Source organism: Gordionus sp. m RMFG-2023, chromosome 2, assembly GCF_954871325.1.
Source record: "Gordionus sp. m RMFG-2023 chromosome 2, tfGorSpeb1-WG-v2, whole genome shotgun sequence".
NCBI lineage: Eukaryota > Metazoa > Nematomorpha > Gordioida > Chordodea > Parachordodidae > Gordionus > Gordionus sp. m RMFG-2023.
Genome location: NC_088776.1, coordinates 7,950,400 through 8,094,578, shown reverse-complemented (window position 1 = coordinate 8,094,578; position 144,179 = coordinate 7,950,400). Strand labels below are relative to the sequence as shown.

Below are 144,179 nucleotides of genomic sequence, written 5' to 3'. Positions count from 1 at the left end.
ATATTATTGCATTATGTGATTTTTTATATGCCAGTTTATTTCTTATGCATATAAATGACAAAATATGAAAATCAGAATAATTGTTCAGAGTTAACAAATTTTAAAAAAGTATAATATATTAAAACCCAGCCGAAGGCCGGGTATAAGTGGGTCGAATGCCCGCAATTTGGTGGTATGGGGAGCGAAGCCCCCATAAATTTTTTTTAGTTGAGCCCCCTGAGATTGTGAAGACTAGCGACGCCCCTGGTAAAACACTGTATAATAATGCATTCATTGTAAATGGGGAGTTTGTAATTGAATTAATGTTATAAAAAATAAGTTTTACTTGCACAATATTTTGATAGTTGGCAGTAGAACAGTAATCATTTAAGTTCCTTTTATAAGTTGTGAAGTCAGTACAATTATCATTAAAAAGGCGTCAATAATGTAGATATATCTGCGTCGAAGGGTGCGGAGATTTAGAGGGGGGCGGGTAGATATAGATTTTTAAAAGGTATTTCCACCCAATGAATATCCTGTCATGTAGAACACTGCTTTTGGCGAAAATCTTGAGTTCGAATAATTGAAACCCTTTAAACATTAGTAATAGCAAGTAACAAAATAAATTTTCCCATTTTTTTATTTATTGTTTCTTTTTATCCCTTTTTTCTATTCATATAATTTATTAATCTACAGGTTAACTTAATTTTTGTTATTGTTGACGATTGATTCTTGCTCGTTCATCTCCAAATAAATTAAGTAGCGAATATTATAAAATCAATTCGTGAGTTTTATATTTATTATACGCCAAAAAAAAAATAACAAAAATCTTGATTATAAAATTATCTCTCCAAAATTAGATTATATGACTATGTGATCTATATATTAAAAATATGAATCTGACACTAGCAATGACATATTCTTACAATACCGAAATATCATCATTCACAACAATATATTTCATGCACTATATTTAAATTAAACATCAGGAATATTTTACTTAATCTAAAGAAAGACAAGATAAAGAGTAACTTGTTGATACTTTAAGTGGTAGAGTTAATTATATTTTCCTTCTGCCCCTATTTTCTCATTGAGTTCAAATAAGGTTGGACAATATTTTCTTCAATGCTGTTTTTCTGAAATTAATTTTATAGTTGATCTTATGCAGAGTAAAAAAATTAAAGTGATTACTGCTATGAATGTTGAGCAGTGCAAGGTAGGCTTGATAGTTAGATTAAATGGTTAGATAAATGGTAGAGTTGCTAAGTCTCATCCAATCAGCGAGAAGCTCCTTTTTATAAGTCAACTCTCAGGGAATTCCCTCCCATAAAACTCTCCCAAATTTTATGCCATTTTAAAATTTCTTCCTCATTAAAATTTTTAACATTTTTACGTTTTTAAACTGGTTTTTATATAAAATTTTGTTGTTCTTGTTTATCAAATTAGTATTTACTTTCATATAATAAATATAAGCATCACTAATAAAATAATAACTATTTGGAAAAATATTATTAAGATTTTTTATTTTAAAGCGTGCTTATGAATTAACATTTATAGAATTCATATATAATTATCTAAATTAAAAGTATTGTAGTTATAAAAGGTCACAAATACTGTTTAAGATCCATTAATTAATATAATAAATGTTAATAAAAATAATAAAATCAAATTTGTTAATTTTAAAAAGATGTTTAGTTTTCAAAAACAGGAAATTTAGTTTTTAAAAGCAATGGTAAAATTAAGTTCTTACATTTATTGCCATTCATAGTTTTTATAGCTTTATGAAAAGTTTGTACAGGTTGGTAGAGTAGCTTTTATAAGTGAAGGAAAATATCAAGGGAAAATTTGCTGCATTGTTGATGTCATAGACCAAAATAGAGTAATGTTTAAAATTATTAATCAAGTTTATTCTTATTTTAGGCTTTAATAGATGGTCCATGTTCTGAAGTGCCTCGCATGCCTATGAATTTTAAAAAACTTCAATTAACTAAATTAATGATAAAAATAGGTCATTCTGCTCGTAGTAAGATAGTAAAAGAACAATGGCATAAAGATGAAATCACTCAAAAATGGAAAGAATCAACATGGGCAAAAAATAGAGAAGCGGGAACAAAAGTATAAATAATTTATTATGATGAACCAATAATGATAGGAAATGCCGTCTGATTATATGAAGATATTTATAACTGAATATAAGTTTATGATTACAAATATTTATAATCTTATTTTAGAGAATGGAATTGAATGATTATGAAAGATTTAAATTAAAGGAAGCAAAAAGACTTGTAATTAATATTCTATAATAAATTTATATATTTCATTTAGAGAAATAACCTGGTTAGCACAGAAGTCAAAAAATTAAAAAGAAATTTAGTGGAGAAGAAATTAAAATCAAAGCCTAAAAAATAATTCATTAATATAATATTAATGTTATATATTTAATAAATATTAAAGTATTTATCTTTTTCTGCAATTTATTGATTTCAGTAAATTAAAGCATTCATCATGTTATTAATCAATATCTATAATTATCAGACCAGTTGTGAAATGAGTAAAGAGTTTTTGGCTAGTTTTTAAAAAAAAATATGTTCACATTGGTTGAGTTTGTTTATTTTATGTAATTCTTTAAACTAACTATTTAAAGGAGTCAATTTTAAAAAAAATATTTAAGCTTAGTTGGGAATAGATATATACATTGAGATACAGTTTTGTTAACAAATTTTAGTGATATTCTGCTAATTTTATGAATAGTTTTAAAGGTTGAAATGATTTAATAATATTGGAACAAATAAAGATGTTAAATAATGGTTTTTACTATTTGAATTAGACACTATATTTATCACAGACCTACAGGCCACATTTTAAGTATAATTGGGTCTAAAAAAAATTTCTTAACATACTGGAGCTGACTGTCATATTGAGCCAGGTTAAAATATTTTAGTTGTCTTGTCATGCAAATAGTGTTTTTGCAGGTCTTATTTTTTAAAATGTGGGAGATATTGGGGTAAATTTTTTAAAAGTTTTATCAATGTCAAATATTTAAGATTTTCTTTAAAAATTGTGTAGTTTTCTAACTAACATAGTAAACCCACAACCCTGTGCATAGATATACCCACTATTTTACTATATTTATTTATCTCTTACTTTTTTTAAAAATAAAAATTGTCTTGACATTTTTACAATCATATGCTTAAGTTTAATTTCTTAGAGATTACCATAAATATCTAATTTTGTGAGATCATTATTAACCTATATTTGTTATAAGGTTGCAAATCTTAAGTCTATAAAAAATACTTAGGGGTTTGAACCTGTTTAAAATATTCAATAAAAAATAGTTATTAACTAGGACATGAGTCTAATTGCATATTCCAATAAAATGTATATATCATTAAAACTACAAAAAAAACCTTGAAAGATTAAATATATAAGTTTGTCGCTCCACACAACTCAGACCTATTTCAAAGATATAATATTTAAGGAGCTTAGAAGTAGCAATAGAAATTTGATGGAAGACAAATTAGCTTAAATAAAAATAGATATTCCAGAATATGCAAAATTCTTATTAGAGATCTACAAAGTTAGACCTGGGCCTAATTCTATTTAAAATAATCGGGTTCGATCTGGGCCTAATATTTTTTAAAAAATATTGACCTTGGAAATTTTATATTGAATTTTTTATGTAAAATAAAAAATTATGATTTAATTTATTGAAACTAAACGCTATATAACATGTCTTTTATTTTAAGTAATTATAAAAATTATTTTCTATATTTAAATAAATTCGGGCCTGTTTAAAAAAATTTCGAATTCGGGCTGGGCTGGCAATACTTTTTTAAAAAAATTTCGGGCCGGGCTTGATTAATTACTCTCGATGCAGATCACTAATTCTTATTAGTTGTATACAATAAAGAATAACTGAAGTTATAACAGTTAATATCAGGCACGAAGAAGGGTATTTTTATTTTCCCATCTTCTGTTCCACTTTTTGGTACTTTCTTAGAAATATAATTAATAATCTACACATTTAATCATTAAATGAATCAATTATTGCATCGAAGTAATATATTTTCTAAAAGATCATCATTTATGATAGTTCTATGTGGTGTTAGTATAAATTTGAATGTCGAAAAACAACATTCAGCACTTACCTGGCTACTTAGAGTTCCTAATACGATTTATGTTAATTCATCCTGGATAGAGTTTTTTTATTTTATTGGATTCAGAGTATTCTAGCATATTTTTTTTATTTATCTAGACGAGCTGATCGAAATCGTTTTACAACCTTTGTAAGTTTTACTATGTTTTTCATCCTTGGACCTTAAAACTTTTCTGATTCATAATCTTATTCCTCAGAAGATTTATCCGAATTGCTTTATATATTTAAATCTTCATCCTTAAAATTTTTAATGTTCTCATCTCGCAAATAAATGGTTTAGCTAATAAGTTCTAGTTAATTAATTCAATAGCGTTGCTTTTTGTTTGGAGCTGAAATCAAGTCTTGTGATAACGGGGAATTAATTTTTTGAAGCCTTATTCTACATTTGGTCCACTGATTTTTAAAGTCACCTGGAAAATTGTTTTTTTTATAAAGGATTTAAAAAATAAAAAGAACTTAGTATATGCATCTGTTAAATTAAAAATTTATTTTTTTGATTTTTAAAATAAATAAGAATTTTATACATAATTTCAGGAACGTTCCATAATACACGTTCCGCTGGTTCCATTCCATAAATTTACTTAAAGAACCGTTCCCGGAAGGTTATGTTCCATGTCCCTAGATGACAGTGCTTACAAATTGTGCCTTGCATTGAGATTTTTATTTTAAACACATCATTTTAAAATTGAAGTGGCAATATAAATTGCTAAAATTGCTACCAATTTGCAAGATCTTTTAAACAGACGCTTCAATCGCATTATAAATGTAATGTTTACGTAACAAAATTTTAAAATACCTAGGCGAAAATATTGATTAATTTGGCTATTGATTCTGAATCGTATATTATTTCAAATATATAATCAACTTATCTTTTCATTATTAAATTTGTTTTACAAATAAAGGTTTTGCAATAAAATTTGTGTATTCATAATTATTTCTTTAAATTAAATTTTTTTATTTTAGCTAAGAGTAGGAGGGATATCAATAAAGTGGAGTAGTATATTTATATTGGGTTGGGTAGTATCGTGAGAAACCTACATTTGAATAATTTAGAGTATCAGTATTAACATTAAAAAAGATATCTCTTATTATTAAATATGACTATAGATTTAAAATATTATTTAAATTTTTTATATGCAATCTACGTCCAGCGTCTATATGAGCAGTGTGGGAGGAATGGGGAATAGGAATAGTTTGCATCTAATTTTTCTTGAGGGAAGTAGGGGGTAGGCGCCTTTAAGAAGGGTAGGATAAATTTATTGGGAAGTTATCTATTAAATTTTTTAGATGAAATAGGACAAAATATATTGCTGTAAAAATTAATACTTTTATTATTGACCTATTAGTGTTAAGCGGCTCGTTTTGAGTAGATTTTTAAAACTTCTAACTCAATATTTTAGCCAGAAAAATATTGCCTAAGCCTCGAGATTTCTATAATATATGCCTAAGCCTTTGTTCCTTCTATAAGCAAAATCTTCAGGCTTGTGTAATATTTATCTGGATTAAATATTGAGTTAGCCGTTTAAAATAGGCTCAAAACGAGTCGTTTAACAACACTACCCATTATAATCAATAATATTGCTGATAATCGTCCAAATCTATATATTGCAAACATTGAGACATTATTTTTCAAATAAAACTTTCTACATTTAAAAGCGTTAGAGATTCTCAGCAAACTCATATTCATGCCAAACAATATACTATAATAATGCTTTTATTGTAAATGAGGCGGTTTTAATTGAATTCATGATCTAAAAAAAATAATTTTTACACAATATTTTGAGTTGGTTGTAGAACTAAAATAATTTAAATTATTCTTTTTAAAATTTATGAGAAGATTACCTTATAATTAAAAAGGTATAATTAATAGTGTAAAAACATCGCCGCCCTTGGGGGCGAATTGCCATTAGTGAAAATCTAGTCATGTAGACGCTGCCCACGTCCAACATAAAATAAAAAAATTGAGCATTTTATCCTATTACAATTTATTATACGATACACATATAGAAAATGCAATAAAATTATAACTACTTTTGTGTATATATATATCTATATAAATAAATTTCCAAAAAATATTTGTATTTTAAATTTAAATACTTTTCATGAATTTCTTTTTGGACATATTTAGTTTTTATATTAAAAAAATTCTAATGCATTTATATTTGAGGTCTGTAAATTGCAAAAATTTCAATACTAACCTGGTCAATATTTTTTAACTAAAGTTTCCTGGTTTTATAAAATCTAAAAATTATATCTTATGAAAAATAAGTAATAATGAAGATTTAGGTTTCGTGATTTTCTTTATAATAATAAAAATAAAATGTAGGAAAAGGTAATCGTATTTATGAATGAATGATCATAGTAGCAGACCATTTAATCATTAAAATTAAAGCAAAATAAAATATATCATTTCAACAAAATAAAGGCTTTAGAAATAATATTTTTTTTGCTATTCTCTATTAGGTGTACTGGATAATTATTGCACGCTTAGTATAGCTCGTTAATTTTCAGACTAGAATAAATATTTTCAGAGGTAAAGAGCACCCATATTGTGAATGTCTAATTTATATTCAATTACTCTTTTTTTGAAGTGTATTTTTATTTGAATACACTGTCCAACCCTGTTTGTGTAATATAACTTTAGGGAGTCATAATAGATATATGGTATAATTATTTATTAGTAAATAAATTAGAAGAGAGAATCAACAGCCATTTTATTTGTTTATAATTATTTTATTATTATAAATATATAATACATTTTAGATAATTAATTAGCTATTGGGATCATTATAATATTTATCTTTTACTAAAATTAAATATATACATGGTAGTAGTAGTAATATATTATTAATGCATTATTTTGGTACAAAATGTATAAAATATATTTTTCTTTATATAAATACAACAATATATTATTCTAATAGTATATAAATCAATATTTCACTGGTCAATTTGAATTACGTTAGAGTCTCCTGAGTTTGCTATAAAAAATATAATATTTTAAATAAAAATAATAATATAGTATGGTCGGTCTAGAATTGGAGTGCTCCACTCGACATTTTTAAAATTTTTGAGTTAGATGTGGATAATATTTATTTTTAATATATATAAAAATAAAAACTAGATTAAGAAATATTAATTTTTTCCAATGTTATAGCTTTGTCAAAATTGATCTAAGGTTTTCCTATATTTGATTTTAAACTTTAATGTTGATTTTTACATTTTAAACATTTGCGCAAATGGAGCACTCCAATTCTAGGCCGACGGTATAATAATAATCAATAACGCAATTATATCCTTCTCTTTATTAATCTTTACCCTCTTTCCTTTATTTTAGAATGCTTAATCGAATTCAATTAAAATAATTCTAAATTCATTTTATAAATTATAACTTATATTTTTCGGTCAAATAATAGTTGATTGTTGAAAAATCTATTAAACTATAACAATATTGTGGTTATGAAATGTGTATGCCTAAACTCTGAATATTATTTATATATATATATATTTTTAAACTTCTATAAAATAAAAATAAATGGTTTAAAAATTATAAGAACATTTAATATAATCCTAGCCTAATTCCATAGCCCATACTTTATAATTTTTTGTTAAGATCAGGTAATTTTTCGATTAAAATGAATTAAATTAGACGCTAAATGGCCTCCGATAAAATCAAGGAGATTCTTATAACTGTGCCACATCTTATCAAATTTGATCTAAATAGAGGAAACTCATATTCATTACAAAAATCTGACTAGAAAAAAAAATGTACTGACCTTGACAAATTATAACTTCCAATTCTTATCAAATCCCGCAATTTAAAAAAAATCATGTAATAGTGGAAAAGTGGTATCTTTGATAAATTTATTATTTCTTTGTGGTGGCACATAATTTTTGAAATTAAATAGCAAAAACACATAGAAGAAATAATATTTTATGAGCCTTATTTAGTTTTGTTAAATGACTAAATTTAGTCGACTAAAAACAACAAGTCAAGTTGGATTTTTAGTAGAAAAATCGTCATCAACTCCAAGCGACCAAAATTACTAGATTAATTTAGTCGACTATTTAAAGAGGGCATAAATTTATTTACCCCGTTTTAATTTTTAATAAAATAACGGATGCTGTAAAATAAATTATATTCTATTCTTAAGTTTTACTCCCCAATATGACGCCATGTTTCCTACAAATAAATAAATTTAATATTTTTTTTTAATAGTAAACAAAAAAAATATCCTACTTAAAAATAATAAATAGCGCTACTAATTTGGTTGTTCAAAGTTTTCTGTCGGGAAACTGGACTACAACTTTTTGCCCGTGATAAGAAGAACTTGACGAATTAACAACATTAGCCATATTAAATAATACAATGATTTTATTTATATTTAAAAAAAAACTTTTAAATAATTTTAACAAGTCATTTAAAAATTTTGACCAAATTTAAAAAAAAGAAGGGTGTTTCGGTAAAAATATAACAGTATTTCTAGCTCTCCATTTTGACCATTCCTCTGATTTCTAATTAACAAAGCACTACAGAAGTACCCCACAAAAATGAGGCCTGACCCTATTATTAAAATTTTCGGCTAGTCGGCCCGAGTTTTATATTTTCAGGCTCGGCCCGACCAGGGTATATAAAAATATTTTTTAAGACATATGTTTTAAGAAATTTTTTGGCCCAATAGGATATAACAAATCGACACTATGCAGTTTGTTTTGCAGATAACAAAATTATCATAATTACTGAATAATTTAAAAAAAATTTTTATTTCTACTATTAACTAGTTACAAATATTCTAATGAGATATATAAATTTTTGAATTGGAAATTGGTATATGAGAAGTAAATGATGGTGATATATCAATCTATAATACAAAATATTTGGCTTGACCCGTTAGAAACAAAAAATTTAGTCCTGGTGTGGGTATATTTTAAAAAAATTAAGCCCGGCTCGTGTACCCGGGTCTTCAAGTCTCTTTAAATTACTAATAGGTTTTAGAATGCCAATATTTATCGGAATTTTAGATACCAAAGGAAATTACCATTACACTGTAAATTTTCCAAAATATGACTTCAATCCGCAAAGCCTTTAAAAAGTATCTATGCCCCCCACCTTATTGTTAACTAACCTCCAAAACATCAAAGGCATAGATGGAATATTCTTTATTCCCTGGTCCAGTTTTCAGAAGACATGGAACTGACTATACATGTATTGATCTCTCTGCAATCTAATAATCGTCTCAATGATACCAGTACGTGCAGGCGCATACGTAGGAATTCGCTGCTTCTTAATAATGTAGTTAAACGCCTCAATTTAAGCCGATTTTTAAAGTGACTAAATGTATTATCAAAAATAGTATTACGCAAGCAAGATTTTGCACATAGATGGTACAAGGTTTGGATATCTATTAGCGAAATCTCGAGGCAGACAATATTTTTCTGGTTTTTAAAAATCTGCTCAAATCGAGCCATTTAGCAACAGTATTTCTCAGGTATATATTAATTTTTGTTAAAGAAGGAAATGATTTTTCATTGGTAGAAAAATATATAAAATAATTTTTATACATTAGGAAAACAGTTTTAAGTAGTGTTGTTAATTTGCTTGGTTGTAAAATTTACGAACCAATTTTGTGCTCAGGCCTGCTCGGAGCACATACCCGTGGTCGGACCCTTCAGATCCTTGGTTAAGATCCGGGGTTTTTTTTATTGTTAGATAATATAGCCCTGCAAGCAAGTCAGTTTCGGGATAAAAAAATTTATGTCTGGTCGAGTTATGGTTTAATTTAAAAAATCCAAATTTATAGTTTACTGAGAATAAACGAAAGAAGACAAATACTATGAAATTTAATATAAAAATTAAAATTTTTATTTAAATAAATTTAAATATTTTCAGACTCAGGGCTAAAGAAAGGAGGAAGGTGCCAGACTCAGGGCTAAAGAAAGGAGGAAGGTGCTAGTAGTGCCTAAAAATCAATTGGTATATATCCATCAAGGTTCTTTGGTCTAACTAATTGCTAGGAAGATTGGGAGGGGAGGGTTGTAAAAACCTCTCTATTGCTAAAGAGTATTAAATTAAAGCTGATTAAATTTTTTTTATTTAATTCATTAAAGTCACTTAAGAACAAGTATAAATATATTTATTTTTAAAATTTGATGAATTAAATAAAATATATATATTAATATTACAATAGAATACAAATACAATATTAAAAATTAATATTTCCATTTTTTCTAATATCATAAACAGGATCAGGATTCAGGAATATATCCTGCTTGTAGTTGTGGATATAGATTTCATCATATAATACCATCCCTAAAAAATATTTAAATATAAAATTATTTTAAAATATATTTAGAAAAATAAATAACAACTATGCATAAATTTTTTTAGCTTATATCATCATGAAGAGCCATTATATCTATCCCAGGATGATAATGAAATGCATTGTTTAAGGGTGGAGGGAGCCATCCTGTTCCTCAATTTCGTAATAGTATTTCCAGCAAGAGAAAGGGTTCTTTCAGATGCCACGGAAGTTGTTTGTTGGCATAGAAAGTCTTTCGCCATCGTAGCTAAATGAGGAAATCTATCTGAATTCCCTCTCCACCAATCTAGCACATTTGTTGTTTCGGGCGCTACAGGTTCCTGAAGATAGGTCAATATCTGATTATCACTATCACCATTTGATGATACTTTTCTAAAGAGAAAAATTTAAAAAAGAAAAATCAGAATATATAATTTATATTAATTATATCAAAATCAAATATACCTCTTTTTCAATCCCTGTAGTAATGAAATAGATTTAAGGTTAGATGGATTGTTATTATTATTGAATGAGTACTCATCAAATGGCTCTGTGATATATTTTGCATAAACATCTTTGAATATAGGCATATTCATAACTGCTGCATCTTTCTTTAAATTAGCCACAAGTGTATTTTTAATACTGGGATCTAATATTGATGCAACATAATTGTGAGGTGTTAATATATATTGGCGATATTCTTCATATTTATTTTTCATTAATGAAGCAGCTTCTCTTAACGTCAGAATTGCCTATCTCCTGATTTTTCAAAGTCTCCAGAATATCATTGTAGAATAGTATGGCCATCCCTATAGTTGGGGATTGCGCGCTAATTTCTACGGTTATTTGATAAAAAGGAGTTAGAAATTCTTTTAAATTAGTGAAGAAATCAAAATTCTCTGAAGACAAATCGGTCTCAATTAATCCAAGGTCGCTGAGATATAATATTGCATTGACATTCTATAAAAATATATATAAAAAATTAGATATAATATACAAAAATATTTTTATTTTATACCTTATTAATGGCTTTTAGCATTAGATATACGCTGTTCCATCTTGTCTTTACGGGAAGAGGTATTTTTGTTGCCCCAATAAAAGATTGATATGTCTGTAACAATTTTGGCGATATATGTAATTTGGAAACTAACTTTTCTATATTGGATAATTTATCATCAAAATATATTAAACCCTCTTTGACAATAAGGTTAAATATATGGGCCATACAACGATGCCCATATAAAACGCCTTTAAAATTTACTTCATTATATTTCTTAATTATTTCAACAGCCTTGATAATATTGCACCCGTTATCATGAGTGATAGACATAATTTTATCACTAATTTTAAAATCATTTAATGATGATATCAAAAGGGATGATATTTCGTCTCCTGTATGTGGATGGGGGAACGATAACATATCCAAAATTATATTTATTATCTTCCACTCTTGGTTGATATAATGTAGTGTAATTGAACAGAATGAGGATCCATTAGGAGACGTCCATGCGTCACTGGTTATTGAAAATTTACTCTTATTTTTTTTTTCACTTCAAAATTTAAAAAGTTTTGAAAAACGCAAGCAAGTTTGTCTTTTAAAAAATAATTTAAAATGAAAAATGGAAATGTTCTCAATTTGAACGAATGCATTTAAAATGCATTGTTTGCGTTTTGAAACGCTGCGTTGCAACGTTCAATTTGTGGGCACTATAGTTCATATTTGTAGTATTTTTAACATATATTTTTTTACGCTAATCTAAAGAGACACCTCAAGACCGTGCACTCGACAATGTTTACGGAGTTGTCTCAAATTAAAGCCCAAGATACAATGGCCGGAATAAGAAAGCCCCTAATACATGAAAACCTATATATGAACAAATTAATATTAATTTTTTTAATTAAAACCAACTGTCCATTCAATTTAGTGGATAATGAACATTTTAAGAAAATGATACACTATTTAAATAGCCATTTGAAAATATGATGTAGGCAAACCTTCTCTAAGAATTTAGGGAAGGTTTATGAGATGTCTAAAACACATCTTATTGAAAAATTTAAAAAAATAAGAGTAAATTTTCAATAACCAGTGACGCATGGACGACTCCTAATGGATCCTCATTCTGTTCAATTACACTACATTATATCAACCAAGAGTGGAAGATAATAAATATAATTTTGGATATGTTATCGTTCCCCCATCCACATACAGGAGACGAAATATCATCCCTTTTGATATCATCATTAAATGATTTTAAAATTAGTGATAAAATTATGTCTATCACTCATGATAACGGGTGCAATATTATCAAGGCTGTTGAAATAATTAAGAAATATAATGAAGTAAATTTTAAAGGCGTTTTATATGGGCATCGTTGTATGGCCCATATACTTAACCTTATTGTCAAAGAGGGTTTAATATATTTTGATGATAAATTATCAAATATAGAAAAGTTAGTTTCCAAATTACATATGTCGCCAAAATTGTTGCAGACATATGAATCTTTTAATGGGGCAACAAAAATACCTCTTCCCGTAAAGACAAGATGGAATAGCGTATATCTAATGCTAAAAGCCATTAATAAGGTATAAAATAAAAATATTTTTGTATATTATATCTAATTTTTTATATATATTTTTATAGAATGTCAATGCAATATTACATCTCAGCGACCTTGGATTAATTGAGACCGATTTGTCTTCAAAATTTTGATTTCTTCACTAATTTAGAAGAATTTCTAACACCTTTTTATCAAATAACCGTAGAAATTAGCGCGCAATCCCCAACTATAGGGATGGCCATACTATTCTACAATGATATTCTGGAGACTTTGAAAAATCAGGAGATAGGAAATTCTGACGTTTCAATAAGCTGCTTCATTAATGAAAAATAAATATGAAGAATATCGCCAATATATATTACCACCTCACAATTATGTTGCATCAATATTAGATCCCAGGATTAAAAATACACTTGTGGCTAATTTAAAGAAAGATGCAGCAGTTATGAATATGGATATATTCAAAGATGTTTATGCATAATATATCACAGATCCATTTGATGAGTACTCATTCAATAATAATAACAATCCATCTAACCTTAAATCTATTTCATTACTGCAGGGATTGAAAAAGAGGTATATTTGATTTTGATATAATTAATATAAATTATATATTCTGATTTTTCTTTTTAAAATTTTTCTCTTTAGAAAAGTATCATCAAATGGTGATAGTAATAATCAGATATTGACCTATCTTCAGGAACCTGTAGCGCCCGAAACAACAAATGTGCTAGATTGGTGGATAGGGAATTCAGATAGATTTCTTCATTTAGCTACGATGGCGAAAGACTTTCTATGCCAACAAACAACTTCCGTGGCATCTGAAAGAACCCTTTCTCTTGCCGGAAATACTATTACGAAATTGAGGAACAGGATGGCTCCCTCCACCCTTAAACAATGCATTTCATTATCATCCTGGGATATAGATATAGCTCTTCATGATGATATATGGTAAAATTTTTTATGCATAGTTGTTATTTATTTTTTAATATAATTCATTTTTCTAAATATATTTTAAAATAATTTTAAATATTTTTTAGGGATGGTATTATATGATGAAATCTATATCCACAACTACAAGCAGGATATATTCCTGAATTCTGATCCTGTTTATGATATTAGAAAAAAAGGAAATATTAATTTTTAATATTGTATTTGTATTCTATTGTAATATTAATATATATTTTATTTAATTCATCAAATTTTAAAAATAAATATATTTATACTCGTTCTTATGTGACTTTAATGAATTAAATAAAAAAATTTAATCAGCTTTAATTTAATACTCTTTAGCAATAGAGAAATTTTTACAACCCTCCCCTCCCAATCTTCCTAGCAATTAGTTAGACCAAAGAACCTTGATGGATAATAACATTCACAAAATATTTTCATTACCTTTCATGTTTAATTTTAATTTTAATACTGTAAAAATCTTCCTTATATAAAAATAGTTGAAATCTGAGCAATTCAATTATGAAAATAAAAATTTTTACCTAAAATGAACTTTTGGGAATTCAGTAAAAATTGTTCTGAGTTGTTTTAATTTATGTGGGAAAAAAATAGTATATGTTGAAGCACAAACCTACATGTATTGTTTTGCTATTCACATTCACACCAATGTTATTAATGCTTGAATTTTTAGCTATAACGGCTCACTCAAGAATTTTGTAAAGTTAAAATAGGTATCCTATAAATCCCATAAAAGTTTAGTTGAAGATGCGTAAATAACCGTAAACTAGTAATTATATAAAGCTTTTGCTCAAAACGCTCAATTTGCCAAATATGAATACTTACATAAAATTATTTTAGCTAAAATATTAACGGGCCGTTTTAAATATCGACCCAAATCAGGCTTTTTAACAACACTATTGTGATTAATGTAGAATAAAATAATAAAGCTTTTTTATTTATAATTAGAATAAGATTATTAAATAAGGTTTATAATTTTTCTTAGTTTTCCTTATAAAAATTTCATTTTTGTATATTTCGCTACAAAATCACACTAACTGTGATTAAAAAAACATGTTTACTCTACCCAAGTAGAGGCTATGCAAATTAAATTTTTATTTAGCCTGAGCCCATTGTAACTTATTCTAAAACCCTATCTCAGTTATTGATATATACCTGATTTTTAGGCACTACTAGCACCTTCCTCCTTTCTTTAGCCCTGAGTCTGAAAATATTTAAATTTATTTAACTAAAAATTTTAATTTTTATATTAATTTCATAGTATTTATCTTCTTTCGTTTATTCTCAGTAAGCTATAATTTTGGATTTTTTAAATTAAACCATAACTCGACCAGATATAAATTTTTTTATCCCGAAACTGACTTGCTTGCAGGGCTATATTATCTAACAATAAAAACAACCCCGTATCTTAACCAAGGGTCTGAAGGGTCCGACCACGGATCTAAACCAAGGGTCCGACCATGGGTCTGAGCCAAAGGTCTGTGCTCGGGGTTTGTGCTCAGAGTTGGTTTAGTCAATTTTTAGACCAAAACCCCGGGTCTTGGTTTTATACAACCAACCAATTAACAACACTAGTTTTAAGTGTGTTTGAAATTATTCGAAGAATATATAGCATTTTTTGGAACATTATAAACCATATTTAACCTTTTATACCATAGTTTGCATTCAACTAACAATGCATGGGATACTATAACATCCTCACAATAAAAATCTGCTTAATATTTAATTTTTTTTCTAACGAGATTTGAAATAGATTTGATAGGATTCTGCGGTAATAATATTTGCAGATTTGTAAGTGCTGCCTAATTAATTAAGAAATTTTCATTCATTTTAGTTATAAAAGTATTCATCAAGAGAGGGACAAAGAGTTTTATTCTATGGAATTCTTCGACTGACCCTATATTAATATTGGAACGATGGGTTAGCCTTGCTGCGAGTCAAGATAGATAAATAATAAATTCATAGAGCTCTGCTTTTGTCTCAACAATGACATAATATATGAAATTCACCTAATTTCCTTAAGTTCAGATATAATGCTTTCAAATATTCTCATAGTCTCAATCATATCGATGTCATTTTTTGATATATTTTAATTTAGTATGAAAAAGTTTCAAATAATTTGAGAAATTTTAAAATGGTAGATAAATATAACGTCAAGGAAAATTTGAAATCATTATTAATTTATAAAATAAATAGTAGGTATTTATTTCTGCTGTGATAACTAAAAGGCAGAAGAGCCAACTCTTACCATACCCCAAATTCATAGACCCTTTCAGATATTAAAAAATTTTAGTGATTGAAAAAATATTTTCTGTCAAACAATCTGATCCATCAAGCGGATATATTGAGCAACTTTTATGGGTTGGCTTGTGTGGCTTATCAGGTATGATTGGATTGGAGTTGTTTATCCTGGCTTCAAATTTAATAATATTAGTGTTGCATAGTAAGAAAAAAATCAGAAGTAATATAATATATTACTTTATATATTACTATATTCTAATAGTGCTGTATACGCCACTTCAAAAAGGCGTTTCGTTATGTTTGAAAGGAAATACGGTAACGGTTACTCTATACTTAACTCAATATTTTAGCCAGAAAATATGGCTTCCTCGAGATTTCGTTAATGTGTGACTAGACTTTTGTTTCTTCTATGAGCAAAATCTTCAAGCTTGCGTAAGATCTTTCTGAATAAAATATTGAGTTAGCCGTTTTAAAAAATCGGCTCAAAACAAGCTGTTTAACAATACTACATGTTACTCGCTATTTAAAAAAGGTAACACGTTACTTAAAAAATTATATCATAGATAAATTCCCATTTTATTTATTTTTTTCTCCCATAGATGATAAAATTAAAATTATTATATAATAAGATAGGATTTTTTTGTAATAATTTTTTATTCATTTTTATAGCCGCCATTAATAAAAAAATTCAGTGGGGTGATATTTTTTATTATTAAAGATAATATTTATTTTATATATTATTTATGAATATGAAAAATAATTATAATATAAAGTATACTTTAATTATTAAAAAATGTGATTTTATTTTATGCGATGACTTTTTTGGTGAAATTATATTACCTTTACATTTCATGAAATAGATAATAATTTTAATATCGCATTTTATATATTGGCTACACATCATGTTACTCAAGAACATACGGTCAAAACTATTCTTCCGAGAGAGGTAAGTTGAAAATTAATTCAATTTAGGGTCTAAGTAAATTCAAATGGTTATGGATACATGACACAATGTAAAGAAAAGTGTTCAACTATGATAATATTACCATCATTAATGTTTGAGGCATAGATTACATAATCTAGTGACAGTAAGTAAGATGGAATAAAAAATTTAATAAAATATGAAATCTCATTAAAAAAGTGAGAGAAATTATAGTTGCCTTAAGATTCAAAACAGTTTTGAAGATATAATCAATATCGAAAATGCATTTTATCGATATCATTCACATATTTTAGATCTGGATGATAATGATCCTCTTTTATAAGATTGTTTTGGGTTTGATGATGATAGTGCAAATAAAAAATCATGAGAAAAGACATTAAAAATTAAAATTAGATGTGCCAACACGTTGTCATAGTATTTTAGTAATACTAGAAAGTATGAGTTGCAATAACAAAAATCCTATAAATATTCTATTAAATAGAATGGAGAAACTGGATCCCAAATTATTTAACTCCGATTGGGACTTGGTGCAGAAACTTTTAAATTTTCTTAACCTTAAAAAACTGTTGAATTTTTATCTGCCCAAAAAGGATGTACTATAAATTTATCCTTTTTATTTTTGTAGTGAAATTATAAATTATTTAATCGCAAAAGAATATGATAGTCTTCCCATAGCATCCTTTAATCAAAATATGTTAAATAAATTTTATCATAGATTTCCAATAACGATCTTCAGGTAGTAATTTAGAATACATAAATTATTTATTTATTCATTTCTCCTTATTTAATTTATTTAGAAGCATTTTAGGATCCTTTTTCTTCATAAATTTATAATCTTAATTTAAAAAATTTAAGAGAAAAATTTTTGACACCACCACCATTTTTGGGGCAGTGACAGACTATAGTATATACTTTTTGCATCTGATAGTTTAAATAATTATGTATAAAGATTATAAAAAGTTAAAAATTGATCAAAACAAAAAATACATAGATTTAAAATAATCATATCTTTAATATTTACTTTTTTAAGAAGATATTCAAATATCAGATTTTCCCTTTTGATCTTCTATTTCTTGTAACTTTAAGGCAAGTTCCTTATAAAATTATTATAATGTCTGTAAAACTATTATTAAATTACATAATCTGATTGTTCATTATGTGAGCAAGGTTTTTGTAAATTCTAAAATAATATAAGTTTCATAATTATTAGACTATTTACAGAATTAATATGATCATGTTGCACAAGGTTCTTCTTTATACAGTTCCTATATTTAATAATAAAATATTTTACATTATTTTTAAACTTATTGTTTTTATTTGATTCTATTTTTTGCAATTCTTTCGCTTTTTTAGTATCTAGATCAATAATTTTTCGATTTTCTACCCGATTTATCCTATTTTTATCAAAAAGATCTGAAACTTTATTATAATTAATAAATAAATTGTTGAAAGATATAAACATTCATTATTTTGCAATCTGGCGGCAATAGCTTCATCTTCTTTAATAACCCATTTTTTAAAAACTGTAAATAATTACATCTTTGTTTTCAATATTATGGATAAACTTTTGCTATAATCAGTAGATGTGACCTCATTATCAATAACATTTTGATCCATAATTTGGATGAAAACCATATGATATAGGGGTGAATTAAGAATTGACAGGTAAAACTGACAGGTAAATTGAAAATAGACTGGTAAAACAGAAAATTGAAGGTAGTTGAGATGAGAATTGATGCTAATTTTTAAAAAAAATTGCCAAATTTCTTCTAAGTAAATTAATATTTTAGAAAAAAAAATATATGATCAAATTGATATTCGGTAGACAGGCAAATTTTAAAAAGGTTTTCGTCGGTCAAGTTGCCAACCTGTAATAATCTTACAAAGAAAATAACATAAATTTACTTAAAATTACCAGCTTTAAAAAAATTACAATACTTTGGCTAAAAAATACTTTGCATTATTTTTCTAGACCTGCTAAAAAATCTCCTTAATTTTCTTAAAATATTTTTTTCCCAGAATCATTATTTTATCGATAACAATATAAATATGTTAGCATCGAAAATATTTTTTTCCCAGAATCATTATTATATCGATGAACAATATAAATATGTTAGCATCGATGTTTTTAATGTCAATGTTTCATAATTTAAATAATTGTTAAGCGCGTTTTTTTAATTTAAATATATCTGATTTTATCAGAAATATATAATATACTAACGTGTGTAGAAAACCAACTTTAAGATTTTTAGAATTTTTTAAGAACTTATAGACATAGTCTGGGGTGAGTTAGAAATTATAATTCAAATTTTTACTTAAAAAAAATTGTTAAAAAAAATAAAAACTCAAAATTATTATTATTATTATAAAAATATAACATAGCCAAGAGTCTAAAATATGTGTTCAAATAGACCTCCTATAAAATTTTCATGTTGATTAAATCCTAATTACACCTGTATTAAAATAAATTTTTTATTTTTTCCATCAGGGTCGTCATTAGTCTTTACAATCTCATGGGGCTTAAAAAAAATTTAAAAATAGATTTATTACTTGAATTTGGTTACAATATTATCCCAGCACAGCAATGTAAAAATTTAAGAAAAGAAAATCTATTTGGATGGGAAATTATATTATTGTTGCATATCCTTTGTGAACACAAGACATTTAAACAAAATTTTAAATCAATAAATTTAATTTAAAATTTATTTATCATACCATATCAAAAATAAAATTAATTATATGAATATATTCAGGGCGGACTGGCCAGTAAGCCTAGTAGGAAAATCTCCCTATAGGCCTCGATATTTTACAAATTTGGGTGCCTCTCCTTAGCAAATTTGGGGGTCTCTTTAGTAAAGAAAAAAAATTTTTTTAAAATTGAAGAACAAATTTTAAGGAGTCAAATTTCTTGGGACTTTATTCCCCTTTAAGGCAGGGGGATTCGGGGGGGGGGGGGATTTCTAGTTTTTTTTCTAGGAGCCTTCCGATTATTATATTGATGTTGTTCAGTGTAAATAATAAAATTAAATAAGGAAGTTAAATTTAAAATTATATTTAAAATAACATAATGAAAAGGTTTCGCGTCGGAAAACCCGAGCCGGGGGTAAGACAAATTAAAATTTTTTGTCTAACTACCAAAAATTTTAACCGGCTGAGTGGAATAATTTATCACAAAAGATTTTCGGACTCTACTCCATCCAAAAAAGAAGATGGCCGCCCCGTTTCTTGAAGTAGCGCCCCTTTTTGAAAACTCTAACGAATAAAAAATAAATATTAAAGCCGTAACTCTAAGCAAAAAAAATACATCAAACAATTATTTTATCATTTTATAATTCTATTTTCGAAGAAATAAGGTAAAATTGATATAGGGGGGGATGGGAGTAGGACATGGAAAGATTTTTAACAACTCTATGTTAACCATCTATATTGACATATATGTATACATTAACAAAGATAGAATTTAGAAAATGTCCAATTCCAAAGAAATTACAGGGACAATTGAAATCCTTAAAGGAGGTTACAAGTGTCCCTTTGAAACACTCCCTTATCATTCTTAGTTCCTCTAACCCCACAAATGGCAAAACTCCCCCTCTCCTCTTATATTATATATTATTTTTTATAATAAATATTTTGCCATTGTTGATATTTTTATATTTCATTTTACATTTAAATATTACGATATAATGGTATTATATTTTTCTATCACTTATGAATAATCAATTTTATAGTTTTATAATTTAAATTTTTTCATGCTTATTTTATAGAATTTTAAAAAATATTTTTCTTTATGCTTGTGATAATAAATTAAATCCATTTATTTAAAAAAAAGTTTAAACATATAATATAATGGAGGAAGGAAGCAAGCAATCAAGAAAGAAAGAAAAGTATAATCAAACGATGAGTCGATATCATTTCTATTGAGATTAAAGAGTGATAAGCAAGTCGGTCCTGTGCCATGCAGAATCGTAAGTAAGTTTTCATTCATTTGAGCTAGAAGTGTTCTGCGATGCCCAGTAGTTGGAATGGTTAAGGTAATCCATAATACAATTGATATATTTAGTAAGACATGGAGTTTATGGAATTATACACACTAAAAATTTTAATTCAATGAAGTTGTTCTTGCCGATTAATATCGCTTTCTAATGTATCCTAATCTGTCAATAAAATATTTAATTGGAAGAATTTTTTCTTTAGCCCTCTTTCAGGGCGCATTCATCAATTTTGGTATGTTAAATAAGAATCCAAAATACTTTTTAAAAAGCTTTAGCTGCTGGGAACGTTCTTCCAACGAATTCCTCGCTTGATCTAGTAATGCATTATAGAATTCAATCTCTATTCTTTTTGAGGATAATGTATAGACGGGCCATCTCCATCGTGAGAAAATTGTTTTTGAACTTTCGGTCTACAAATGTTATTAAAGGAAAACACTTCTCTTCTAACATTTCCAATTCCTGCGCAAGCTCTTTCTCTTAGAAGGGAATTTTAAAGGCCGCTTTCCTTAAAGTAATCTTTAATATCTTGCATACTTTCTATAAGTGTAATGGCTCTTTCCAATTCAATATTGTCACACTGCATGACCTTGCTTATTAAATATATCTGGGTTAATTATAAAATCAGATGACAAGAGTTACCAAAAATAGAAATTGTCTTAATTCTTTAGCCAATGAAATGGATTCTGTGCAGTCTTTGGAATTATTAGCTTTTTCAGATACGTCTATTAGTTTATCTTAAATATCAACAACCTGATTTCTAATGACTTTTACACTCCCCATCTTACACTCCCATCGTGTTTCAGGTAACGGGTTTAACGTAAAATTTTTGAAATGATCTTTCAAAATTTGCTATCGTTGAGTCGAAACAAAAAAAATAGATTGTATATTGGACAACGCTAAAAAATTATTTTTGTAAACTAATGATTGACATAACACCAAGTAGCAGATTTAAGCTGTGTCAATCAGAAGCCATAAAAAACGCTCTCCGATTTATTTGCAATATTAGCTGAACTCCTTTATAACATCCTCTCATATTTGATTTTTTAGATAATGATAGAAATGCTTCTACCAAGGCCTGGCCATACTGGAATCGATTTTTAGAAAGCCAACAAATCGCTCACTTATTTTAACGGAGCTGTTGTTAAGTTTTAGGTATCGTATAACTACGGTTAATTATTTCTAGTAGCTTATGTCTGGTGTGCAGTCATATATTACGGAAAAATATTTAATAGCATTAACAATTTTTTTTCTACGATTTTCTCCTATCAAGTTTATTGAATTCGATTTCCAAGGTAATGAATGAAACCTTCATAATTAATGGGGTCGAATAATATTTTATTCAAATTTGGATAAAAAAATTAAATTTCTTGACTAAAATTAAATGAAATTTTTTAATACTAAAATATAAACCAAATTTTGTGTTATAATACATATGGCTAAAAATGCCAAACCTTTTCCAAAATTCATACATGGATTTTTTACAAAAAATAATAATGCCTTGCTTGTATGTATTATATACCAAAAAATATTTAAAAAAAATTACAAAATTTGGTGGCTCCTAAAATTCTCTAATTTTTTCGGCCCGGGACGGCTGCACCTCTCGACTCCCTCCGTCTGCACGGCCCTGATCTCTCTTCTGGACATTTTTAAAGGCTTTACAGATAAAAATATAAATCATATTGTGTAAACATTTACAGCAAATACCGTGACTACACTACCGTGAAAAAAATATAATTATCTATATACAGATATAGGATTTCAAACAAATCACTTCCATTTCTTCAGAACATTTTTAAAGGTTTGATTGATAAAAAGGAACAGATTTAAAAACTAAATTGATCATTTTTGTGCAAAAGATGCAAACACCCCCTTCCCCCACCCCGAGTCTCTTATCTTATAATTTAATACATCATAGTAAATTAGGATTTAATTTCTAACAAAAAAATCTGTCAAGTTTTCTAATTGGGCTAGACATCACTATACCACATACCATTTATGTAATAAAAATTATTTTTGTAAAGGTATATTAATAAATCAATGTTTGTTAATCTTAAATGTCGCTTAAAGGCTTTTTTTTAGGTTAAGAATATTATGTGCATTATAAAAAAAAACAATAATTAAATATTGAAATTTGGGAGAAAGAAATTATGAATTATTTTATAAACAGATGAGTATAAAATGAAATTAAGGATTTTTTGTTCTTAAACATTATTTTATAAAATGTCTGAAGGGTTCCAACTGAGGCTTGTCTTAACATCGATTGTGTGAATATTTCATTGTACGTACTTAAAATACTTACCTATAATTTGATATCTATCAAAGTTGACATCTCTGATGTGGTATATAATTTTTTGTTTTTAAATATATTTATCTATAAAATAACGAGTCTTATAACGATATGTACTACTTCATAAAATGTCGTTATTTTATTACTAAATCTATACTATATCTAATAATATTAGCATGTTCTATCGTATGTATCGTCGCTCGCAATATAGAAATTATGGGTAAATAATAAACGTTAATATACAAAAATATACGATTACTAAATTTATACTGATTTCATATTCATAGATATCACCACGAAAAATCACGCCTTGGAATTAGGTGTCCGAAATATTTCTTTTAAATTGATATCCCATAATTTTAGCCATTTTAATCTGTCAGTATCGTTTGAGCCTCCTTCCAATTTTTCTCATATGAATCATACTTATTATATAAAGGAGCTTGGACAAAAATTTGATCCTGATGTATCGTTATCAAATCTTTCTTCCAATTTACCTTTAGATATAATTACATATAGTTATATCGTTTATGTATTTACCGACCCTGTCAATGTTAAAATCTTTCAAGATCTTAAATACCTAGATAGGGTAAGTCATTAAATATTTTATTGATATAGATTAGAATAAGGAATTCATATAAACAATTTTGTTATGTTATATTTGTAAATTTCTTTCTGTATCCTTTATAAAATATATTCTTGTTAACATTTAAATGAGCATCTTTGTTTAAAGGGACAAATTTTAAACATTTATTAAATGAATTTTTTTTTATTCTATCCGCATCTCTGCCATCTGGCTTAATATCTAACATTTTTAAATTTGGATCGGCATTTTATAGAAAAAATGGATTGACATCTATACTTTATTTCCTAAAATACGTAAGTATGGTGAAATTTTACCTAATAAAATGAATGATTTAAAATTATGTAAATATTATGCATAAAAAATTTAACTTTATAATTCGGTTATTTTAAACTGAAACTAACGTTATCTTAATAAAATATTTTTTATACATTTTTATATTAAAATTTTTTTGGGAACCTGGGGCATGTTGTCTGTGGTTAGTTATATACACTGAACCCCGGCATATTTAAAATTTATTTAATAATTGTATAAAAATGTGTTTTATTTATAAATTATCCATTAATAAAATGAGCTTACCTTACCCCCTCACCCCCCCCCCAACAAATGGCTTATTTTACTCCGGGTATAGTGAAAATTACTCTAGGCACTGCTGGTTATGAAGCGGCATTTAGTTAGATTATAGAAATTTTGTACAGTTAGGTCTAACCAACCCCAGTCTTCCCGCGAAAATTTAACAATTACTTATACATTTTTTTAAAATTTGTTTTATTTTAAATAGAAAATTTGAGTAGATATAAATATAAATGATCTCGTCAAAATTTTATTCATAATAATGTTTAGAAAACCTATCCCACAAATTCAGATAATTTTATTTTGCTATAAGCTTTTGAGCCATTTTGATTTATATATCATTTTGAGAGTTTGTGGTTACCAATTAGAAACAATGAACACTGATCTAATCAATTTATTTTAATATAAAAATTATTTTAAAAAAAAATTCATTTAACAAAAAATTAGAAAAATAGAATTATTTGTATAATCCATTTTTTTTCAATTTTTCAAAAAATTATTTTTTTGCGAATACAATTAATGGTTTTATTTTGTGCTGTTAAACGGCTCGATTTGAACCGATTTTTAAAAAACGGCTAACTCAATATTTTATAGAGAAAAAATTAAGCAAGCTTGAAAATTGAAAATTTTGGTCTTGGATGGCAAGAAGGTTTGGACATTTATTAGCGAAATCTCAATAGGCAATATTTTTCTGGCTAAAATAGAGTTAGCCGTTTAACAACACTAGTTTCATTATTTAAGTAAATAATAAAACATTCGTTCGATTCTTATAAATTCGAGGTTGTTCGATTGGAAAAATGTCAAGTTGATTCACACGAATATAAGTTATTCGTATTTTAACAAACTTGCCGAGAGTGGCTGGCATTTTCCCTCCCCCCTCTAGCACATCTGTGAAATTCATTATAACATTTCTGTTAAGATGCTGAACAATTTCATTGTCAATGATCTGCCCAAAAATGGGGGATATTACGTTCAAATTTACGCAAACTATACAAAATCAACAAATTTCTCGAACGCGTATTCAGCCATGTCACATTTCAAATGTAAAAAAAATTGCATAAGTATAGAAAAAACTTATAGATTTGCTCATTAAAGATATAGTTATTTTTAAAAATATATTGATCAAAATCGATAACTAATAAAAATCAGCTTGGCCTGCACAGCAAAAATTTCTTTAGTCAGGCTCAAAATTTTTTTTATCTTGCCCGGTAATAATTTTTAATGAAGGAAAAAGATGAATTTGCCTAATAAGCTATAAAAAAATGCTTGCAAACTTCCGAACCAACTCAACCTTAAAAATATTTTACGCGAATTTTCGGCCTGACAAATATTAGGGAAAACTTAGCCTATCCTAAAAAATGTTCATATAATAACTATACTATAATACGAAGAATATCAACTATATTAATTCATTGCATAGCATTTCGTTTGTTTCAATTTGATTTAAAGAATTAAATATTCAGCATTTTATTTTGTTATTCATCTTTTAAAAATTTATTCAAATTTTAATTCATTTTTTTAAAATATAATTAATCTTTTATCCTATTCAGGTTATGATGGTAAAGTACTCATAAAAGGTAAGTTTTTAAATATTATTACCAATAGTATAGATTATAAATTTATAATAAATTTGATGAATATCTAAACAAAATCAGCTCATTAAAAAAAATATACTTTTAAAAGTCATTACACAAACTTAAATTTTTATATTTTTAACCTTAATGCTTCGTTTATAGCAAGCGCGATTCGTTCAAGCGATGCGAAATTAATCGTTAGCGAAATTATAGCTGATTCATTATGGAAATATTTTTTAATAAATATACGTAAACATCTGTAGCGATTTGGAATGTTTCACCCAGTATTTATATATTATACTTATTATTGGCTAGATTATGTAAAAATATGTAGCGAAAAATTTCGTATCGTTTGAACGAATCGCGCTTACTATAAATGTAGCCTAACTCTTTATTCAGAGATAGTGCGAATTCGCGGTGAACTATACAAATATACAGCATATATTTTATACTTCTGTTAAACTACTCGATTCGAGTCGATTTTTAAAAACGGCTAACTCAATATTTTAGTAAGGAAAATATTAACGTAAGCCTCGAGATTTCGTTAATAGATGTTCAAACCTCAGATCCATCTATGAGCAACATCTTAAGGTTTGAGTAATATTTTTCTGGAAAAAATATTGAGTTATCCGTTTTTTAAAAAATGACTCAAAACGAGCTGTTTAACAGAACTACTCCGCAGCATATTTATACATCGCCGCGGATTCGTGCTAAACGTGGCAGGGTAAGATAGGTAATTTTTGCAAACATAAAAAAATCATTAAAGGGCACGATTTGGTTCCTCAAATAAAAACGCCGATGGTATTGTCGCAGTTCAATTCCACCAATTATAGTATGATCGTGACTTGGCGCCAAATAGATAAGGAAATGAGACCTTTGTATTTGGAAAACATAGCTATACTCTTCATTTCGATCATAGATGTCAAAAATGAGACTATTTTATATGAAAACGAAGTGCCACCAGTGCGACAAATTTATTTATTTTTTAAAAAAACATACCATACATTATGATTTATTTTGTTGTTTAGGTTGTGTCCGAAATCATTCTTAAAAAAATTCGTAAAGTTTGAAAACTATCGCAAATTTAAATAGCAATGTTAAATTTTTGAAATTTATAAAATTTAATAAGAATATGTCTTTGACATGTTTTTTTTACATTCAAAATAGCTAAATTATTTTATATTCATCAAAATTTCGAAAGTTTGTGAATTTATTTTTTTGATGTTTTTGACATCGCCTTAAAAAGGCGTAGAGTTTTCTTAAAGTGGTTTAGGTGGCTTTTCTCTCCATAAATTTTATTGGAAGTGGCCCGACTATTGCAGACTTTTAATCAGATGATATTTAATGAAAAATAATTTAGGTCTCTTTACTATACTTTTTAAAATGAAAAATGGTTTCTTTCTGAAAAATTTCAATTAGCCATTCTTTTAATATGTCTATAATCGTTTATAAATGACATAATTATTCATTTTTTGAGAATTGAGGGGCAGTTTGCAAATTTGTCTCAACCACCCCTTGACTATGCATGGTCAGGGCTTCGAACCGTTAAGTTCGTTTCGGTTTTTAGTTAAAAATTTTATAAAAGTTTTGTTCCATTTTAGTTTTTTTTGAAAAAATCAATATCGGTTCGGTTTAGAATTTACAACGGCTCTTTTCGGTTAGTTCCAGTTTTTATAAATTCGATTTTTTAAAAAAAATCAATCATAAAGAAAAATCTTTTTAATTTATATTTTTATCCTGATTTAATTTCCCCATGAAGATTTTTTCTTATCTAATTAACTAGCAATTTGCCTAATCTCTATTAAATTGAGTATATAAAGTAATAAAAAAATAAACTATTTATTGATAGGAAGATAATGGCGATTTAATTTGGAAAAAAACCACGAATTTAAATCGTTCCAAAGGAAAATTTAAATTTCAAATTTAGATTAATAATTTAAAATTAATTAATTTTAAAAACTGCCACGAACAGGTTTAAACTTGTTCAAAATATTTAGAACAGTTCGGTTCCCTTTTTTTTCTTTATAACGGTTCGGTTAAGGTTATGGTTCTAAAAATTATAACGGTTTTCGTTCTGGTTCGAAGCCCTGTGCATGGTCTAAGAAATAAAGGTAATAAGATAAGGTTTTGAAGGATGTTAAAAGAAGGAAAGGCTTTGAACTTTTTAAATTTAATTATATATATTTTTTTTAAATATATTAAAGACGTATTACAGTTACGTATGCAAAGACATTCCGCCGGCCAAAGAATATATGATAAAATTGACGGCCGTTTCAAAACAATCTTACACAATAAGAACAGTAGCATACTTATATCTGCGCCAATATTTAGAGTCTCGGTTGTTTATTTTAATCAATTCCTGATTGTAAAAGTGAATTTCTACCCTCTCTCCAATTATTTAGGCAACAATAAAATATTTTTACTAATTAATCCTTTAAATGTATAGGAAAACAAGTTTAGTTGGTAAAAAAAAAGAAAAGAAGAATGATCAGCTTTAACTTTCATTTTTAAATACAGTAATAATAAAAAACCTATAAAATTCTTATGAGTTATTGATATGGTTAACCTTCTTCCTCGCCTGTTTAAAAAGCCTTTTCTTTTCCGGTAGAAATTTTTTCGCAATCTATAAGGGGCCTATTATTATCTTTACATAGTCGCGGCACGGCCTAGAAATGATGTTGCTCATTCCAACAAATCTGAAATTGGTTAAATTAGAGCCATAAAATCAATATCAAAGGCCTGCAGAGGTAAATATTTAAAGGCCCGGGATATAAAATATTTGCGACCGAATTTTTTTAAAAAAGTTTAATTGTTTTATGGCGCGGAATATAATATTTTAATTTTGTCATCATAAATCATTTTGGCTCTATTTTGTAAATAGTTTCTGTCAAACTTTACATAAAATCTAAATTATAATATCATTTATTTCTATATTTTAAAAATTTTTTTAATCGCTCGAAAATACTCAGAGACAGATATAGACCGGGTCGGCAGGTCTTTTGTTATAATAATTATAAATTTAAAGATTACGATTTAAAAACAAATTTAGGCCTATCCATTCCAGCTATTTAATAAAAAAATGAAAAGTATGAACCAAGCCCATAGAGGGCTCATGTAAACGTTAAAAAAATATATATTATAAACACAGAGAATTGTGAAATAAATTTGCAAAAATGCAAAAAAAAATAATTATTTATTCTCCTATTTAAATATTTTTATATAAATAACTCATCGTATCAAACATAACACACATTGGAGTCATTTATTGATCGTATAATCCTGCAATACTCCGACCATATGTTCATTAAATTTCATAGATAAAGGTTTTTGAGCTCTAGGTTTATTGAGTCTGCGTCTTCTACTTCTTTGGCTTGCGGTAAGCTAAAATATTAGTGTATAAAAATTATTTGACTATTATAAGATTTGTCATCAAAAGATCCGAAATTTTTAGGGTTACCGGAGAGTGTATAAAATATTTAGTATTTAACCTGTCCTATCATAAAATTTTAAAATAAGATATAGTTGATATTAGAATTTTAAATATATCAGAACTAAATGATAAAATGTACAATAATAAGTAATATATCACATCTTATGTATGAATAATATGGGAAACGGAGGCACGTTGAGTACATGAGAAAGTTAGCCCACTCAAATCAATAATTTAAGCTATTAATTTACAAGACTGGAAATTTCAGCCTAGTATAGATAATTACGTCATATATTATTGGCTTAAAAAAAATTTGAAAAATATAAATATTTTAGCATATCAAATGTAACAAAAATTAGATTTATAAAGAACTTTTAAAATCATAATTAATGAATTACAGGAAAGTTTAAACCCTATTTTTTAATCTGACAATTTTTCAGAATCATAAGAATTAATATGATTTTGAATTATACTATAAAGTTCGTGCGATAGGTCACGGTTAGTCATAGGATAGTTGGCTCTATTAGTTTTGGCATATTTAATTTTTAATATAATATACTTTAAATAGTATTTTATTTTATTTTAATTTTTTTTTTACAAAAATTCTCATAATTTTTAAAATCTCTAAATTCGATTTAATTTATTTTACTTAATTAATACGTATTATGATATTGTCAATAAATTTATCCAAAAAAAATATATTCTTATATTTAGATTTCTATTTTATGTGTGGATCAACTATCATATATAGGTGTCCTAACGTACCATGATTGGGTTAACAAAAAAATTCAGACTGAATTTTTTAAATAAGCATAATTTTTTTATAATATATATTAACTATTTCCAATAGCCTATACTTTTAGGAATCAGAAGGTATTTTATTTATTCAGATTAGTCTAATATTTTTGAATCCATTCAGGTTTGAACGAAAAGTGGCTCAACCATCCCTGGTCTACCCTTATCTCCTTTTAATATAGAAAACTCAAAAATTTTGCAGAAAAAAAGGGAAAGTTTAGAGAGTTTCTTAAATAACAGAATAAAAATTATATCATAACATAATTAGGTATTAAAATTTATTTTGAAGAGAAGAAAAAAAAGTGTAAAACTTTATCAGAGGGGAATTCTGAGTTGTTAGATTTCATAGCGTTGATTCCTTTGTTCCTCAAGGATTCTTCGATTTTAGATTCGTCGATATTCTCGATATTTATGCTTTTCCAGATTTTCACGAAATCTTAAAGATAATAAATATTTTTGGAGTAAAAAACATAACTTTAAATAAGTTATTTGTATCCCTTCAAATACTATAATAATTACAATAATAATAATTAGTGCAAAAGTTAAAAAAAAATAGAAAGAAAAAGGGGGGAAGGAGGGGGGGGGGGTAAAAGAAATCAATATGCACTAAACATAAATAGAAAAATAACCTGGATGGATGGAAAACTTGCATGATTCGTCATCGTGGAAAATTATTTTCTTTTTATCGCCGGGCCGAGTTAGAATGATAACCGAATCTTCGATTTGCTAGAAAAATAAAAAATATCGAATAAAATGATGGTCAACATTATATAAAGCCACTAGGATTGCAGCTCAAAATTGAGAAATTGCCTTTTTATAATCCAGTGACTTAAAATTTTTTTTTATTGACTAATATTTATAGTAAAATAAATTGGAAACATGTTAATAGTAAAATCATCTTCCTTAAATTCGGATTACACATTTAGATATTTAATCTAAAATAACATCTTGGTCAAAATTAGTCACGTCGTTATGGTTAGCTATAGTCATGTAATAGTGCAGGACCTGATTGACTTCGGTTCGAGCCTCAAATATAAAATATTTTAGGTGTTCAAGATACATTTTAGGGCCCAAAGGATGATTTTTTTGCCTTTCCTAGCGATGTCACTAATATGGTATAACACCAGGAGATTAAACATTTAAAGATGCTATCATAAAATAAGGACCATGAATATGTGACCAGTTCCCATGCACCACCCCCAGGGTAAATTTTAACCTCAGTGAATTATCCAAATAAATGAAAATTTAGAGAGTAAGAAAGATTCAAAATTTACTATAATGATATAATATAATATATAGATTAAACTAAATATTATAAGAGTTTGTAAGAATAGAATCAATTTAGACTTAATATAGGCGAAATGAGAAATTTTCATAAAATTACCCGACATGATAACCTTCTAGTAAAAAAAAATTCTCAAAATCGAAAACTGGAAATAGGTGTAGAAAAAAGAGATATTTCTAACTTGTCCAGTTTGAACATAAAATATGTAGTGTGTCTAAACTAGTTGAAGGGGCCTAATTATGGGATGGCATTTGAGGCTCAGACCCCCCCCCCCTCATGATTGAATAAAAGAAAACATTTAATAATTACCTAAGTCATTTATTACAAATTATATACATTTTAAAATAATTAGATAAATAATACCTAATTCTAAAATGCTTATAATTTTTCAAAGTGACCCACCCACATGAAAGAAGGATAGCATAAAGAAGATAGATATATGAATTTTTTTAGGTAAGGCCCCCAGTCCACACCCTTCTACCAAAAGTTATGATTGGTTCTGGCTTACCAAAACTAAACTAGTTGCTTAAGCCTTATCTTAAGGTTAAGGAAAATAAGGTTTGAGAAATATAAATATATGTGGGCAATCCATGAATATTTTTATTTGAAATTTTGGTTTGTGACTCTTTATATATATAAAAAAAATTTTGAATTATCGTCATTATTTTAAAAAAATTATTTACTTCAACTTTATTTTCTTTTAAATTATTGTTTGTCGTGATATATTGTATACATTTTTGGAGAAGGGAAAATTTTTTTAATAAAATGATAATTACGAGAACAAGCTAATTTCAGAAAGAGAAGGAAATTTTCCCTTGCTCACCCCCCCCCCCACTACGCCTATGTGTAGATCATATTTAATTTCTATTCATGGCATAGTTCCTTTTATTAAAAAAATTTAAAAATTATAGATATCCATTATATTATTTTTTTCAGAATAGTATTTTTTTAATGCCCAAATAGAGAAAAATTAGCACATTCGACCATATTGGCGATTTTAATCCGCTAATCCAGGCATAAAAAAACGTAATCGCTAGCGTGGAATTATAAATGCATAAACATTTCCTCCAGGTCAAATATTCCTAACCTTCATATTCATGGCATGGTTAGAGAGGCAAAAGACGTTGCTACTAAAAAAAAATCCCTTAGATATATATCATCTAAATTTACAATAGCTTAAATCATTTTCAAGGGGAAAATATATAAATATAATGTGAGAAAAATTAATTTCATTTTTAACACAGTTAAGTTTTTAAGTTTTAAACTGTTTTTTTGAGTCCGCATAACCCTTCATTCACAGTTAACCCGGGCGAACTATAAAAAAAAATATGTGGTATTTTTATATTCATCGTCGCGAATTCGCGCTAACCGTGAATAAGGGATAAATAAACCTCATACATTCATTCGAATAAAATTTTTTTTTATCAATTGCTATATTTCAAATCAACTCGGGACTAGCTCGTTATAAATTTTTTTTAGTCCTGTAGGAAAAAAAAACATTTCACCCCGCGAACGCAGGGTTAGGAGAAGCTGCTAAAATTTATATTCCAAATTATTTAAAAATATTTGTAATTATTCTACATTACTTTCTATTTTTTCCTTTTTCACAGCTATAAATCAAATTTTAAAGGCAAAAAAAAGAGTTTTACAAAATAAAAAAATTTCCCTGCGATTCAATGACTTACCATTGTTTTTTAATAAAAATAAATAAAAAATATTTAAAAATAAAATAATAATAAAAATTTCCCCGAGTTTCAGTGACTTACCGAAAAAAATAAACAGAAAAAAAATAACAAAAAATAAAATAATAAACCCCCCCCCCCCCCCAGAGAGGCAATAACCATTTTTTTTAAAAATTCATTAAAATTAAAAATATTATTTTCTTTCTTTTAAATCCACATAAAAAAATCAATATAATTTTTTTTTAAACAAAAAAACATAATGATGCCTCACGCATTCGTATCCGACCTCGATGAGGGCGGAAAAATTCATAATCAAGCGATAGCGCATAATTTTTGTTTGACTAATAAATTCATACCATCGATCAACATCTGTTGCCAGGAGATGAGGCTCGAAAAAAATAAACACGGATTTCGGTACCGATGCCGCGGGTGTCACAAATCATTTTCAATTTGGAAAAGTAAGTAAAAAAAATTTATTTCGATTTTTGAGAAAAAATTAATATTTTTAAAAATATTATTCGAATTTTTGATTTGGGTCCTTCTTAACTCGATTAATCATGAGTAATATTTATCTAATCCCAAATTTTTTTAAAAAAAATGGAATTACGACAAAATACCTTATTTTTAGGGTTGTTTATCCAGAAAAATATCACTTAAGCTTAAAGATTTTGCTCATAGATAGGCTAAAGGTTAAGACATATATTAGCGAAATCTCGAGAACGATATTTTTCTGGCTAAAATATTGAGTTAGCCGTTTATAAAAATCGGCTCAAATCGAGCCACTTAACAAGGCCACTCATTTTGAATCAAAATATTGAGTTCGAAACGGTATCATATTTTTTGATATTTTTACCATGTTTTTTTTTAGTAGTTTCTTTCAAGATTATAATATAAAAATATATTCTCTAAATAAAAGAGTATAATTTTTATCTTGTGTGGTGATGTTAATATAGATTAAATTTAAGTGTCGAAAAACTCAACAATATGATAAAATTTTATAACTCTTTAAAACATATAATCTAGAAGGCATAGCTTCCTTTCCATATAGCATTTGAAGACATTTTCTTAAAAAATATAATTTGATTTTACACTCCCTCTTAGCAAATTTTAAAAATATAATGCAGGCGCGTAGCCAAATGGGGGGGGCATAGCAAAATGCAGATTATAAATTAATTTTGAAAAAATATAAAAGGCTTTCATGAAATGTGTTTAGATTTTTATTTCAAATATTAATATTTTTTCCTTGTGTATTAATATTTTTTCCTTGTGTATTAATATTTTATCCCGTGAAAATTTAAAGTATAATTTTTTTTAAAAAACACCGATGGATATAAGAAAATTTTGTCAACCAAAAGACCTAAAAGTAGTATAATTTAATATAAAAAATATATGACCACCAATAATAGTTACAGAAAATATAATTAAATGAAACTATTGAAAATGAAGTATATAATGGAGTTCAAGCGTTTATTAAAAAAATATTCCCAACTGCAATTTATGTACATTGTGCAGCTATTCACTTAACTTAGCCATATTTGATTCCCGTTCTCTGCCGTGTATAAAAAATTGCCTAAGTATAATTCTATTTAATCTATTTCTATTAATAACTATGATTAGGCAAAATTTCTAATCTACGAAATGTTCAGATATTTAAATAGACAATATTTACATAATAAAATTATTTCTGAGACTTCTTGTGCTACAAGAAAAATCTGAAAAAGACATGCCATGCCCGACCAGATGGAGTCTACGGCATCAAGCGGATACCTCAGTTTTGGATCTAGAAGAGCCTATCTTGAGTGCCCTTGGAGAAATATAGGAATGAACCAAATATTTCACCTGAAGCAGATACTTTATTGGATTCAATAAGACAACCGATTTTCTTTTTGCATTGGAATGTGTAAAATAGATTCATTAATTATACAACAATGTTGTGCAATATTTTTTAAACGAATAATATAGATTTGGAGGAGACTATGAGAATAGCCAATATTATTATATTGCAACTTCAGATACATAATAATATTTGCTGTAGGCAGTGAGTTGATATGAATTTAGTTTATTTTTGTTATATAAAATAGTCGTCTTTTTGGTTTATTATTATTTTTTAAATATAGTTGTTTATTTTTAAATCGGCATTTGTAAAAAAAATAATACATAATAATAATCTATTTTATTTTTTTATAATGCTATATATATATATATATCTATAATGCTATATATATATATATTTATCTATCTCACTTTAATTTTTTATTAATTAAATTATTCATAGAGGCATCCGCTCACTATCCAATACATAATTAATATGTCAGCTAATTATCGGCCTGATTTAAACATAATCAATATATCCCTATTTTAAGACGTTTCCCCTTAATTATTAAGAAATTTTCCCCAAATATCACAATATGTTCCCAACCGGTAAAAGTTCTTTCTCTTTCCAAATATTAAAAATTCTTTTTTTTAAAAAAAATATTCGCACTCTCTGACTCATGTACCTCGACTGATTATTGATGCTATGCACTTACAACCATTATCTTCCGTTTATGAAATATGTATCATTATATATATATATCAATATTGACCATGAATTTCGTGAAATTTTTGTGATTGTTGAGCAAATTATTCAAAAATTGGAGCAATCATTAAGAAGACGATTAAATTTTCTAATTTTAATTCAAAATTTATTGTTATTTACTTACCTTTATTTAAAATTTAGCTCTAATTTTTTAAACAATATAATATTATTTTATGTGTCCGAAATTGTTATTTTTCAAAATAGGATTGGTTATTAAAAAAAATGCTCCAAAAAATTATTTTAAAAAAAAATAATTATTTACATAGATTCTATCTTCGAAAAGGTCATCAACGTACCATTATTTCTACAGTTGATATATCTTTACATAAGTAACATTTTTTCTTCTATATTTTATATAATTATTTTATTTAGGCCGTTACAAAATTGGACAAGCAACGAGAGAATTAAACATCAATCAATGTGCCACAAAATGGTAAAAAAGAGATGAGGATTATGAGTTGGTCTCATTATAGGGTTGCATAACTGCTGTGCTATTACACGGCTAGATGCCATTTTTAAATCGACTAGTTGTGTGTTTATTGATAATGAATAAGTATTTCTTTATGCTGTCAAGCCCATGAACCCAAACCTTTTTTTTGGATTTTATTTATATCCTCACCTTTTTTTGTCAAAGGGTTTACATTCTTGGGTATCTTAAAGGTTTCGAAAATCAAGATAATAATGAGAGATGACCATTTTTATCTAATTTTTACAAAAAAAAGAAAATAGTTAAAATAAGACACATTTATTATTATGTGATTATTAAAATTTATTTTTATAAATATAATTGCAAATTTATTGTTAATTTTAATGTTTAAAAAAAAATTGAAAATTAAAATATTTTAGCTTGCAAAAATTTAATACTCTGGACCAAAGATTGTTTCTTTTTATATTTGGCTCAGTCCTGTCCTCTGTTTGTTCGAACCGAACCGTTAACCTTCATTAACTTTGTCCGTTCGATTTTTATAAAAAAATTAATAACGCCCAATAGAAATCAAGACAAATCAGCTGATGGCAAAAAATTTCTTGTCCCTCTAGCTTTCCTCGTTTTGATAATTATGTGTTTGAATGGTAAGGAAAGTAATATTTTTTTTTATTTTTCCTATGGTATATAATCCTATATCTTTCGTTTTTTAAAAACTACTTTATAAGGTACAAAAAATTTAGAAAAGTGTGCCAACTCCGGGTAGCCTCCAATCACGCGAAGGTAGGCGGCCCCGGACAAATCGTAGAAATGGATGAGTCTCTTGTCCGGAAAAGCAAGTATAATAGCGACGGAGTTTTAATCAAGAAGGCTCTTTGGATTATCGGAGGCATTTGTCCCAATACAGACAGAATATTTTTGTGGGCCACCCTGAGTAGAAATCGAGAAACCTTCTTAGATGTCGTTCGACAAAATGTTCTCGAGGGTACTGTTATTATAACTGACTCGTGGAAAGGGTAATGTATAATAGTTTAATTTATAAATATTTATATTTTTTTTTTAAAAAAGGTATTATGATTGTCCCGAAGATAAAAATGGCGAAAATAATTTTGAGACCGACCACCGTATTTCGTTTGTCCAGCCCAGCGATATACCTGTCCATACCCGCAAAATCGATATTTTCTGGCAAGATCTCAAGCCGAAACTCCCGAAGTTCTGTGACAGTCGCACAGTGCCCGAATACCTGCCGGAATACGAATATTTCCGGAATTATAAATCGCTCAATCACTATGACACATACATTACATTTATAAATGATTGCATTGCGTTTAAAGAAGTATTCGAATGAATTTAAAAATTTTTTTATTGATTTTTCGATTATCTTCTAAATAATATACTACCCAAATTCAGAATCAAATTAATACGCCTTCGTTTAACATTTTTTTGCATCAAATATCCCTATCTCTAATAAATAAATTAAAATATAAAAATATAACGATGGTCATTATCGATTAAAGTCTATCAATTTATTTTCTCAAGAGGTATATTGATTGAATTCTGTTATTTAAAAGCGCGTTAGGACTTAAATCCGAAAAAATGAGTTATGAATTAAATCTGAATATAAGATCAGTTATTTTTTGAAGAATTACTTGGCCTAATTATTTTTGGCTTCCAATAACAATATAAGTTAATCATCCTTAAACTGCAATTTGCCAAAGATGCCCTTTTTTATAAAAGAAGAAAAAATGCGCTAATTAGATGGGGAAATAGCATCTGCAATAAACAGAAAATATTAAAATGTAGCCTTCCTCAATTAACTTGAATTAAGCAAAAAAAACAACCTATTTTTTTTATGAATGCATATAAATTTTTTAGAATAATCATTGGATATTAGAAGATATAAAAAAAAGGAAGTTAAGTTTTTGCTTACAAGATTTATAAATAACAATAATAATTTTTTTTAAACCTTAATTTATTATTCTTTTTAAAATGAACCTTATTATAATAAAAATGGATTCGAAAATCATCATAAAATCTAATCCATTGAAGGTGATCTCCCGAAATAAGCAGGAGTAACGATTTTCTTAAATTTATTGGGAATTCAAGTGTCAGCCAATAATACCTTATTTACTTATTATATAGTCTTTTTTTTTAAAAGTGTTGGTAATTTATATCGTAATGGGATATAACATTAATATATCATATATCGGATTTTTTTTGTGAATTATTTTTATTAATTAATTTAAATTAAATCAAAATCTTAGGTGTTTTATTATAATTATATCAATATAATACATCAAAAGATATTATAAAAATTTGTCCATCAGATGGCGCTTAGTAAAAAAACTTGAATACTTTTACAAGTTTATTTTTTATCCAGTATGCTAATATAAATTACATTATGTTATTAAGAATATTTTTTAAAACAGATGAGAGAAAAATGACAGTAGGTATAATTTATTTTATATACAATTGTACTGATTAAATATATGGTAAAATCTATAACTCTACATCATGTGCACATAAAAGATATCATGATTTCATATAATAACTACTTAAACAACTAATAAATATGAATTTAAGTTATTAATTTTTCATCCCAATTTAATCAAAACTAGGTATGATGAGCTAAAGCCAAGTTCTAATATTTAATGTCTACTAGGTATGAGAATGGTTTTTATAAAAAAATATATTAAATTTTTGCTCTATGTGTGCAACCTAAGGAAAGCAAACCTAATTCATAGAGCGAATTAGCGGCATCAAAATACGCTGTATTTTTATATTCAACGCTAAATGTGAATGCAGATGCGGGCTAGGGTTAATTTAGGTACATTATTTTATAAGAAATTCGTGTTACGTGGTTCAGGTTAAGGTCTGATAAGCGTTAGCGATTAGCTTAGGGCTATGACATATTATAAAATGGGTTTACAAAGTAAATATTAATTTTAGATAAGAGTCTTCAAAAATATTGGCGGCCATCTTAAATTTTAGATTTTTTTATAATAAATTTCAGATACAAATGAAGAGTTAATAATAATACTCCAATAAAATAACAATGAATAAATAAATGAAAAAAAAAGAGAAATAATTAATCATATTCATAAGTTGATGGCTATGAATCTTTAAATAATTTGAAATTATAGTGGAATTCGAAACTAATTTTTTTTCTTCAGTAAAAAAAAGGCTATTTAGTTTGAAAAGAATATTAGCTTCCTTTCCGGGTGGATCTTGAAACTACAATTGGCAAGGAGCTATTATATAAATATGCGTATTTATTAATTTTTTTTCTTATTTTTAGCTATTCCGCGAAAATATGATGCAGGTAAGATCCCTCCCAATGCATTTGCCTACCATTTATTATAAAAGTGAATCTGTCCGGTCGTGTTCTATTATCAGGTTGTGAATTGTGTAGTTCTAGGTTTGTGGAATGTTGGCTCTGGCTAAGGCACCTTTAATTATTTTATTGACTTTATCATATCTTATTTGTATTTGCTGAACAGGCAATGACGTGGGCGCTTAGCTTTGAAATCAGAATATATCGCATAAACAATTATAAGGTTAGTTTATGATTGCGTCCGTCTAACTAGGTAGCTACTGCATACCTAATATGTCATTTGTTAAAAAAATTACTTTTTACTAGGATTAGCTTCTAATCATTTGTGGCTAGTTTTATCCAACATTAAGGACCTAATGTTGGCAAGATGCAGCACAGTTGGGCAGTACCGTGTATACCTGTATCAATCTAAGAAACAAGATCGCTTTGTATCTTGTATACAGTATATTTTTGAAATTTTTAATAAAATTATTGTATCTGTTGCTTATAATATTTAATAATCTTATAGAACCTTATTTTGTTCTTGATTCTATAATTTCATTGTTCTTTTTTTTCCTACAGTCATATTTTAAAAATATCGGCAAAATTTACTGTACTTGAAAATCTACAACTTACATCAAGATAAATAAATAACACAATTAAACTAAGCCATTAAATTTAACTTCTAAAAACCCCCAAAAAATGAATATTATTGTTCTTTTAGTGAAACAGATATTTCCTAGTTTATTAATACAAATAACATTGAGTTAGTTTTGAATCCTAAAGATCGTGGAATTAGATTAGAAAGACTGATATGGCTGAATACTTCTCAAATTTTAAAGCTTTTAATAGAATAATATTAAAGCAAAATCGAGAAATCTCAACATTTTAAACGTTTACGCTCTAGGTTAATTATTTAGAAAGAAAGTATTTTTCAAGCTTGTCAGAGTATTATTCATAAAAATTTCCAAAATGAGAAGGAATATTAATAGCAGGTGATTTTACCGTTAAAGTTGAACGTTTAGGGACGGAAAATCATAATTCTTTCGGTTATTAGGACCTTCCCTTCATTACATAGAAAAAAAACCAATCTCAAAAGCGACATCAACTCGATTGAATGAATAGCTTTACTCAATATTAATATACATTGAGAATAAATCCCCAATACATAACAAATAATTGAGAAAATTGGCGCAATCGAAAATAAGATTAAATTTTCATTTATCAACGATGTTTTGATTCCTTTTAAACATTCTTACAATGTTTAATTCAATATTTTATTGTGATTTACATACCATCAGTTTATATAGCTATAATATTTTAAAAATATAATATTCGTTCTTAAATATTTTGAATTTTCCAATACTTTATATATTATTTGTGCTTTGAAATTGTCATTGCATGATGATCAATCTTAATAAATTTGTAATGTTCAGTAAAAAAAATTATTCCCCCCCCCCCACCTGTAGAAAATTCCTGGCTAAGCGTCTGAGCGAAGATATATTTTCTATCGTTGGATTAATAACGCAACGCCAAAAGAACATACCAACGACATTTTTCATTTAAGCTAAATTTATTTTTTAATTATATATTACTCAAATATTTGTTAGCATTCCAAATTTATGTGATAATATTATAGCATTAAAAAAATTAATATTATACAAATAAATAGATAAAATATTATCGATCTGAGTAAAGTTAAAAATGAATTTTTAAAAATATTTTATTATACATAGATCTTTGGAGATTAATAAAAAATAAATAAATTTATATTTGGTTTTTTTCTTTTCTTTCATTCGTAACAAAAATGAATTTGTTTATTTTCTAGTGACACCATTTTCTCAAGTTAATCTAACCCGAACTCCCACCCGCTCATTGTTAATGCTCGCCCGCTGGGAGGGACATGGGCGGGAAGGTTTTAAATCCTCCGTTACAGACTTTTACATGACTTAGTGCATGGGCGTTATAAAAAAGCGGAAAAAACCTTCACAATCTTAAGAGCGTTGGGTAGCGACTCTTCGACCTCCTCCATTGTCAGGGCTCCGAGTCCGTGTTCGTCCCGGTAAGCCAAAAGCTTGAGCAAGGAACGCTTATCCCTTATATCTAACGGAGCCTTAAACATAAATTTAGAGGAACCATCGGAGCTTTTAATACTACTCATCTTGACTTTTGGGTTGTTGGGTAAAGCCTGAAATTTATTGTAACTTTTGTTATATTATATGTATGGATATGAATTTGATAAAAAATTTTAATTATTTAATTTTCTTAATGCTTCTATATAAAAACAAAATATCCCTCTAGTTATTTTTCTGCTTTGAAAAAAAAAATCCTTCAATCCAATATTATTTTATTTTGGATAGGAGTCAGACCTATTTCTAGAATAAGAGATCGAATCGGACATTTGAGAAGAAAAAATAGATGGATCAAATAGATTGGACAAAAAATTTATAAAAATTCTGGGATCTGGCTAGGAGTAAAATAAAAATATGTCAATTCAAGTCAAAATTTATTCACAATAAAAGGCGTTTATTCCAATCTATAAATATATATTTTGGGTAATAGCAATTTAATATAAATAAAAAAAATGAATATTTTCACCTCCTAAATTTGTTTATAATAAAAGGAACGCCATTTATTACCCTCTTTTCTGATATAACAAATTTTATTCACGAACACATTAAATTAGCATTTGTTTAAAAACACAAAACTGAAGTCATAACAACCATCTTATTTTAAAAATCTGTCACACAGTATTTATACACTCATTTGGTTATTCATTTTATAAAAGATATTCAGAATTATCCTAAACATAAAGTGGCATCTCTTTATTTTCCTTTTAGTAGTTCAGAAGTTTCAGAATAGGGGATAAGCACTCTCAGCCACATATGTGATTTGGGTCTGGTCCAGCCCTTTGGTTTATAATCTAATCTATTGAAATTATCCTGAGAGAAAAATAAGCAAGTCTTATTATACGAAAATTTTAATAAAGAGCAAATAGATGTTATTTTAATATTATTTTTTAAATATTAATAGATTTGAAAATTTAATTATGATTTATATAACAGATATACTTCTATTATTTTGCTCAGAATTTTTTCTTAATTGCTTAAAATTATAAAAAATACAGCTCCAAATTTTTATATGAATTTCATTAATTTCTGAGAAATTTATATTTCAATCTGAGTGCTTTAGTTTTATACACAAGTGATTAGTATTTTTTTTGGTCAATTAAGAATTATTTTCTGAGCATTTCTAGGTTTAATTCTGAGTGATTAAAATATAAGGTAATTTAACTTCCATTTCATAACTTTTGGGAAATAAATATAAAATACTTTTTAATAACCTCATTTTCTAGCCAAAGCTTAATTTTGTTATTGACATCTAGAAGTTTCATTTCATCAAGTATTTCCTCAAGTAATAGATGATCAGAATATCCTTTCAAAAATCTTTCTCTCAAGTGTTTTACAACTTTTGTCAATACATTAAATTTGTGATGAGAAGTATATGTTGCTGCACCTAGGTTGTTATGTGATAATGATGTAATACTTAAATCATTTTCATTAATGGGAGGTTCATATCGAGACTTAATAGAAGTTGATGATGTGGTAAGGTTTGTGGAAGCAATTAATGATTTTTTGTTTGAGGCTTTTGATATTTTATAGAGAAAATTATTTAATATATAAGAAATTAATTAATTAGAGTGGGCAATTTGTACAAAAAATTTAAAAACATCTTAATCTTAAAACATATTCATTTGTGTAAAATTTTCAAAAAAATAAGAAAATGTATATAAAACTTTGCAGATATCAATTGGAAGAAATAATACCAAATATGCTATAAAAAATATATACCTTCCAAATAAAGTTATTTAAAATTCATAGCTGATAACAGTGATATTTATATCAAATACACTTAAAATATTTTTCAGAAATAATCAAAATAATTGTTTACTTTTTTTTATTAATATAACATCTAAGCTTTATTTTAAAAACTAGTGTCTTAATTAAAATTTCAAATATAACTCATAAGGACCTACTCTCATAAATTCTTACATTGTTCCTGTTTATTTTTGACAATGGCATTTGCTAATGCTCTTTTTTTAAACTTCTCCCGTTCTTTGATTAAAGCTGGATCCATACCATATGATATTATGAATTGATGTAAATTTAATGAAAATAAGTGGTCATTAGTTTTTGTAAATAATTTTAATTCAAAAGTATTGTCATTCTATATTATATTATATTAAAATTAGTTATATAACTTTAGTTATAGAATATTAATATATATTAAAAATTAACAATCGATTATCTGATTAATTAAATCATATCAAAAAATAAACTGTAGTAATATAATGTGATAATACTAGATTGGCGATTCATGTATTAAATATATTTAAAATTGTAAAATATATCGGATTAGCGCCGTTTTATGGTGCAAATTGATTAAAGGACAGTAATGTACATTAATCAACGACATATATGTGAAAAGAATGTAAGTTTGTAATAGCATCCTTAATGAGTTAGTGTTTCCTTTTCTTAATATTTGGGAATTCATATTTATACAATCAATCAAAAAATTTATATCTTATTATTTATATTTTATATTATATTGTTTTAAATGTGTTGAATATAAAAATAATAGCATCCAGATGCTACGTTTTTTTAATGTTTTCTTAAAATATTTTACGTTATTTTTTTATAAGTCATAAGAGTTCAAAAATGTTAGTATCAACAATAAAAATTGAATTGCGTCTTCTCAAAAAATATTCGGATGAGCTAACTAATTCGCTATAATCAATAATTTTCCGATCAGCAAGATTATCATATAGTTCATTCTATTCAGTGGCGTCGCTAGGGGGGGGGGGGCGCAGGGGTTCGAACCCCCTAAAAAATTTAAATATTCCCCTGAAGCAAAAATTTTTTTTTAATGGTATCTTAACCCCTTGAACTAAATATAAATTTTTTTGATTGCCCCCACGATTTCTTTTATCATTCTATTAAGTAATATATAGATTTAATTTTATTATTTAAAAATTAATAAGATTGTCTAAATATTTATTAAGTGAATACTATTTTAAGCATAAGCGTAGCCAGGAGGGGGGCAAGGGCCCCCCTTCAGAAATTTATCAATTTTTGTGAATATCATTTTAAGCTAATAAAAAATATCCCCCTTGGTCCTCCCTCCACTCCATGACCCCCAAAAATGCATGCATATAACTTAAACAATAAATTGAAAGAAAGAATGTAAAAGTTAATATTTTTTTATAAAAATATTCATCATAATTTATACATTTTTGGAAAAAAGCATTTATATATAAAAAAAGTGAACCAAAAATGCTTTTTAAGAAATGGAATATAAGATAAGTCTTAAGACAAAAGTGAAATGTATTATAATTATTCCATAAAATTACTAAGGGACGAAGCGTCCATAGAAGCAAGGGAAGCATTGCTTCCCTTGAAATTTTTTTTACAAAATTCTTAGATAAACTTAATATAATCTTTATACTATGCTAAAAAAAAATAAAATTACTTCCTTAAAATAATTAATATATTTTTTATAACGTTAAGAAGATTTATAATATTTTACTACGATAAAAAATTTACGTTAAAAAATTTACTATTATTTTTACTACGTTCAAAAATTTACTATTATATTTACTATGTTAAAAAATGATGGAAGCAAATTTAATATTGCTTATTTCCCTATAATAAATATACTAATAAATCATGATTCATACGATATTTTTTTGGTGTAATTTTTTTATTACGTCAAAAAAAATATACAAGAGGGAATCAAATCTAATATTGCTTATTTTTTCAATAAATAAATAGAAAATCATGTTATGATATTGTTTAATTTTACGATTAAAATATAAGCATTGGGGAAGCAAATAAAAAATTGCTTATTCTATTATAAAAGAAAAATAAATTTTTTATATTAAATTTTTTTTCTTACTTTTTTAAAAAAAATTTTTTTTTCTTTAAATTAATGTTGATTAATTGTAATTGTATTATTGAAAATTTATTAATATTATCATTTAGCTCAAGAAATTTTGATACCAAAAAATTAATTATTGAAAAAGGAAGACCAAAGCCAATTTTAAGAAATTTAAAAAAAGAAATAAAATCTTGCATTCGTAATTTTTCTATCGATAAATATGAATGGCTCACTGGATGTGAATTTTCTAATTCTCTATATTGTTGGTCATGCTTATTATTCCCAAAGGAAAAATATGTTTGAAATGATAGAGGATTTTCGGATATGAATAATTTTTCAAAGGCAGTTAAACGACATGAAGAATCAACAGCTCATTTGCAGTCGATGATTCAATTAAAAACATTTGGCGAAATTCGTATTGAAAATATGATAGATTCGATGCGCAAAATATCAATCGAACAGCATAATTCGAAAGTTAAATCATATAGAGAAATATTGAAAATTTTAATCAATTCTATATGTTTTCTTGGAGTTCAGCAGCTCGCATTCCGTGGTGATGATGAATCACCTAATTCAGTAAATAGAGGAAATTATATTGAATTAATGTATTTGCTTGCGGAAGAAAATTTGCTATTAAAACATCATTTAGAAAATAGTACAACTTTTATTGGACTATCAAGTGATATCCAAAATGATTTAATTAATTCCATTTCATATGTCTTACACCAAAAAATATTAGATGAATTGGAAGAAACGGAATTTATAACAATAATATTAGATGAAACAATTGATATAAATAATAAATCCCAACTGGCTGTAGTTCTTCGATATGTTTTAAATAACGGGACATTATATGAAAGATTTATTGAATTCTTTGATGTTACAATGCATCGTGATGCTAATTCTTTATCAAAATTTGTCATTAAATTTTTGAATGATAAGAAAATTATGAAAAAATTGATGGGTCAAAGTTACGATGGCGCAGCTGTTATGCCAGGTGATTCACATGGACTGCAAGCAAAAATTAGAGACGTCAATCCTTCTGCACTTTATATTCATTGTTTTGCCACAAATTAAATCTTATATTATCAAAATCTTGCAGCAAAATTAAAGAATGTAAGGTTTTTTTGCAACTTTATCTGGTTTAGCCAATTTTTTTAGTACATCATCTAAGCGTACAGCAGAATTTGATAAATATGTTAAAAAAAGATTACACGAGTAGCCCCAACAAGATGGAAATACAATGATCGGCTGGTTCAAACAGTTTTCAATTATTTGAAGGATCTAGTCGTTTTTTTTTAAAGTATGATTGATGAAGAATCTGATATTGTTTGGGATAATGATGTTCTAATAACATCTCGTGGTTATTTAAATATATTAAATGATGCAAATTTTCTAATTTTGTTATATTTTTTTCAAGAAGTTTTTCCAGAATCTGATTTATTATTTGATATACTTCAAACTAAAATTAACGATGTATCATATTGTCTTATAAGTATTAACGATTTCAGAAATTCAGTTAAATCTAACATAGAAAACTTTGATGTTTTTTGGAGAAATTTAAATGTAAAGGAAAATATTGAAGACAATTTAGATAAAAAACGTAATAGATCCGGATTGCCTAATACAAGAGAATTTTATAAAAATTTGATAATTAAAATAATAGATACTCAATGAAATTGATTTTCGGTTTGATACATTAAGAAATATCAAATTCGTCGAATTGTTAGATATTAGTAAATTTCAAAATATTTAATCAAAATTTCCCCAAATATTTATTAGACAATTTAAATGACACTTATTCTCAATTTTTCGACTTACACAAGCTGGTAAACCAATTAAAGGTAGTGTTTCGTGACGATGAATTTAGAAAGAGATGATGAAAAGTTTTAAAGAGTTTTTTAAATTATGCAAATTCATTTTAACTTTGGCTGCAACAACAGCAAGTGCAGAACGGGGGTTTTCATCTTTAAAAATAATCAAATCTTATTGTAGAAACAGAATGAGTCAAAATCGATTATCGAATCTAGCTTTGATTTCTATTGAAAGAAAATTATTGAAAAATTTAAAATCTAGTAATAACTTTTATAATTCAGTACTTGATCATTTTACTCAAAAACAAAGACGAATTCCGCTTATTTATAAATCTTAATTTTTTATGGTTTGACTAATAAATAAAATAAAAATTTTTTTTGATTGCTTCCCTAGTAGTAAACTTGACGCCTCGTCACTGTCAAATATATTTTTTTTATAAAGTGAGTAATTTTAATTTATTTATCTTAATAAAAGTAAAATATAATTATAAAACTATTGATAAAATTAAATCATAAATTAAATAAAAAATTAAAGGACAATACAAACAGTGGAATATTAAATGTCGTAGATTTACAGTATATCAAATTTTATCAATTATCATATGACAATCAAGTAATTTTTACCAATATAGCGAATTATATATTTTACAGAATATAAAATATTGATAAGAATATCAGAAAATTTAAAGACATTGTTAGATAAATAATATGAAGATTAATTTTTAATATTTTATTTAAAATAAATAGATGGCATTAAATAATTGAATGCAAATTGTTGCTATATTTATTATCAAGAGCATTGATTAGTAAATTTTTTTTTTAAATATTAACTGTAATATATTCTCTATCTGTCAAATATATCTGTAAAAGTGGAATTTTACCTAGTATTTTGTAACTAATTCTATATAATAGAGGAATATCAACTATATGCCTACTTACTTTTTCTAAATAAATTTCTTATACTTGTTTGGAAATTATTACCATGCTTTTATATTAATGTATATACAAGTAATTAATTATATTTTATATAAATTTTTAATTCCCATCTCCCCTTAGGAAAATCCTGACGCCTATGATTTTAAATATTAGATTAGATTAATACAAATAAATTATATTTTCACTACAGTTTGCAATCAAATTCTGTGTTAAAAATAGAACATCAATATCACTCACTAAATATTAATTTAGCATTAGCAGTTGAAGCTTACTAACCCTAATTAAAAAAATAAAAACATATATTAATTGTAAATTAACAAATTTAATATTGTGATCAGCTGAAAATCCCTATTCAACTGTATTATTCATTTTTAAATTAATGACCAAGCCTCTTCCTAAAAATATTTTCAATGTCCAAATAAGTTTAAAAGATTTCTTTATAAAAAGTAAGTAGACATATAGTTTATAATCCTTTATCATATATAATTGGTTATAAAATATTAGGTAAAATGCTACTTTTCAGACTTATTTGACAGTTATATAATATATTAAAGTTAATATTTTAATAAATTTTACTAATAAATGCTTTTGATAATAAATATAAGTAACAATTTGCATTCAATTTTCTAACGCCATCTAGTTATTTTAAAATATTATTAAAAATTAAACATCTTATTATTCATCCCACAATGGATGTAATGAATTAGATATCTTTTCTTCTCTTTTTTTACGTGATTTTAGCTATTTTTTTCTTAATTGAAAAACAGTTTTGAATTAAATTTATAATACGAGTGTATTTGATATTATTACAAACTACTATTATTTTAAGATATAATATATCAACTAGAGGTGGTGCGACAATATATAAAATCTTAATTGTTTCATCATATCATTCTAGTCCTTATTTTATGGTTAGAAAATGTTTTATTTATAATATGGCATCCTTGCCGTGTAAATAACTGGCTTCAATATATTTGCATAATTATTTTTACCAAAGATTTTAAGTGTTTTTATTTTATCAATTTATCCAACATAATAAATTCTGATATTAGTTTACATCGTGAGTGTGTCATGACTATGACTGCAAATTAACCAGCATCTATTATTTGTGTTGCTATGTAATATAAGATTTCATTTCAAAATGAAGTTAATAAATTCATTAAAATCATTAAGTATTTAGAAAAAAAAATATAAATTTACAAATAATAAAAGAAATAATCTAAGTATTATCGTTAATAAATTAATTAATGTAAAAGATATCGAATTAGATGAATTAATCCAGGAATTCGTTATTTAAATACATTTATAGATCAAAATAATAATATATCGAATTTGACTAATGTAAACATCTCATAAAAGATTAAGAGGGCATATTTAGTTTAATGAAAAATATCTGGCTGAAAGATCGTAAACGATTATCTTCGTCAGTTTTAGAAGTGGAATAAATGATCAAACATAATTTTAATTTTATTTGTATAGATTTTAAGTAATATGAAAACAAAAAATAATAATTTAATTAATAATATAAAATCTTCTAAAAAATATGTATACTGATTTTTAAATAAAATCTATTAATTTTATATTAAAAGAAATAATATACACTATTATCCTTCATTTATTTTACTCTTGCGTAATAAACATATTCATTTAAATAAAGAAAAAGTCACAAGGAAAAAAAAATTAATATAATGAATTATTGTTAAATTCTCCGGCTTTTTGTTTGAATGAATCTTGCAACCCTGAATTTTTTTAGATTTCCACCAAATTTTTTTACCCATAAAATTCTTGCCCGTTTCTTTTTGTATTACTTTTAGATTATTTTTTCTGACATCTGTCATGTTACATTCATTTCACAATAAAAATAATGACATTTTATGTTATTTATTTATATTTAAAAAAGCATAGTTTTTTTTAACCCGCCCGCCCGTCCAATAATAATCTTTTAAAAAAATATTTACCCGCCTATCCTCACGCTTATCTATTAAATATTTATTTAACCTGCCCGCCCGCCCCGCCATTGTTTAAAAATTATTTTAATGGCTTCCCATTTCAATTTTCAATTATTTGCTTTTAAATAATAATTGGCATGATGTCAAAAAAATATTTAAAAAAAAACATCTTTTCCAATGTTTTTGTATTAGAGATCATCATAAATATGACGCATACATATTACACTATGTGCTTCACTAGTTGTTTACTAATAACTTTTATTATCAATAATCACAGTCAGAAGAATTATTTATCTAGTAAAAATTCCTAAAATTTAAAATTATCTAATGAATATTAATTATTTGACTTGTAATATTTACTTAGTATCAAAAAAGGAGAATTTTATTTCTTCTTAATTCAAATAAATAAAAAAGCATATTCATTTAATTTTATCTTGAGCTACATCCACATAATAATAAATAATATTTAAAGAAATATAAAGATTTTTTTTAAAAAAACTATCTTACAATATACACCCATTTATAAATATATTAATAATCTAACCCCACTAAACATATATGTTTTGGAAATGAAATCAATCAGGATGAGATATGGATTTTATTTCTCCTTCTTTAAACGAATTTAAAAATTGTTAAATTTATCAAAACCCTACCCTAGCCTGAATCAGTTTTCGTCCATATCTCATATAATATTAACCCCGCTTGCCCTATCTCCGACCTGGGGCCCATATGCGAAATATTTTATCGTAATCAAATTTACATAATTTATCTCCATTCACAGATGATCCAAGTGTCTTGCAACAACAATCTTCAAAAATTTTCTTTCCATAGAGCCTTTCTTTTATGTGTTTTTTTTTGGAGTTGTTAACTTACATTTTTAAAATTTTAGAGTCTACATATTATAACTCACATTTTCCATTTTTTAAAAAGAAATCGAGGAGAGTCAAATTTTTATTTCTTCTTAATTTGAGTTTTCATGCATAACCTTCAAGAAATCTGTAGCATGTATTTGACTAAAATTTAAAGAATCGCTCTTTTAAAAAAAAATTATTGGAAAGAAAGAAAGAAAGAAAGAAAGAAAGAAAGAAAGAAAGAAAGAAAGAAAGAAAGAAAGAAAGAAAGAAAGAAAGAAAGAAAGAAAGAAAGAAAGAAATTGGAAAATTGTTTTGCATCCCCAGAATTGTCAGAGTTTATTTATGTTTACTAAATATACTTTTCTCCTTATTTAATTTAAGGATATATTTCATGAGATTGATTGTATAGCCAAGAACTATAGTGTTGTTAAACGGCATGATTTGGGTAGATTCTTGAAAACGACTCGATTAAAATTTTTAGCCAAATAAATATGATGTAAACCTCGGGATACAACAAATGGAAGTCTAGATCATTCAGCATATGGAATTTGCAGGCTTATACTTAATATTATTTCGTCTAAAATCCTAATCGGGTTGTTTTATAAAATCGGGTCGTTTAACAAGACTACCGAAAAGTTTTAAGGTAAAAGGGGCTAACCTTTATTTTTTTTTGTAGTTTAGTTTAAATATAAAAAAATCGTTATACATTATTAATAATTTATTGCTATTTTATTATTATCATACGTAATTAATTTGTAAACACCTTATAAAACTTGTTCAAATAAATAAGGAGATGCCAACAAAAAAAACTATATATTATGCGAATTATATTTGTTCAAAATTTTATTTACAATTTTTGACATTAGCACGAATACGCTTCTAATAAAATGAATTCTCAATTTAAATTAATAACGGTCTTGTTAGTGGCTCAAGTTCTAATTTTGTTAGTCAAAGGTAATAAATATATAAAATTGTAATTTAAAAAATATGTATATATATACATGTGTGTAGTATTGGGATATGGAATTCATGGATTTTAAATCACGTTACTGAAGACGGTATTTATATTTTAAAAATCTGATTTGATCGAAGATGTTTTCCAGCATTTATAGAGTACCTACAATGTGAATTTCAAAGATATTGCCACAATTTATATATGGATTCTTTATATAAATAATAAAAGTCTAAAAATGTTTATGCCTAAAATTCTGAAATTCATAGGATAAGTGCTATACACAAGCTGAAATACATTTTCGGGTAAATCGGATTTTAATTTAAAAATTCGCCCTCGGTAGATGATTTAAAATTTGGAGACTACGAATACCCCGTGGATTACATATCTCAATACGACATATACACTACAGTAATCTACTCATATAGTTCCACAAGAAATCTAGAAACTAAATTATTTGTTAATTTAAATTTAAAGTATTAAAAGCGAGAAAATATTGTAAACAGGAACGTTTATGAGCAGATTATAATACTGTATATTAATATGTACTATATTTTTAATGAATATGTTATCAGCTCAGGGCTGTTCTTTCACTCTAAACGGTAGGCCTCGGAATAATGACTATTTCAAAGGACGAGGACCTAATTCATTCTTCCCTCTAGGTTAGTTTTATAAAATTTAGTCAATTTCTTTAAAAGAATTTTGTCATTTTAGGCAATCCTGGCGTAATTGTTATTACACGCGGCACAGGTGTGTGCACTGCGACAGTCACGACTACGGTATTTGTGAAAACCAATACGGGTATAAATTATGTTATTATCCCTTAATTTGTAGTTTGAAAGGAGTTATAATTTATTTATGATATTAAAACTCGATTTCTTTACTTTAAAAATAGATTTGATTGATATTAATAATTAAGTATTAACATGATTAAAATTATTTTTAGATAAAATTTTAAGGAAAACTTTTTTTAAAAAAAAAATATAAAAAATAAAGTGGTTACAACAAATTTGGTTGCTGGTAGTTTAATAGGAAGCAATGGTAAAATTACTCCCATTCCTGCAACGCTGTTCAAGGATGTAAATAACAGAATTAATATGAATGTAACTAGAATAGGAGCTTCCAACATGTATAATTATAATTACGATGTTCTTTTGACAGAAGTAGATTCAACGGCGACTATAACAGTATAATATATTTTTTCATAAAAACAAATATTTTGGGCAATTAATGTTAAATTGGTTTATATTGACCTTCTTCTATGACAGACATATTTTATAAATTTATATTAAATTATAAATAACATGTTGCAGGGTTGCCAGATTCATTCAAACAAAAAGCGGGAGAATTAACAATAATTCAAAAAATTTTTTATAACATAGATATTATTTAAAAATCTACATATTTTTTAGAAAGATTTTTTATTAAATTTTTATTTTTTTACATATTCCTTAAAATCTATACAAGTAAAATTAAAATAATGTTTGATCATTAATTCCATTTCTAAAACTAATAAAGATGATCGATTACGATCTTTCCGCCAAAAATTTTTCATTAAACTAAATATGCGCTCTGAATCAGCGTTTGTATGTGATTTGTTTTTGAGTCAAATTTAATATATTTGAACTAAAATTTATTTAAAACAAAGAACTCCTGAAATAGTTTATCTAATTCGAATTAAAATTGATTATTATTAATTCAACTTCCCCGAATGTTAATTTATTATCCTATGTTACTGATTGTTTTTGAATCAAGAGTATAGGATAAGTTTGTAGCGCAATTCTGTGTACGAATATTTTATTGTGTGATAGATGAATGTCATTTCGGCTATTGCAGTATTATCATCACATAAATTATTATTTTTGAAGTATAGTTGAATATTATTTGATGATTTCTTATTTTTTAAATTAAAAATATTTGACTTGTTGAGATTTTTTTACATCATAGTGTCCTCCATGGTTGAAATTAAATTTTGCATTGCATATTATATAATTTCATTTAGGCTATATTCTTTATCTTCTCTGACCCATGGATATAAATGGAATTCCAATCATTTTGTTATTGCGATTTTAGAAAATTTTTTTGAATGTTAAACATGTATTTGTTTCTTCCTTTCTCAAAATATGGATAAAAAAAATAAACAACAACAAGGTGCCTTTGTAAATGTATGATTGAATTGAAATAAAAAATGATAGCGTAAGTTTCTGGTTAATCTATTAGGGAAAATCGGGAAAATGGTAAGTCAATAGACGGCGTGTTTTGGGGTAAATGAAACTAAAAAATCTGGAAATTACAACTGAAGCGGGAAATCTGGCAACCATGTATATATGTCCTGCAAATTTAATTTTTGCGACCGGGCCCAAAAGTTTTAATTAATTATTAAAACTTGGAGCCCGACATTTTAAACGAAAATAAAGAAAACATAAATTAAAAGCATTTTATAAATTTGGATGATTACTCTGTTCTAATCCTATAAAAATTTTAATCATCATTTTTATCTTAAATTTTTTTTTTAAATGAATTTTTATAATATTTATAGATTTTTTAAGCCCGACCCGGTTATATTTCCGGTGGGACTTGCAAGGCTTTAACATGATGATATATACTCTAATTTAATTTTATTATTTGTTTGAATAATAGAGTTGTTAAAAAGTTCGATTTGAGCTTATTCTTGAAAACGGCTAAATCGACCAGAAAAATAAGATTTTTTGGTCATAGATGTCCAGCTAAATCTCGAAGTTACGGCTATATTTTTCTAGCTAAATTAACGAGTAAGACCTAATTTATAGTAAACGCGTTATTTAACTTAGCGTTATTGCAAAATTTAGCCAATAAATTAGTGAATTCAATATAAACAATTTTTCTTAAATATTATAAAAAAAACAATCATCTCTATTTTAGCTTTATCTAAATTAGTTTTTAAAACTGAATCAGCTGTAATAACACAATTTTAAATATGGCAACGCTCGAAGGTAACGCGTTTACTATAAATTAGGTCTAAGTTTTTTTAAAAAATCGGCCAAATCGAGCCGATTAACAACACTGTTTGAATATAAAATTCACAAGCTAATAATCTTTTTTTAAATTTTATATTTAGATCAATCGGAAGCCTAATACAATATTACACGTACAGATAATCACAATTTGAACTCATCATCCATTATTATTATTTTATTTTATTTTTAAAGTTAAAGGGGTGTTAATTTTGTAATATAATTTTTAGAAATGGGTATTTTAATATAAAAATTTATTTTATATATTTGTTTTTCAGTTATACATATATATCATTTATACAAATAATTTGGATATCACTTGAAATTCAATTAATTTAATCCGATGCTACTATTTTATTTTAAATCAAAATTTTCCTTGCATGGCTAATTTTATGGGTAATAGGGTAATGTGATTCAAAATAATATAAGTTTTCAACATTGTCTGATTTTCGCACATAACATTTTAATAATTCTATGGAAATTAAAATAATATATCCCTTTTAGTAAATTATAAAAGAAAAAAAGATATATGTTTTAATCAAATTCTATATGTTTGGTGAAGTATTTTTTTAGGCCTTTTTTTGACAAAAACAAGTCAATATCAAGCCTTCAACCATAATTGATATGTACATACTCCAATAGCCCACATTAAATAAATGGTAAAAGAAGAAAAAAAAATTCCCCAAATGGTATATATTTGAACTAGGATCAGAAATTTGATCAAGTTCAAATGAGCTGAAATGGCCTTATGAGCAGAGTGTGGAACCGTTAAGTATAGCGGTTCAGTTCTAGTCAGTTTTTAGTTTCAAATTCTTCTAGCTATTTTTTTTTGAACAATGTAGTAATTTCAATTATTGTAATATTTAAAACACCATTGTAATAGTCCCATGTAATATATAAAGCATAATTTATTTTCTTTCATATATTAAGTTTTAAACAAAATCCCAGAATAATATTCTAATGATAATCTTAAAAATTGTATTAATTTATCGTCCCAAATCAATATACAAAACATATATATAAAAATGCTAGCGGCAACAAAAATTATATAGATATCCGATTTATAAATTCATATCAGTTCTTTTCGGTTAAAGCCTGCTTTTACAAGTTTTGATTTTTTTTTTAATTGACCAATAAGTTAGAGATAATTCGAACGAGAGATTGTTTCCATGTTAATCTTAACAAATATTAAAAAATTAGTATTTAAACAATAAGCAGCTTGAATGGCTCAAACGCTCCAATTAGGCGCCCGCGAAACGAAATTAATCGCTAGCGAAATCTAAATGATTCTTCACGGCGATAATAAATATATTTAAACAGCTGTCCCCTTTCATCATTTCTCTCAAATATTTATAAGTTTACCTTTTATAGGCTTGATTAAGTAAATTGAGTAGCGAATAATTTAGCATCGCAAGAGGCGAACCGTGTTTACTATAAATGTAGTCAGCCTAATTTCTTTAATTTTTTTAATAAAACCTTAAATTTAAAATATCAAATTAAGGAAACATATGGACAATTTATTTTTTTATAAAAAGAATAATTTTCAATTATATCATTTAAAATAAATAAATTCGTTTTAAATAAAAACAACGGTTAAAGAACCATTTAAACCATATGTGTTTGTAACAGTTCTATTCTTTCTATTTTTTAAAGATTTGATTTTAACGGTTAAGTTACGAATAAAATTATTACGGTTTATCATGGTTTCAATGACACCCTTGCTCATGAGTTTTCAAAATTAACTGAGATATATCATTAGTTATGAATGAGCCCACAAAATGACGTGAATAGGATGTCATTGAATTGTAAAATCATAATATGGGTTAGAATTGCCTTTATGATATGGCGATGGTTAATATGATTTTAGGGGTTAGAACCGACCAAATTTTTTGGGCAGATTTGGTTCGGATTCAAAACAAGATCAAAATTGTAATTAGTCAATTTAATATGGGTTCGAAAAAAATAAGTTCGGTTAAGGTTCAGTTTGTGTCCAGAAACGTCAATTATTTTAAAATATTTAATTTTTGAAAATCTAAAAAAAATATTTTTTTAAGTGTATACACATGCAATTTTATTTTCAATACTAAAGCAAAATACTTTATAATGTCATAAATATTGATTATATAATTTGAAAATATTTATTTAAAATCATGAACCTTACTAGAAAAGGACTATTCAGGGTCGAGTCCCATCAAAATTTTATAGAGATTTAAAATTATATAAATTAAAAAAAATTTCCCATTATCAATTAAATTAATATAACTAAAGATGGAATTGTAAATTATAATAAAATTAATATATTTGGTATTTATATCAAATTGTAGTGCTATAAACGTCACTTTAAAAGAGAAACGCTTTACCATTACTTGTTAACTTGTGACAAAAAAAGAACGAGCGATACTGGCTTTTCAAAAAAGTAACACGTTACTTAAAAAATTAAGTATTATATATAAAAAAATCCCCATATATTATATAAATTAAAATTATGCTAAAAATAATACAGATAATAAATGAGCTCTCAGTACACGACTTTCGCCGTGCTAAACACACGTTCAACTAACGCAGAGGATGGGATGCTTGTATTATATTAGATAAATAAAAATTTTAATTGGGGGATTTATTAAAAATTAAGGAATAATCTTTATTTTGAAAAAAGCTTAGTTTTCATCTTCAAAAGTAGTTTCATTCCGATTCTTTCAAATTTTTTTTTACCTTTCTTGTTTTTTAAAGGAATCAAATCTGCTTTTTCTTTGTTAAGATCTTTTCTCAAACAGGATATAAGTTCAAGCTTCCTTTCTTGACATCTAATTTTACCATGGCTTATCTGATTTAAATAGCTGGTAAAGTAATAATATATATTCATCTTTATAGATGTGTTTCGCATCTAGTGAAATAAAATAATACCAAAATATAAATTGTAAGCAATCAACTTTATACCTTTTATCTTTGTCTTGCAGGATTGCATTAATAAGTGGATTACAAAATGAAATTATTTAATTCCATTGTTTTAATATTATAATAGTTAGCGCGGGAGTGAGATTTCAATGCATTTTTTCTTTTCACTTTAAATAACCATACCATATTCATCTATGAACGACTTGTCATTATATGAATATCTATGTAATTTGTATTTATCACGTCAAATTTATGGCCAAGACCATCTATTAATTTCACGAAGTTATAGAAAGAGTTCAATCTTGCTATAACTAGTTCAATCAGTTATATTGCCATTTTTCCAGTCTAGAGGATGCCCAAGGTTATTCAACAATTGGGGTTAAAATATTTGAGTTGGGACACAATTTACACAGTAACCTTATTTATTTTTTTATTGGTTTAAAAAATGTTTTATATCATCTTCATCTGAAGAAAATGTTCAATTGACATAATATTCTTTATAATATAAATTATAATATTAGAAAATAAGAATATAAATTAACATACATTAATTGATTCAATATTAATAAGATTAACAACCTTGACTAAGAATTTAATAACGAAAATTTAAAGTAAAAATGAGGAATTTGGTGGTTGATGTGAATTAATAACTCGGTTTAAATTATTTATATTTTAACAAAACTAGTTCCTACAAATCTAAAAATTATTGCGGGTGTTTATAAAATTATACTGGGCTTAAATATTTTCTGTGTTAAGATATTAAAATTTATAGTATTAAAAAAATATATATTAATGAATTTTAATACCGTACAAATTATTTATTACTTATATTGTTCAATTTTAATTTACCCTAGCATATACCCTTATATGCCCACCCCAGTCCCCCACCCGATCATAGGCGTCGCTAGCCTTTACAATCTCAGGGGGCTTAATTAAAAAGAATTTTATGACCCCATATATTGAGGGCCTTCGGCCGGGTTTTATATAATTATACTTTTTTAATTTAAATTTGCAAACTCTGAACAATTATTCTGAATTTCATCTTTTGTCATTTATTATGCATGCAAATAATGAAAGTAAAATAATACAAGACTATCGAAATATAATATTTTTTAATACAAAATATTTATCCATTTATTACAATATTAAATATTTTCGATTTAATAATATAAAAAAATTTCTGTCTAAAGAATTACAAGTGATAAAAAAAGGTTAGCCTCAATTTTTAATGGTTTTTAAAAACAACTCAGGGCGATATAATTCTTAATCTACATTGACAAAAGGTCATTAAACTAATATAACATTGTATTACCATTTTAGACAATGTTTTATAGAATTGACTAATAAGGAAAATTTTGCAGGCCTAACCAAATCAATAATTCTTAAATAGGATAAACGACTAATCCAAATCATAAGACTATATGGGTTAATAATAGTTACAGCCAAGTCAACGTATAGAAATTTTCTAATGTTAAATAATAGTGATTATACCTTTCGGTCAAAATTTTATTTTAACATTTTTTTTATATATATCATTTTAATGTGACATTTTTTTATTCACTTTGTATTTAAATTTAATCGGTGGAGATTTTATATTAACATTTTTTTTTGATACATCAATTTGTATTAGTTATTTTTTTTATTATTGTTTAAAAAAAAGATATATAAAGAGATAAAAAAAAATGTTAATGATCTTTTTTGAGAAAAATAAAAATGTAATTATTTATCGTATAATAAAATTTAAATTATGATTAAAAATAAAATGATAATCAAATAATAAATGTGGATATCAATACAATGTCAACATCTAAATACCAATTGCTAAATGCCGACCAAATTTTATTAAAATATAATAAGACCCTTTTTATTTAACATATCGTCGGCCTAGAATTGGAGTGCTTCACTTGCGTAAATGTTAAAAATGAGAAAATTTTCATTAAAGTTTAAAATCAAATATAGGAATAACTTTTTGATCAATTTTGACAGAGCTATAACTTTGGCAAAAATTAAAATTGTAATCTAGTTTTTATTTTTATATATATTGAGAATAAATAAGTTATTATCCAGTCGAGGAGAGCACTTCAATTCTAGACCGACGATATATTATTACGGTATCACGTGGTCGAGTCCTGCCTCCTATTATATCATCCCACAAGGATTGAACCACCAAGTTGGAATAAGAGAAATAAAGATGATCTTGATGGGGTTCTAATTCATAACCATCTGATTGGTAAGCGACGCTCTTGCCGATAAGAATACAGATTTTTTAAAAAATGATTTGGTAGTACCCTATCCAAATGAAAAATAAACAAAATACAAATTTGATAGGTACTACCTTGAGGCAGTATCTATCATTAATCGACTATATGGTGGTTAGACCGAGATGACATTATGAAGCTAGATGAGTAATCGAGAAAATTATTGTGAGACATAAAATTTCTAAAAGATTATCTTCTATTTTTGATGTTTTTTAAACAACTAGACAGTTATTGCTCATTTAAATTATGCAATCATATGCTCAGCAGCAGCAGTGTCCCCTACAACGGGGGGGGGGCTCCGAAGCAACTGCTTCAGTAAATTTCAGTAGGGGTACCTTTTTTTAAAGAATTTTTTTTTTAAATTTTTTTTTAACCCCCCCCCCCCCCCACTTAATATTTAATTTAATATATATTGACGGAAATTTTGGTCGATGTTTAGTAAATTAGGTTGTTATTAGAGATTTTCCAATTTTAAAATATGCCTAAAAATATTAACCAAAGAAAATACAAAATTAAAAATTGCAAATCGCATAATATAAGAGATGATAAATAGATAGATCACATTAGAAAAAGACATGGTGGGCTTAATTTTAACGATATAAAGAAAAGCTTTGAAATAGTAGCTTTATGTCATTGATAGATCCATAAAATTACTAAATAATATAATATATCAAATAAAATTTTTTATAAAGTGAGTAATTTTAATTTAATTATCTTAATAAAAGTAAAATATAATTATAAAACCATTGATAAAATTAAATCAAAAATTAAAAAAATATTAAAGCATAATATAAACAGTGGAATATTATATGTCGTAGATTTACATATATCTAATTATCAAATGACAATCAAGTAATTTTTACCAATATAGCGAATTATATATTTTACAGAAAACTATAAAATATTCATAAGGACACCAGAAAATATCTTTTAAAGACATTGTGGGATGAATAATATGAAGATGAAATTTTAATAATATTTTAACTTAAAATAAATAGATGGCGTTAAATAATTGAATGCAAATTGTTGCTCAAGAGCATTGATTAGTAAAATTTGTTACATTATTAACTGTAATATATTCTCTAACTGTCAAATATGTCTGTAAAAGTGGAATTTTACCTAGTATTTTATAACTAATTCTATATAATAGAGTAAAATCAACTATATGTCTACTTACTTTTTATAAATAAATTTCTTAAAATTGTTTGGATTAAATTATTACCATGCTCTTATATTAAGGTATATACAATACAAGTAATTTAATTCCCCCCCCCCACCCCTTATGAAAATCCTGGCTACGCCTATGGAACAAACCTATTAGAAATTAAATTTAGTACTCAATTCGTTTTAAACGAATTATATCTTATTTGTTAAATATTTATTAACATAAGATTTTAAAATTACTCTTTGTTAAATGGTTAATTTTTTAAATTATTTATAATTTAACAATAAATATTTTTATATTAAAGCTTACCTCAATTTTTTATATTTGATATTGATAGAAGATGTCGTTATTTGGCATTCACTCAGATGGGTCAAGATTTGGTATTGAATTTAGATCAAAAATATTTTGTAGGAACTTGTCAATTCAAAGTCTTTATTTGCAATTACAAATACAATATTTCAATTTTAAACCTGAAATTTTTGTCGATAAAATTTATAAATGGTAGCATAACGAGAATTTTTTTTTTATGCAACAATCATATTTACTCCAACCAATTTATACTCCCTACCATATGCCCCATGTGTAATGGAGTCATACTAGATCCCCTCTCCCATTTTAGCACGTATTTAAGCAAAAAATATAATAAAATAAATTAAAGTGATTATTCAAGTTATTTGGAATAATTAATCATATTTAAAATAGAATGATATGATTATTCAAGATTGAATAAAATGAATATTCGAATTAGTGATCTGCATCGGGCTTAATTTTTCAAGCCCGGCCGAAATTTTTAAAAAAAATTTTGCCAGGCCCGGCCCAAACCCGAGATTTTTTTAAAAAATTTTGCCAGGCCCGGCCCAAACACGAGATTTTTTTAAAAAATGTTGCCGGCCCGGCCCGAACCTGAAATTATTTTTGAAAAAATTTACTGGCCCGGCCTGAATTTATTATAAATATAGAAATTAATTTTTATAAATAATTCAAAATAAATGATATATGTTATATGGTGTCTAGTAGAGGTGGGCGCGAGCCTAATTTTTTATTCACGACCCGCCCGCTCACGGTGGCTATAAAAAAAATTCACGCCCATTCACGCTTACCATTAAAAAAATTTCGACCCGACCCGCCCGCTCACGACAAGCAATATTTTGATTCACGCCCATCACGCCCGAAAATTCACGGTGTTTTTAAATTTTTCAAAACTATTGCTATAATTTTACACTTTTTGAATTCATTATATTATTTCTCTAATTTCATAATCCATATTAATAACAAAAAATAAATATAATCTATAAATCGAAATTTATTTAGAAAAAAAAGAATGTCCATCTTTTTTTTATTTCAATTGTGTACGCCTTTCCTCTAATAAGAGATCGGCTACACAAAATAACTTTTCACTAGAAGCCAAACTTGCAGCTGACAAATTTTACTTGATAATTTTCTCAAAAAAGGAAATGAATATTCCTGCTTCCAAAACTTCAAAATATTGTCGTTATTTATCTTATATGAATCTTTTAAGTTCATCCTCAGAGCTTTCATCGGTAATGTTGATGCTTCATCAGAATCATCTAGAAATTCACTAAATTTTAGAATATACGGTCTTTTATGAGTGTAGGATGAATTAGGAAAGTGATAGTTGGTTATGACCATTTAGAATATACAGTTTTTTATGAGTTTAGGATAAGTTAGGAAAGTTATAAATGATAGTTGGCATCGACTTATGCATATCATTTAATTTTTTATCATTCAGAATTTTTATGATTGTTTTATATATATCATTTTAAAAACTTAAGTCTTTTGAAATTCGGATCTAGAATTAAGTCTACCTTATGTAGTGGCTGCATAATAATCTTTTAAAAGAAATCTTGTTCTGTATTTTAAGGTTTTGATTTTTATTGTATCACGTTTAGAAGGTTAACAAAATTTTATTAATTTTTGTTTCCATAGAAAAACTTTATTTATTGTGGGACGAGAATGTGCTCTCAGATTATACGAGCATTCTTTAAATATTGATAAAAATTTATCTAACTCGCGTATGATACTGATATCAATTGTGGCTAATCTATTTAATTTTAGCTTGCTAAACAAGTACACCTGTATTTTAGAATATAATTTTAAGAAACTCTGTATCATGATATATACAGAGTTTCATCTCGTTATTCTCGCTATTACATCTTGTTTAAGGGTGTGGCTTAGTTTGATATTAGCTGTAGATTGTTTGAAATATTGTACTATTTTTTTATACCATTTATATTTAAAGCTATTTCAGTTAAACAATTGTCAAAAATATAATGCATAATATTATTTAGTATATGTCATATACATGCTAGCGTTTCGTCATCTTTGAATGCACTTATAAGATTTGCTCCGTTATCACTCACAATACATTTATTTATTTTCTACTTCTGTATATTCTTCTAAAATTGAATTGACTACACTTTTAATTTTGACGCTTTTTTCATCCATTGCCCTTGTGCCCAAAACAAATGTTTTTAATTAAAATCCTTAATGATAATATGTCCTATAATGGTTAAAAAACTTAGATTTTTATAGTCATCCGTCTAAATATCAGTGATTATGGACAATGATCATGCTTTTAATCTTAAATTTTATTTCATGGTATATTTTTGGACCTATAGTATTCATAAGAGTTTTCCGGTTCACAACTTTTATATTTTGTTATATGTAACACCAACATTTATCTCTTGGCCTAGCTTTAATCCTTCACTTTCTTTTGCATTTAAAGATTTAAGATCTTTACAAATAAAATATAACTGACTTTTCTGTAAAAAGTTTGAGCAAAATTTAGCATAAGGTCTCGCGATAAAAAACACCTAAACATAAAAAGAAAATAGGACTAACAAAATGATGCCGGATGTTGTATATAAAATGCGGAAGATTTTTAGTTTTCATAAATTATTCTTTTTAAAAAAAGAACTAAATTAAATAAGAAATTATATAATATAATTAAAAAATTGCAAATTTATAATTATAAAATTGCAAATTTATATTTATAAAAAAACAATTTTAAAAATTAAAATTTCCGTGATTCACGGGAAATTTATGTTCACGCCCGATCACGCACGGGGAAAATTTTAAAAAGGTCCGTCACGCCCAGTCACGCCTTGGAATTTAAAATTTATTCACACTCATGCCGTGACCCATTTCACGTCCCGCGCCCACCTCTAGTGTCTAGTTCCTCTAAATATAATCAAATATTTTTATTTTACATAAAAAGTTCAACATAAAATTGATAAATTTAGATATATTTAAAAAATTTTTATAAAAAATATTATGCCCGACCCAGCCCGAGCCCGATTTTTTGTAAAAAGATAGGCCCGACTGGCCGGGCCGGGTTTGGGCAGGTTCGGGTCAGGTACGGATCGGGTTCGGGCCGGGCCTACTTTTGCAGATTTCTAATTTGAATTATCCCAAATTGAGTAAAAACAACCATATATAAGATTAGAATAAGAAAGTGAATCAAGAGGAAATATTTATTGTATAAAATATAAAAAAATACCAAAAAAATATATTCTAAATTTATTTTAGTTTTAGCAAACTATCGTTCTATATAAATATACATAACATAATTATATTTGTTAATGTAATACATTTTTTTTACTTAAAAAAATTAATATATATTTAAAGAAATTTTAATAATGCGTTCATTTCATTTTATTTCCCTCCACTTTAAAAAATTTTCGTGGAATATTTATATTTTATAGAAAATCAACATCGGAAATCTTTATTTTTTGTCAATTAAAGTCGGAATTATGCAGTTATTATTTTTTTAAATTTCGTTTTTATTTCATTCTTACTTAGTTTGTTTTCATATCAACATTCTCTATTATTTCCTATTTTTATTTCATTTAATATTTCATTATGTTCTATTTTATTATTTCGAATATCATATTTTATTTTATAATTTGCGCTAATTCAAATATAAATGTTTTGCATAACAACTTTTCACTCTTGTATGTAATAATTCTTTTCGTTAATTCGTAACCTGGGGGTTCCTCTGAATATAAATTTTGATTTCAGAAACAATAATATCCGTTCATAATTTATTTCATTTTAATATAAATTATTTCAATTTAAATTTGACGGATAAATAATTTTATGAGCACATTAATAATCAATAATGTTTGATGTCACATATCATTACCTTAGAATTAAGCAACTGAATATCTATAAAATAAATAGAGCTAGAAAAATACCTTAAAATTAGTTAGACTCAAATATATATAATAACCTCAAAATTTAATCAAAATTATAATGATTTTAATATATCATCAATCTTTATTTTTCAAGCAAATATTTAAAATTACCATTGAATATTTACATATATATTTACGTATTAAAAATCATGTATCCATATTTGTACACATGTTTTAAAAATTTATCAATGATTTTGTACATAGTTGTAATAGCACTTATGATTATTCTATTCTTGTTAATTAAATTTTTTGATGATATACATAGAAAGCACCCTAAAACGATTGGATTTTTCCACCCTTATGCAAATGATGGTGGTGGTGGAGAAAGAGTATTATGGTATGCCATAAATTCACTACAAAAAAAGTAATTAAAAAAACATATTTTATTTTATAATTCTTTTTATTTAGATATCCGGATTATAAATGCATTGTATACACTGGAGATCGGGAATCATCTTTTTATATTTTGGATAAAGTTCAAAAAAATTTTGGTATCAACATTGATGCAAAAAATATTCATTTTGTGTTTTTAAAACTCAGGCCTTTGATTGAATCAAAATATTACCCATTTTTTACTCTTCTAGGTCAAAGTTTAGGATCATTAATATTAGGAATTGAAGCACGACTTAAATATTGTCCAACTATATTAATTGATACTGCAGGGTTTTCATATGCTTTACCAACTTTTAAGTATATGGGCTCTGATTATATTGGATGTTATGTTCATTATCCTACAATAAGTAATGATATGATTAAAAAAGTGCAACATAAGGAAATTCAATACAACAATTCTGGTAAATTTGAAATTTAAAAATTAATATTATAATGTCATTAGCCTTTATTTCCAAATATCATATTGTAAGTGTAACAAAATTATATTATTACAAATTATTTGCTAAATTATATGGAATTATGGGTAGAAATGCAGATTTTATTTTTGTAAATTCATCTTGGACAAATGACCATATTCTAAATCTTTGGAACAAACAAAATAAAACATATATACTATATCCACCATGTGATACTAAAACATTTAGCCAATTAAATAATACCAGTGAAAATTGGGTTTTAAATGACACAGAAATAAATATTGTTTCAATAGGTCAATTCAGACCTGAAAAGGATCATGTTAAGCAATTAAAATCATTTAAAGTAATTTTATTAAGTGTCTAGTCTACTCAAATATTATAAATAAATTTATAAATATAGCTCTTGCTCAAAAGGATAGAATCGGCAAAAATACATCAAAAATATACAATAAGATTATCTCTCGTAGGCAGTGCTAGGCATAAAGAGGACATTAGTAGAATTGAAAAGCTTAAAGAATTGTGCTCATCATTGAACATAACTCAAAATGTTGATTTTAAAATAAATCTAAATTTTGATGATCTCAAGCTTAATCTCTCAAAGGCCCTTATTGGAATTCACACAATGTGGAATGAACATTTTGGAATAGGTTTTTAAAAAAAGAGTTTTATATGCTAAAAATTATGCTACAACTTTTAAATAGTTTAATTTAATATTATTTTTTAAGCATTTTTAATTTTTATGAGCCGCTCATGAACTAATTTCATGGCCCTTTTAACCCAAATTTACTCATCTTATATTGCAAGAGCATAATATGTTTATTAATTTTTAAGAGAATAATTGGGTTTTAAGTTTTTATTTGGTAAGCATATGAAAAATAATTATATTCAAATCTATTCATATTGGCACACAACTATTTGATAATTTTTTACACAGGTTTTTGGCATAGGTGGCAAGAATGCACCTACCCGATTTTTCAAGCTTTTTTAAAATATTTCCATGCACTCGCTATATTTGATTTAAAAAATTATGCCTCATATTAAAGCCGCGCAATTTGTGTGAATACCAAGGTTAAAGTCAATTTTTCAGAAAGAATAACGTCAAAATCACGTCGTGAAATTAGATTTTGACAGTTTTTATAGCAATTGCTTATATATATATAAGAATTGTGGAGATTAGATTTTATAGTCCAATAAAAGGCGCCAAATGCCATATTTTTATTTTAAAATGCGCTCGAATTAAGATCAAAGTTGGTCCCAGATATCAACGCAACTTTTAGTGTTGTTAAACGGTAACTCAATATTTCATCCAGAAAAATATTACGCAAGCTTGAAGATTTTGCTCATACAATGGTCTAGATATATATTATCCAAATTTCTAAAGTTAGACAATATTTTTCTGGCTAAAAAATTGAGTTAGCCATTTTAAAAAAATATGCTCAAAACGAGCCGTTTAACAACACTAGCCCCTGGTTGAATTGTAATATGATATTTAAGATGGAACTTCATCATTCGAATAATGAATGTTGACAATACCAGGGCAATATTTTCGGTTGTGGCACGTGGGAAAGTATTGAATGAGATTAGCATATAAATATATCTAACTATTTATCACTAATTTTTGGTTTTTAGTGAGGTACTAGGAATTTCCCTTTTCTGAGTGTGCCAACTCATTGTCAAATTATAAGGATGGTATAACAAATGTTTTGCAAGCTTGATAGGTATAAATCATTTTTCCGTGGTTATATTGCTATTGGAACTATGGGCTAGCTTTCTTATTTCCTTGACAAAATATTTGTCGTGAGGTATTTTTACTTGTGTAAGTTCCCTTTCCCAGAGATAAGGAATAGGAATAGCATTGAGGTTGCTATATCTATCCAATTTAAAGGAATATACAAGCGAAAACCATAGCAGCCAGTAAAAGGCAAGAGGCTTCTCATCAACAATTAAATATGCCGAAGGAGTAAAATATCGATAACTGTTTATATTGTTTCTCCGAATGTGTTTCTTATTGCGACAGAACGATCGTTAAGATCTCTTTGATATTATATGAAAAGTTTGCTAAAATAAATAATAATCACTCACTGTTGGCAACCCGATCTATAAATACTATTATAATTTGGGTTTAAAAAGAAGGCGTATCGGTAAATGATTAATTCTCATACAGGCTGATAATAATATAAGCCCCAAATCTTAAAGTTCCAAGGTTTTATAGGTTGCATTTGTGTGAATTTTATATTAGGCTTCCATCCATTTATTCATATAATAGCCAAAATATGTTGGTGGAATCAAGTTTGCCTTACTATTCTCCCTTTGGACCTTGTTATAAAATGAATTATATTTCGACTAGATTTTTTTTCTTTCTGAAACAACGATTGACATCTTTCTGCCAAATATGACCATTTCTTGCCTTAGGCTTCCTTATAATAGACGGGGAAATATCATTATAAGTGTTGTTAAAAAGTCCGATTTGGGTCGATTTTTCAAAACGGCCCGACTAAGATTTTAACTAAAATAATATTATGAAAGCATCGAGATTTGGCAAATAGATGTCCCAACATTTCTGCCAGCTATGTGTAAAATCTCTAGGCTTACATAATGTTATTTTGATTATAATCTTAATCGGGTCGTTTTTTAAAATCGACCCAAATCGGGCCTTTTAACAACGCTAATCATTATTTTAATCTATTATTAATCATTCTCATTTATATCTGATTCCAAAAAATCTTCCGCTGAATCAGATTTGCCCTCTATTAAATTTCGTAAAATTATTAAATTATAAATTTTTTTTATGAAAAAAATAATTACATGCATCTAATAGACCTGGAAATTATTTTTTAATATAAAGTTTAGAAACTAAATTTTGACCATTTTTAATTAAAAAAAAACAAATAATACTTCTATTTTAAAAATTGTTCCAGAGTGGTGGAAAATTGTTGAAATACAGAACCATATCTCTCTAAAACACCAATGTAAAGTAAATTAGGATTATATAATCCACCCTAAATTTAATATAATACATTCTTGGCTTATAAGCCACTCTTGTATCAAAGTCAAGGGTAATTGGGATTCACTATCTACGACTTTTTTATCCAAATTTAGTTCGTCAAGGTTAGTTCTGCCCAAGATAGCTCTCGAGAAATGAGATATAAATTATTTCTCAAATGAAAAACATTTGTCCACTGGCTTTCGATTTATTGGTTGAATAATTTCACATTTCAATTTTTCTACATTTGGGGAATGCTATTTAGAGTTTTGTACGGGTTGTCTGAAACCCGATCCGGGGCTCGCATATTTAAGACTTTTTTCTTGAGCTCGGGTGGAGCTGTAAGAGGCATCCCGATCCGAGACCCGAAAATTATATATTAGAAATATCCTCAATAATCATTTTGTTTCATCGAAATGTCAATCAGAATCACATCATCTAAATTATTTCATTTATTCATTTAAATATAATAATGTGATTGTGATTTGTATTGACTAGTTAAAACTTCATTACTTACATGCAGCATATTCTATCTGGTTTTAAATAAAATATATTATATTTAAACTCTATTTTTTTTAGTCAGTTTTGGGTCTGGCTGGAAGAAAATATTTGTCCTCGGGCACTAAATTCTTTTAAATTCGGGCTCGGGTCATGAAAAAATCACTTTGCTGGACTCTCTAGTGCTATCACATCTACAAAACATGTTAATTGCGGACTTTTCCTCGCCTTAAAAGCCTACCATCCCCTGCATTGTGAATATTATTTAATTGCCATTTCGTTATACTTCTATTATGGAACCCTTTTATCTTTTTACCAATTGTGATAGAAGACCAGACGGTGATCCGCTAATCTTATTGTCAAATTTTCCTTTGGTATGGCACTTGGCCTTTCCGCGAAATCTAACATATCCATTACTAAGATCGAAATTCCAAAAAGAAATAAATATTCTGATTTGAAGAATATCCTGCTTATTCGCCCGCCTCTCCGTCCCTCCCAATTATTACTAAACTTAGATATTTTGAGCAATGATACCCTTTCCACTAATTAACATTTTAGGAAAAACATTTAAAGAAAAGGTAATCCCAATATTACCAGCCAACATGTATCTATTGAAGTCTGCAACTCGAATTACTTGGCTCCTGGAAGGTTGGGGGGGGGGGGTGATTTTTATTATAAAAATTATAGGTTCATTCATTTGTTGGATATATCTTTAAATGTTATATAAAATCATTTTAATTTGATAAATTAAATAATTAATTTTAATATTGTTCCATAATAGGCATTGTTGAATGTATGGCCGCTGGATTGATCATGATTGCCAACAATTCCGGGGGTCCTAAGTTGGATATTATGAAGCCATTTAAAGGTTTTTATTTAATCGATTTGAAGAGTTTTATTTTTAAATAATAATACAGGTAACCCCGTAGGGTTTTTGGCTGACACCGAAGAAACTTACGCCGATACCATGTTCGATATCATAAATATGTCAGCGGAAGAACGGAATTACATCAGGCACAATGCTAGAGAAGCGGTTGGTGCAAAATTTTCTAATGAAATTTTCGAAAAACATTTTCTACAAATAATTTCGCCCTATATAGAAACAAGAATTAATAAAGCTTTGTAAATCAAATGTATACAAATTCCTTGCTTTTTTCTATCTTATGTATTATTATATAATAGGGATGAATAATAATAAATATCTATTTTTCAGGGGAAAAAAATAAGTTTTCTTTTGGAGGGGAGAAAAAACAACAATGGTTTTTTAAAATAATTTTTAAAATATACGCCTGATCATTTCGCCGGAAACAGATCTTTAAAAAATATAAATTACATTAGTGGATTTGGGGAGTTCTACTTGACAATTCTGCGAAACTTTTATAACGAAATCGTTATCGAGAAGACAATATAGCGAAAACTATTTTGCGAAACATGTATCGATAGGTCAATATTCGTGATAATTTGCTAATAGTGACTATTTTATTTTGAAACATTTATTTTTATGATCATATTAATTGAATAATATATATTTTTTTTTTAAAATAGGTACAAGATTGATTAAATGATAGTTTTTAATTTTCTTTTAACCTTAATAAATTTATATAATGATTAATGAACTTAGATTTGGCTTATAAAATTTATTATAATGTAATTTTTTTGCTATCCTATCCTATGCTTTTCCTCAAACTCTTATTTTCTAAGAATCGCGTACAAGAAACTCAGGCTTTATTTATATATTTATCATTGAGTTCTTTAATTGGACTTTAATCCTTACTGGCGAAATTGATATCTGTGCGCCTATATAATATTTATAAATTTATCAATCAGTTTTGCCCAGTCACTAACCCAAAAAGTTATAAGCTAAATAAAAACTATAACATTACTCTTTGGAGTTAAACTGTTTTTATTGACATCTAAGTGAAATAAGAGATTTCCCCCTATTCAAATATTTTTGAATCTTATGATTTTACGATCTTTAGAAATATTCTTGATCTTTTCTGTTTATATTTTTTAAAAAATTTGATAGGAGTCTAAATCAATAGACCCAGTTTAAGCACGAAGTTTGTCAAACTTTGGCGAGCATTAATTCTGAAGTTTAAGTCAATGATGTACTTTTTTTCTTCTTTTTTTAAAAAAAAAAAATTGTCAATTAGTGGGTTAAAAAAAATTTAAAACAATAGGCGGGAGAGCTTCCTCTAGTATATAATAATATCATTATTAGAGATCTGCTGTAGACCAGCAAGAAAAATTGTATAATTTAAAAAATACAGGCTGGACCTGAATATATTTTTTTTTAAATTATAATGGTCCGTGCCAATTTAAAAAAAAATCAATCTAAATTATATCAATTAATCAGTCGGAAAATCGTATATATAATGGATAGTGTTGCAAAACTGCTAACTCAAAAAACGAAAATCGGTTTAAATCGAGCATTTTAACAGCACTAATGACGTTTAATATTCATTTATTGCTTCAATAACTCTTCGAAACAATTTGCCAATATTGAAAACAAGAATTCGGACCGGGCCTAAATTTTAAAAGAGAAAATCCGAGCTTAAAAATGAAAATTTTTTAAAATGCCTAAATATTTATAATAATTGAAATATGAAATGCCTATTTTTATTTAAAAGTATATATTATAATTATTTTCAAATTATTTTTTAAGATAATGCCCAACTGTAGGGTAGACCAAGTCGGCATTAATTTTGTCAAAATCATCATAGCTAGAAAATAATGATAGTATAAGATTTTGCAAAATACCAATCGATATTTTAAACGCTTAGCTATAAATATACACAGCTATATTTTTTAAATATATAATAATTTTTTCTTTAAAAAAAGGTTTAGTAGAAGTGATTAGTCGGATTATAGATGGGGCTAGTCGAATCAAATGGTTTATTAGGCTTCCTATGAGACACAAAATATTTTCTTCAGATTTTTATATATGCGTTATTTATATAATATTATTTACAATTACAATTATAACAAATAACAAATAAAATAGCAATCTTTTTTGGCACAGGACACATGCGCATAACCTTTACATACTCTGCATTGAAACCAATATTCAAAATTATAAAATTTTATAGTCCTGATTACATATAATTAGGGCTGTGCCGATATTAAATATCGGATCGGTACCGATATTTCGCGTTTTCCAAAAATATCGGATCGGGCCGATACCTGTAAAGAACCGATCCGATCCAATTTATTTACTTTTCTATTTTTTGTTATTTTATTTTATGTATATTTATTTTACATTATTAAATTATTTTCTAAATAATTTTTATATTTTATTTCTTTTTTAAAATAGATTTATAATATTTTAAAAGTTTTTTTTTTATAAAAATAGAAAGGAACACCCAAAGTTTTATTTATTTTAAATCTTTTTAATTAACGCCTATTTTCTTATTTATACTTTAAATAAAAGAATTTTTTAAACATGGTATCCTGAAATATGGAAATAATTTACAAAAGACAAAGATAATTTTGCAAAATGCGTTATCTGCGGAATCATCTGAGTCTGCCTTCAGTACGGCAGGAGATATAGATAGTTCATATCGTAGAAGCTTATTCCCAGAAAATCTGGAGGCTCTCATATTTATTAAAAAATCTAATATATTATAATTTTTATTAAATATTACAATTTTATAATTCATACCAACCTAAAATGGATATATTATTAAATATATATTTTTTTTATTATAGTCTTAATTGTAGAAATAAAAATATTAAATTAAATTCATGATTCGATTTTTTGCATAAAAAATATTGATTTTAATTACATTTGGTAAAAACGGGGGTGATTAAAAATCAATATAAATATCGGATCGGTTTTGAAGCAATATCGGAAAATATCGGATCGGTGAAAAATATGTGGATCGGCACAGCCCTACATATAATACAAACATCTTTTATTAATATTTTAAAATGTGTTTTTTTAATTTTTATTCTAATGTTTTAATAGAAGCCACTTCTTGAATGGGGATGAGGTAAAAATCTCAGCAATAATTTTTTAATACCTTTTTAACAGTTAAACCATAAAAAGTTTTGTTCCATGAAATTAGATATTCAACCATTTTATTTTCTTCCGCATCAAATATTATTTGTTTATTATCTTGACCTATCTTGGGTAAAGTGCCAGCCATTTTATATTTTTTATAATGTCTTAAAATTGTGTTAGGTGTGTACTTAATAAAATAAATAATAAATTAACTCAAAATTTATATAATTAAATATATAACGTTTATTGGATCTTTTATTAACAGGCCAAAATAAATATCCTGATGACAAAAATGTTCATATATCTTTAAATGTACTAATTTGAATCATATAGATTGTCAAGTCAATTACGATATATATACTATATGAAAATCTTTATTTGCTAGATATAATTCATTTTAAATAATTTATCTTATTATCAGGCTAATATTTATATATGGTATATTTAGGTTCATATATGATTGATAAAAATAATTATAAATTGAATTTAATCAAATAATATATCAATCCCAATATATATATATATATGAGGATTTTAGTTTGCAAGATATTTATTTAGGTCTGATATTAAAATCGAAATGTATTATGAAAAATTACATTGATAAATTTATATAATAATTATCATTTAATATATTAAATTTATAAAATACTATATTTTAACCTGTAAAAGATGTTACTTTTCTTGATGATATATCATTTTCATACAATTTTATTGCTTCTTTATAATCCTTCATAGTGGAAATTTATCCGCTGAACCGACAAACCCCTTGCCCCGACTAACCCTGGTCTCCCCTAAGAATATTATATTTTTATAAATAATCAAAAAGTTCTTCAAAGAGGACCTAAAAATATCCTGATTTTTGGTATAAAAATATAACCCCAATGATTCCCCCTTTCCGTAAGAAAATCTTGGATACGCCAGTGATGACAATAGTTGGGTAATTACTATATTTTAAGCCGTATACGTAATTATTTAGTCGGTCAAAATATCGGAAAAATCAAATTTTTAGTCGAAAACTATCACTTTGGCCTCGGATTTTTTCTTAAAAATATAGAACTTCAAACTTGAAAAAAAACACACTATTAATTAAAACGCCTGAATGTTGACATTTTCTCCGGCTCGCGCCTGTAGATTAATTGGCCGACATTTATCCATTATCTAATTATAATAAAAACATAGAACCCTATATTATACTAGTAATATTAATGCCGTTATTGATTCTGGGTACGTGCTGATGAAAATATCAGATTGGCTAATTTTTTAAAAAACCGGATGTGCTATCAATTTTTAGATTGGGTTTTTGTAAATTGGTTTATATTAAAATCGCTTTAAATTAAATATTATAAACAATTACTAATTTGGTAAAAACCTTTGACAAAGAACATCTTTTTACGATAAAGCCTAAAAATCATTTTTTTAGTCAATTTATATATTTTTTAAAAATAGTATATATTAAAAAAGGCGTTATATTACATGACTTATATAATCACGAGGAAAATTTTTTTAAAAAAAAAAGAACTCATGCCCCAGAGTAATTTATTTTAAGAAACTATTTGTATTACCAACAGGCTTGGAGAGCAAGTGACACTTGACCATTATTACAGGAACTTATGAAATTCCCGAATATTTATCAACAAATAATTATTGCGATGTATTTGATGATTTTCAAATTTTGATTTCATAAATAATATATTTTGATTTATATAAAATATATATGCACTATATAACCAATAGGTCGTGTTCATTTATTTTAAAAAGGGTTTGTTCGAAAATGGCGTTATTTCAGCCGATATGTCACGGAATTGCCCAAATAACAAGAGCTACAATAAATTTAACAAAGGCAACATATGCTACATATTTGGAATAAAAAAAACGTAAATGAGATGCTAAATAATTTTTTTGAATAACATTTATTAAGTATGTAAATGAGTTCTAAACATTTAAAACTTATATGGATATTATAAAATTTAAATGATAGTAAATAATGCAAAAGGTATATATAATAAACAATGAGATTGGAATTTATTTTTCACAGATAACTATTCATTTATCATCGGTTTATTACATTTGTATAGGCCCTGTAAAATATTGGAGAATAAAGACTACATGCTATCCACATTAGCTCCTTGTGGAACTGATTAAATTCCCAGTCGAGAGTGAAATCGGAATCATAAAGTTCTGACGGCGATGTGGTAGTAAAATAAAGAGGGCTGTAAGGAATAAGGAAGGACTGAACATAGGGGGACACTAAAAGGCCTTGATTGATTTATCAGTAGTGTATAACTGACGCCGTTGAGGGTTATGTTACTTGGTGAATATTGAAGACTCATTCTAGAATAGATGTACAAACTACTAGGGCTGTATTTTGAATTTAAAGACTTGCTGGGCTGCATTTGGGACTGGCTTGGCTGTATTTTGGAGAAGGTGTAGGGGCAGTATTGTGTAGATTCTGCCGTTGTTGCAAAGTCAGACAAGCTTGGAAAAAGTTCAAAGATGTCGTCTATTCTTACAAGTAAAAAAGTATCTCTGAAGTTAAAGGGGAAAGTTTACGTAAGCTGGGTGAGGAATTGTTTAGATGGCGGCGAAACATGGCCAATTAAAGCGACTCACGAATCCAGATTAGAAAGAACAGAGATGAGGATGATTAGACGGATGTGGGGTATCTCTGAGAGAAAAACTAGCAAAGAATTGCGAGCAAGATTGGGTATAGAAATGATTGGAGTGGTAATGCGACGAAATAGACTAAGATGGTTTGGGCATCTGGAAAGTATGACAAAAGATGACTGGGTAAAGAGATGCACGTTCATGGAAGTAGGAGGATCAAGACCAAGAGGAAGGCCCAAGATAACGTGGACAAATGTGATAGCGGCGGGTATGAGAAGCATGAATCTTACAAATATTGATGCTCAGGACCGTCAAAAATGGAAAAGAAAAATCAGAGGGAAAACTGGCCAACCCGGGTAAACCTGGAAATCACCATAAAACGGGAAAGAATTAAAATATGTCCAATTTTAAATTTAAGTATCCGGAATGCAGGCTCGACTCAAGAAATGGTATGATTTAAATAATCTGGATGAGGCTAAAACTTTTAAAATAAAATCACATAAGAGAGCGTTTAATAATTATCGTGACATTAGATCAGTTGTGAAAATATAAAACCAAGGGCGGATCTTAAATAATTTCATTTTAAATATTAGGGGGGCATATTCTATTTTTCTTAAACTTTTATAGCTAATAATGGCCATTTAAAATATTTGGTCCAGGCCAGGTATTTTAAAAAAAATTTTTTAGGCCAGGCCCACTGATATTTATTTGCTACTCATATTATCAATTTCCTTTACAATTATACCCAAAACAGCCAATTATTCAAAATTAGATAATTTTAAGAATTCCAGGCCAAAAAAATTATCAAAATAAAAATCCTGGGCTGGGCCAGGTAATAAATTTTTTTTAACAAGCTTGAAATTTCGACCTTTTGCGGGTTCTCTGATAACTGTAAATAACATATTTTTTAAAAGATCTGAAGGAAGTCAGATTCTTGATTTTAAATGAACATTTTAAAAAAAATTTCGTAATCTAATCATGCTACAATAAATTAATCAAGGTAAAATATTATTCCACAGATTTGGAATAAAAGAAAATTAAAATAATTTTATTAAATATATATTTATTAAGTATGTTATGGAATTGAGTTCTAAACATAAAATAACAATTTAAAATGTATTATGAAATATGAATATTATAAAATTCTAATTATGTTGATAAATAATGCAAAATAATATAATGTTGTAAATATAAATTTATATAATAAAATTCATTGCCGAGTTAGAAATTTTAATCACATCATTCATCATCAGGAGTGGTTGTGGTGCTGTAAAGCATTGGCGATGAAGGACTGTACATGCTATCCATATTAGCGCCTGCAGGGGTGCTTAAATTCGCAGGCGAAGGTGAAACCGGAGATGGGTCATAAAGTTCTGCCGGCGACGATGGACTGTAAGTAGTAGGGCTATAACCAGGGCTAGAAGGGCTGTAAGGAGGGGAGGAAGGACTGTAACCTAAGGGGACATTAGAAGGCCCTGGTTGATTAGATAAGGGCGTATAACTGGGGCCGCTGGAAAGGGTAGGGCTACTTGGAGAATATTGAAGACTCGGGCTAGAAGGGCTGTACTTAGGAGTACTTGGGGTATAATTAGGACTACTAGGGCTGTATTTTGGACTGGAAGGACTTTCTGGGCTATATTTGGGACTAGCTGGGCTATAATTTGGACTGGCTGGACTATAATTGGGACTGGCTGGGCTATAATTGGGACTGGCTGGGCTATATTTGGGACTATCTGGGCTGTATTTGGGACTTGCCGGACTGTAATTGGGACTTGATGGGCTGTATTTAGGAGTCGTGGGGCTGTATTTAGGGCTAGTTGGAGTATATTTGGGACTACTAGGACTATATTTGGGACTACTGGGGCTATATTTAGGACTACTGGGGCTATATTTAGGACTACTAGGGCTATATTTAGGACTACTTGGGCTGTATTTGGGACTACTCGGGCTGTATTTGGGACTACTCGGGCTGTATTTGGGGCTACTAGGGCTATAATTTGGACTGGAGGGACTGTAATTGGGACTGGAAGGACTATAATTAGGGCTAGACGGGCTGTAATTCGGACTGGAGGGACTGTATTTCGGGCTGGAAGGACTATACTTTGGGCTGGAGGGTGAATATTTAGGACTACTAGGGCTGTAATTAAGGCTCATAGGTGAATATTGTGGAGGACTACTGGGGCTGTAATTGGAGTCATGAGGCAGGGAAGGGCTATATTTTGGCGAAGAGGGCGAGTATGTCGGCCCTCCCGCAGAGCCAGAACCCGAAGAACGGCCAGGGGTAGCAGGACTGTAGGGAGAGGAGGGCGAATACCGTGGACTGGAGAGATTATATCCAGGGCTACTGGGTGAATATTTTGGCGAAGCCGGAGTCCCCGAGTCTGAGGATTGCATATAAGGAGATGACGGGCCAGCCCCACTCCCAGGAGATAACCCTGGGCTAGTGGGAGTATAACTAGGACTACTGGGGCTGTAAGCGGGTGAGGAAGGGCTATATTTGGGGGAGATAGAAGAACCAACACGGGGAGAATAAGGGCTATAATTTGGAGAAGTTGGGGAGGGCGCTATAGCCGGAGAAGATGGAGAATAATAAGCGCCTGCAGGACTTGCTGGACTGGAGGAATAAGGGCTAGCAGGGCCAGGCGACATGCCACCAGACCCACCAATACCACCTGGTGAGTGAGGTTGAGGCGACCAGGCTGGGCTATATCTGTTAAATGTACAAAACGATTTTAAAAAAATTACAAATGGGTTCTAATCAACGTGCCTCTTGAATTTAATATCAAATCAACTGGATCCCCTCAGATGTTTTTTAAATTTTGCATAATAGTATAAAGAATATATATAACCCAGAGGGAAAACATACTTACTAACTTTGTTTATAAATTATTATTGTATAAATTTGACATAAAATTTAATCTAGCAAAAATCAGTTTAACCAAGACCCAATGACTTCTAAGAAAGAAATTTATGTTAAAATTTAAATTTTTTTAAAGCGTCATAACTCATAAAGCAATATCCGACCCAATCATATCTTTTTTCTACCACCATTTCCGTCCGGTTTTGGTAATAAAATTTTTCACTATTATTCAATTTTATGAATTTAAATCATTGATCTAACTTTTAGGACCAATATATCTCAGAAGTAATCTAAGATGTGGGGTAATTTTTTAGTTTCTTTTTTAAATTAGTTTATTAATACCATAATTATACAAAATTTAAAAAAAATCTTAGGCGGCCAAGTTGAAAATCAATTTTTTTTGGCTAATTCACATAATCCCATTAACATCATATATACAATAAAATCAGATTATGGTTATAAATATTGATTTTTTAAAAATATTTCAAAGACCAAACATTACAAATTAAAATAAATAAAATAAGATGGAACTATAAATGATATATAAAAAAGAAGTGTATACACAGGACTGAATCCACTTATTTCGCTACCAGCGGAAGGCGAGAAAACGGCAGAACCGGGCGTCATTGTTGAAATAGAAGGAGAATAATTTTCCGAGCCGTATGGAGTGGATTTTCCCCAGGCGTCTGGGGTTAAATTTCCCATACCTGAAGGGCTCATTCCTGAGGTGGAACCGAAAAAGTGGCGGTTCATGCCTAATTTAAAAACAAATAAAGATTGGTTAGTTTTTTTATAAAATTATCTACCATAAAATTTAAAATCAGAAATATTTTGGATAGAAAAAATGGCTCTTAGAGTTTAGAAAATTTAATTTTAATTTTAATTAAGATGATATTTAGAATCTCTATTTTATTTTATGAACAACTCGTTTAATAATATATTATGATGCTTTAAGCACTGGCATAAATCCAGTGAATTACAAATAACAAACATAAGAATTAAAAATGAAATATAGTGCAAAAAACCAATTTAATTTAAATTACCGGGAACCAGCATGCTTTCCTCTATGTTGAGAGGTATTTCCATGCCCAGTTTGCAACGTTCAGCGTCCAAAAGCAATTCAAAGGATCCCGTACCTATGGGGGCAAGTTGACCGAACATTATGTTTTCAGAAACGCCTAACATGGGGTCATTTTCAGCATGTGCTGCTGCATCCGTTAAAATATCGACCTGTGAATATAAACATTTTTATGAGTTATATTAAGGTTATTCGAATAATGATATTTTATGAAATTTAAAAAAAAGTATATTCTAAAAACAAAAATTTGTATAATAGGCACAAGCTATATATGCAGATAAAATCGGATATAATTTACTAACAAACTATAGCTCGTAATAAGTTTTCATTCTTTCCAAATCATTCTTTTACCGTTTCTTCAAAAGAACATCTCATAAGTGCGCCCGTATCTTGCCTATTGATTCCGTGCCTAGTTATGGCCATCAAGTGACCCTTGGCGGTCATGATATCGCAGAGGAGGGACAAATGTCTGTAATTTACATAGGAACCGTCAAAGGAAATAACCGTATTTATCTCTTTTTCCAGCGATTTACGCACAGCTTCAATTCCCAACACCTAATTCATGTAAATAAATAATAAATATTTGATTTTCTCAAAAAAATTTACTTGCTATTTTTTTAAGTGCATTTAGCTTGAGTATTTTTTATATTTACCTCTTAAAAACTTTAAAAAAACTCGACATAATAGGTAATAAACAAAAGGTGATAGGTGGGTGGAGTAATGATTTTTCCTTAAAGGTATATCCACGAGAGTATCGACTGAGTGCTATTAAAATTAATCATCACTCTAAGTCATGGGGGGGGGGGTACAACTTTTTTAAGCTATCTCGACAGTGGTATTAAATGTAGACTAATAAAACGCCTTTTTAATCTGAGTTTTTCATTCTTATATTTGACTATTTTTTTCTGGGAAATTCGGTTTTTTTACCTGAGAATTAAGAAATAATTCTGAGCATTGAGTTATTTTTTAAAAACGATTAGTAAATTTTTTATTCTAAGAAATTTAGTATTAGAATGTAAATGACAAAACTAAAAACTATATAATTCTAATAACTTAAACGAAAATATTATGAGCATATAAATGTGCCGACTAAATACTAAACCGAAAATATTTCGCAAATATCGTTAGATGTTGTTCTGACAGGGTCAACGTCCTTCTCACTCAAAACCTTCATAAGACTGGTACCATCCGTCTCCAAAATCCATTCGGATATCGCCTTGAATTCGCCCTCGTTAGTGAGGATTATGCGTTTTTTATTGTCTTGCGTGGGTAGATGCATGTATACCTTAAAAAAATTTACATATAATTTGCGACTAATTATAATTTCTTGTTTGAAAGAAAAAACTTTTTTTAAAAAACAATATAAATTTTCAATAATTTTAAGCTATATTTTGTCAGTCCTATAGTTTATTTATTGTCAAGTTCCAAAATTAAATCAATGCTATTGATATAAAAGTTTTTGGTAGGAGTGGGGAGGGAAAAAAAATTATTATATATTTTGAGCATTAATTTGTTTAATGACAAACAATCTATGGGAAGTATGTTTTTATTTTAGTCGCCAAAATAATAGAAAATTTAATCAAAAATTGCTCTACATTTTATTAAAGTTAATTTTTCAAATAAAAATAATCAAAAAATTTCATAATATAATGTAGATTGATTTTGAAAAAAAATTTGTCTTCCTTTAATAATTTCATGTGGTGAATTCAATACCTTCGAAATCTGTTCGATCCCCTGGAGGGTCATATCGCTCAGCATATTAGACTCTATGCAACGCAAAAATACGTCGTCGTCCATCCTATCAACTGCCGCGGCGGAATTCGCGTTATTTGGATTTTCGATATCTTCAGCATCATCACCAAATTTCTCGCCATCCGCGTTTCGATCTGGGTAAAGATTGTTGATTATATTTAAATTTCAATAGCGCATATCTAAATCAAGAATTTCGCTAATGGAGTTCATTATTTAAACAAAACTATTTTAAATGACAGATACCCCTTATATTTAATTTTAAATATTAATAATACTTTATTCCATTCTAAATCCAATTTTCATGAAAAATTTATTCTACTTTCAATGTAACTTAGCCAATCAAAGCAACTCACGAGTTTTCTATTTTTCACTTTGTTTTTAATATATGTATATATAAAGAGAAAGCAATCCATAATTACTGGAAACGTTTCCCATGCCACCCCCTCCCTCAGTGGCCGCTATTCGTATCCTGAGTACTAGCCTCTCGGAGTTATCGTCGTTGAATATGCAATTCAAATCGTCACCAAACCCGGCATTTATTTTTTCACTGATGGCTTCCATGGTGAGTTTCCTGTCCGTCATACGGCGGCGATCGAGTTCGATACGCAACAACCAAGGGGACATACGGGCCGGGTCAAAATCAGGCATTTCATAATAAACTGATACGAATTCTCTATCTTCGGGTATCACGGTGTTAACCGGGTCAGGGTCATAGTAGATGGCGGTATTGGCGGTTACCTATAGGAGATTATAAATTAGGAATATATCGCTTTTAAACTATGAAATAAAAGCAAATTAACTATAAAATAAATATTTGAATTGCTTGATTCTTTAGTTTCACAACGTGAATATATTTTTTTTTTCATTTAAAAAAAACTATGGTTAATCAAATATAACTAACGGCTAAAACCATCAGTGGGCTTTATCTAGTTGTGTCTTTAATTATCTACTTTTAATATTCTCATTTATTAGTCACGCCAATGATTATTTGATAAATATTTTTAAAAAATAGAAAAAAAAGCCACATTTTAATCTTAGAAATCGCTCACAATATTTCCACCAATGCAAAATTGGAAAATCTTTCACAACTAGATGTTCACATAGAATTAAAATTTTTATATTAATCAACCTCTCTTTTGTCTTGGATTCAATAGAGATCCTTTATGGTAATTTTATGAATAAAAATTTTTAAAAAAAAATATATTTCGATTTCATATTTAATTCTGAGCTCAGTGATATTCATGTTCATAAAACAATTAACTTTATAACCCATTCAAGAAAAAGAAATTCTATTATGAATCCTTATTTAATTGTGATTTTCATAATGCAACTAGATATCTAAATTTAAATTTTGCTTTGAAGAAAAAAATATAAATCTTATAAAATATATTCATTTTTAAAAAATTTTAAAACTATGATTATTTGATATAATTTACAATTTACAGTTACATATCCTTTCAAATTATATTCCCTTTCAACTATTTTTAAATATTTCAAATAACTTGAACTTGGCTGTAATAATATTAAAACATATAAACAAAAGAACATAAAACATTTTAATTTATTTTAAATATAAAAAGATTTTTTAAAAAAATATCAGCCAAAGCCATTTAAAATGAACGTCCATTAGACGTGTTTATTCATGTTGTTTCCCCATCTATAAAATAAATAGACTAAGGATGTAAGAGCCTAAACAGATCAGGGTTTGAATGTTTTGAAACAAATATCATTTAATAAATATATATAATTATAAATGTTGATAACACTAAAGAATTATTTAAGTTACCTAAGCAGATATTATAATAGCAAGTATTGTTTAAATTTTATCCTTCATCTCTTACTCCATTAGTTCAAAAAAATATATTAATTTATTTCAAAAATCCAAAATGCAGGTACTCACCTTTCTAAGGGTGGTATGTTCCAGCCTGCATAGTACATCCTTTGCTCTCTCCGCATCACGAGCAGCCCTCCCTTTTAAAAACACGGTTAACGAAGGAGTTCTAGGCCTACGGGATACGTTTATGATCTCCTTAAGCCTAAGGTTATTTAGGTGTAAATGTGTTTATTTTCATGGTTTAAGTTTAAAAAGACTTGCATATAAAATAGCTCACTCAAATATATAATAAATGAGCCACCCAAATTCTGTACTTTTCATTTTTTTATAACTAATTTCAACTCAAAATTATTAAAAAAAGTTTAGTACATCTATAATAATTATGATTACCTGGGAACCCCGAGTGTAACGTTCTTGGCTGAAACTCCAGCATAATGGAAAGTATTGAGGGTCATTTGAGTGGCGGGCTCACCTAGAGACTGAGCGGCCAGGGGCCCCACCATCTCACCAGGATCAACCAAAGCCCGACCAAATCTGGCCTCGAGTTCACCTAAACACCAATCGAAAGCCGAGGTGGAGAGCCTCCACTCCTCTGTCACACGTCTGGCGGTTAGAGTGGAACGGAGCAGGGCGGAGATCAGGAAGGTAGCATCTGACTGAGCTCGCAAACTGAGGGGGTCCGAACCTTTCACTACAGTCAGGCGTGCGCTTAGATCTCGAACGCCTTGAATTACCTGTGTAGATGTAAAAAATGGCCGATAAATTAGATAGAAATGATGTCGTAAACAAAAGAAACTGTTTTGTTTGAGAATGACTTGGAAAAAATACTTAAAGATTATAAGAGAGATGGCGAAATTATCAGCCGATCAATCATTTATTGGAAATGAAATAATTTATTGGTAAAGAATTTTTGAATATAACAGATAGAGATCTGCAAAGTTAGGCCCGGCCCGTACCCAGCCCGAACGGGCTTTGGGCCAGGCTCGGGTCTAATTCTATTTAAAATAATCGGGTTTGGGTCGGGCCTAATATTTTTTAAAAAAATTGGGGCCGAGTTGGGTCGTATTTTGGAATTTTTTTTAAATATATCTAAATTTATCAATTTTATATTGAATTTTTTATGTAAAATAAAAGTATTTGATTTTATTTATTAAAACTAAATGACATATAACATATGTCTTTTATTTTGTGTAATTATAAAAATTAATTTCTTTATTTAAATAAATTAGGGCCAGGCCGGTAAATTTTTTTAAAAAAAATTTCGGGTTCGGGCTGTCAAATTTGGGCCAGGTTGGCAAAACTTTTTTAAAAAAATTTCGGGCCAGGCCAGGCTTGAAAAATTAGGCCCGATGCAGATCACTAATAACAGATATGTAATAAATAGTTAAAACATTTAATCAATTTTTTCAAAACTTTAAGTGGATGCAAGTCAGATGGAATTCGTGGGTTAATCCTAAAAATCTTTTGGGCATTCCATATAATCCTCTGAAGGTTGCATGGGAGTACTACTTTGCTATCCCCCGTAGGAAATATCTGCCTTAACATTGCCTGATCCTCCTTGAGTTGATCCCATTCCTTTTCTAACTCGGTGAGACAATGGGTATTTCCGACCAAGTCCTTGACTATGTCTTCATTAAGGTAACGGCGGAGGTATCTTACATTTTGCATATAATTAAATCATTGCTTGTTAAAAAATATTAAAACTAAAGGGCATAAAAAATATAAACTTAAAACTAATTATAAAATCTTTAAAAAAATATTTATTTTTAAGATTAATTTAAAACCTTTCATTGAGGGAGGTATCGAACTTGAAACGACGTTCTAAAGCCTTGTCAGATGGTTTAAGTGTAGGTAAATTTTGAAATTCCAAATGAACCGCGTCTAATCCGTCTTCCCCATAGAGCAATTGAACCATTTGGTCAGAACTGTTTCGAATAGTTCCATCATAACGCACCTAGCAAACGAATCGTCAATTAAATATTTTACAATAATTCGTTATCTAAATTTTTAATTTCACATAAAAATGCGTTTAATATAAATGTAAACTAAATCTTTCGGGATTAACGTTTTAGCACTAGATCTGGACAGAACAAGGCTAATTCTTAGTTATAAAATAAATTATTTGAACTAAAAAAAATAACACTAACCATGACTGACTCCATAGCCTTGATCAATCGCCTTTGTATATAACCAGTTTCGGCCGTTTTAACGGCCGTATCTATCAAACCCTCACGACCTCCCATGGCGTGAAAGAAGAATTCGGAGGGCGTAAGACCAGCCAGGTAAGAATTTTCGACAAAGCCTCGGCTTTCGGGACCAAAGTCGTCCTTGATAAAATGGGGCAGGGTTCGATGACGAAAGCCAAAAGGAATTCGCTTGCCCTCGACGTTTTGCTGTCCCACGCATGCTATTACCTATACATTAATTAAAAGTATTGAATGTAACTTATAAAAACAAGGTATAAAAAACTAATAAATTGATACCTATATGGCAATGGCAAGATAAGTGAATGTTTAATCGAAAAAGTAATATCCAGGATAGTTAAAATTCGTGGGTGATTAAACAAAAGATTAAGTAATTTTTGATGAATTATAATAGTAATCATATTAAATTTAATATTATGTTAAAAAGGATAAACAAAAATGTTATTTACAAACTTGTGATATATTAATTTTGGATCCCTTAGAACCTGCAACAACCATAGCCTTAAAGTTATTGAATTCTGACAGAGAACGTTGAGCACTACTACCAGTTTTGTCTCGAGCGTCATTCAATATGCGATTAACCTTTGTTTTAAAAAAATAGAAAAAAAAATATACAAAATTGCAAATATTTTTTTTTATTATAATTTTACCTGTTAATTTAAACTCAAGATTTTTTGCTAGAGTAAAATCCAATTTAACATTCCCTATTTAATGTTTTCTGATTTACACCGTTTTAAAAATTATCATTATGACCCTAAATAAGAGATTTTTTCATTCAAAAATTAAATACGTAAGTAACAAATGTAGCAGCATATCTTCAATTTCTTATTGTACAAACCCCACCCATCAGTTCAACAAACACATTTTTAATATTAATTTAGGTTAGTTAGTGTTGCTAAATGTCCAATATTTTTGCCAATAAAATTACACAAGCTTAGAGATTTCGTTAATAGATGTCCACCCCATTCTGCTATCTATGAACAAAATCTCCAAGCTTAATTTTTGGCTAAAATATGGGGTTAGCCTTTTATAAAAATCGAGTCATTTAACAACACTAAGAGTAGTGTTATTAAAGGGCTCGATTTTCTTGAGATTTCACTAATAGATGTCTAAACTTTTGTGCCATCTATGAGCGAAATCTTGCGGCTTGCACAATATTTTTCTGAATAAAATATTGAGCAAAGCTATTTTCTTTCATACTATAAGGAGTTAAATAAAATAAAGTTAAAAGGAAACCTGATTTTCGAAAGTTTGTCGCAAGGTATTTCCAGGTGTGGGTTCAAGCTCGTCATTGTGGGCCTTCTCGATAACCTCTATGACGTCCTGTTTGGCCTTTTTAATGGTATTTTGAATTTCCACGTAGGTTTGAGGGTCTGCAATGGAATCGCCTATTCCTGTTGTTTGATGCATGCATTTTATCAGTGTTTAGATAAAATTTATATTATATATATGATAAAACAAGCAAAATTGGCCTTTGAGATATATATACATTTGATTTGTGTTCAATATACTTTGAAACTCATCTAAAGACCTTATTACTTTCATAAATGTATTTTTTTTTATTACAAGTCATTGTTTATTATTAATTTTTGTGAATATTATTTTTTTGGCAACATTTTTTTTTCTAATTATAAAAACCCCAAAAAAAGAAAATAATCACTATTAATTTCTTCATCTTTGTTTCAAATTATTGTTGTTCAAAAAGTAAGATATATATATATTAAATAAAACGCTGGAAATTTACGTGTTATAAAAGAAATAAAAACGAGACTATTATTATTTCAATTGTGAAAATTACTAATTAGTTTGAGTAGCATTTATGCTCCTAAAATTAACTTTCATTCTTTTTAAAATTAGGAAAAGAAGCTCTGAGATTCAAATCTCAGGTCAATAAATTGTTTTAGCCTAATAATTTTAAAAAATCATCATGGCACTATTCAGCTTCTTTGGGGTTAAAGCTCGTCAAAATTTTAAACCTATGGAGTGGCCTTCTATCATAAGCCAATTATTGACGACGGTTTGAATGTTCCCGTAAAAATCCCCGGCTATTTTGTGGCCCAATTCCAATGCAACGATATGAACCAAAGAGCCGCTTGAAGTCCCAAGAGTCTTTTTGCAAAGGATGCCTGCTATGAGCTGCCCATTTTCGATGAGAACCTTTAAATATAAATGAGGCATGTGTTCGATATTATTTTTAACAGAAATTGTATAAAAAGTAATTAACAATTTTATAAGTCAAATAGCATGCTTTGGAAGATTTGTAGGTTGAAAATTGACAAAAATTAACCTTGGTATCTCCAGGCGAAATCCATTTATAAGGTCCACTATCTTCCTCGTCCGGGTGTGTGCTATGGGTACGGACACAATTCACATTACCGGGAATAACTAATGAGAAGAGCTGTTTGCCAGTCCACAGCGGTTTTGGCTTTATGATAGCTGGTTGCGGAATTTTGCCATTCCAACTGGGCAGCCACATAAGGAGGTTCATCATTTGTTCCTATTTCGATAATAATTTTATATGCAAATAGAAAACAATAAAATATATAAAATTTTATAATTAAGAAGTATTATATAGGTTTCTAAAAAATTATATTATAACAATCGAGAAAAAATTGTATACAATTTACACAATGACAAACAAACCTTGTCCAATAAGACATCCCTCTTGGTCATTTTCCGGACGGCTGTGAGCGTATCTTGCACTATACCCATGACTGGTCGATTAGCTTGTGGAGTTATCATTTGCCGTTGTACCATCATGAGTTCAGTTATCTCTGCCCGTGTTTCAAGGGATTGAGGAACGTGCAAATTCATTTCATCCCCATCAAAATCGGCGTTATATGGGGTGGTAACACTATTAGTGAAAAATTTTATAATATGATTCATGAAATATCATAATAATGTTTTTGATTACTAAAAAAATTAATTAACAAATTAAGATATCATATGGGGGTTAAGATAATATTAATGATCATTTGTTTGGAGTTAAAGTAGATGACCCTTGTTAAATATTTAATGAATTTTAACTTAGTGCCATTTCATAACAAAACATTTATAGCTCGTAAAAATGGATACCTGAGATTCAATCTAAAAGTAGACCATGGTAGAATTTTGATCCTGTGCCCCATCATAGACATTTTGTGAAGAGTAGGCTGTCTGTTAAACACAATGACATCGTCGTCTCTTATATGTCGTTCCACCTATAATTAAATAATTAAATAAATTATATTTTGGAAATGAATATATTTGACATCTAAATTCAATCAAACATAAAATTAATATAACTGTATTGTAAAAATAGTTGCATGCATAAAATAAAAAGCTTGCATCAAACCTTGTATCCAATTTGTAGATGGAGATCACTAGGTTTTGGATGATACTTCAAATCAATCCTATCTCCATTGTCCCTTATAATGTATTTGGCACCTGGATACTGATTGTTTCCCCGTCTAACTAGTTCGTGCATCCTATGATAGTTATTTTATTTTAATATATTTTCATTTATTAATCTGGTTTGAACGAAATAGGCGCTTAAATTTAATTTTCGATAGTTAAGTAGTTAGTTCTTTTTACTTATAAGATTCAATCGTCCGTTTAAAAAATGTGTGAACTAATGACAAGGAAATACTAAATTATTCAAAAATAAAAAATCTATCTTTTTTTTTGAATGAGAATAATGAATAAATAGCTGATCATTTACTTATATTTTTTTAAATTATAGAAAATAAACAAATCGAATCAATGATATATAATTTAATATATTGTGAACTGGTCAATGTTGAAGGGCGTCACGATTTCTGGAAAAGTCAAGTTTTGTGCGATCATCCGAGGAACGCCAACCTGATCTATGCTCAAATTAGGGTCTGGGGTTATAACGGTACGAGCGGAAAAATCGACTCTTTTTCCCATAAGGTTACCTCTTATCCTACCCTCTTTGCTCTTTAGGCGGGCTTTTAAAGATTTTAGTGGTCTTCCTGATTTTTGGACAGCCTTTATTTTTTTAGTGAAATAAAAGGAAACGTTTTTTTTAGTTTATGTATATGTCAATTTAAAAAAAACTGTAAATATTTAAGAATTTTAGACTAATTTTATATCGTATTAAATCATGCTAATAAAGTTATTAAAACCTGAGTTGTGCTATCTTTTTTGGTAGCTATAGCTAATAGCCGCTACTTTTTTTTTAATTATTTATTTTTTAGCGCGCTACTTTTTTTAAAAGTATAATGAATGTAAGTATAAACATGAAAATTTAAATATAATATCATAATTAATTTTTTTTTATATTATAATAATGATATATTATATTTCAAAATGTTAAGAAAGTATAATAATATATATAGAAATAAAATTAATATTAAAATTAACATATCAAATAAAAAATAAAATAAAACAATATTATATAAAAACGGAGGTGGGACTACAAGTTCCCAAAAAACATGAGTAATTATATTTTAAAACAGTGATTTGAAGGTTTTGTTTTAAAAAATAAAATTCTTTTGGTTCTGATGCAAGGGCTCTTGTCTTATCCCCTATATTTTTTAAGAACTTTAAAGTTCCGCTTGGCATATGTCCAAGGGAAGAGATTACGATCGGTGTAAAAATATAATTTGTGAATTTGGAATATACATTGTTTTTTTTTCTCGGCTATATCAACCAGATTAGAATTTAAATTTTTTGGGAAAGAAGATACGCATGTGAAGTTCCAAATTAAGGACCCTAAAGACTTTAAATTCTAATCCGGTTGATATAGCCGAGAAAAAAAAACAATGAAATATTCACAATTCATGATTAATTATAATTTATTATTTAATTTTGAAATTTAAATATATTTTCAATTTTTAATTTATATTTTCAATCTGTGTTAATAATCTAAATTGGCATCGCCCATGGATATCCAAATCCTTGAAAGTGATTAAGACATGGAAGATTCAATGGAAGAAAATGTACTTAATAGCTCTAATAACGATTTCCCATTCCTTAGATTTGAAAAAATTTTTAAAATAAATATTAAAACAACAAATTCCTGTACTTAAAATGTAAAAAAAATATATCATCAAATCAATCGAGTAGCTATAACCTGAAGAAACACCTAAAGGTAAATTGTTATTTTTACATTATACTATTATTTATTTTATTAGACTGTTCATGCCAATTGCTATAAGGAAATAGAAAAACATATAAAAAAATTTGGTATAAGAGAATCTTCATTCAAAAAGACAAATACTATCCAAACCAAATTAACTGATAATAAACATGCCAATATTTCACAAAAATTGGCTGATAAAGTAATTGTTGATTTTATTATTGACACAGTTCAGCTATTGTTGATAATCCATCATTTACTATGATGATTAAAACTTTATCCCCTGGCACAACAGTATTATGTCGCCAGACACTTATGAATAAAATAGCCGACAACTTCAAAGTGATGAAAGATGCTCTAATAGTAGATTTATCAGATATATCTTATGTATGTACACCGGCAGATAGTTGGACACATAATAGAAGGTAAAAACTTATTTATATTTATAAATTGATCTGATTAAATATTTTTAGAGCTACCTTGCCCTCAAGTGCAAGTGTCGAGAGATTATTTAGCAAGAAAGCTTATACTTTCTGATCTTCGCTCTAAACTTGGGGATGATAATATTGAAATGATATTATTATTAAAATCCAACAAATTAAAATAAATATTTATTTATATTGCTTATTTTTCTATAATCTAAACTAACTATATTTTTATATTTATAAATGTTGATTTTTATATATTATTTATTATACATTTACATTATAAGCAAAAAAAAAATAAAAAAATTTGTTTCATTTGTTTCTAAATTTTTTTTATAAAAAGTAGCTTAAAAGTAGCTAAAGCTACTTTTGGAAAAAAGTAGCTAATGGCGCGCTATTTTTTTTGACAAATAGCAAAAGCGGTAGCGCGCTACTTTTAAAAATAGCGTTTAACAACTCTGATTAAAACTATCAATAAATAAATTATGGTAGTATAATGGGGTAAAATAAAAAAATCGAAACTTTGGGTATCCCAGGAATATCGTTATCTATGAAAGTGGATACATGGAATTGCAGCATTTTAACATCTTCAGCTATAATGTGAGCAGCTGCCCCATTTTGCTCGTTCCTTCTGAGGTTATTGTTAGCCTTTATAATGTCCGCTAATTTATGAGTCAAATCGTCCTAAAAATTTAAGAAACGTAGGATGAATATGCGGAAATTGGTAATGTTACTATTTCATACTGTGGCTATTCAAAGTGCTCAAGGGCATAAAAAAAAATTATCTCGTACATTTTAAAATGGCACTTTATACTTCGAAATTTGAACTATATTTTATATATATTTGGATACCCTAGGCTAAGGCCACCAAACCTTTCTCTATGAGAAAAATCTCCAGGCTTACATAATATTATTTTTATATAATCTTAATCAGGCTATTTTTAAAAATCGACCCGAATCTGTCTTTTTAACAACACTAACAATGCTCTGGTAAGGTATGGCATTGGCATGAGCCTAATGATACTTTACTTACAAGATAAAATGCTATATATCCAACTACTTTTGTTAAAATATACCATAAAAAAAACTTAAGACTTTTTTAAATGACTTAAATTGTAAAAGAAATAAATAATTAATTACTTGATTGCGCGTTACGCCAAACATGACAATCGCGGGTCTGACCGGGAGAGGAGGGACAGGCATTACGGTGATTATCATCCAGTCTGGTCGAGCGAATTTTGGGTCCATACCTGAGATAGAGACAAGAATATTACATTTGTGATACAAGTGTATTATATAAAGTTTTTTAAATTCCGATTTTACAGAGTTAGCGTTTAAACCTTTTTTTTTTAAAAAAAGCCAAACTAGTTCAATCAATCATATTTGTTGCAAATGCGCATCAAAAATAGTCTCATTTATCACCTAGAATAATGGATTCTTCGTCGGAGATTCTCTTAAATATCTCGAGTACCCTTTCGGCCGTTAACTGGAATTTCTTTTCGTGAGTGGCATCCTCGTTCAAATTTTTCCATTCGACAAACAGTTCTAAAGCTATTCGCCTGATGCTGGGTTGGTATCGGCCACAACCACTGGCAGTCTTGTTCATAAAATTGAAAATATATTCACATTTTAAAGGAAAATTTTTTATGGCAGATTACGTGAAACATGATTGATTTAAGATTTGTCAATCGAGAATGGCAAAAATAAAAATGTCTACTTTATCAAAGAGGTGTGCCAATAACGATATTCAATAATGAATTGAAACCAAAACTTAGGTCTTGTTTATAATAAGTACAATACAGTGATGTCGTTCGCTTAATTTATAAAATGCAGTGCTAAATTATAAAGTTATGATGCAGTTTCACGGTATTGCCATTTTTTAAAACTGATCCAAATATCATTAATTTTTACATAATTTCCAACAATAATAAATAAATAAAAAGAACCAATATTCAATTTTGATTGTAAGGTTTTATTTTTAAAAAAAGCTAAAAATACTATTTGCAATAAAGAATATGATTTAAAAATATTTAAATGAGTCACATTACACTAAGACTATTCAAAAATGAATTCAAAATTGTTCTAAAAAAAATAGGGTTGGGCCAGGCTTAAGCGGGGCCTAATATTTTTTGAAAAATTTTATGGGGAGCCATGTAGGTTAGATATGATATCATAACATTTTGTCAAATAATTTTTTTTAAAGCAAAAAAATATAACAGTTTCTATATTTAAATAAATTCAAGCTGAGTCAGGGAATGGTACCTCTACAGGTCAATTATTTCAACATTCCTATATATTTCTTTCAACCATGAATCACGTTAAATGGATATTATAAAAATTTATTACTTAACTCTATAAAAAAAATATATACCTAAGAAGATATTATTAAAGAGAATATCCTATCACTTCCTATAATTAATATGCAACATTTAAATAATGTTGATATTAATATTATAAGAAAGAAGTTTAATTTTATGTGATATTTGTCTAAATTGGTATCATTTTCATTGCCAAAATATTCATAAAAACCCAAGGAAAAAATTATTTTATAGTATATACTCAAGGTTATAATATTAATATTTCATGTTTTAATATTTTTTTTATATATTGACATATATAATATTTATTTTACATTATTTATATTAAAAAATGCTTAAACGTATGTTTTATGTCAAATAATAATGCCAAAATATATATTTGATCCCACTTGTCTTTTATAATAAAATATGAAAATATATATTTGATCGATTATTAGCAGATATATTGGAATATAATTTTAATACTTCTCCCCATTACACTAAAAGTGCTGTTATAGAAATAGATAGCCATCCAGGAGAGATAATATGAGAGGATTAAATGACATAGGGATAATATAAAAACCTCAATGATAGATATCGAATTATTGAATAGATATAAAGAAATTGAATTATATCATTAGGAACTCAAATAATATAGAAAATCTAAATATTTTAGCTAGGTCATAAAAAAACTAAAAACCAATTCAAATTAAAGATAAATGTTATAATTTAGAGCAGCCAACCATATTTGTTATAAAAATATAATTTAATTAATTTTTTTTAATAATTATAATTTATAATATTTAAACTTTGAATATTATACCTATTATAAATTATATTGACCAAGTATATCATTTGTAATTAATTTCTATAAAAAAACTTAGATTTTACTTTTTCTTTTAGCAAACTTTCTTCATCTTGATTTGCCATTTCTACATCATTACCACCTTCACACATATGTTTCCCTTTACATAAATCATACACATATGCTAATCGTTTTCGCGGCAGATTTTTTGTTTTATGAACTATTTCTTTGATTTTCGAATTATCCTAGAATAATATAAAGCTCTAAAAATGGCTATATATATTTATACCGCTGGTATTTTTAGTCTTGAACAATAAAAACAAACACATCTAAGAATTTTTATAGTATTTGACAAAAAGCCAATATGAAAAACAGGTTTAGCTAATTCGATATGAGCAAAATGCCCTGGACATTCAGACATATTTCCGGCACATGTTTGGCATCTCGATGTCCTATCTATAACACCTTGACGTGGATCCATTAAACCACCCAATTTAGGTCTACCTCCTTCACGCGTTTCAGGATACTGTATACCACCTTCAACTACTGACATTTTACGCTATTTTTTGTTATTAATTTATATTATATATATTTATTAATGATTTACTATCTGATCTGGACTAAGAATTCCAAATTGAACACTTTTAACTAATTTGAGTGGTATATTCGATTCAGCCATCACCATTTTAAATATATAAACCGAACGTATGAATTCTACTTATTTTATGATAATCCTAAACATTAACCGCATGAGAATAGTCTAACTAGATTAGACTGATATTGAGAAAATGTTTATATTTATAATATTTGATTGAAAAGTATGGATATTAAGCTAAAAAGAACGATTTTAGCAATATAAAAAAATAATATTATGATATCTTTATAAAATACACACTAAATATATACTAAAATATATAAATACGAAATAGAATTAATTTGAATATAAAAATTGATAAGGTAAAATATGACTTGCTATAAGAATATACGTTTAAATCATTTTTTATATGTTTGATTCATTGGTTTTCCCATGTTTATATAATTTCTTACGTTTTTTTATGTAAATAAATTTTAGGGTAGGGACCAGAATATCGTTCTGAAGGTGTAATTAGATAAATAAGATTACAATGAGGAGCAGTTTTATCTTAGATTGTATAAAACTAACACAACTTAAAATTTGCAATATGACCTTTATCTTTACGCCAATTAATATTTTGATAGCGTCTTTTATTTTTCCCAAAAAGGGGCATATTTTTATGCATATGACCATCTTATATTTTTAAACTCTTAAATTTTAATTAACGGGTTATTCGTTAATATTAAAATTCTTAATAATTTTATATATTATAAATTAGAATAAAAAAAATCCATAATATTATTCTCAACATATTTGGTTAGTCATAACTTTTAAAAGATCACAAGGGTTAGTGGACCTCAGATAAGTTTACCATGTAAACTTCAGACAACTTCGTTACTGAAACCCCACAATTACATAAGAAATTAAATAAAAAATATGGGTTTATTCGATATTAAATTATATTTATAATTAATTATTATAATTTAATTTTCATAATTTAATCATTTTAATTATTATAACTTAATAATTATAATTTATTCTGTTTAATATTATAATTTATTAAAATTCATTAAAATTAATTTTATATTATATTTTTGTAAATATTATTATTTATTTAAGTTTATTCTAGTTATTAAATAATTTTGTTTTATAATTTATTGTATTTTATTAAAATATTATTTTTCAACATCTATATCATTCCTCTATTTGAAAAATTCATAACCACGTCTTTGAATTATCAAATTGATTTGTGATCGCGAGTCGTCAGTTGTATCAATGATTTTTATGTAGTGTCAATATTTTATTCAATAACTAAAATTTTGATTTAAAATATTTTTAAAACAATTCTTTAAGTTAATATTATGATTTAAAATTTTTATTTTTAATCATTTTTATACCTCCAAATCACTTTCCGTTTTTATCCAATTGTCCTTGCAGGCCTGAAATTGGCTGCAGAATATTTAAGATTAAATTAGCATGATGGTTTGCTAATAATTTATTTACATATAAAGCTATCGAAATATTTTTTAGATATCACATTTCGTAGAATCATTTTTGCTCCTCAAAATATATATTTTGTAACTTATAATTTTCTTTTTAGCATAGGTTATATATTATCACATTTTGTTTATAGCATAGTTTTATATATCATAATCTTACTATCATATTTTTGCGAAATACTCTACACATTATCTTTTCCATTCCTCAAAATGTTATAAAATCATTATAGCGAGCAGATGTGATAAAATAGACGAAAAATTTAAATATATTGGAATATCTTTGGGTTTGAGATTGAAGTATTTATTATCTTAATGGTAGTTTGCTACTTTGAAAACTGTACCTATAACAATATCCTAACGTTAGCCACCCTCCAAAAATTTAAAAATAATATCTTTTATTTTATATAGCTTGTTTCTGGTTCCAATTTTTATTTTGCAAATATTTTTTAGTTTATCCTATTTTTTTTATACATTGATAGCCTTTAATGATTTGAAATATTTTATAAAACATGTGTAAAAAAAAATTTAATTCTTTTTTAATTATAATTTTTAAACATATTTTTTTAAGGGATGTGAACCCGGACCCGAACCTGAACTATTATGGCTAAACCCGAACGCGGACTAGGATTCTTTTTAAAAGTGGAGGGTTCAAAAGTTCTAATTCTAAGTATCAAAAAATATACTAATAAAAATATTTCCCTTTAAATTCATGAAATCAATATTTTTTTTGGAGAAGTCATTTATATCTCTTTTTAAAAAATTTATGGGGTTTTATACTTTCATTTTATCGCTTGTTTAAATTTACATCAATTTGAAGGTGATATGTGTAAATTTTGTAGCGCATTTAATATTTTTTATTGTAAATGATAATTTTATAATAGGCTTTACAATTGGAATTAGTGATCTGCATCGGGCCTAATTTTTTAAGCCTGGACCGGTCCGATTTTATTTAATTATAGAAATTAATTTTTATAATTACACCAAATAAAAGACATAAGTTATATCGCGTCTAGTTCTATAAATAAAATAAAAATTTTTATTTTACACAAAAAATTAAATATTAAAATTGATAAATCTAAATGTATTTTAAAAAATTTCCAAGGCCCTGCCCGACCCGGCCTGATTTTTTTTAAATATTAGACCTACCCGCCCCGAACCCGATTTTTTAATTAAATTAGGCCCGAGCCTGCCGAAGCCCGTTCGGGCCGGATACAAGCCGAGCCTTATTTTGCAGATCTCTAATTGGAATACGTTTTTTATATCATTTTTAGAATGTAAAATATTGGGAATTTGTAGCAGACACGTAACCAAGTCCCCCTCCCCCATAAATTTGTTTGCTATCGTAAATATCAATTTAAGGTAATAAAAATTGACCCCATAAACAGCCTCACCCCCAAAAATGTGAACAATATATTATGAATTTGAAAGATAAATTAGTAAAAGTTAATAACTTTTTAAATATAGATTATAATTCAATTTTTTTAGAAAAAAGCATTTTTGTAAAAAAAGTAAAACACAAGATTATTTTATTAAAAATCGAATATAGCCAAAGGTCTACAATACATGGACCTAAAGATCTCCAGCAAAATTCATGGGGTGACCTAATTATGTTCCCCCTTTCCTAACAAAATCCTATAAACGCATATTATATAGTGTACATATTAATATTTTAGTATAAATGACTATAAAGGGATATGCGATTAAATAAACCATTTATAATAAAAATTATTTTTCAAATTTTTAACATGTAAATTATACTTGTTTAATATTTATACGGAGTTTAAAAAGTAAAATTGTGTTATTTTACCTCAATTATATCTTTATGATCGCCACCCTGGACCCGAACCCTATTTTTAAATTTTATTCCTGAACCCGAACCCGAATTCTTATTTTTCCAAAGGGTTCCTCCCCGATTTTTATTATTATTATATTTCAATATCATTCTTCTTTTTTTTTATAAATTGACGAAATAAAAATTGATTAAATTTTATTAAGGCTGTGTCCAAAATGTTTTTAAAAAATATTTATAAAATTGGGTTTTCATTTTCTTTACAATATCTTGATCTAGCTATTATTCAATAATAAATATTAAATAATAGAATATAAAATACAGAAAGTATCCTCAAATGAAGCAATTTCAATATTTTGATCAAATGGGTTTTCAATTTCATTAAGGTATTGTGCAGCCTATTAAAAATATATTTTTAAAAATAAAAAACTATTTTATATTTATGTCTTTAAATATTTTAAATTTGTCTGTGTCAATTTAAAACTTGAATCAGAATATTTGGTAATATTTTCAACATTCTCTTTTATCCATAAATATTCTCCAACATATAGTAAATCTTAGAATTCTGAATTTTAAGTCATTTTTGCACCAGTGGTTCCTGTACACTCTTATGCTTTCCATAAAATTATATTCTGACACTAAAAAATGTAATAATATAAAAGGCTATTATAATCGTTTGGGCTAAAAAATTTATAAAAATTAACAGCATTAAAAATTGTACTTACTATTTTTTTATAAAAATTTAAAAAAAAAAAAATTTTGAATCGAATTTTTTTTTTATTTGTTTTTAAAAATAATAAATTTTTATAAATACTGAAAAATGAAATTGGACCATTTTATTTTTACATTAAAAATAGCTTATGTTATTTTTTTCTTCAAAATTTATTTATTTATATTTTTATGAATTTGGAAGTAGGCCTAAAACGAATTATTTGTTATTTGATATTCGATTCGTATTATTCGAAATTATTTATATATAAATATTCGTAATTATTCGCAAATATTTTATTGCAAGTAAAATAAAAAGAAGTAATTAAATTTTCCTAGTGGATATCATTTCGTTTTATTTTATCTCCTATTATCAAATATCAAATCATAACAAGTTATATTTGCTGAAAAAGTTTAATGGAAGAAAAGGAAAAGCTTCAAAGTAAAATATAATTAATTTATTTTGGTTGTTTCTCTTTAATCATTTTTGATTGTTTCTCTTTAATCATTTTTGATGTTATGAACAATTCAAAACATTTTTATAGAGTGTGCCTCTTTCCCATATTCTCGAGCTCCTGGCAGATAAATAACTAAATTTTTTTGACTAATTCTTATTATTTGATTAGGAAAATCCTTTTTCCATTTAGTAACCTTATTTTTGGCAAATTTTTAAGACAATCTAATTCAGATAGTGCATTATAATATCTTCATCATCTATTACATTGTCATAATCACCTCTAAAAATTATATTAATAATTAAATAAAAGAAATTTATGCTACTAAAGTATTTTTATATATTAAATAAAATCTATAATGAAATACTTTCTAAAATTTTGTTATATTTTATATGCAAATATTTAAAATGTAGATATTTAAAAAATTTTATTTTGTCATAATCATTTTCACCTCGCTAAGGTAAACTGCTAATGCTTAGGTAAAATTTTTTATATATTATCTTTTATTTGTAGTAAGATCCATTTTCCTATGATATAAATAATTTGTAAAAAATTAAATTTTTAGATATATTCAATAATAAAGAAATATACATTAATAGTTGAATTATCTTTTATCTCATAATAAATCTTTTAATATAATTATATTAAAGATATTAATAATTAAATTTTAAATTACAATAATATTAAATCCGCAAGTTGGCGTAAAAATATAATCATTTAAAAATGTTATATACAGAATTTACTCCTAAAACATTAAAGATTCATTTTAATAAGCTGAATTATCATAATACGCATGGTGGAGGGCTATGTATAATATTTAAAACAAAATCATGCCGCTAAAGTATATTATTAATATTACTATATAAATTATTATTTTGTGTCAAATGATATTCAATAATACCAAGTTACTATTAAATAAAATAATTTAAATATTATTTATCTAAATATTATAGTAAATGATTAATTTATATTTATATAATTAGAATCATATTTATATAAATATTTCACATGATGCCATTCATTCATTTACCTTTTTTTTACCTCAATAACAATAGATTTTTTTATAGTCGTCATATATCTTAATATATTCAATCAGAAATGGATAATCACGTGGGTAGGTCCTTAAGAATCTAGATACAGATGTATTTTTAGCTGAGGTAATCTCGACAAGTTTGTTATGTTAGCATTATTAGTTTGGTTTAAACAGATGTTGACCAAAAATTATAGCATGAGTATAAATTATATAAATTGTTCACTGTTTATTATTTGTAATGTCAAAAAAGCTAGTTTCTAATAATGTAAATTAAAGAAAGAAAATGTTTATTATTTATCTTGGGCAAGCAAGGACCTGTCTTGATTTTATGAAAATTATTGTTAATGTATATATAAGAAAATTCTCCAAAAAATTTATCAAATGAAAATTTAAAATTCATATTTAAAAATTTTAGCGCATGAAAATCACTAATAAATTGTAACAAAAAAAAATAATATTACAATACAACAACCATCTAAATTTTTTTTATTTAAAATATATTACAATAAATTTTTATTATAATAATCTGTATAATATTATTTTATATATGTAAATTAGAAATAATAAGCATATATAAAAATAGACGAAAAGAAAATAATAATACATATTTCAAAAAAAAATATAATATATATTATATTATAGTTGCGATGCAAAATATATATAAAATTAACAATGACTATATTTGATAAACTAGGAGGGAAATGGGAGTGTTTCGAAGAAACATTTGTAGTTCCCCTTTAGGATTTCAAATTGGACTTTTTGTTTAAGAGATAGGGACTCGTTTTTGACCCCTGTCCTTAACGAAATTCTTCTACCCAATTGATTTAAGAACTTTAGGGATTGGGGACCGGGGTTTCCAAGGACGCTAAAAATAAGGGGAATAAATAAAAAAGAGTTAGGGAGGAATCTATATTTATTAAACTTATTGGTTTCTTGTAGTTCCAAGGAGTCGGTATTTCCGTTAGCCGGAAAGGAGGTAACACAAGAGACGTCCCAGACAAGTCTTTTGCCGCCGTGCCAAGACGTTAAAGACATGCCGTCAGGGCGCTTACCGTCAGCATTTAGGAGACCCAATGGCTCCAAGCTATTGGGGAAACCGGCCGAAATCAAGGCTTTGCCGATTAACCTATTAAGGTTGTCGTGCCTCAGGAAACGGCCACTGACTTTGAGGCACGAGAAACAATGTCTAGAGAAAGGATCAACCTGTTTGTGACAGGCGGCACAGGTGTCCACAGAAGGGATAAGGCAACCAAGCCTATGGCCAATGGCAGTTTGAAACTCATCGTCTGTGAGTAACGTTTCCTTTTTACCACTCGGAATCGCGTCTAGCCATTCATGGCCGTTAGAGTTTTTTTTTGCGTTTCTGAGCAGTTGAAGGTTAGTTAGCTCAGGATACATACAAAGTTTTTCAAACGAGCATTGGAGCATAGGGACCAGGAAGCTCTTTAGATGGCAGGAAATTGGCTGCTCGGAGCCTTGGGTGATAAGAGTAAGCCACTCTTGTTTAGCTGAAGATAGAAGGGGATCGTCCAACTCGATAAGCGAGGAAATGGAATCGGCGAAGGATATTCGAGATGAAAGAAAACACGCAATTGCCATAAGGAAGGGGGGTAACAATCCCAGTCCACCCTGGTAAGCGGGCATAGAGGCGAGGGACCAATTGAAATCGGAAAAATTTAAGCCTAAAAGGGATTCGATAAAATGTTTAAATTTTAATTCGAAGACCTTAAGGAGAGTATTGTACTGGAAAACGGGGGAAGATTTAAATAAATGTAAGAATTTAGGTAGAAAAAGACATTTTTTGGTGAGAAAGAAGAACTGATGCTTGGGGAGATGAGGAAGATTCTTGAGTGAATTGGAGAGGGAATGGATCAAATCGTCAAAAGTTTTTTGACAAAAGGAGGTTGAAAAACCAATAGGGGAACCCAAAAGACAGAGTTCCTCGTGCGGAATGATTGTAAAATCTAAGGGAGGAATAAAATCCTTATTGTTGAGGGAGGAAATTTCACTCTTTTTCCTATTTAGGGAAAGACCAATTTTCGAAGCTTCCATTTCAACGTACTCTATGGCCGACATAACATTGGATAAAGAACCGCCAAAAGAGCCATCGTCGAGATACCATAAATTAAGGTCTAATTGGAAATTAGTCTTTAAATTTTTGATCAAATCATGAATCCCTATAGTAAAGAGCAGGGGGCCTAGAGGATCACCTTGCTGTATCCCCTCTTCGGAGGATATGGAAAATTCCCCGAATTTGAGTAACGAAGGGAATCCATAACAGGAATTAAGGAAATTCCCATATTTTGGGAAATGGTGTAAAAAAGATGGTAAGAATGCCCTCCTATGGATGGTGTTGAAGGCATTTCTGAAGTCTAACTTGCAGAAAACCTTATCGGCCTCAGTATTTATAAAAATACGCGCAACATGTGAGGCCACTTCACACCCACCTCTCACTCCAAATCCTAACTGTGAAGGAAATAAGAAGGAACTAGCCTTAGGCCGAATCCTATTTACGATAGCCTTGGCGACTAAGCGACGAAAGAATGACCCTATGGCTATGGGTCTAACGCCGCCATCCGGTTTGGTCAGGGAGACAAGACGGGCGCCAAAAATAATAGGACGAATGCAAAGGGGAACTTCGCGTACGAGGATATTATTGCACAGTTCGGTTAATGCTTTCAACAAAGGGTCAATGAAGCCACTATCAGGGCATTGAATTAACTCCACAAAGAAACCAGGTCTGAAGCCGTCCAACCCCCCTGTCGTCCCTTTTTTAAAGGACTTTAAGCACTTAAGTACTTCGTCACAGGTAAAGGGAATAGGGGAGGAGGCATGCGGGTGGATGTTAAAAGGGGACGCTCGTGGATGTTTTTCAAGTAGTTGTTTAAATATGGTAACGTTGATAGGTGAAATAGAGTCATCGGAAGACAATATTCGGGCCGCACCGCTAATATCTCCAAGATCTAATTTTTCAGAGATCAATTTGTGACGGAAGGAGTTGGGGTTTAAAGCGTACGAAGGAGAAAATTCATCGATAATTGTATTTCCAAAATTGGAAACTTTTTCCTTAATTAAGGCAGATAAGTTATTTATTTTATTTTTGGGTTTAACTAGGACTCGAAAACAAAAACTAACCAGGTCTAACCATAATGGTAGTGAGGAGAAATCCGAATTCAAATTATTTATAAGTGACATGAGGAACCTAGAGATAGACTCTCGGGCGGCTATAGGGATCCTAGAAAGAACAGGGGGCTTATGCGAATTAAGGAATAAATCAACAGAGCTTGAGGAACATGGTGGAATGGGGTCATACGAGTGAGGAGCGTTAATTAAAGGATCTGGGCCGTAAGAGAGGGGAAATTTTCCAGAATTGTGGCACGCGGGTGAACCATGTTTCCTAAACACGCCATTTAAATTAAGCGAAACTATTTTTAAGCATACTTGACAACAAGAGTTAACCATGAGATGGCTTTGAAAGGGAGAAAACACAAAAAAAAAAATATATATATTAACGGATATAATTTTGATTGGAAGAAAAAAAAAAAGATGAAATGGGGAAAAAAAAAATCAAAATTTGGATGAGAGGAAAACCTGATCTATCCTTTCAGAAGTATTATCGAGATTAGAGGGGTTGGTAAATTTGAAAAAAAAAATAATAATAAATAAACAATAATATTTATAAAATAAGACTAGGTACTTAAAGTATAAAAAGTATTATTACAAACAAAAAAAAAAAAAAGGGTGGGGGGGTATAAACAAGAAAAAAGGGGGAAAGAAAAAATCAAAAATTGAAAGAAAAAAGAAAGATTATGAACAATCGAAATTAGGAGGGTTGGTAAATTTAAAATAATAATAAATTAGATGCATTGGCAAATAAAAAAAAAATAATCGAAAATACTGGTAAACCAAGAAATGCAAAAAAAAAAATTAAACTTTGTCGGGGAAATCTTTAGGGTGTGGAGATGTAAAACGAATTCAAACTTAAGGAAATTTTTCTACGGCCGCAAAATAGGGAAAACTTAAGGTTGTCTTAGAACTATTCGTTACACCAAAAGAAGTTAAGCGCTTCTACTATTTGAAAAAGAAAGTTTTGATAGGACAAGCCTCCCTCAATAGTGCTTTAAGCGAATGTTGATATGTAGTTGGAAGAGCGATAATTGATTATTTAGAATATGTCGGCATAATATTATATCATCTTTGAAGAGTGTAGATTATTATATTTTAGAAATCGACATTTTAATTGGACAAGATGTCTTTTTTTTGGGAGAATTGAAAAGGGACGATATTTTCCGTGAATGGAGAGAACATTATCTACGACCTTATATAAGAAATTGTTGGAGAAAATCATCGTAGGAAAGAATAGTCAATTTCGATAACTATGACCGGGCATTAGTAGAGGCTCAGGGAATAAGAAAATCCAGAAAATATAAAAACCGGAAGATGAGATATGCTCAAAAATAAATAAAATATTGTTTTTTATTTTTTTTTTATTGCTCGAAAATTGTGCTTTCCGCGAATGTTGATAAGTAGTTGGAAGAGCAATAATTGATTATTTCGAATATGTTGGTATAATATTATGTAATCTTTGAAGAGTGTAGATTATTATATTTTAGAAATCGACATTTTAATTGGACAAGATGTCTTCTTTTTTCTTTTTTTTGGAGAATTGAAAAGGGACGATATTTTCCGTGAATGGAGAGGACATTATCTACGACCTTATATAAGAAATTGTTGGAGAAAATCATCGTAGGAAAGAATAGTCAATTTCGATAACTATGATCGGGCATTAGTAGAGGCTCAGGGAATAAGAAAATCCAGATAAATATAATAAAAAATTACTATGGCAAGCGAAATTATCTGTTATTATTTTTAGTTATTCTAAAATGTATACTGAATATTTTTTCAATATATATATACAGGAAAATATAATTATAAAAAATTAGTCTAAATCGAGTTTTAAAACACTAATTAAATTACGCAATATATGAGACGGCTCAAATTTATCTTGAGTCGGTCAGCTATTATTATTACTCTATGAGGAAAGTATTTAAAAATATTGAGCCGATTCTTAAGCTGCCTTGATATAGATATCATTGATTGATTATGATATACAGAAGACTAGTTATATAAATTTAAAAGTAGCATTATGTAAAATAAAATACTTATTAAATTTGTTAGACTATTACTCAAGGTTGATATTTTTTATTTAAACTTATCTAATCTATATATAAATTCTTCTTAAGAAACAATGTAAAATTTAATTTTAAAATACATATGGTAGTATCACACATATACGACACAAATTACAATATTTTTAATCATTTTGAATTTTTTAAAATAAATATAAGAGTATAAACAATAAAGATGCCAAGTTTGATAGCTTTTATGCTTAGAATGTATGTAAAAAATATATTATTTATAAATAGTGCTGTGAAGTAACGTCTAACGACGTTACTTTTTTTGAAGAAAAGAAACGCCATTCGTTACCATTATCTAAAAGTAAGGAATAACGGTAACGCGTTTCTATTTTTGAGTAACGGTAACGCAAAACGTTACTTTATATTTTTTCTTAAAAAATATCAATAAAAAGAAATACATATTTTATAAATATTAATAATTTAAGCCGAGTTTTAATTCATATCACCACTTCCAACTTTTTTTTAAAAATTCTCGTTATTAAATTATCAGTCGAAATTAATATTCAATCAAAATTCAAAATAAATATAATATTATTAATTTATTTATAATTTATTTTAAAAGAATATTATGTCCATAATATTTACTTCTTCAGGAAGAAGATATAACCCTTCCCTGGCCACAATTTGATAAAGAAAGAACAGGCTTGATTTTTTTATCCAACACAACACACACTAGAATATTTTCAGATAATGATAAAAAAAATTTTGATGAGGAAATGAATGAAGATTTCTGTTAAGATGATCTTTCAAGCTTTTTTCAAAATAAAGATATATCCTTATATATTTTTAATAAATTCCCCGAATTGAAAATTTTGTTTATTAAATATAACACCACTCTCCCATCCTCTGCGCCAATTGAACGTGTGTTTAGCACGGCGAAAGCTGTGTTGAGTACTAAGCGCTCATGTTTATCTGATCAAAATTTTGAAAATCAATTGTTGTTAAAAATAAATAAAAATTGCTACATAAAGATGTTATCTTATATATGAAAATTTTATTATAAAAAGATCTTATCTTATATGTTCTTTTTGTATAGTTTTATTTTATTATATATTGTCCGAAAAAAATAAGTTTTTTTGCATTATATATAACATTTAATTTTTTTAAGTAACGAGTAGCCCGTTACTTTTTTAATAAGTCGGTAACGCGCGTTCCTTTTGTAAAATGGTAACGAGACGGTAACGCGTTCCATTTTTCAGAAGTAACGAGTAACGGTAACGCGTTTCTTTTTTGTAGTAACGTTTAAAGCACTTTTTATAAATAATAAAACATTCGTTAATTAATAAATAATTAAATTTAATCTTATAATTGTGAAAAATCGGATGAAATATAAATTTTTTCAATCCCAGGGCTTGGCAATTATCCGGTTTTGACTGATTTATAACATTTTTTATATAAATAAAATATATTAAAATCTAAATTTAATTATATTTATTTTTTTATAAAAATTATGGAAAAATTTTATGAGTGGGTAGAGGGCAAGATATATAGGAGTTACCTTTAATAAATTTCGATTTTATATAGATGTAGACGCTTTTCAATTGTAATATCGTTATCTATTTTTATTGTGAATGTTTAAAGAAATTGCTTTGCACTAAACTAATAAGGGCACTAATATAAAATAAGATGATGTTAATACTTATTCGATACTATGTTATGAACTTTAGATATATATAATTAATCTTCATATTTTTGATCTATAAATCTATCAAAAAAAAAATGCGAATAGTCTATGACAATATTGTCCTTAATTTATTTATTATTTCCGTAATTTCCATGTATGAACAAAATTTACTAGAAAGAATTGAAAATTTAATGGGCATTTATTTTGTTTTATTTTCAAATTTCCCAGTATTTGCACTAATTTTTTTCTTTTGCCAATATTTATCCGGAAAATTTTCTCCGGCCAGTTTTTTTTTGAAAAATTTAATCCTCAAGTTGGTACTAAGTTTTTTATACTATAAAGTATAGATATATATTAGGTGTGCCCATAATCATAAAAATATAAATAAATTTTGAAGAAAAAAATAACATAAGCTATTTTTAATGTAAAAATAAAATGGTGTCCAATTTCATTTTTCGGTATTTATAAAAATTAATTTTTTTAATAATAAAAAACAATAAATTCGAGTAAAAATTTATTTAATTTTAAAATTTTTATATAGTAATGTACAATTTTTGATGCTGTTAATTTTTATAAATTTACTAACCCAAACGATTATAGCCTTTTATATTAATACTAGCTAATAACACATCAAGAATGACGGGGTTGAGGGGTAATTAGTTAGTTTGTATATATGGTACTAAATATGCTTTACAGTAAAATTTAGGAAAAAAAGAGATAAAATTGTTGCAATGTAACCCGTGAGCATTAAGGGTATTATAAATATCAAAATTTAAATTTGTGATATATATATCATATTGGGTAAAATGAAAAATAGAGATGCTTCTAAATTTTTGAATTTTAAATATGGGCTAGACATTTGTCTCAAAATTTTGTTTGCAGACACAGCAGGCCTGATCAAAAAGCTAAGTCCCATACAACTTTCATAAAATTTTGCAATTTATTTCTATTAATTTAATAACAATGTCTTAAATTTAATTTTATATTCCATTTATTTCTATTTTACATTTATAATAAAATTTAATTTTATATTTAGAATAAAATTTAAATTTGTGATAGAAATCATATTGGATAAAATTTAAAATAGATGTGCTTGAAAATTATTTAATTTTAAATATGAACCAGACATTGGCCTGAAATTTTTTTTCTCAAACCTGGCCAACCCATTTTGCAAATTTTTCCTGGAGATAGGTAAATCTTTGAAAACCATTTTGTTGGGAAAATCTCAAGCCCGCCAAAGACCATAATAATTTTGTTAGTTGAGAACTCAAATAAAATATATAAAAGTCATAATTCAATTAAAAATAAAATCAATGAAAGTTGCATTGGCTTGATTTTTTAATCAGGCCTGGTGATTTCTGCAAAAAAAAATTTCAGGCTAATGTCTAGCCCATATTTAAAATTAAAAAATTTTCAAGCATTTCTATTTTATATTTTACCCAATATGATTTCTATCATAAATCTAAATTTTATTCTAAATATAAAATTAAATTTAAGAAATGTTAAGGATGTTGAAGCAATATTACATAAATTTCATTCTTTAGATAACGAAAAGTAACATTAATATATTGAAATAACACTTTAAATTTTAAAAAATTTATAATGTGCATTTAAAAAAAAAATTATTCTAAAAAACTTAGAAAATTTTTATTCTCATTTCCCACTTAAACTTGGGTCCAAAACATAAAAAAATTATATTCGATATATAACTTTGACGTAAATCTTCATTAAAGTTTAAAAACTCTTATTATTAAAAAAATTTAAAAAAAATTATATCAAAAATTTTATCAAAATGTTTTTACAATAATTATGGAAAGTTATTTAACTATATAAGAATGTTTTTTCACATTATGAAAATGTGTTACAACAAATCATATTAATACTGTATTTTATCTAATATAGTTTTTATATAGTGTATTTTATAAATTTTATTCAGAATAAAAACTTAAATTTTATTATGTGCTCTATTTTTTTAATGTGTAATATAGAAAATAAATAAATGCAATTATTGAATACAAAGAAAAAGATATTCATTTTTACATTCGACACAATGTAGCATCAATTTGTTTAATTGAAGGCAATTCCAGCATAATTTTTCTTCGATATTGAGGATCCTTTTCTATTGGATTTCCTTCTAAATATACAGTTGCAAGTTTTTTAGCATTCTTAAGTTCTTCTAAATCATTCCAGTCAGATATATTATTATTGCTACACCAAAATTCAATTAAATTGGTTAAATTAGATAGATGTTGCAATTTTGAAATTCGGTTGTTTCCAATATCTAATGTAGTCAAAGTGAGATTCCTCTCCAATCCTTCAATCTAAATCAATATTTTAATATATATGCATTTAAAATGTTACCATATTTATACCATTATGACTAATATATAATTCTTCTAAATGTTTTAGAGTACTCAAACCTTCAATTTTTGTAATATGATTACTTTGCAAACTCAGTGATTTAAGTTTGGATAAAGAACTTAGATCAGATATTTTTGCAATTTTGTTTTTACCCAAAAAAAGTTCTTCTAATTGTGTTAAATGACTAAGATTTTCAATATTCTTTATTTGATTTGAGCCTAATTCTAAAAGTTCCAATTTTATAAGGTTATTAAGGTTTTGAATCACTTTGATTTTATTGTTGACCAAATAGAGCTTTTTTAAATTAACTAAAGTATCTAAATTTTCAAGCACTGATATTTGATTAAATGATAAGTCCAATATTTCTAAGTTTATAAGTGATGATAAATTTTCGATTTTATCAATTTGATTATCGTATAAATCCAATTCTGTCAACGTGTTTGATATACATTCTAAGTTTTCTATCTTATTTATTAAATTGTTCCGTAAGCAAAGATTTTTAACGCACGTAAGACCATCTAAATTTTCAATTTTGCCTATTCTAGCGTGATTCAAATCCACTTCAATTTGATCTGGATCCAAAACAACTTCATCTTCTTGTTTCTCATTCTCAGAATGCATTTGAATTTGGCAGAGGATATTTGCTCACAGAGGGGTGTAAATAGCATTTTATGATATTTGCCCCAGTGGGTAAATAGCATTTATAACGATAAAATCATATTTGCCCACCTGATTAATGATATTTGCCCCAGTGGAAAATAGCATATATAACGAGAAAATTATATTTGCCCACCTGATTAATGATATTTGCCCCAGTGGGTAAATAGCATATATAACGATAAAATTATATTTGCCCACTTGATTAATGATATTTGCCCCAGTGGGTAAATAGCAAAGTTGTTAAAAGATACTTTTTAAATGGATCTAGATACAGATACAGATACATCGTCTAAAAGTTATCTAGATACAGGTACACCCTCTAAAAAGTTATCTAGATACAGATACAATTTTAAAAATGTATCTATATACAGATACAATTTTTTATACTCTTATATAAGATTTGCATAAACCTTTGGTCATTAAGGCATCCTCGTTTATCTGTAAGACATTTTTAGGGATTGTAGTGTTATATTTTATGAATAACAATTTTATATCAGGATATTCTTTAAAAATACTAATATAGACATTAATTTAAAAAAAAATGATTTAAAATTTGTTGAGTATCAAAATTTAAATCATGATTAAAGCATACAGTTGAAAACCTTAATAATTCATCAACTAATTTTTGTATTAATAGTTTTTTTCATTCACAGTGTTGATGTTTTCTCTTAAAATTACAATTTTAAACATTTATTTAGTATCAAGATCCTTAAATGTTTTACAATGTTGCAAGTTGAGGTAATGCTAACTGAAATTTTCGTATTTTTTGGTAAACACTTAAAAATTATCTCAAAACAGATACAGATACCTCTAAAATAATATCTAGATACAGATACCTTAAATAAAAATCTATCTAGATACAGATACCACATTTTTATATCTAGATACAGTATTTAGATACTTTAACAACTCTGGTAAATAGCATTTAAATAAAATAATATTTGCCCCCCAATTTTTAAATATATTTTAGGCTTGGATTATTTTAAAATCTAATATATAGATAACCTAAAGAAAATCAATATGAAAGAAAGGTCATAAATCATTTGAAATATATAAATTTAAAAAATCTTTTATCTTTGTTAATCTTATTAGAAGCATACCTGTTTTTTTATTGTAAAGCTGGCAAATTAAAATTAATTTGATTAAAAACATCAAATAAAATTTTATTTAGTAAATTTCATTAAAATACTTAACATAGACAAAGACTTAGATTATTATATAATTTTTATATATGGATTTTTTTTAAATCTTATTTATAGATAGCCTAAAGAAAAGCCTTAATTTTTTTATTTTATGAAAGATAGGTCATGATTTCTAAAAATCTATATTTGAAATATATAAATTTAAAAAATCTTTTATCATTGTTAATCTCATTAATATCAAATATACATTTTGACATTTTTTTTATTTGATAATAAATACAACATAATGATATGCATTTTTTTATTAAACCATTCAAATTTTATAAAATTGATATTAAATAATAGATATATAGATTTTATAAGCTAATAAACGTTAATATAAAAAAATGAAATTAAATATTATAAAAGTTGGCATGTTCTACAAAACCATAATTTTTTTCTAGGCTTTTTATTAATATTCTGGCACTGCAAATGGTACCAGTTTAAACAAATATCACAACAAATAGAAGAGCTTTCTAATTCCATTTGCATCCTCTTTGTTTTAGAGACGCTATGCCGGATACGATTGCGTGAATTAGCTCTATACTGATAATCATTTTATCAAAAAACCATAAATAAAAATTTTACTAAACGAAAAACTAAATTTGAGTCATGACATGGTGAGAATAAAGTTTAAGTTATTATTCATATTTTATCTGGTTGAGAATATATAATGAGATAATAATTTGATTAACTGATGTAAATCTTAATGTTATTACTCATGACTTTTCTTTCTCTAATATTCTGGTTTCATATTAAATCACGCATGTCAAGTAATATGTCGAGTCACGAGATATTTTTTAATAGCTGTTTAATTTTCGCAATACTTCCCAAAATTCGGCAAAAAAAAATAAAATGGTTTTAGAAACTTCTCAGAGCGAACGTTTAACAAATGAGGATTTTAGAAAACTAATATCAGCTAATAAAAAGAAAGACCGGGATTTGAAAAGATCTGAAAAGCACCTCAAAAGGTTTATCACTATACCTCATAAATTAACCATTTATTTTTGATTGAAGACAAAGGGATAATGATTCCAAAACTAATCAGAAAAAGTTTAAAGAGGGTGGTAAAACTGACGAAAAAAAAACAGTTGATAATGATGAAGAAAAGAATAGATTAAAATCGATAAATAAGGACGACTCCGAAAGCTATAATGAAAGAAGAAAACGGAAAATGTATTTTGCAAAATTAAAAAAGGAAGAAGAAGAACGTGAAAAAATTTTAGCAGCCAAATATCGAGATCGCGCTAAAGAGAGAAGAGAAGGAGAAAATCCTGATTATCAAGTAGATACATATTTAAAATATATACTTTATATGAATATATAAATTTCTTAACCATTTCATGCACAATAATTTGCAACAAAAAAGGGAATATTTTGCAAAGACATAATTTTTTTTTTAGTAAAAAGGATAAAATTATTCAAGATAGAATGTCTTATATTAAAATATTATAATATGAAAAAAGTATATTATTTATAAATATTAACAATTATTTTTGGCCTGAGCCCAACCTAAGGCTGTCTTTATGGCTCAATCACTACTCATAAAAATGATTAACATATTCATGCAGGTTATATTTTGTTGATCCCTAGACATTGAGCTAATTTTATTCTTTGATAAAGTCAGCTCAAATAAGTTAACACCTATGAATGATTTACCTCTAAAGAATTTATTTTAGAATTACTCTGAAAAAAATTATTGATGGAATATTTGTATAAACATCCTCACATCTCTTATAAAATACTTCAAATTAAAATATTTTATAATAATTTTGTATTTTAGAATGTTGATTTGATAAGTGCCACTTCTGGTTATAAGGCTGTAGCCCCTGATTCTAAAACTACAGAAGGAGCAGCTGAAAGACGGAAGCAAATGATACAAGAATCCAAATTTTTGGGTGGAGATATGGAACATACTCACTTGGTTAAAGGCTTGGATTATGCTTTATTACAGAAAGTTTGAATTATATTTATTTAACTAGATTTATTGTTATTTATTCTACAGGCATTATTCATTAAGATTTTCAAATTGCATTGCCCATTAAATTTTTGCCAAAAAATTAGTATAATTCCCATTTAAATTAGGATTTGGAAATAGCAATTTTTTTTTTATATTTCACTAAACATAATTATTATCAAAATTTATCATTTACAAAACACTTGACATTCTGCAAATCCTTTTAGAATATATCTAAAATTTGATCTTATATTTGTGACACCAACAAACAATACTCAAAATATATAAGTAATATTTCTTTTTAAATTGTAAATTCCAACAATAATAAATAATATATATAAAGAGATTATCATTAAAATCTTTAAAATGAAATAATTTTACAGTTTTTTCTTGTCCAACTATTTTCTGATTTTGAATTGCACTAGACCTTAAGAGTAAATAATAGGTTATATGTAAGCTGATACACCCAACTAGTTGATTTTAGTTAAGGATTGTCTATATAAGTATCATCAACAAAAGTTCTATTTTAGGATCTCTGTCATTCAATATCCGAGGCAGTATTTAATATAAAAGGTGAAAACATTTACTGAAAACTTTTTTGCAATGGTTTGGTATTTAATCACTCATAGGTCAGGCATTATCAACTTTTTTGCAATAAACCCAATTGGTGTTTTCAATAGTCTGGACCCATCCTGTCCGATCCTATCTAAAATGAGACTGGACCAATGGACTGTTAAGTCAGTTGAGACCAGACCATGGGACCATTGGTCCAAACCCATCTAAAAAATGTTTTTTGGTTAAGCTATAAAAGTTTTATTTTAAATTTATTAAAAATGAAATGTTCTTAATTTGCAATATTTTAATTATATCATCAAACATTTTATATCACTTCAATGAAATGGAAGAATATAAAAAGTAAACGATGAATGAGATATTATAAAATGTTAAGCATTAAATAATTATGTTTTATGTGTTCATGTACATATTAAAAAGCAATTCATAATAAACTTATCTTTTTTAATCAGTCTTCAGTCAGACTGGACCACTGCACCAAGTTGTTGGGCTGGACCCAAATGGATCACTGCAAACATTACATTCAAGGTTTCTGTTATATAAATTATTAACTTTAGAGGGTTTTTTAGGCTATGTAATATTTTTATAAGTGATTTTGACAATATTTATCTCTTTTATCCACAAATTATATATGTTTTTTTATATTTAATCCTTTTTATTAATTTAATAATAGAAATTATATAAATTAATTAGAATAACATGTAAACTGCATCTATGATAACATATTTAGAAGCAATTAAAAAATTTTGTTAAAAATAATTATCCTCCTCGGTGACGACCATGAACCCTTAAATAATATAAAATTGTAACATAATATCTCAACACTGATTTTTAGTTTAATTAAAAGGGCCCTTGAGGTTATGACATCCACTCCATTGTCTCATAAATAGGTACAAATATGTAAGGCACGAAGGAATTAATAAAAGAATACAAGTCATTATTCAAAGCATGTGTTCCATCACATTTCGAACCATGGGACACTTTTGATATTAATAACTGGTGGCCTGATAGACATACATCAATACCCTGGGATATAGGGAAACACATATATAGACATTTTCGTGTCATCAAGTAATAATTATGATCCATTAGGTATAGCAGAAAAAAATCCCCAAAATATTCAGTAGCTGACAATAATATATTTATACCCTTTGTGGTTTCAACAAACACTCATTTGGCAATAAGGCTAAATCCCTAATCAAATTAATTAGCCAAGAGAGTCATAAACAACAATCTCAAGGCCCTTTTGATTAAACAAGAAATCAGCTTTGGAACATTACGTTGCAATTTTAAATTATTTAAAGATTCATGGCCGTCACCATAAGAGGATAACTAAAAAAAAGTTTATATGTGTTTTAAATTTTATTTCTAAATATGCTATTCTTATACCTACGTTATTTTTAATTACTTTATACCAGAGACTAGTAGAGATATCATTTGTAACGGCCCAGCTTAGATTGTTTTAAAATATATAATGTATTTTTTTTAAATTTTTATAGCTAATAATGGCGATTTAAAAGATTTGGTTTAAAAATATACGATCCGTTTCTGGTATTTTTTAAATGGCCTGGCTTGGGTATTTTAAAAAATAATTTCAAGACTGACCCAGCCTGGGTATATTTAAAAAATTTGAATGCAGCTCGGTCAGTGTACCCAGGCTAGGTATGTAGGATTTTAGTCCACAATAGAATATTAAAAATTACGAAAGGGCAGATAAGTTAAAATGGCGTCCAATATGGCCTTTAAAGTTTGAAGCGAGAGAATTTAAAATATTAATGCTAATTAATAAATGGCCACTAATATATTTCAATCGGTAATTACAAATCAAACAGATTTTATTATGGTAATTTATATATTTAATATTAAATTAATAGATAGAAAGAATTATAAGAAATAATTAAATATATAATTGTTTGTATCATTTAATATATTGATTAATATTAAAATACTTAGTATAAATTATTCTATTTATTTAATATAATGTAATTAATATAACATTTAATATTTTAACATATTACGTGTAATTTATTTTATGTTAATATATTTAAATATTGAATATAGTTTATTATATATTTAAAATTTGAGTATATAAAATTTTTATTATAATTATTTAAAATGTATATAGATTTATATAATATATATTGATTTATATAACATATTGCTCATAGATTAATGAGTATAATTTAATTACTTACCAAGAAATCCATGAATAAATTTTTTATCATCGGATTTATACATTATTTCTATAAATATCCGATTTCCTAATATATATTAGCTTTTTGGGTTTCTAATGACTAATGGGTATATGTTAATTACATATCTTACTAGGAGATCCCTGAATAAAAATTTTATCATAGGTGTTTATACTTAATACAATGAGACACTTAAAGGATATATTGTTATTTTATTAAATCACCACAATATTTATTTCACAAAAAAATATATAATTTATGGGGAAATCTTGTAATACATTATAAGGATATCATTTAGTATAAAATTTAAACTCAATAACGTTAAGTATACTTAGAAAAAAATAATTTGTAGAAAAAATATGCATAAATATGAATAAATAAAAAAAATTTACATAAATTGTGGATAAATCAATGACATATTTAATACCTAGACTGACGATTCATTCATTAATAGTGTACAAATGCAAATCAGCTGAAGACGCCATCTTGGTTACACTAATCATTATTAAAATTTTAAACGAGAGCCTAATTATTCCTATATCTGATGTAAACTTTATTAAAGAATTACCGGATCATCGAGATAATAAGGAAGCAAGTTATCAATTTAATAGTAGTTTTTAACATGAGAATAATTACCATATGTGTTACCAAAATGGCGGGTCCAGCTGATTTGCTTTTAACGGCGCTTAAAAATGCATTTTAATGAATGAATCGTCAGTCTAGGTATTATACGTCATTGGGATATATACAATATAAAATTAAGCCATAAATGTAAGAACGACCATAAATATTGAAATTGGTGTATACCACTTCTGTCTGACACGACTAGAATATAAATACTTAGACTATGACAACAAGAAAATTATTGAACAATTAATATAAAATGACGTAGGAAAAATCACGAATATATATGGCCAAAGTAGACGTTTTAGTTTAAAAAAAACTTAAATGTGATTAGATTTTTTTGAATATAAATATCTGGATATTTTTTCTAAATATTCCATAGGAATATATATTTACCCACAATAAAGAATCCCTAATTTTATCTTCTATTTTGTAATATATTTTTCTTCTCTCTCTAACTTTCCTTCCATCATCTAACTGTTATAATTTCAGATCCATGTCCTGTTCTTTAATTTTTATAATGTCAGTAAAAAGATAAATGTTATTATGAGAGTAAGGATTATATTCTTTCAAAGATCTGTGGAACCCTTCGACATAATTATTTGTCCTCTCACTTCTAACATCAAAAATATTCCACATTTGATTTTTAAACCTTGCATTACTATTAATCCAAGTGTTTTCAAAATAATAATTTTTTACATCATTATTTTGTATATTTAGCATAGTCAGACCACATTGCTGAATTCGCCTAACCACACTTTGACAAAAATGAATAAGACAGCATTTAACAAGAATGTTTGGAAAAACATTCTTTAGGGTTAAATATACGCCAATTTCAAAATCAATGGTCGCATATTTTGGGGAAAAATTTAAACCTAAAGTAAAACAATAATTTTTTTAAATAAATTTAACATATTTATATAAGTATTTTTATATTTATTAGGCAATAATAAATAAACATACAATTAAGGCATGGTTAATTAAAATATTAATGGTATAGAATTCATAAAATAATTTAGGACAGGAATTAAAAGTTCCATCCAAAAAAATATTTTTAGCCAAACAAAGGCATAAAAGAAGAGATCTAGTAGAAAATATTAACATTTTTGTCATCACAACTATGAACTAAAAAATTAGTTCCAGTCAAGGTTATTGTATGCTCTTGGCTTAATATGATATCAGCATTATAATGGTAAGGGGGGGTCTGTTAATTGAATAACACGTCCCATAATGGATTTAACTGATGAAAAGGTAGGTAACGTTTTGGGGTTTTGCATACAGAAAGGATCGAGTTTTCTGTCTCTCATAACCTTTCTGTATGTCTTTCTAATACTGATATTTTTATTTACCATAAGTTCTGTTTTAAGCATATTGATCGTGATGAGTGTATTATATATTTCTTCATCATTATGAACAATATTCTTTTGTGTCATTATAAAATGAGTATTTAAAATTCCTCTCCCTTTACAATGTTTTATATGACATTTATAATATATTAATTTATCATTAATGTACAAATACTTATTAGAATATAAAAGGTCATTATTATATTTTGATTTTATAAATTTATAAATTGCTTTTTTTAAAAAAAAAGAAATCTTGAAAATTGAATGGTGATTGATCTATTTAAAAAAAAATAAATAAGAAAATTAATTTTGAATATCATTGCAATATAATTGATATAATGAAAATATTGTACCATATTGTATATTACATTAAATTGGTGAATAATTGTTTTTACTGATAGCAACTTCTTGAATGAGAATGGTAATAGAATAGCTAGCTTTATAATTGATATAGTAACAATATATGTATCATATTGTATTTTACATTGAATTGGCAAATAATTGTTTTCACTGATAGCAGCTTCTTGAGTGAGAGTGGTAATACCATCTCGAATAGCTTTATAATTGATATAGTAATGATATTCAAAATTAATTTTCTTATTTATTTTATTTTTAAATAGATCAATCACCATTCAATTTTCAAGATTTAATTTTTTTTAAAAAAAGGCAATTTATAAAATTATAAAATCAAAATATAATAATGACCTTTTATATTCTAATAAGTATTTTACATTAATGATAAATTAATATATTATAAATGCCATATAAAACATTGTAAAGGGAGGGGAATTTTAAACACACATTTTATTATGACACAAACGCATGTTGATCATAATGATGAAGAAATGTATAATAAACTCATAACTATCAATATGCTAAAAACAGAACTATTATTAAATAAAAATATCAGCATTAGAAATACATACAGACAGGTTATGAGAGGCAGAAAACTCGATCCCTTTTGTAGGCGAAACCCTAAAACGTTACCTACGTTTTTATCTGTCAAATCCATTATGGGACATGTTGTACTACGAGCCCCCCCACCCCTACCCCATTCTAATGATGATATCGCATTAGGCGAAGAGCATACTTCAACCATGACTGGAATAAATATTTTAGTACATAGTCGTGAAGACAAAAAATTATTAATATTTTCTACCAGATTTCTTCTTTCACGCCTACGTTAGACTGAAATTTTTTTTTGGATGGAACTTTTAATTCCTTCCCTAAATTATTTCATCAATTTATACCATTAATATTTTAATTAACCATACCTTAATCTTATGTGTTTATTTATTATTGCTTAATAAATATAAAAATACTTATATAAATATGTTAAATTTATTTATAAAAATTATTGTTTTACTTTAGGTTTAAATTTTTCCACAATATGCGACCATTGATTTTGAAATTGGCATATATTTAGCCCTGAAGAGTATTTTTCCAAACATTCTGGTTGAAGGCTGCTATTTTCATTTTTGTCAATGTGAGGTTAGGCAGATTCAGCAATATGATCTGACCATGCTAAATTTATAAAATAATGATGTAAATAATATTTTCTTTTATTATGGCTATTTTGTTTTTATTAGAACGTTATGTGCTATATAATATGAATGAACTAACAATATAAACTATGAGTTGTGCGACTTTTTAGATTATTTTGTAAACACTTGGATCAATAGTAATGCAAGGTTTAAATATCAAATGTGGAATATTTTTGATGTTTGGGATGAGAGGACAAATAATCATGTCAAAGGGTTCCACAGATCTTTGAAAGAATATATTGCTTACACTCCACCCTAACATTTATCTTTTTATTGACATTATAAAAATTATAGAACAGGACTTGGATCAGAAATTATTACAGTTAGATAATGGAAGGAAAATTACAGAGAGAATAAAAATATATTGCAAAATAGACGATAAAATTTAGAAAAATGTTTCTTTATTGTAGGTATATTATATATTCCTATGGAATATTTAGAAAAAATATCCAGATATTTATATTCAAAAAAGTCTAATCACATTTAAGTTTATTTTAAACTACAATGTCTACCTTGGCCATATATTCTTTATTCGTGATTTTTCATTAATTGTTCAATTATTTTTATGTTGTCAATAGAAGAACAGCTATTAGTCTAAGTTCAGTCGGGTCAGACAGAAGTGGTATACGCCAATTTCAATATTTATGGTCGTTCTTACATTTATGGCTTAATTTTATATTGTATTTATCCACAATTTATATGAATTTTTTTTATTTATTAACGTTTTATTGCATTTATGCTCATTTTTTATACAAATTATTTGTTTTCTTTGTTTACTTAACGTTATTGAGTTCATATTTTATACTAAATAATACCCTTATAATGTATACAAGATTTCACAATAAATTTTATATTTTTCTGTGAAATAAATATTGTGGTGATCTAATAAAATAAAAATACATCCTTTAATGCTTATACATGTGCCTCATTGTAATAAGTATTAATATCTACAGTAAAAATTTTATTCAGGGGTTAAGATAAGTAATTAACATATACCTATTAATCATTAGAATCTCAAAAAATTAAAATATTTGAGGAAATCTGATATCTATAGAAATAATAAGTATAAATCCGACGATAAAAAGTTTATTCATGGATTTCCTGGTAAGATAAGTAATTAAAATATACACATTAATCATTGAGCAGTATGTTATATAAATAAATTAATATATTAATTACATTATATTAAATCAAACAATCATATATTTAATTATTTTATAATCATTTAATTTAATATTAAATTTAAATATCTTATTATTTTACATTATATTAAATAATACAAACAATTATATATTAATTATTTCTTATAATTCTTTATATCTATTAATTTAAAATTAAATATATATTCCATACTAAAATCTGTCTGATTTGTAATTGCCGATTGAAATATATTAGTGGCCATGTTTTAATTTAACAGTAAGATTATAAAATCTCTCGCTTCAAACTTTAGGGGCCATATTTAAAGCCTATTTAGCTTATTTGACTTTTGATATTTTTTAATATTCTATAGAATCGACCTAAATCGAATTGGTTAATGGTTTTAGTGACATTAAATTCAGGTTAAAAATTACTTATATTACCTTGAAACCATAGTGGCGCAATGGCGATCGTGAATTAACAGCTGATATTTTTTTAAAAATCTGTATAGATCAACTTTTCTTTATTAAAATCATTATTTCTTAGATTATTATTATTATGAATTAAATTGAAGATAAAATGAATATTAATAAATAAAAATTGATCATAAACAAATTTTTAAAATCGATCCGCTGTTAAATCGCGATCGCGCCACTATGAATTTAAGATTAGATTCAAAATATTTAAAATTCGTTATAAGACAAAATTTTTTAGCTACTGTCATTTAAAATAATCATTTTTACTTGTATATTTTAAAAAAAATACATTTAGTGTTTATTAATAATCTAATATTTGTAACCCCAGCTTTATCGAAAACAAGCATATACACAAGAATTCATTATGGTGGGGGGGGGGGGGTTACATTTTTTTAGAATTATTCTAGAAGTTGTTTAAGAACATCTTAAGTTTCAGAAATTTATTAGGACTAGTTACTTTAAAATATTGACAATTTCTAATACACAAATTAAAATATAAAGTAATGATAAGCTATTAAATGTATATAATCGGCATATGAATCACCATAAAATAAAAGTCTCGAAAAAGAAATTTGTAAAAAAAAATGTAAATTTTTTAAGAATTTAATATTTGATATATAAATTTAAATTACATTTAAATATAAAAAATAAATGTTGGAAATATAGGTTAAAACACAAAAATATTCTTAAGAATAAAGTATTTATGAAAAATATATATATGGTGTATTAAAAGATGGGGAAAAATGTAATTAAGAAGCATGCTATAAATTTTTAATATAAAATTCAATGTTCTTTGGGATTGAGCTAATTTTTTAATGATTTCATTAGTCTAGGTATATTTAAAAGGGCTAACCACCCATTCAATCTATATTTTCGTATCTCAGTACTGTTGTTGAATCGCTCAATTTAAGCTGATTTTTACAGCTAACTCAATATTTTATCCAGAAAAATATTAGGCAAGTTTGAAGATTTTGCTCATGGGTGGCACAAAGGTTTGGACATCTATTAGCCAAATCTCGAGGCTTGGGAAATATTTTTTTTCTGGCTAAAATATTGAGTTCAGTCCTTTTTTAAAAATAGACACAAATTGAGCCATTTAACACTGCTTCTCAGGTATATTTTTAATAATTGTTAAAGAAGAAAATGTTCTTTCATCGATAGAAGTACTAAGGGGTAGATGTTGCCAAAAGATATTAATAATAGTTATATATTTAGGAGAATAGTCTAAAATGAAATTTGCCACCTGTTCTGGGGGTCTCAAGTGGTTCTAACTCTTATTTTTTTTTTTGACTTTTTCAAATTTTTAATTTGACCAATAAAATTTTTATCCCGCGGATGCGAGTTGTTTGTCGTGGTCCGTCCCTTTTTTTAATAAAAATTTTTAAATTCCGTTTTTAAATAACAGATAAATAATAATAATTTTTTATTACCTTGTTTTAGTTTATCATCGAGAAAAAGAAAAAAAATTAAGCACCCGTTTAAATATTTGGGTAATTTTCAAACGATCAATTATTATGAGTTTTATTTTAAAAAAAATGTCAAACCCGATATATTTTAGCGAAAAAAATAGTGAGCGAGCAATGGATAGTTTGATCCATAGATGCCAGAAAGGTTTGGAACATCTATTTAACAAAATTTCGAGGCTCGCGCGATATGGTTTTGGTAATTTAAAATAGGCTGAATCAAGCCGTTTTACAAAATTGATCCTATTTTCATCTTTTTCAAATATTATATGAGCTCTTTAAAATTTCTTACCCCTCCCCCAACTAGGTCAGGAGCGAATTAACCGTCAAGGGGAAATACGTAGATGAAGAGGAAATTGGAGATGATGATGAAAGGATGGACAAACAAGCGAATGAGTAATTTTTTATGAACATGGTGCAATTTTTGCTTTTTTTACTTTCTTCTATAAGCCAAAACTCAACTACGCCTAACAAACCTAACAACAAGAAAACCAGCCAACCCGAATTTCTTCCCCATTCACAAAGACAACTCGTCTCGGCCGCCCGTGATCCGTTAGCAAAAGCCATTTGCCGCGCGCTATATGGAAATCAGGAATTGCCACGTGTCAACGAGCTTTTCGCGGTTCCTCGTCGTTTAGCCTATGTATTTGATATGAAGGAACAGGAAGAAGAGGGCTCTGAAGACGACGATGAGGAGGATAGCGAAGAAGGCGAGGAGGAACATGGAGATGAAGAAATTGGTAAAATTTTGTTGAATACTGATCTACCATATTCACATGTAACAAATATTTGTGGTTTATTTTGTAATGATGGTATTTGTCATATGATGTGTAAATAAATTTTAATTTTAATTAAGAATTTTCTTTAAAACCACGTGTAGTTAAATAAATCTAGTTTTTAAATATAAAAAAAAAGGTGGAAGGAGATTAATGAAAATCCAGGATTAGTCATTAAAATAATTTATGATTCATTCTGATTTCTTATTGCACTAAAGAAATTTTTTGGACATATGAGCATGATTATCATTTGTTTCAAAGTTATGCTAGGGGTTAATAAAGTTTCTTGAAATATCACATATTCTAATTTATATATAATCTTTCTTTCTTTCGTTCTTTCTTTCTTTCTTTCTTTCTTTCTTTCTTTCTTTCTTTCTTTCTTTCTTTCTTTCTTTCTTTCTTTCTTTCTTTCTTTCTTTCTTTCTTTCTTTCTTTCTTTCTTTCTTTCTTTCTTTCTTTCTTTATTTCTAATTTAAAAAAAGTGGCACGGACTTTAAGTCTCCCCTTCAATCAATGTTATTATGAGTAAGAAATACTATTATTTGTTAATAAAACATAAGATAGTGACGCTGAGGGTCACGATACAAAGCGAAAATCGAAAAAAAGAAAAAAAGATAGACAAACGTTGAAAGATATTCCTACCACGCTTTTAAGGAGTAAATCCGAATGTCCGGTGTTAGATGTAATATTTTAACTATTTTTCCAATATAAATAAATATATATATTTAAATACAAAATTGTTCAAAATCAATTTCAAAAACAAAAAATTATAATGTAGACTCAAACTACGCTTACTACCAACGATATCGTTATTAACAAATTGACTCAAATTTTGTCATATTTAAGACAAGGGGTCAGGGGTAATCCTGGCAAAAAAATGAAGAAAAAGGGAGGTTTAAACAAATGCTTTTTTTCAAAACTAATGTCCCCTCCCCATTTTTAAAACTCATTTATTACATTCTCTTTATATACTTATTTTATTTCTTATTAAAATTCTATAAGTTATTTCTTTAAAAAAATTGCCATCCTAAATATTATAAATTTTTTGTTTAAAAACAACAATTAAATCTTAACCATTCCTTACTCTCCCTTCCCTCTTTCCTTAATTTTTGAAGAACATCACGAAAATAAGGCCAACCTTGCCAGTAAGTTGATGAGCAAAATAGATGATAGCATATATGGGGACATTGGCGACTACGTTCCGGCCTCCTCGCTAATCAAGGTCAAACAGACCTCGCTTCATCAGGCCAAGCTTAAGCAGAAGGAGAGTATGGATTCCTACAAGCTATCAGCTTCTAACACGCATGCCAGGGATAAGGTGGATGAGGTGATGAGAAAGGCGTCCTCTTATTTCCAAGACACTTTGATCGATGGGAATGAAGATGACAGGTTGGACGTTGGCAAGGGTAATAATAACCACGATCCTAAGAGCGTTGGATACACTGGTAAAAATAATGCTAAGGGTAACATGGAAGATGCGGATGCGTTTATAGATTCCACCATAAAAATGGTTCAAGAGATTGGGAAGAAATTTAAGGTATATAGCTCTTACTCTTGGAAAAAAATTATTATTTAAGGTAGGGTGGTGCCGATATTAAATATCAGGTTGGATTCGATATTTACCGTTAAAACTGAGATATGAATGAATCAATAAAAGGAACCAAAATTTAATTTATTTGAAATGTTTATTTTTTTTAAAAGAAAGATATTTAAAATATGATATTATTTTCAACAAGAAAAGGATTTAAAAATATTAATTCATCCATAAACATTTTCCATGTATTAAATGGATGATTAACCTTCAGGAAATGTAAAATAAACACCAAAATACATATAAGCCATTCGTTGTAATAGGGAAATTTCCGTGCTTCTTATTTTGCTTTTAGTTATTTTTTTATATATAAAATATTAATTTTTATTACATTGGTGTTCAAAAATAGATCTTAAATAAAAATAACGGTGAAAAATTTGTTTCGGCACAGCCCTTGTGTGAGGTCTTACCAATAGTTCTTATTGAAATAGTTTTCAAATATATATAATAGAATTAATAAGATTTTTTTTACTTGTCAAGTACTATAATATTTGGCATTTAAATTTTTTATATTTCATAATTCAAAGGCTGGTCTAGACGGCAAAAATATGGGGATGGATGAAAAGGACCAAAGGTAATTGAATAATTGAATTGATAAATATTCAGGATAAGAAAAATATGATTTTTGTAATATTTTATCTAATAAAGTATTAAAAATGAGAAGAACCATTGAACCAGAACATAGGCCCGCATCCTTGCTTGATTTATTTTTTTGTTCTCAATTCCTCGAATTTTATTCAGAAAAGCAGCCCACGATTTTTTTTAAATAATAGATTTTGTCGTAAGGTATTAATATCCTTAAAATACACTTGCCCATTTTTTTTTTAAACGAATATATAAATCAGAATTTGTCACATTTTAATTTCCTTTTCCTCATAAATGTTTCCTCACATACTAATAAATATTCGCGAACTTTTATTTTTCAAAATATAAATGAAAAGAAAAGATTACATTATTTACAAAACGAGTGGTTGATTTTGAAAAACCAATTTTTCAAAAAATATATTTTGCGCTTAAAATTAATCGTAATTATGTTTATGTTAAAATTTTATTGTAAAAAAAAATGAATTCCTATAATTCTTCCAATATTCGAGTGGAAGCGGGAAAATTTAAAATAATATCAAATATTTTAGGTCTTTTTTTTAAAATGTTAATTCGATATTTTTATAATTTGTTTATTTTAGATTTTTAAAAAATATACATAGAGAACCAGTTAGGATTTTTCAATCGAAAATCTTTGCAAAGAATTTCCAACTTTGAATTTAAATATAAACTTGTTTTATGGGGCTTTTTTTCTTTTTAAAAAATTATATTTCCGTACAAAATATCAAACAAAAGATATCTAGCTCTCTTGAACAAAGAAACCAAGGCTTCTAAAAAAGACCATTTATCACTGGCATCCGCTTCAACAAATACTTACGCCGAATGCTATCCTGGTTATCACGATTCTGCTGAAGCTATTTACGATAGTGAAGACGAGGTTTTTTTAAATTTAATCTTTAAAAAAATGTCTTTTTGTGTAAATAATTGGATCAAATATTGAGATTTACTTTATCTATTTGGGATTTAATTTTCAAATGTTGGCAAAATATTACAGGTTGATTTTACTAAAATGGACCTGGGAAACAAGAAAGGGCCCGTGGGTAGATGGGATTTCGATACGCCAGAAGAATATTCGAGCTACATGTCGACCAAAGAAGCTTTGCCAAAGTTTAAAAAAAATCATAATTTATGTATAAGCATTCCTTCATATTCATAGATATATATATACACTCATCTATTTGGTATATCGTGCTGTTAGTTCTAAATTTTTTTGTACTAATTTGTCCTAGTAACATTTTTAGAAAATTAGGGTAATAAGTTAGGTTAATATTTTTGGTGGTCATTTTAGAATACTTTTATTATTTTGATTTAATCAAACTTGCTGACCCAATTCAATTATATTTTTAATTTTTAGAAACATATTTAGATTCAATTTACTCTGACCAATGACATCAAATATTATATAGCATTTTATCTTGTAAACGTAAAGATTATTGTTTCAAATTTGTAAATTATTATTTTAAATGATTACCTTATATAAAAATAGGCTTACATTTAAAACGATAAACTTTGAAATGATACCTTATAAGGTAAAATACTATAAACACTAGACTGACAAATAATCACTATTAACCTTAAACTAGCGTTATCAATTTAATTACGTTTGATAATATTGATAAATTATCATTTAAAACTAACTAGCTTGCTCACTTCATTAATTATTTGATACATCATTCAAAACTAAATATGACTGAACATTACTAAATAGTTTTAAAAAAACTCAAATATTCTAATTATTTAACAGGGCGGCATTTCAATATGGAGTTAAGATGAACGACGGAAGAAAGACCAGAAGAACTGGACCTAAAGACGAAAAAATGAAATTAGATCAAGAATGGCAGAAGATTAGCAAAATTATTCAGAAGCGAAAAGATTGAAATTAATTTTTTCAAAATTATAATAATTACCCCTAAATATATCTATGTAAAATATTGTTTTTTAATCACACTTTTGTAATATTTATATCTTACATATTTTAAAAAAAAAATTATTTATATTATCAAATTAACATTATAATATGGCTAATTTATTTATAATATCATTTTTTATAAATTTTATTGGTAACTATATTTTCTTAAATAAATGCAATACCATTTGAACAAAATTTGATGTAAATAATTATATTGTAATAAAAAAATGATAATCTTATAAAAACAAGCTAATGTGAGCATGACAAATTCCCACAACCCGACTTCCTCAGATTTTTTGCCTATTAATAGCAACGGAGATAGGCCTAAAAATTTTAAAAATTGGGCATTTAGGACAAAATACGCTTTCTTTAATTTTAGATATAATTTTGTTAGAAGTGTCATTTAAATACATTTATATAGCTAAATGATTGAATAATTGAGAGTCAGTATTATTAACATTAAGTATATCTGTTAAACGTGAGAATTTTTTTTTAAAAAAATAAATATTTCTTCAATGTTTTTTCTTACATATTATATAGATTTTTTTAGTCTATAAATTGTGTTATATAAAATATAGCTATATTAAAATAATATATAAACAATTTAAACATAATAATTTTACAAAACATGAGGTGGAAAAAAAAGCAATTAGATGGCCTACCTCATTGTAAATCGAGAAAACTAACACGGCGATTTGAGCTAATTATAACATTTTGAAAGAGAATCCTTGATACCCATTAATTTGACAATTAAAATAAATGTTTTTTTTAATATTTTGACTTTTAAAGTAAAAAAATTTTAATATAAAAAAAAAAATAAAATATCCAATTTGTAAATAATTTAAATTTTTAAAAATTCCCATTCTAGAAATTATAATAATAGGTAAAAAAAAGAGAAATTAATAATAAAGAAATGGTCGTTGAAGTAATATATTTAATATTTACACGTTTTTATGCTTTCTGTATTCTTTATTAGGAAAAGTTAACCAAAGTTAATAAAACTTCTGATACAAAATATGAGAATGGATTGGCAAAATTATGCTCATCATTGAATTCAAAAGCGAATGTTAAGCCCAGCAAAAACGAGCTAAAGTTTTGGTTTGTAATAATGTCACCAATTTTTAAAACAAAGGGTTTGGAATTTATCTCCCAACTTAAAGAGTATGCTATGCTCACATATGGCTTCATAATTCTAGACCCAGAAATGTTGCACTATTTTATCCTTAACATTTACATGATTTTTTTGTAGATCATATATAAAAAACTATGAAACAATAGAAATACTTAATGAAGTTAAAACATACAGTGAGAAAAGTGATAGGAATTATCAAATATTTTTGACTATCATTCCTGATGGATTATCCCTATATAATATCTTGAAAAATATATCATCCTCATTTTTGAGTATTTTATTAGAATTATTTAACTTTTTTATAATTTTAAATCTAGTGATATTTATACACCCCCCCCCCCCCAACTTTCTCTTTCATATATTTAAAAGTAATATCAAATTTCAAAGGAAGAATGGCTTTAAAAATAAATAGAGTTGATAATTTTCTAAGAAATTAAAATTATCAAATTTAGTTATTACTTAGAATAATACAGTATATGCATAGGTTTTATAAATAATATAATTGCATGATCGCAAAACAACTAATAATTACTTACATTAGTTTTTTAACCAGAGATACACTGGTACCACACAATATATAAATCAATATCATTATTTTTTTTTATTTCAATTATAATTTGTTTATTAAATTTATAAGATTATTTTTATAAAAAGAGAATTTAAAGAATAAAAGCATATTTCTTCTTTTTTATTGTTTAGAATTTTATATAATAATTTTTAAATAAATTTATAGCATAATGTTGACTAATTTTTTTTTAAATTTATAAAGGTTAAATATTAATTTTGAGTAGTTCTATGAAAATCGGCTTGATTTGAGCCAATTTCTGAAAATTGGTTAACTATATTTTAGTCAGAAAAATTTTCTTGAGACTTCACTAAAAGATATCTAAACCTTTGGGCCATCTATGAGCAAAATCTTCAGGTTAGCTTCTGGATAAAATAATTTAGTTATAGTTAAATCAACTCAAATATATCCATTTAACAACACTAATTTTGAGTATTGGCCAATGGTATTGGTTTTAAATTTTAAAGTAATTTGCTAATATTAATAATACCCCATATAAGCAGGGTTATACCAGAGACCTTCACGGCCCTTAGTTTTTTGATCATGCCTGGCCAAGACCCACAGTAAAAAAATTTAGGCCCAGGCCTGGCACATATTTAATATTTAAATAAAATCTCAAGCCCATAATAATTTCAAAAATTTAACTGTTCTGAATAAGCTAAATTAAAATTTCAAAAACCAATGCCTGCTAGAAAATATAATGTTAGAGGCTAATGGTTGTGTTACCATTAATTAGAAAACATATAAATCTTTTTGCTACATAAATAAGAATAAAATGAATAGAAAAATACAATAAGAATTTTATGGATTCATTTCTCTATAAAATCGAAAATAAATAGGATTATTATTTTAAGCATTGATAAAAGGACTAATTTTCAAATAAAACACCATTTTTCTTTGACCTTATTGCTAATAATGTTTGAAAAGACTTACAAAAACACAAATATATTGACGCTTTAAAAAACATGATCTAAAGTTATATGAAATGCATTTTGAGAATGAACACAGCATAAAACGCTCTATATTTGAAAACACTATTCAACTTTTAAATTTTAGGGATTATAGGAAGCGAGAATTGTATAAACTCTATAATATGATTCTAAATTATTTTAAATATCATAACTTTTTTCCTTATATAAACCACAAAGTATCATCCCAATGCGTTTATGAAAATACGGTACTTAGAAACATTTCATTGCAAAACATGATGCCTGAAATTATGGATAAATCAAGAGTCGAGCCATATGTAAATAATAACCAATTGTTTAATTATGATATTTTTTTATGATTTATAAACAAACGATTATTTAAATTTTTTATTACAATTCAACGACAAAATTTAGTCAATCATGAATCAGTTCCTATTATTTCTCTTCTACGATTAGATTTTCCATATTGATTCAATACCTTTTGATCAAATGAAACAGTACTTCCCAAAGGGTTAGTTAGGTAGGTTTTAACTTTGTCCCAGGGATACAACGAGTACCGGTTCAGGTTTGGAGAGGTTTGGTTCATTCAAAATAATAATACTATGAACCGTTAAAACCGACCTCAATATATAACCAAGACCTTTAAAATTGGTTCGAGCATTTAATTTATGATTTATGTATAACGTATATCTGATAAAAATAATGGTTCAGGTTCAGTTTATAAAAAATTATATTAGTGAATCTTTAAACCTGGTTAAACCTTTAAAACCGGTTCGATCTTTTATCACACAAACTGATCAGAATAATTTATAAAAATACACCATTTTTTTAAAAATTTTTATCACCATTCCATCTCCATATACATAAAGCAACTAACAATTTTTTTAAAAAAAATTATCTGCCAACTAATTTCTAATCAGAATAATTTAGGGTGAATCAGAGAGTTCTTCCCTTATCTGATGATAGGTGCATTAGAAATTTTGCTTTTTTTTGAGATATGAATTTGAAATTTGCCTTCATCAAGATGAGAAGTGATTCCAAAATTTTCTATTATTTTGATAAAATATGTTAATCCTTCTATATGAAACTAATGCTAAATTATCAATTTCACAATAGTTAAAAAAATTGTCTTTTCATGCCTAATAAAAAAATCTTTTCTTTTTATACATTTTGTATTTGTAATTTATGATTAAAAACATTTAATCGTGTTCAACCTTATTTAACGATTTATTATTTCAATATAAAGCCCTCATCTAGCAATATTAAAATTTTTTTTTAGATCATACATTACAAATACAAATGCGAGAAAATATAATTGAAAAGATATTTTTGATATTGTGCCCATACATAAGGACAATTTTTAGAAATATTATGAAGTCGATATCATAAATAGCTGTTTAACGGTTCAGGTTGGGTTTTAACCCTGTTTTATACTGTAATTTTTTTATGTACTTTAAAACATTCTTTAAAGATTAATTGCTTAGCTGATCTAAAAGTGCAGTATCCTAACGAATCTTTGGATTTCAAGAACGAAGACAATAAATCTGGCATCATCTCTCATCCTCACATATCGAGGCATGATACTCCAAATGGAACTGCCGAAGTCCGCGGTATTCTGATTTTAGAGTAAGCAATTATTTTATTTAACTTTGCGACATTTGAATGCAATGAGACTAGAATTTATGAGCGAAAGAAAAATGAAGATTAGTGTTTACTTTGCATTGATTTTATGTAGCTATTAGAGTTTTGATGATATTTTTTTATATATTGATTTAAAGGGAAGGTCTCCTTTGATCGTATTTTGGTCCATTTTCGGTCAAAATGGACGATATTATTATTCATAGGAATTTATTAAATATAATGCAAGTAATTATTTGATTTATGTATTTATTTAATATATCAGATAATTCGAAGTAATAATTTAAACAATATTAAAGATATAATCAATCCTAAAAGTGGACGAATTTACGATCAATTTATTTTACGATCATAGTTAGGCAAATCGATTTAGATATGCGGAAATTTAAATAAAAATCACAATTTGCATATTTATTTATAAAATGACACATTTACTTATAAATTATTTGTACGTTTGATAGACCAGGTCCCGAGATTTTAAAAAGGGTTTTAATTTCGTCTGGTTTTTCTTCCCTCAGTGGTTTCTATTTCCGGTGTTCTAAACTATGATTCTGATAATTTGATGATTATTTTATTTTTTTAAACATGTAAATATAGAAATTCTACAGTCCAGTTAAAATACGAAAAATGCTCATTTAATAATTGGCCAACTTATTATCCCGGTGACAAAGTGCATTTCAATATAAAATTCAATCATGTGAAAACCCACTTCGCCATTTATAAATTCGATTTTTCTGATGACAATTTCAAAAATTTAAGCGAGAAAAGATATCAAGTTATAATATTATTATAAATCGAGGATTTATATTTTAAAGATTCCATGCTAAACGAAACATTTTTTTTTTAAAAAAAGAGGATTTTCGGTCTACCCCTTTCGATTTTAATGGAAATTTTTATGCTGTGGGAATATATCTTATAGTTTTAACCAAGCCAAAATTGCAAATATTAAGCATTTTGTACTTTTCTTGTTTATCACATTATTGTTATATATATTAGAAACTTAACAAATTTTTTATGCATTAATATTAGAGTTGTATTCTTAACCTGTCAAATATGATTCTGTTAAACCTATATTTTACCTGTTTAATATGGTCAAATATGGATGGTCAAATTCATAAATGTTTTTTAAGTCAATATAAACTTTATTTTGTATAAAATAGTAAAATCAATCTATAAAATTTTTTAAATTCATTGTCATTCAACAACTAATGTTTCGCTCTCAATGACAAAGTCTTGTATTATCATTTTTTTAAATATCTTTTAATCAATCTTGTTGTCGAGACAATCGATTTCTGTTTTAGTAAGAATATTCACCCCAAATAGACCAATTTCTTTCTGAAGAAGTAGAACTAGGAATTATTAGTAAAATGCCACTCTTTTAATGGGGATGGGACAAATTCCACTAACTTGAGGCCGGAATCTTATTGTTACTTATGGAAGTTACTGCTTTCCACATAATTTGCTATTAAATATGCCGCTTTTACTTCTAAAATTTATGATTTCACTTGAGATATTTTGATCATCACCACACTGTAAAATTCCTAATTCATTTTTTATATCACATATTTCATTAAATCCACTACCAGTAAGATACTCTCCTTGATAGGGGATCCAATAAATAAGCAACATTGTGATCACATATATTTATATTATTTTTTTTCAATCATATTTTTAAATTTTTTCTTCAGATTTTTAAGAATATTTGACCTAACCAGGTCATATATTCTTCTGGTCATTAGATAGACTTGACAACCCTGATTATTATTCTTAAGATGATTTAATTAAGAAAAGTAAAAAATGGTTATTTTTTCTACTTAAGATCCATATTATTTTAAGAAATATAATAACGAAAATTTTGTTTTTGATTTACTAACTAAAACATATCTAACCTTCATTCTAAATTTGATTAAAATCAAATGGATGGGTTATTATTATGATTTAACATGGAATGACCCGTATGTCTTAGGCAGAGTTGTTAACGCTCCTTTTTAAAAGTAGCTAGCTCCCGCTCTTACCTTTTCAAAAGGAGCTAGCTCCCGCTCCCGCTACTACATTTTTAAAAGGAGCTAGCTCTTGCTCCAAGTAATGGAGTGCCACTCCATAACCGCTCTTTTGATTTTCACTTTTTTAGAAGGTATACAAAACAAAATCATATTTTTTTTTTATCAAAAATCTTTATTTACTATCAAAATATTTATAACCTTTTATTAGCTTTTAAAAGTAATAAATTTTCTAAATTAGAATCTAACAAACATCCACGCCTCTACCCTAAGACCTGTTATTCAATACTAAATAAACACTCCACATGAGCACTAGAGGGAAGCGAGGTATTGTATTTTATAAGGATATTTTTAATTCAAGGAATTTATCAAAAGTAGTAATTTAGGTATCATTATTTAAAAAATATTTGTCCAATATATTATTTTCCTGATGATCAAGTTCATGGAATCCAAAAAAATCTTCCAAATTAATTTGTATTTAAAAGAAAGATTTTTTACTTTTAGATGCTTTTTTAGATTGAATCTGCTCACTTTTGAAAATTAAATAGTTTTATTTAAACACAAAAGACATTTTACCCTTAAATTTGTTTGATCATTTGGATCAACATCTTTTAGAAGTTTAAAATATTTTTTGTATGATGGAAATAGAAATTCGATTTCTTCATCTATGATCTCTAAATCCATAATATCTAAAACTATTTTTTATTATAAAGATTTTTCAAAAAATTTTCAATATAAAAAGGAAAACTTGATGTTTAATATTTAAAATGATTAGATGAAAAACCAATATAAAACTCGGCTAAACATTTAATAATGGATAAATTTAAATTAAATAAAATTTCATTTTTATTGAATTTTAATTAATAAATATTATTAATATTTAAAAAATAATTTAATTTATACATTAAATTTAAAGGAGCGGTGGAGCGGCGTTCCTCCACTCCACCCCTAAAAGGAGCTAGCTCCCGCTCCCCAATTTTAAAAAGGAGGGGCACTCCAGGTGTTTTTGAAAAAATGTAGCGGCGCTAGCGCCTCTCCTTAACAACTCTGGTCTTAGGGATTTATCAAATCTGGGCTTTTTTAAAAAAAATTTAAAACTAAAATCCATAATCGCCTTTTATATTATTGAAGTCCTCATTTTGCCGGTACAGTATTATTGACATGTATACAGTTACAGTTACCTACCTTGTAAATTTCAGGCAATTTATTTGCGGGAACTTTTGAAAATTTATATAAATATTTATGTATAGATTACTATAAATCTTATAAATATTCACAATAATTCTTGGAGAAATTGTATGCAATTCACAGGGTAAATACTCTATTAGCAGACTAGAATTCCGGCAAAATATGATCCTTCAAAATTTTTTTTTAAAAAACTATGATTTAAGTTTTAAAACTAGAGCAATGAAGCACACCCTATTTTTTAAACCCTTTCCACAGAAAAAAAAACACATTTTATTAATATATTGTTTGGCTTCATATCAGGGATGTGAACCCTTCGACAAAAAAAAGGGTTCAGGTCCGGGTACAGTAATAAAATTTTAAAATAATCGGGTCCGGGTTCAGGGAACATAAAAAAATGACTCAAAATAAGACTTTTCATTCACTATTATTATACCTTTACACATTAATAATTTACAAAAAATTTTAAAATGAAATAATTTATATTTTAAATGTTTTATAAAGGTATAGACACATAGAATGTATATATTTTTTATTTATTTTGTATAAAAATTGCAATCTTAATTTTATTATTTTTAAATGAACTAATACACTAGTAAGGTACTTTATTTGGCACCACTCATCTTCCGACAAAATACAAAATGGCTTCACATTCTCCTATAATAAAATCATTACAGAAATCTTTCAAACTTAATAATTGTTCTAGCATCATGCAAATTAAGGATCAACGTTTTGTGCAATCTAATATGCCATTGACCTTTTCATTGATTTTAATATTCTTATAATTATGGATGTTCTTAAATATTTTGCAACATCCATTGCTTTATTAATGATAGTTTTAAAGTGATTATTTTTTAGGCAATCATTAATCGCCGATTGTAGAGTATGGGCTGCACATCTGATGCAATATATGTTTGTGGGGAATCTTTTATTATTTCCTGTAAATCAATTACCTATGCCTTTATAATTATTATCAACATCGTCTATATCATCCATCTTTTCCAAAGAACATTCATTTAATAATTTAATTGGTTTTACCAGATTAGCACCATTATCCGTAGTAATTGTATAAATATTTCTTATAGGAATATGAAAATTATTTAATTTTTCGAATATCGTTCATTTTATATATTCAGAAGTTGCACTCTTTAATTTTAATCCCCTTCATAGCTAAATTTTAATATTATGTTATTTTCTTTTATACACTGTATATTTATAAAATTAAAAAAATTTTATATTATTTTTTAAAAAAATATTTTTTTATTAAAAATTATTAGGGAACCATCAAAAATTTTGAGTATAAGAAACACTCCGGTTTGTTTGAAGTGGACACGCCAGGAACTTACTTTAATCAATACGTGCAATTTCGGACAAACGAATTTTTCAATTTAATAGAGGAGAAAGAAATCTCCACTGATTCCTTCATTAAGTATGAATTTAGCCTTGTGCCTGCAAGTAATTGTCCAAGGGCGATACGAATCACACAACTCATATAATTAAATGCATAACATCTTGTCACGATAATATTTTACTTTTTTAATATTACAGAAAGTTTTACTAATTCAATGTTACATCATGTAAATTATCTTTTTAAAGCTATATATAATTTTCACAATAAACATTTTATAACCTATAATATCAAAAAAATACCAATTTTCTTTAAACAAATTGATGGATTTTTAGTTTGTTCACCTTACAAGTTGTATCTGTATAATTCCAATGAATTGCTTAACTTGAAAGAGGTATAGATTGATGAGGTCAAGGGTTAATATATATTAGATCTAGAAGGTTATATCTTACTTAAATGACAATTTTTCTTTATTTTCATTTGTCTAATTTTTTTTTTAAATTAAAATTTTCATTTATTACATACCACACTTATAAATCTTTATCTAAATTTTTCCCATAAACATTTAATATTAATATGACATGAATAAATTTGCACCATTTATGTGTTCTTAAATATAGTTTTATATATTTTTTTTAAAGAAATACAAATTAAATAAATTCCTCAGCCCTGAAATTAGTTCTAAGGGTTTGGATAATCGGTCCTTTAAATAAACATAAAACCAAACACAAAGCGGGAACTCAAATTAAATTATTAAGATAAGAACAAATGATAAAATGAATATAACAAGCGAAAACAATATTATTGTTAGATGAGAACTAAAATGTCATAATAGGACTTTTAATTTTCTATGCCAATAGTTGACACCTATTAATGTGAGAGGCAACGACAAAGAGAGCTATGTTTTCTTTCTTGTAGTACTCACCTCCGTTTTTTTAAACATTTTTGATTTATAATATCTATTATGAACTATTTCTCTTTGATTTGTATTTTCCATTGTTTTTGCTAAATATGTTTTCGGTAGAGAATTGTCACAATATTATTGTTTTTTATTCCTACCAAAAATTTGTTGATTTACTAAACTCGAAAAGTTTTTGATAATAAATTTACTAGGAAAAACTAATTATTGATTCATTTGCCTCTTGTTGTGCCTTTTGAAATTTAAACCATTCTTATATCTGATTTGTTTTCACTTGGCTATATTTTTTGAGTATTATTTCCTGAAATTTTAGTTATCCTAGAAGTTGTGAATAAAATCATATGCGAAATAATGTTCGCTAACAGTGTTAATTTTTATATATATTTTTCTGTAATCAGCATCTACATGAGCAGTAGGGGTTGGAGGAATTTGCCTAGCTTTTTAGACGGAGAGCGGGTGGGGGGGGGGGGTGTAAAGTAAAAATAAGCAAAATTTGTAGATTAAGGGTAAAATAATTATTAAAAAGTTTTTAAATTATTAATAGACCTTATTATAATTTTGATGCTGAATTAAATAAATCATTCATTCTCAGATACGATTTTAAAACTGTTTAATCTTATATATGTTGGGGACTAATTTTCAAATTACTATTTATAACTACTCGATTATTACCAATCAATGCTTATTTGTTATCCTAACTAAAATGATGGCTGAATTAATTTTTATTATATTTTTTAGATTTAGAAATTATAATTTATAATTTATAAGTAGAGACTAAATTAATTTGAATAAAGGATTATATATTAACATCATCAATTTACTGTAACATACGTACCAGAAGAGTATGGAAAGCCGTAATTTTATAAAGGGATTTAGAGAGACTTTCTGAGGAGGCTGTCTTCAGCAAATTTTCACTCATGTAATCGCTGTTATATATTAGCAATATTTTATAATTGTTAAACTTGTCAATGTGTTTAGCCTAAACGAATGGGCCATATTTTACGCATCTGTAAAAATTGAATAAGATCCTCGTTTATTTATTATTACCATTATGTGATTAGACAGAATAATTAAACAGAATAAGACAGAATTTTATTATCATAAATCACATTTTATTTTTATTATAAATTACATTTTTTTATTAACTGTTTTAACCAAAAACATTTTTTCTTTTTATATCTTTTTTTTAACAATAAAAAAAATAACCAATTATGTGAAATACAAATTGATAATTAAAAAATTTAACGTTAAAATGATATAAAAAAAATGTTAATATAAAATTTTCACGATTAAATTTAAATACAAATTGATATCAAAAAAAATAAATCAATTGTCAAAATAAATAAAACGTTAATATCGACCACTTATTCAACATTCCACTCTCCAAAGAAATTCGGCTTATGATTTCCTTGGTTATATTGAGTGGTAACGCCATTAACGTTCATGATCGCCAAGCAATACGCCATCCATGTTCATGGTGCAGTCTTTTCAAACCGAACGATGGCTTGGAAAAGTAAAGGCAGCCCTTAGCTAACTTTGCGATCAGATCATTTGTGCATGGCATCTAGATTCCTCTCGAGAAAGGTTTATGTTGTCCTTTAGCCAGCCATCCAATTCACGAGTCATCGCATCAACCCTGACTTATGGAACTCTCCTCGGGTGTAGGATCTTAGGCACGGGATCGAGCTTCAAGTGAACTTTCTCTGTTTGACCATGTTGGGTTTGTAGGAGTAAGTTGATTCGAGATCTTTTTTTGTTGTCAAGATTACCTTCTCGAGATCATTCTCTACGTTACCCACTAAGAACGTTTTTAATATGTTGTTGAAGGTGTGGAGCCACATCCTTCCTAGAAAGAGAACCTTATCACAATCCACTACAATGGCCTCCAGTGTATGTGAGTTATCTTCATACTTAACGTTCACATTGGCAAGTCCTAATATCTTGATGGCGCTGCCGTCATAACCAATGAGTTTCATATCCTTCTTACATATTGTGGTTATGCCTACAGTCTTAGCTGTATGCTTCGGAAGTATTGTGTACCCTGTACTGGTATCAACTTGCATCAGCGTGGGTATGTTGTTGATGCTCACCGTTACGTTGTACGCGCCATATCTGGTATCGTTAACCCGGAGATTGCACACTTCCAAATTCTGCAAATTATATCCTTTAAGATCTGTGTTTAGGTCGTCGTCAGCATCGATTACTTCGATGTTCATAGCATGGTTCGTATTCTATAACAATCACGATCTTTGTAATCAGAAGATCTGTTGTAAGTATTATTGCCATTTTTGCTACTGGTTGGGCCTCGACGAATATTTCGGAAAACCATTAATATTTTGAGGGTTGTGTCTGTGCCGACCACGACGGGAATAGTTGGTTCGGTTATCATCTCTATAGCAGTCATCCCATCGATCAGGGCTTTGATTATGGTCACAATGATAGTCGTGGTGATTGCCATGGACGTTGTACCCGCTATTGTTATATCGATCGTCGTAGTAGTTATCGTAGCGAATCTTGTAACGTTTAAATTTAAATCAAATTGATATCAAAAATAATAAATCAATTGCCAAAATATATAAAACGTTAATATCGATCACATATTCAACAGCATGATTTTAATAAATGGTCCAGATATATATGTGGTTAAAAGCAAATATATAATATTCTTTAATATACAAAATGTAGATCGAATTATGAACAAAATGATAAAATTAGAATATTACAACCTAAAACTATATTATTTTTAAGATGAAAAGTAAAAAAGAGATCAACATAGGACTATTTGAAATATAATTTACCTAGTGTATAGGATTTTATAATATATGTCTAAATATGACAGTTAATATGCGAGAGAACATCTAACATATGACAGACACATAAATTATTATTTTTTATGGTAAATTTGATTTTTAAATGAATACCCGCGAAATTCAAAAATTTGAATCTATCAATTATTTTAAAAAAGAAACACTAAAGAAGAAAAAGAAAAGAAAACCTAAAAAACGTATAACTTTGTAAAATCTTGATTATTTTATCATTTTTATACCCAGAAATCGCAACTTTAGATTTAGGTCAAGATGAACAGTCAATTATGTTAAAAATCAAAGAAATAAATGTAGCAAGCGAGAATAATAACATCGATAAAAAAATGGATACACCTTCTCATGAAAGTTTAATCGATTTTATATAACTATTGTTTAATTATTAAATAATAGTTATATAAAAAAAAAGTAATAACTTTCAAAAATAAAAATACATTTATAATAGATTTAATATCTGTTAATAACGATAATACTGATAATATGGTGAAATTGATGAAGGATTTATCATTAAAAGAGCAATATGGGTAATTTAAATTTTTTTTAATTTTTGTCCATTTTTAAAATAGACAAAGTCAAGACACAATAAGGAACTTGAAAGGTGCATACACAAAAGAACAAAGCTTATAAAAAAATTTTTATATAATTTTCCTTAGGAAATGACAGGACATATAACATGAAAAAAGAGAAATATGAAAACGGTGCTCATTCTAAGTTCAAATGTAGGGAGAGACAAGAAATATTGGAAATCTATTCTTTTGAAAGGCCTAAAAAGCAAGCTGATGTATTTGAATTATTTAAATTTCAGCTTGGGAATTTTCGTTTTTTTTGATCATTTCATTTATGGAATATTTCTTTTTATATTAAAATTTGCTTATGCTTATTAAATATTTTAATTAATAAAAGCTTATTCACCTGTATCTTTTCATTATTAAAAAATCTAATATTTATAAAATCCTTATCTGTTATGAATTCCAATCTATATTCTAATCAGAGTGGCATTAATAAAAATTTGATAAAATCTAAGCATTGTCAGTGTAATATATAATTTATTTAATATTGTAAACGAAGGCGTTCGTGAACTAAGATCGTTTTTTTTGGGAAAAAAATGATGAACGAAGTTCCTTTTATTTTAGAAGAATTTTGAACGTGAATCCGTTCCATTTTTTTGATGAACACGTTTGTTTTTTTTAGGTTCGTTCAATCTTAGAAGATTTTACTATTTTTATTCATTTGAAAATAAAAAATAATCGAAATTTTTTTAATAAGCTATTTCCTTTATCAAATATGAATTATTTTTAACCGGCCATTATCTCTGTCCTATACTATAATTTATTAATTTGAATATTATTTATAGATTATCGTAAGCATGGATATTGTTTTTCATCAACTGATTCGGAATTTTCAAAATTAGATGAATTAACATTACCATGGTCCAAATATAATAAATAATGTGTTTGTTCAAACATATAATAACAGTTTCATAATCTTCAAGTTCTAATTTAAAGAGATACTTGATTGTAATATTTATCATTTTATATAATATAACTATAACCGAAATTGAGGTGAAAAAGTTACATGCAAAAATAAAAAATTTGGCCAACTTCATGCTTATAAGTTGAGTTAAAGCATTGACGATGAAACATTATTTTTGGCGCTTTTTTAGTAAGATTAGTTCTTCAATCAGAATAAAAAGTTATTTACAAAATAAACAAAAAATAGTGACAAGTAAAAATATAAATTATAGAAGTACTAAACATCAGGTTTATATAAATATTTAGTGATATAATAGTACATTTAAATTCCTTAATTAGTTTACTTAACCGCCTTATGAAAAAGAGTTATGATCTAAATAAAAATTATAAAGTGTTACGTTTAAGCTTAAAATTGACCAAACTTTTGGGGTATTATTCGGGTGATAGTTTTTCAAGCTCATTTTAACCCCTCCACCCCCACCCCAATAAAAAAAATATTCCAATTTTTTTTAAAAAAATCCTTTGATTCCTGGGAAATAGATTAAAAATAATAATTTTATAGGAGAAAAATAACTTCTATTTAAGCCAACATCAGTTTAAAAAAAAAAGCTGTCATGTCCGCTTAAATTAGTGTTGTTAAAAAGTTCTGTCTGAAAAGGTTTTTAAAAACGACCGCATTAAGATTTTGGCCGAAATAATATTACGTAAACCTCGAGATATGTCACTAAGAGGTCCAAAACTTGCTGCATATTTAGGTTAAAATTTTAATCGGACCATTCTTATAAATCTACCTGAATTATGCTTTAACACTAGCTGAAATACCTAATAACGCCAACCGCACCCATTATTATAATGAGGAAAAGGAGCAAATATAGTTAATTTGGTGGATGAGGATGAAAATGATAAAGTCAACAAGATTCTGAATAAGGAAAATGAGCCTGTGCTTCCAAAAATTAGATCTTTAAGTTAATTTTATTTAAAAATTTTTTTAGGAGCAATTGATCTAAACCAGATATTATCAGATGGGTTTACTCAAAAAGACTGCTACTAATAATGAAAGAAGATTTTGTTGCTTTTCCTGTAGGATCTATTTTTTAGTGAATCAACCTCCAAAACGGGTCTTATAAACTGGATGAAAGTTCCTGAAAAAAAGTAACTTGAAAAATAATTTCAGAATACATAGAAATCATAAGACCAAAAGATTTTCTAATATTTTTTTGTGTAAACTAATTAATAATTTGAAAAATAATTTAAATCAAGATGACCATTTTCTACAAATAATTAATTAAAACCTTTATGGTAAACAATATTAGTGAAGAGATATTAGTAAATGAAATTGAGGTTGTTAAATAATTATTAGAAGTTTAGAAATTATAAAGATTGTGTCACGTCATATTTTATGAATTTTTTTTTATAAAAATGCATTTCCACAAATGTTTTCCAAATATTCAGCATCATTCTAGCATCTTCCGAGTTGTGAGTGAACTTTTCCTCATTAAAGAAAATTATAAGAAATGTTAACTTGGTTTTACTAGGACATTGAAACTATTAACTTAAAAATAGTGGCTGCGCATTATCATTTTGTTAAATATTTTTTTAAGTGATGAAGAAATTAATGTATTTTTTTGAAACTTTCCCCTTTCCTTATCATAAGATTATAAATATCCCGCCCCCCCCCCCACCCACCCCATTTCCTACAAAAATGCATAAAATATATCACTAAAATGAGGAGGAATTAGTAAAAGTTATAATTTTCAAAATAACGACTATAATTATTAAAATATTTTAGATAAAAAAAGCATTTTTATAAAAAAAATAAGTGAAAACCCAAATTTTTATAAAAATATAATATAACAAAAAGACATAAATAAATGGACCTAAAGACTTCCAATGAAAGTATGGTGGAAAACGCAGCCTAAAAATCCCCCCCCCCCCAAATCCTAATCAATTTCGTTTGGATTAAAGTTAGTTTAATGAATTTACATTTAGCCTCTTCTCAAGATATCTTTCAATTTTAGATGTGGGCATTCTAA

The 144,179-nt window shown here is 27.0% G+C and overlaps 11 protein-coding genes across 12 annotated transcripts; 6 read left to right on the top strand and 5 right to left on the bottom strand.

The window, feature by feature from the left end:
* The first annotated feature begins 1,654 nt into the window (after positions 1-1,654).
* Positions 1,655-2,438, top strand: LOC135924814 (large ribosomal subunit protein eL14-like). Its single transcript, XM_065459934.1, has 5 exons — positions 1,655-1,711; positions 1,757-1,858; positions 1,900-2,094; positions 2,211-2,264; positions 2,305-2,438. The coding sequence occupies exons 1-5, from the start codon at positions 1,709-1,711 to the stop codon at positions 2,386-2,388; spliced, it is 438 nt and encodes a 145-aa protein (XP_065316006.1). The 5' UTR covers positions 1,655-1,708; the 3' UTR covers positions 2,389-2,438.
* A 4,433-nt stretch (positions 2,439-6,871) lies between these two features.
* On the bottom strand, positions 6,872-18,796 carry LOC135924783 (uncharacterized). The gene is made up of 7 exons (XM_065459890.1): positions 18,711-18,796; positions 18,606-18,668; positions 18,450-18,564; positions 18,365-18,410; positions 18,284-18,325; positions 18,167-18,239; positions 6,872-7,116 (listed from the first exon to the last, which is right to left on the bottom strand). Exons 1-6 carry the CDS (start codon positions 18,778-18,780, stop codon positions 18,183-18,185), a joined length of 393 nt encoding a protein of 130 aa, XP_065315962.1. The 5' UTR covers positions 18,781-18,796; the 3' UTR covers positions 6,872-7,116; positions 18,167-18,182.
* Positions 18,797-29,329: 10,533 nt separating this feature from the next.
* LOC135923939 (transcription initiation factor IIE subunit beta-like) lies at positions 29,330-43,815 on the bottom strand. Its single transcript, XM_065458961.1, has 6 exons — positions 43,711-43,815; positions 43,002-43,303; positions 41,643-41,846; positions 31,006-31,102; positions 30,688-30,812; positions 29,330-29,532 (listed from the first exon to the last, which is right to left on the bottom strand). Exons 1-6 carry the CDS (start codon positions 43,793-43,795, stop codon positions 29,410-29,412), a joined length of 936 nt encoding a protein of 311 aa, XP_065315033.1. The 5' UTR covers positions 43,796-43,815; the 3' UTR covers positions 29,330-29,409.
* On the top strand, positions 33,720-37,726 carry LOC135923940 (uncharacterized). Its single transcript, XM_065458962.1, has 5 exons — positions 33,720-33,801; positions 36,188-36,250; positions 36,294-36,354; positions 37,074-37,361; positions 37,414-37,726. Exons 1-5 carry the CDS (start codon positions 33,726-33,728, stop codon positions 37,691-37,693), a joined length of 768 nt encoding a protein of 255 aa, XP_065315034.1. The 5' UTR covers positions 33,720-33,725; the 3' UTR covers positions 37,694-37,726.
* A 2,104-nt stretch (positions 43,816-45,919) lies between the features above and the next one.
* LOC135924045 (zinc finger MYM-type protein 1-like) lies at positions 45,920-46,672 on the top strand. The gene has a single exon (XM_065459092.1). It carries the CDS (start codon positions 45,920-45,922, stop codon positions 46,670-46,672), a length of 753 nt encoding a protein of 250 aa, XP_065315164.1.
* Positions 46,673-65,787: 19,115 nt separating this feature from the next.
* LOC135923969 (GDP-Man:Man(3)GlcNAc(2)-PP-Dol alpha-1,2-mannosyltransferase-like) lies at positions 65,788-72,867 on the top strand. 2 transcript variants are annotated; one of them, XM_065459008.1, is made up of 7 exons: positions 65,788-65,992; positions 66,037-66,422; positions 66,464-66,780; positions 66,838-67,084; positions 70,700-70,786; positions 70,836-70,951; positions 72,760-72,867. In XM_065459008.1, exons 1-7 carry the CDS (start codon positions 65,817-65,819, stop codon positions 72,763-72,765), a joined length of 1,335 nt encoding a protein of 444 aa, XP_065315080.1. In that variant the 5' UTR covers positions 65,788-65,816; the 3' UTR covers positions 72,766-72,867. The 2 variants fall into 2 exon arrangements, with proteins under 2 accessions (XP_065315080.1, XP_065315079.1); XM_065459007.1 differs by lacking the exon at positions 72,760-72,867 and having other exon boundaries at positions 70,836-71,125.
* A 3,547-nt stretch (positions 72,868-76,414) lies between these two features.
* Positions 76,415-76,885, top strand: LOC135924044 (uncharacterized). Its single transcript, XM_065459091.1, has one exon. It carries the CDS (start codon positions 76,415-76,417, stop codon positions 76,883-76,885), a length of 471 nt encoding a protein of 156 aa, XP_065315163.1.
* A 764-nt stretch (positions 76,886-77,649) lies between these two features.
* On the bottom strand, positions 77,650-95,569 carry LOC135925173 (DNA-directed RNA polymerase II subunit RPB1-like). The gene is made up of 26 exons (XM_065460386.1): positions 95,471-95,569; positions 95,153-95,422; positions 94,950-95,108; positions 93,184-93,358; positions 92,902-93,011; positions 92,284-92,445; positions 90,023-90,243; positions 89,588-89,720; positions 89,329-89,453; positions 88,897-89,107; positions 88,541-88,750; positions 88,230-88,410; positions 87,490-87,647; positions 86,707-86,835; positions 86,197-86,463; positions 85,834-86,003; positions 85,463-85,703; positions 84,440-84,783; positions 84,116-84,251; positions 82,635-82,953; positions 82,177-82,349; positions 81,566-81,748; positions 80,815-81,018; positions 80,429-80,615; positions 79,948-80,140; positions 77,650-79,235 (listed from the first exon to the last, which is right to left on the bottom strand). The coding sequence occupies exons 1-26, from the start codon at positions 95,546-95,548 to the stop codon at positions 77,765-77,767; spliced, it is 6,210 nt and encodes a 2,069-aa protein (XP_065316458.1). The 5' UTR covers positions 95,549-95,569; the 3' UTR covers positions 77,650-77,764.
* Positions 95,570-101,611: 6,042 nt separating this feature from the next.
* Positions 101,612-104,383, bottom strand: LOC135924043 (uncharacterized). The gene has a single exon (XM_065459090.1). It carries the CDS (start codon positions 104,381-104,383, stop codon positions 101,612-101,614), a length of 2,772 nt encoding a protein of 923 aa, XP_065315162.1.
* Positions 104,384-109,674: 5,291 nt separating this feature from the next.
* Positions 109,675-110,752, bottom strand: LOC135923745 (protein phosphatase 1 regulatory subunit 7-like). Its single transcript, XM_065458662.1, has 2 exons — positions 110,105-110,752; positions 109,675-110,064 (listed from the first exon to the last, which is right to left on the bottom strand). The coding sequence occupies exons 1-2, from the start codon at positions 110,723-110,725 to the stop codon at positions 109,780-109,782; spliced, it is 906 nt and encodes a 301-aa protein (XP_065314734.1). The 5' UTR covers positions 110,726-110,752; the 3' UTR covers positions 109,675-109,779.
* A 2,013-nt stretch (positions 110,753-112,765) lies between these two features.
* Positions 112,766-128,271, top strand: LOC135925555 (protein Red-like). The gene is made up of 12 exons (XM_065460946.1): positions 112,766-112,916; positions 112,963-113,230; positions 113,729-113,902; positions 123,565-123,653; positions 123,708-123,997; positions 124,594-124,715; positions 124,812-124,926; positions 125,149-125,570; positions 126,152-126,198; positions 126,963-127,104; positions 127,222-127,334; positions 127,972-128,271. Exons 1-12 carry the CDS (start codon positions 112,801-112,803, stop codon positions 128,102-128,104), a joined length of 2,031 nt encoding a protein of 676 aa, XP_065317018.1. The 5' UTR covers positions 112,766-112,800; the 3' UTR covers positions 128,105-128,271.
* Positions 128,272-144,179: the final 15,908 nt, after the last annotated feature.

Bases quoted from the DNA above. Each gene is read 5' to 3' on its own strand.
- LOC135925173 (XM_065460386.1), bottom strand. From the start codon at position 95,548: ATGGTGATGGCTGAATCGAATATACCACTCAAATTAGTTAAAAGTGTT. The intron at 87,648-88,229 runs GTTTAAAATTTT...ATCAAACAACAG, and splicing joins GATAGAAGGCCACTCCATAG to GAATAGGCGATTCCATTGCA. The intron at 81,749-82,176 runs GTATTGAATTCA...AATTTTTTTAAG, and splicing joins GGATCGAACAGATTTCGAAG to GTATACATGCATCTACCCAC.
- LOC135924045 (XM_065459092.1), top strand. From the start codon at position 45,920: ATGAATAATTTTTCAAAGGCAGTTAAACGACATGAAGAATCAACAGCT.
- LOC135923939 (XM_065458961.1), bottom strand. From the start codon at position 43,795: ATGGATCCAGCTTTAATCAAAGAACGGGAGAAGTTTAAAAAAAGAGCA. The intron at 43,304-43,710 runs GTAAGAATTTAT...AAATATCAAAAG, and splicing joins CAAAAATAAACAGGAACAAT to CCTCAAACAAAAAATCATTA. The intron at 30,813-31,005 runs GTTATTTTTCTA...ATTATCTTTAAG, and splicing joins CAAGTTTTCCATCCATCCAG to ATTTCGTGAAAATCTGGAAA.
- LOC135925555 (XM_065460946.1), top strand. From the start codon at position 112,801: ATGGTTTTAGAAACTTCTCAGAGCGAACGTTTAACAAATGAGGATTTT. The intron at 123,654-123,707 runs GTAATTTTTTAT...TTCTTCTATAAG, and splicing joins ATGGACAAACAAGCGAATGA to CCAAAACTCAACTACGCCTA. The intron at 127,335-127,971 runs GTTTAAAAAAAA...ATTATTTAACAG, and splicing joins ACCAAAGAAGCTTTGCCAAA to GGCGGCATTTCAATATGGAG.
- LOC135923969 (XM_065459007.1), top strand. From the start codon at position 65,817: ATGATTTTGTACATAGTTGTAATAGCACTTATGATTATTCTATTCTTG. The intron at 66,423-66,463 runs GTAAATTTGAAA...TAATGTCATTAG, and splicing joins AATTCAATACAACAATTCTG to CCTTTATTTCCAAATATCAT. The intron at 66,781-66,837 runs GTAATTTTATTA...TTATAAATATAG, and splicing joins AGCAATTAAAATCATTTAAA to CTCTTGCTCAAAAGGATAGA.
- LOC135924044 (XM_065459091.1), top strand. From the start codon at position 76,415: ATGTCGTCTATTCTTACAAGTAAAAAAGTATCTCTGAAGTTAAAGGGG.
- LOC135924043 (XM_065459090.1), bottom strand. From the start codon at position 104,383: ATGGTTAACTCTTGTTGTCAAGTATGCTTAAAAATAGTTTCGCTTAAT.
- LOC135924814 (XM_065459934.1), top strand. The intron at 1,859-1,899 runs GTAATGTTTAAA...TTCTTATTTTAG, and splicing joins ATGTCATAGACCAAAATAGA to GCTTTAATAGATGGTCCATG. The intron at 2,095-2,210 runs GTATAAATAATT...ATCTTATTTTAG, and splicing joins ATAGAGAAGCGGGAACAAAA to AGAATGGAATTGAATGATTA.
- LOC135923940 (XM_065458962.1), top strand. From the start codon at position 33,726: ATGAGGCTCGAAAAAAATAAACACGGATTTCGGTACCGATGCCGCGGG. The intron at 36,355-37,073 runs GTAAAAAAGAGA...CTACTTTATAAG, and splicing joins AATCAATGTGCCACAAAATG to GTACAAAAAATTTAGAAAAG. The intron at 37,362-37,413 runs GTAATGTATAAT...TTTTTAAAAAAG, and splicing joins ATAACTGACTCGTGGAAAGG to GTATTATGATTGTCCCGAAG.
- LOC135923745 (XM_065458662.1), bottom strand. From the start codon at position 110,725: ATGCATTCTGAGAATGAGAAACAAGAAGATGAAGTTGTTTTGGATCCA. The intron at 110,065-110,104 runs GTAACATTTTAA...ATATTGATTTAG, and splicing joins GTCATAATGGTATAAATATG to ATTGAAGGATTGGAGAGGAA.
- LOC135924783 (XM_065459890.1), bottom strand. From the start codon at position 18,780: ATGGTTTTCATCCAAATTATGGATCAAAATGTTATTGATAATGAGGTC. The intron at 18,326-18,364 runs GTAAATAGTCTA...ATATTATTTTAG, and splicing joins AACATGATCATATTAATTCT to AATTTACAAAAACCTTGCTC. The intron at 18,240-18,283 runs GTAATTTAATAA...TAATTTTATAAG, and splicing joins ATAATGAACAATCAGATTAT to GAACTTGCCTTAAAGTTACA.